The sequence below is a fragment of the Aythya marila genome, assembly GCF_965140915.1.
Source record: "Aythya marila genome assembly, chromosome: 10".
NCBI classification, from domain to species: domain Eukaryota; kingdom Metazoa; phylum Chordata; class Aves; order Anseriformes; family Anatidae; genus Aythya; species Aythya marila.
The window spans coordinates 7,179,267-7,296,204 of NC_139051.1; the positions used below are offsets into that span (position 1 = coordinate 7,179,267).

Genomic DNA, 116,938 nt, shown 5'->3' on the forward strand with positions numbered 1-116,938 from the left:
ACGGCCTGGACTGCATGTCTCAGGCCAGTTTTCATCCTTCGCAATGAAGTTTGAATCCAGGTTAATTTAAACAACTTCAGAAAAGGTTTTCGAGAGTCCCCTGAAGTTCAGTGGGCCAGAAAAAAAAACAAAAACAAAAACCACAACACAAATAAAACAAGCACACGCTGCTTCTCTTCGACAAAGATCCCACACTGGTTGTTAGGAACGAATCCAATCGCTAATGCAGCACTCAGCCAAAGCACTGAGAAAAGCATTCAGTCAAATTAAGAGTCCCATGGTGGATCGTACAAGCCACGTGTGTTTGATTATTTGTTGCAGCAGAACGTGATAATAATGACCCAACAGAAATTTGCATTTAAATAAAGCCAGTGGCAGGCTCTTGTATCGGTTGGCTCAGTAGCTGGCAGAAGTGGCAGCAGCGTGCGGAGGCAGTGAGGGCCGGTGCGGTCGCTGCTGGCCTTGCTGTGCCTCGCAGAGGCTGGGGCCAGCTCCATGCTCCTGCAGCCACCTAAAATACGTACGTGCACTCAAAAGCATGCACAGAGACTCTCTGACATCTGGATTCGCATAATACGCATCAACTGTTGGGCTCCAACTTCCACACCACCAAAAATTCTTCCTGATTATAAGCTGCAATTTTCCTCATGCAGTCAGTGCTCCCTGGAACTTGGTTATATGGGATAATATGGGATAAATGCAAACGTTTTCCTCTTGGAACGCCTTGGGTTGGCAGGGACCTTAAAGATACCGAATTCCAACCCCCCTGCCATGGGCAGGGACACCTCCAACGCACAATCAGACCTCACCTTTCCTCCCTCTTCACCTTGCAGCATCAGGGAACACAGAACCCCATTTTAAATGCAGTTAAATGCAGAGTTAATCCTGCAATCCTGAACCAGATGGCTCAGTTACGGACTTGCCTGAATTTGATGACAACCAAGGAGCGCTAGCTCTGCTGCATGAACTCACGTCTCCTGCATGCTTCACGCTGTAGTCACTTGTAGAGCCCAGCACAACAACTTCAGTGCCAATAGCTTATAGGACGGAGCAGAAGCTAGGAATTACTGCTAGGAAAAAATATATATTTGCAGGAAGGCGAAAAAAAATCAGCCAATACAAAAGGTAATGTAAATAGAGAAATATTAAAAATACTCATTATAAAAAGACAAAACAGAACCTGCTTGCTGCCTGACCCCCCACTTATAGCTTGCAGCATTTATCCCAAATACTAAAGAAAACATTTAGCGTTGAAAAAAAGAAAATAAGAAAAAGGCAAAACCCCACAAACAAACAAAAACCCCATTGCCTTGGCTGCACGTTCTACCCCCCCAACAGGAGTTTTACCGGTTTTGCAGACTGTTCTCTGAAGTCATCCACCGCATGCAATCGTCCTGAGTCACATGCAGAGAAAAGCCTGCAAGAGCATTTAACCTGCTGAATTCACACCCTGGGCGCCTGAACTGTGAAAAATGGAAGATGCTTTTTTCGAACACAAACCAAAACAACAACAAAAACCCACAACTCTTCAATGTACTGGATTTGGGGTTGTAAAAGCTGTTTCTTGTTATTCTGTTTAGAAAACCAAAGAGCAGGAGCCTTCAGCGACAGAACTTGCAGGGGAAAAAACCGCGGCGTTACTCCCGGCACCTCTCAAAACCCAGATGCCACAAAACCTCGCAGGATGTCAGGCTCAAATTGCAGCAGGCTGACTCCTGGGGCAGCTCACGCAGTGCTGAGGCGAAAGGACAGGATTTGCCCAATTCTCTGAAATTAGTTCACATAGGCACTGACACAGATAATGTTTTCCTTTAATGGTGAATGATTTCATAACGAAGCAGAAACATATAATGTATTCCATGCAACCAACCTCATTTATTGAAAAGTCCTAATTTTATTGCCTTGTTTAGTAACATGTTTGTTCAACAAACTAATCTTTTTCATGAAGCAAAGCACAACTTTTTCTTATAAATAGTATAAATTATTTTATTTACAGAAACTTGTTACAAAACAAATAGACTATATATTTATTTTTCTTTTAAATATCCAAAGTAATTTTTTCTATCCCATGACATTTGTTCATGTACTATACAGCAGCCAACACAGAGTTCAGCTGATCAGATGCTCTTGATTATGTATACAAATTATCAAACTATTCACACATTTTACACAGGAGATTGCTTTTAGAACCAGGCTCAACACAGAGCAAGATGCTTTCAAGGCCTACATTCACATTGACATTATGTAGTGCTCATTTTAAAATTATCTTTAAAACGTAAAATATCTTGCACAAAATGTAAAAATGATTATTTTCCGCTGAACAGTGAAACATTAAGAATCTTTCCAAGCCCAATTCCCTCCTCCAGGACAGAATGAGTGAAAGATGAGAGATTCCTTGGCAAGAGAACTCTTACAGGAAGACAACTGCCTTAGAAATGTCATTTGGAAATCACATCTTTTATTTTTAAAAGGTTTTCCGAGGTACTTACTTGGTTTTTGTTTTGTTTTCCTGGAATATGAAGTATTCTGAACATTTTCTAAACTATTTCATTTACATTTCTCTCTCTGCTCCCTGCCCAAAATGGGACAGATAAATAAACTGCTGGTTAAAACCACGTTTCAAACCCTTGGCATTATTTCAAATACGGGTTATCAATGGGATTGTTCCGACACAAGGTATTCCAATTAAAACATTGTACAAAAGTTACCAGCATCGTTTGCTTCCTTTTGTCAACCCATCTTATTTTAGAAAATATATGTATAAACGTGGATGCGTATATATATGCACGCACATATATATACACACCCACATATATAATATATCGGTGGAAAAAGCAAGCTCCAGAATTTCAACTGAACATTCAAGTCTTTTAAGGAGAAGCTGTCTAAACAGTCCAAGCTTAAAACTAGTTAGATCAGGCACTTTCAGTTTTTCCGTTAGTTTTAAACCACGTGAGACCCACACGAACGCGCACGCACGCACACGAGCACTACAAAAAGAGAAGCAGTGTGTCACTTAGCTAAACGGAGTCTTCTGGGAATCAGGCAACCTCCAAGCAACGCCGCAGCCACCCTGCGGCCGCAGGCCCTGCAGGCAGGCTCCCTGGGCTGCTGCCGCCGCCTGGATCCGGCTGCAGGACCTGGGCAAGAGCTCCCGAGACGTGAGAAGGGACACAGCTTTCACAAAACGGAGGCACCCCTCCCCGTTGCAAAAAGTAGGCATGGTATACTATTGGCTTGGCAGTGAACCACTTCAAATTATAAAAAGGTATTTGCTTTTTTTTTTTTTTTTTTCCTTTTCTTTTTTTTTTTAATTAATTAATAAATAAATACTAGATGATCTCAATTGTACCAAAACTGGATATAAGAAAAAAAGACCTGTGCAAAAATACATATTTAAATATGTACAATCAATTAACAAAATATGTCTTCTGAAATAGGGATACTTCAATATTTATAATAGAACAAGAAATTCCAAAATAAAGATACAAAAGTATGCTTTTTTTTTTCTTGTATAATTCTTTGTTCATCATTGCAGCAATTTTTTAGGTTAAGAAAACTGCAGGAGTCATAACGAGAAGTTGGAAAGACTATAAAAACTGTATCTCTTAAATTAATACCAAAATCTGTCTAGAAACAACCCAGCCACTGCAAATTCAATTTTGCAAGGAAAATGCATTTCAGCTTCCTTAGTTATTTACAGTAAGAACTACGTGACAATAAAAGCTTCAGGAACAACGTTCTGCTTGTAACCAGGATCTAAAACATAATATTTGAGCAGGTCTGTGCTCAAGGGCAGGCAGAATTTACGATGTTCTAATTCTCGACTCCCAATGGCTTCGAACTGCACAACGCAGGTGTCTGTGGAGGCTGGCTCCACATGAGCACAGCGCTCAGGAATTAGCTTTTTAAAAGGTCTGCGTGCTATTGAGCGGGCGTGAATTTGCCATTATGCTTTCAGATCAACAGAACCTTCAAAAAAGAGGAGAGTTCGGTCGCCAACTCCCCGGCGCTCCTTCTCACCATGTTTTTGTTTTTTTTTTTTCCTTTACATTTACATCGATCGAGTCAAATTGCACTTGTGACTGAGACTGTCCTGAAGTGAAATTTTTGCCCCAGTGACTTCATCAGAACACGGATTTCACTCCAAACGGGCAGGATTTAATAAATATTGATTTCATTTTGTGGCATGTTACTTTGGCTCCTTTTATGTTAAACCAATCACAGCAACAATCCTTTCAACATGGCATCTTATTAATTATGAATCTTTTTGTTCCTGAAAATATCTTTGTTGGTTTTTTGATTAAAGTTTGCATAATAAGAGTCTATACACATTGCTTTTCTAAATGTCATCTTTCGCATCAATTCAAAAGCTAAAGTGTCTGCATAGAGGCTTCTTGTTGTTTTGCTGTATAGCAAGGATTTTGTAGCAAGTTCGGGTGAAACTGAAAGCATCGGTAGGTAAACAGCTAAGCAACTGCTACTCTTAGTGGCTTTGGATTCCCTGATGTACTCTTTGCCACCAGAAACGGGGGAAGGCTGGGCTACGGGAACTATTGGACAGGCTCAGATTGTCTGTTCTCAGCGACAGCTGGTGCCCCTTTAAGGCAGAAAAATATCCTCTTGGTCAGTAATTTGCTTTCCTTTGTTTTGCCCCTTAATAAAAGTTGAGTCAGTTTTTGAGACTTTACCTGATGTTAAAAAAAATTAACAGAAAACATCCAGACGAACCAAATCCTATTACAATAAGCCCTTTAGCGGAATTCACTTTGGAGGTGTTTTGAAGCAAGACAAAATACTTCGTAAAAATTGACTGGACTATATAAAACTGTGTCAAGCCCCCTTTATTCGTAAAACCTCGGGAGGTGTGAGCTGACGGGGATGCATACAGCTGCACTTTACGTGGAACTCGGCTGTCAAATTGGCAAATGCTCCGGAATTTTGGAAACCCTCACTGAGTGGTTGAAAGCATAACACGTTAATGATTTAGTTATACAAACAAGGCATAAAATATCTGACTTTTATTTTACTTTTTTTTTTTAGAAAATATTTAAATACTTTAAATACTTAGTTTTAAAAGGGCTTTTTAGATTTTTTTTTGCATTTTTATTTTATTTTTCATACAGGCTGGAAGGCAAATCCAGCCTAATTTAACCAATACAGTTGTTATTTTTTAAAATAACAAAGGCTTATGGTATACAGCATAGGTCAGGAAATATGTTCTTTGGGCATATAGTTTTAGAGGTTATTTGCCTTTGTTTGATATTTTTGGATTTTTTTTTAAAAAACAATTAACTTTAATTTTCGTCTGCAATCAAATCTTATTAAAAAGAATAGAAAATAATATTTCTATCTCACAAGTACAACTTTTTATACTTGCTTTTTAAGCAATGGCCTCAAACAAGTTTTTTGATTTTTTTTTTGTTGTTATTGTTGTTTTAAAAGTTTTTTTTTTTAATATATTTTATATTTTTAACTCCTGATAGCTTCTTATCCCAAATTACTTGCAAAAGGCTGGGCAAAACACAGACTATTTTTTGAATTGTGCTATTTTTATATTCCATTAAAGGAACATTGCTATAAAAACACTAAAGCCATATTCCCTTCTTGAGGGCTTCTTTCCATTGTGCCTCACACGTTTGTTTTTTCCCCCTTTTTGTGGGGTCCTCTCTGTTGACAGTGTCTGTCTGGTAGCTATCACCTATAAAAGACACCATCAGTATAAAAATAAGTCCACAGTAATGTTTATTTGCCCCCCCAGAAAACATTCTTTTGCCCAGCCAATCTATGTCAAATAGTGGCAAGATGATGTACTCCTGTAAGGAAAATCTCACAGATTTGTAGCAAACTAGTCCAGACCACCGTTAACACTGATAAGAGCAATTATGTGGCTGAACTTCATCCAGTGTCCATTTCTAGTATATTCACTGCTACAGACATGGCTTCAGGGAAATTCCTTGTTTGAGTGACAGTCCAGTAGATTTCCACACCTGAGGACCATGGGAAGCTGGGAAAACTCAAGGCATCTTGGAGTCCAGAATTCCAGATGGAGGTTTTGCTTGTAGTGAAAAGTGTCCAGTTCTTTTCTCACCATGGTTTAGTCAGCTGTCAGGGACGCGCCTTTGGCTTTTAAGCAAATAAATGGAAGAGAAGGATGAGTGAGTGAGCCAAGCTGCTATAGCAGATGCCCTTCAAAGACATTTTCTGGACAATGAGAGCATATTTTGGGGAGGATCAGCAGGCAGAATCTGGCACACCACTGAAAACTTTACGATTCTCAAGCTGGGGTTTTTCAAGTTGGAATAGTTTTAGAAATTATTTCCTTCCTTCATTCAAATTATATTTTTCCTTTATTTCTATTGCACAGTTGAAGCAGAAACTATCAGGTAAGGCCGAAAACAAGGTTTCTTTAGTCATATGAATGCTTTTTTTTTTTTTTGGTTTGTTTTAGAAAACACAAGTGGTGAAAATCTTCCTTTATGGCTGAAACTGAAAATTCAGAAACTATTCTGAAAAACATCTCACTGACCTCCTAACCTCTCCAGGCACACAGAGACTTTTAGGGTTTCAGTGCTTTAGTCCCAGAGGAAACAAAAAGTATCTTGCTTTACACTTTGGAAAATTTTAGTTCCATATCTGCTCTCTAAAATTCCACCTTCGGTATTCTTTTAAAGCTACATCAAATTATTTTACCCCTCCAAATGACCCTTCAAGTTGTGTCTAAATTCATTCTAGTATATCGAGAACTTTCTTTTCCAGTGCAATCAGTTTAAAAGAACAAGCCTTCAAACTAACTTTTAAAAAGTTACATATTCATGAGATCTGCTTCCTTTATAGTAAATGTTTGTTTTACAGACTAAAAAGGTTTCTATCTTTTATATCTTATTTATAAGATTTAATCTCGTTAATACTAAGAAGTTAGTCAATGACACCTTGGGATAATAGGCTTATTTTATCACAGTATCACAGTTCTGTTATCAGCATCGTTATGTTCCACTTTGTGGCATGTTTATTACTGACACAGAAACAAGTCTTTCAGCTGAGACATTCAGCTCAGTTCCAGAGCTGGCTGCATGATTTTATTGTTATTATTATTTATTTTTAAATGCGAGGACTGAATTTCATCTGAGAGTGATTCAGAGGCAGTGTCTATGGGAACTTGGGATGTCATATTTAAAGTTACTTTAAAATAAGTAAATAAACAAACATACACTACTAGAATCAAGCGTTTATACAAATCATGTGCAAATGTACTATAAAAAGACTCAAAAACAGTACTGAACAAATAAAAGAACTGTCTTTTACCTGAAGAACATCTGGAATTGTCTATTACTTATTAAGAGAACACATTGGATCTAAGCATGTGAAGTGACACACTCATACTGGCTTACTTCCAGACAAGAGCTCCTACCTGATGAAGAAGAGAATTGTTCATCAGTCCTTGTGTCCCTGGGATTGCACCAGTGTGTTTTGCGTGAACATTATTCACCGATGGCAATTTGGCAACTTTGTTTGACTTGCTGCTGCTGCTGCTGCTGCTGTTTATGCTGCTTGAACCAGGTGAGCACTTCCTTTTCTTTCCTATTAGTTTGTCTAGGGAAGTATGCGAATGTGAAAAACTGCTGTGCGAGTTTACAGTCAGTTCACTGGACTGATGAACAAATGGCCCTAAGGAAAGAGTGGAATCGCTGCTGTTCATCATCACACTCATTCTTTTTATCGATTCTGCAGGGCTCCCGGTAGGAGGACCCCTCCCTGATTGGTCATGTTTGAGGCTAACAGAGTTAGCTTTGCTAGTCATACAATTGAGGCCAACACTGTGGGACGAAGACGTCACCGATGGATGATAGGAGGTCCCAGAGTTTCCAGAGTTAACCACACAGTTTTTTCTAAAGGACTCTGTGGAATGAGAAGGTGCTAGCAGTGCGGAACTGTTTTTACGCTTCTTTCCTGAGCCGCCGCTGCTACTGACGCTGCCGGTACTGTTACAGGTGCCACTGCCAGCAGAAGATTCCTTAGGTTTAAAAGATTTGCTGGATTTCAACTTCTGAGGTTTGCTGGGCATAGGTGAAGGTACAGAGGAAAGCACTGTAGGTGTTGAAGGGGATGAAGACACTTGTCTTGATTGCATACTGCAGACAGGATCCACTGCACCCAGAGTAGCAGGATTTGCATTTAGTGTAGTTCCGTGTGATGGTACCGATTTGCTGTTCAGGGACATACAGGAAGGAGACACCAGCGCTGGCGATGACATAACCGTGGTGGGTAAGAGGAAACCTGCTGCGCTGACACCGTACTGTGAAGCAGGCATCGAGTTTGTCCGATGTGGGGCACGAACTGACGTTGTGTTACTAGATGCTGGAGGAATTTTCCTGCGGGTAAAAAGAAAAACAAAAACCCAGGTAGCAACCATTCTCTGGAACAATACCCAGTCCAGTAAATACTGATGAAAGGTGACTGTAAACTGAGATTGAAACGACACTAGAATAGTTTACCAATAGTTAATTATTGAGGAAAAAAAAAAGTAAAGCATACACTATCAACCTCTGATCTTCATTAATCTGGCAGTGCACTTTGCTGTAACTAGAATCACAGGCCTTACATATTTCTACAACTACCAGGATCAGAACTCTTCCATTTTTACTCACTTCCACATCTGAGAATTAAGATGCTTCTCCACCATGAAGTTAAGTGCACATCGAATATGGTTCCACCGCTTGTCGAACACGTAATAACCTCTTCCAATTTGCCGACTACCAAATGTGCAAAACTGGAAAGACAGATTTTTATTGGCATTTTCTACTTTCAGTGACAACTTCTCTGAACAGCAACACACTTGTTTATTAAAAAAATAAATAAATATATGCTAAACTAATAATAAACCCAGGATAAAAAAATATACATTCGATTTCAAATTTCTACATTATAAACACTATTTTAAATTTTTGACCTTAGTACACTGGGATCATTTCTTCCCCCATCTGAAATTCCCACATTTATGATGAATGCAGCAATTAGATTTGAATCCCTCTGATTAACACAGGGAAGGACAATAGTGTATTTCACATTTCTATATATATGTGTGTACGTACACACTCAGGTGTATATACACACATGTAACATTCCCTTCTGAGGAGCTGTCAGCTATTTGCTCATAGCCTGTTTAAAAAAAAAAAAAAAAAAAAAAAGGAAGGCTAGGCTTTTAGGTCAAGTAAATGGCTTAAGAAGACAGAAACTAGAGGGAAGGTTCATCTACTGCACATTATGGTTCACTCCTTCAAGTAGCCTGTTAACGTTTTGTTGAAGGCAATGATAATAGATCAGGCTCACATGAAAGGTGTCTGTTAGCATACTGCAAGAAACAACTTCCAATAATAAAAAAAAGTATTTGATACTTCAAAAAATGAATCTACAAGTTTTGCCAAATGTAGAAATATTTCAATATTTTGTGTTTGAAAAAAGTACACCATATATGCCAGCTTTTGTCAAGATTTAAATATTTAAAACCATCGCTAAAACCATTTAAAACAATCGCTACCTTCACTGCAACAACTGGCACCCTGAGTAAAAATGTCAGGGGAAAAAGAAGTCTCGTAACAAAATCTCACTAAAAAGGCAGTATTTGCATGTCCTTATTCCACAGCTGTTATTTCCTGGAAATCTCATATGCCTTCCTACCCCAAAACTACAGCCCTGTAGAGCAGTTACCAATTTCATCTTCAGTACTCTGGCAATTTCATTTCTTTTGTATGGCAGCAGGGAGGCCCAAACATATTTCTTTGGCATGTTTACTTTGCAAATACCCTGACACCATCACTATTGATTAGCCAACAAAATAATTTCCTTAAAATCTGAAAAAAAACCAAAACACCCACAAACAATAGAAAACCACCCTTAAGCCCCCCAAGTTACTTGTTTACAAATTCAGAGGCAGTGAGAGACCAAGGTTAACTTTTACTTCAAACATACAGCGGCTGGTTGAGGATGATGACCTGAATAGTGACAATCCAGTTTTTCAACAGGCTCTTCTTTTTCATCACATTCTCCCTCATCACTGGATAACCGAGATGCTGGCTCAGCTGCAGGCAAGGGAGGGTGAGGGGATTCGTGGACAGAAGGAGAATCGCTAGGGGCATTTCCACTGTGCTGGGCTGGACAGCCTGGAGGCCTGGGCAAGGTAAGCAGTAAAGGTGTTATTGAGGCGAGGCTCGTCAACAAGCACTTCACTGTGGGTGTTTCAACACTGACACAAGGAAATTTACATTAACTGATGCCCAGTATTTTCAAGAGTCTCGTAACACATCTACCGAGGGAAAGGCCAGGAGTTATTGTACCCCTGGAAAAGCAGAATTGCCCAATTGTTGCAGAACTGCTTTAATTGATGCAAGTCAGCCTCTGCTATTTCAAACTCCAAACCCTCCTTGCTATGAGTTACAGCCCAGCATGTAATTGCTAATTGCAGACAGACAGTCACCAGGCCTAGAGCAAAAATGCTACCCCATCCAACAGATCCCTATCTCTCTTTCAAAATCCACATGATGAAGCCACCAGCATTAATTTCGTACTATTGGATACGCAGATTTGTCTTACCTTGGAAGACTGGGGGGGTGAGGTTTGGGTTTATTAGGTAATAAAGGCTTTGATTCTGTAAGAGTAACTCCATGAGAATTTTGGTGCAGCTCCTGGGAAGTTTTAGTAGGTGAGGGATGTGGTTCCCTGAGAGGGGGCATCTGCTGATGATGATCCGAATGTCGAAGAAGTTCCTTTTCCCTGGTTTTGCTTTTGTGCTCGGCTAACAACACATCGAATCGTTTTCTTCGACCCTGTACAGCCCTCCGCTGGGTTAAGGAATGTGTCTGCAAATCCATGAATAAATCATTAATCCCAGGCTATTAGATCTGTGGAAATTAAACACTCAAAACACATGTCTAGAGCTCCAGAATACAGACAATAATCACATTTGTGGTTTAGTAAATAAATGGAAGAATGACTTATAAAACAAACTTGGACATTTTTTTTGGTGGATGATTACATGTCTTCCTGATACAAAATAATGAAAAACAGCACTTGAGTTCAAAACTTCTTCCAAAGTTCTTCCTTTTCTTTTTTTAAAGAAGACCTTACCAAAGAAACTACTCTAAGACTGGAATTCAAATCTTTTTAACATTGTTTTTGATATTTTAATTGCCAATATGGTATCTATTCTTCTCACCCTAGTGCATAACCAAAAAATACCAAATATTTACTTAAAATATTTAACACAAAAAAACTTAAAATCAGACTTATAATGGGAGACACTACAAATATTTATAAAAATTATTTGCTTCCTTCTGTTTACTAATATATTCCTTGAAAACAAATATCTTCCAATGTAATAGAGTAGGTATTACAGAATGCAAAAAAATACAGCAGAATCCACAGTCAGACAGAACTCTAAGTACTCTGAGCATACTTTGAGGTGTAACATGTTTGTTTTTTTTTTTTTTGAATTGTTGAAGTCACATACAATACCTTATTTTCATATGGCATAAAAGGTTTGATTGGCTAATTTTCATAGGTAAAAATATTATCATGTAAATTAGATACAAATAGCAACTCAAAAAAATATTTTGAGTAGGTGCAATATAAGCAATTGCTGAGGAACTTTTTTTACTTCTTTTATCTTTTAAAATTTTGGTTTCTCTAATTCTCCTGTAAAGTCTTGAAACTTTTCCCCTTCTCTATTAGCAAAAGGATTGCCTCCCCACTGTAATTCCAAAAGGGCAATGTGTTCAAGTTCAGTTCCTGCAGGTCATTAGTGCCAGCTTCGTGTACCTTTGTTCTGGAGGTGGTTTATTTACCAGATGCTTCCCCTACCGACAGTTTAGCTGCTTTGCATAAAAAAGGCTAAATATTACACAATTGCATAGGATGTGGATTTTGCGTTCTTTGAGACTTATACACCATGCTCTCCAGGACTTTTCAGCAAAAGAACACATTTAATACTGATCTAAAGTTTTTAAAAGATAGTTTAATTCAGAGTTTGACCTTCAGGCATACTCTGTAGCTTTCTCAGAAGACTCATTTCTGAGTAAGCTGTGTAGGTAAATCCAGCAGCACCAGCATTTGCACAAATACCTGCTAAGTATCTGCTGCAGGCTGTGGTGGGGGAAAGGAAAAGGGTGTGAGTGGGGGAAGCTTGATTTATTGGAATCACACATAAACAAGTAATACTTCTAATGCTTACAATGGACTTTTAAAAATCCATGGTCTGTAACCCAAAGATTATCCCCCGAAATAACATGCTGGCCCCTCTAGTACATACATGTGGAGTAACATAATTGTTTCCATGTCAGCATCCATGTAAAAGGTTTACACAAATATAAAGATCTCCAGGTTACTGTAGGAAATAAGTTTTTGAATAAACAATTGGCTTAACTTTGAAAACAATTCCTTCGTGGTCCTAGATAATATGCTTTGAGAGGGACCATTTACAGTAACAATTACTGACAGGAGAAATTAGTATTTTTCTGTCACATTCCCTGGGAAATTAAATGTTAACTTTACAAAATTTTATTCTGATTAAGACATCCTACCTTGCATGTCAAAGACCTAGTACAGGGTTTCTTGGTTTCCACATCAATGACACCACAGTATATATCAGGATCAAATTCTCTCTCTGTCAAAGGTGCACAAATAAGCCAATTATTGAAAACAGCTTTCATAAAGACATCTTGAGATACTGACATTTATTTGCTTTAGAAAATTTAACCATACTGGAAATTGTTTTCAAATATAACACATTTTAAAACTAAGAACTGATAGGCCTGTAACACCTGGATGGTTTCTGAAAGCAACAGATACATTTCATGTTGATTGCATCCTTTATCAACTCGTCAAGACAAATTTAAATTCTAGTACGTAAATGTACTTAATTACAACTTAATGTTATAAAAGTAAACATTTACTTCTGAAGCTTATTTTTATATATCTTATATATGTATTTTGACGCATACACTAATAAGAACAATATAGCAAAAAATATTTAAAAGCAATTACCTGACAATCTTTTATGTAAAAATTTCCTATTATTTGTATTTTCTTCAGGTTTCTTTTCCAAAAATGGAGGCACAGAGAGAAGACCTTTACCATTCAGTATCTGTCCAGGGGAAGGCAAGGGTGGCTTTGGTATTGAGGGACAATTAAGGCCAGTCTTTATTGAGGAACTCACAGTAGTAGAACAAGTTGGACCAACAGCAGTTTTCAGTTGGGCACCATCTATCTTTGGATGAATCTTTTCCACTTTGACAGATGGAGTCATACTATTATTTATGAAAAACAAAGGGGGGAAAAATTGTAAATGATAGTATCGTGAGTCATAAATTACAAGAAGTACTTAAAACATATTACTCAATACTCTGATCTATTCACAGTTCAATTTAGACCTTTGTTGTTTGTTCCCAGTTTTCTTATTTTTATTCTTTTTCTTATTTATTTTCACATTTTTAGTGATGTCCACTATCTGTTCTGTGCTCTTGTCCCCATTTCCTTGGAAGTATTTCAGAGACAACAGAAACTTCAGAAACTCACTTACAGTGAAAATATGCAGACTGGATCAAAGAATAAAGACCCCCTAGCAGAATGACCTTTATTTATAACGATTCAAGCTGCATCTTTGCAAGTGTCTCGTTCGACAGTTTCACCAGTATACCTATAATCTTAGACTATGCTACTGGAAAAGATCTGGAGGAGTTTAAAGTGGTCTCTCTCAAAGCATAAGTCCTCTGAAACAAAGGCAAATTCTACTGATACAGCAGTTTCTACACATGTAGTAATATGTAATTCTTTGTCAAAATGCATACTCACATTTTATCATGGGGAACTTTGCTATGCTGTACCGGATGCATTAACCTGTTGTTTCCGCTGATCTGCAGCTTGTCTTTGGGTGATTTCAACAACTTGGAATTTGATGATGACGATGCACTAGTACCTCCACTGGATGAACGATTGCTACCACTTCCACTGCTACCTTTGTTTTTTGAAGGGAAAGATGAAATGATGGAAAATACTGAAGAGGAGGGAGGAGTCAAAGGCGGCTTGCTGGAGGAGCTGTGTCTTCTTTCTGAAAAGGAGAAAAAAAAGGGGTTTTAAACTCCCACGGCCCATGCAGAAACAATTCTTTAATACTTCATGTTGTCGTTTACTCCATTAACATTTTTCCTTTATTGGCTTGGGAGGTCCTCTGCCACACACGGAGCAGAGAGGATTCAAGCCTCACTATAAACCATGAGGCTCCATTCATTGTTGGTCCCCAGTCAGTTACAGGAGTCTCTTTTAACTTTGTGAGCTACATTCCTCAGCCACTAAAGCTCAGCTTTTAATATACGCTCCCCACTCTCTCTTTCCATCTTGCAGAACAAGAAAGTGAGAATCAAACCCAGACCTCCAATGCACAAAGCAAAGAGACCCCTATCCTCAGGCCAAGCAAGCCTGAATATCAGATCTCCTAAAGGAGTAACAATTACCTGTTAGTGTGTCACCCAGGGGGCAAAATGATATTGGAGCAAAAACTTTAAATTTTGTGTCCAGTAATGGATGTGCTGCTATGAAAAAGTATATCTGAACATTTGAATGGTCAGGTTCCATCAACGAACATGTTGGAGAAGAAATGATTTAATTAACATTATACCACTGGCATTAACGATTAGCCATTCACAGTAATATCTTCCTAGCACCCTTTCAGTTAAAACAGCACACATTTTAAAGACATTTCTTTGCAACAATGAACTCTCAGTCACAGTACACTTGACAGCTTCCTGGAGTACCTGGCTCTGCCTACAGACATGGTAATTGACCATTTGCTCCACTGATATTTGGACACCTGTGATTCCTAGATGACCTGTGCATGTCATCAACTCCTGCTCAGAGACCTCTCTCTGGCAATCAAGTACACGCAAACCACGGATCTAAGAGAGAACCAAGAATTAACAGGTCCCTCTGTGAAGACCAAAGGCACCTTCTCCTTGCCAGTGATAACACCTCTTTCCCACCTGGTATCATTAACGGTGCCCAAACCCACCACCGATCCCAGACACAGCTTACAGATTTTGACTTGAATTTACTTAAGCTGTCGAGGACGCAGCCTCCTCATCAAGTTACAACAAAGGGAAAGTCATGTCCGGCACAACCTGTACAGGAGTCTGTGGCACTCTGGAAAATGTAAAGTAATACATCCACGTTCTGCTTATATGACCTGTTTTTTCCCTCCGGCCTACAGCTATCAGAGGGCACTGAGATGGTGGCTGAGCGGGGCTCCACTCGTAGTTGGCAGCTGTTGAACAAGACTTCACCAGCCCAGAACCAGTCTGGTCCATTCAAAAAGCCACACTGCTCAAGCAGCACAAGATGTAGGCACATGAATTGAAGTCCTGGCAAGCTAATTTCATACAGAGCTGGGAAAAAGCACTTTAAATATGTTCATTAGCTCAGGGAAAAAAATAAAAAGAAAAAAAAAAGATGAAAAACATACAGTTTAGACTGGAAGCAAAGAACGTCAGTCAACAAATGGTCTCCGAGACTGAGCCATGTGATGCACATTTTTACTTGTCTGTGAAATGGGCATAAACTACCTAACGAGCCTTCAGCTACAGAATCATCTCTCCTTAATTAGCATTTACGAAAAGCTATGAGAGGTCAGGCGAAATGCCCAACATAAATACATAACAAATGCAGCAATGTAATTTTTATCTCAAGAAATAACTGCTTTAAAGTGGTAAGGTTTCAGATGACTTGTCATCCCTGGCATTCAGTATCGTCTCCTTGAATTTTTAGGACCATACGCCATTGAAGGGTTCTCTAGTACATTAGCATATTTATATTCTAGTAAATGACCACGCTTCTAATATGACATAGAGCTTATTGCCAAATGTCTTTTTATAGCAATGGCAAGAATCCCTGAGCGGCTTTGATAAGTTGCTATTTGGGGGCCATTAGTTCAGCGATGCTACACCCCGGGAGATCACCCTGTGAGATAATGAGAAAACTTGCTCAATACTCTGTCACCTTCTGTATATTTATACATTTTGAAGTCTGAGTACCTAACAGAATTAAAAATAATCTCTAACAATCCAGTGGATCACTAACGTTATCTTTGGGAGTTCGATTTTTTTTTCTTCCCTTTGGTAAGAAGAGAAGGGTGTTACTTCCTTGGAGAAAACTTGGCAGAGGAGAAAAGAGCTAGAATAAGACTGAGTGCAGTGCCTCCCTGCCTCCCTCTTTTAGGAATAAACTGGGCAAAATACAAATTGTGTTATCGATCCACATGATAGTCTATCAACAAAAAAAGAAGAATTTTTAACTGATTGTGAGCATTCTTCTTTCACTGTTGGTGACCTGCCTGGGCCTGTCTGGCACTGACCGACCTGCAGGGCTGCTGCAGTGCCTGCCTGCCTGGGAGAAGACCATGGGAAAGAACAGCGGTCCCGTTCACAGCTGAACCCTGCCAAATGCTTGCTCAACATGTTTAGTGCTTCAGTCTTTTTATAAAATTCATGTTTTTAAGTGAGATCTGTTTAATCTCTCGTAAAATACCTGAAGAATACCAATGTTCTTTCTTATGTAGTTCCCCTTTGCCATTAACTCTGACTCAGCCTGAAAATATTTAAAAATAATTACCTCCAGGTGTTCAGTTTTCAGATTTTTAAAGTTAACATCCGTGTCCCTTCCCTTCATATAACTCTTAAAAAAAAAAACAAACGTTTTCTTTCCTTTTTAACTCCATGATTGCTTTTTGCAACACAGGGCAGTGATCCCTCAAATACTGCACCTGTCTGACACGGTTCTAAGCTCTACGATCTCAGAGGGTTGGTTTTGTTTGTTTGTTTGCCTTTGCTTTGTTGTTGTTTGCTTTTAAAGAAAGAAGTAGTTTCAGCTTTGGACAAAGAATTGGAAAGTTTCCCTTGAGCTCTTTCAGACTTGCAGGAGACGTGCAATACATTCACAAATATACTACAGTTTCTAAACTTTAGGAAGAGCCCCGTGGTGTTCGCTCAGTGTGCATCAATTAATAGCTTTGGGCAGCAAACATAAGATGTACAGATCAAGTTTCATAAACCCATTTTTTTTTATACTGTCTTCTTACGTAAGTACTGGGCAGAAAGTCAAACTGACCTGTGCCAGTGCTAGCAGAACCATCCTTAAAAATAAAGCACACCCATTCAAACCACAAGCAAGTTTAGTTCAATGAAATACGTTGTAACTTCAGTCAACATTCAGAAAAACAGTTTTACCATAGGTTAGTTTAGGTGTAAGAGTATTATTCAGAGTATAGAATTAAATGTGTGCATCGAAGCAACGTACAAGTTCGTGATTATCTAATTATTATGTAATATATGTCTTGACCAAAGTAAAAGCATGACAAAAGTGCTACTTAATTTTTTTCCATCATAGTCATCTCTTATTTGACTTTTCATTTTAGAAATGAATTAGTGCAGTCCTACTAAAACAAACATCATTTAAGTGGGGATAAAATTTACTTTGTGTCAGTATGAATATTAGATTTCTACAGAAATTGTGGAGAACTAATTTACCTGATCTTCTAATTGCTCCAGAAGGATCGGATCCATGACTTGACATGAGAACACGAGAAGAGGTGACTTACACAAGTACAGCAGCAGCCTGGTAAGGCATCCGAGGTCTGCAGCTGCTGAAGTTTTAAACATTAAAAGCTGCAAGATGCTGACAATTCTGCTTCTGTGCATGTGCAGGATCACTGCCATTCCAGCATGGCTGGCAGCTAGATGAATCTTTTACCTGCAGGTATTTCTAAAATGCTCACAGCAGGACATTTTATCACGAGGCAGAGACACCATGCCTCCATAGTACAGACTAAAACCAGCAGATGAAAGCCAGGGGCCTGGAAGTCAGGGACCTCCCCACACTGTTGGGCTGCACTCTTCTTAACGGCGGAAGAATTTAATACAAGTGGACGCTATCACAAGGAACATACAGGGAGGCAGAAGAGCCACTCCTACACCACATCTTCAACAAATGAATGAAGGCCACAGATCCAGAAGAGAGTTTTGAGCAGTAAATTTTGATTTGACCAGGGAAACCAAAAGTCCTGTGCTCTGAAAGGGGTTTTTAAGACACAACCCTCTCCTGCATTTTTTGGTTTGTTTGTTTGTTTGCCAGCTCAGGTCCTCAGCCACCGCACTGGGAGTTGCTCTGAAAGAGGATCTCACCACAGCTACAGATTTTAGTGCAGCAGCCAGCTAAGATCCCTTTTGCAGCTCTAACCTAAATGCCTGTGCTGAACAATGACCTCACCATGACAAAATAATAAAAATAATAAAAGAAAAAAAAAAAAACACAACAAAAAAACAGGTCTGTGAAGATCTTACAGAGGAAAGCCAGGAGCTAAACCAATCACCAGCCCAGCAGACAAATCACTCGTCCTTTGATGCCACCCTGGCAGCGTGCTGCTGCTTGGGAGCAATCGCCTGTGCAGGATCTTGATCTGCTGCTCACTCCCTTACTGCTGCTTCATTATCCTGCTCTAATCGTTGGGCCCAGATACCAAGGATTCCGCCCTAATCTTCCACTGATGTCCCTTTAATCATCTGATCAGTTGTGTTTGCACCGCAAGTCAGGATGAGGTCACTGCACGTCCAATTGTGTTGTGTTTGAACTTACACCCCTAGCTGACTAGGCAGCATCTAAACAAAGTCAGATTCTTCTCTCCAGCAAGGAAGTTGCAGAAGAGAACATTTAAAGAGCGCAAGCTATCAGCATGACAGACTGCCACGGTTTGATTGGCACCAGTACAATCTGTCATGTCTCTAGAGAGCGTTCTTGTTTCAATAAAAAAAAATAAAAATAGTGCTTGCAACCAGCTGATATCATTGTTTAACGCTCAGCATTAGCAAAACCACAAAGACAGGCTGACTGATAGTCATGCGTGCTTATGTCACTCCATTCACAGAAACACAACACTTTAGCAGGAGAAAAAAATATTAACGAAGGAGGTATATAAATATATTGCAAAATACCAAACGCAAGTCAGGGCGGCACATCCAAACGCATCACGTCTCTTTTTGTATTTCCATCACTTACCACAATGGTCTTCCTTATCTCCACCAGAGTTCTTGGATATTGTAAATAAGTAGTAATAGGCATAAAGTGCTTATCTAAGAAATAGTTTTATGTAATCTCTCTCATATAGATTACGGTCACGTTAGCCATACTGCTGCAGCCTTGTGTCTCGCACTTCCTCGCATTGAAGCTATTCAGCACGTTGCAATACAGAGGATGTTTTACTGCCTGTGAGTCACGCCATCCCGTAACGAGACAATTAACGAGACAACAATAAAACTTAAAGTATGTCTCTTGATGTTTTCAAAAATCCACCAAAATGCAATACCTAACCAATTTTGAAGAGGCTATTTTAAAGCCCAGGTTCACCTCTGCAACTGGATGTGTTAAAAGGTTTGCTGTGCCTAGCAGGGGGTTAAAAGGTGCTGGTTCGTGTGTGTTTGCACAGCACCTGTGCCCCACAGGTGCTACAGCATTGTTCTCACAAAGACAGTCCTACATTTACATTGAGATGGCACTACCTAAGAACATAAAACCATCTCCTTAAGGCAAAAATAGGATTTCAGGTCAAATCATACATTATAGAGCAAAATATAAGTGCAGAAACTAACAGTTTTTAAAATTCCCTTTAAAATGTTCTTTCGCATTGATGCACTTTTTGGAGGCTTCAACTTGGATGCTGCATGAAACATTTACACTCTCCCAGCTCAGAAAATCATTTTCCTCTCGGAAAATCCTTTGCTGAAGCCAAAGACAAATAAAGCACACACATCAGACCTGACTGGGTGTGCTCCAAAATTACTTGTCAGTTTGGAGGATGTTTTTACTTCTCATATGAGTACGGTATCACCACTAGGCTTTACATGTCATCTGTTTTCTGCATCTCTGTTTGAAAGAAGCATCAGTGTGTTTATTTCCTGCTCTGCTGTCCAGCACTCCTAAGCAGGGGTAAGGTCTCATTGTTCCAGACGTGAATTCCTGAAACATTCCCTTGTCAATCATCTCAAAAACACACACAAGTCTCCCAAAAGAGCATATAAAATCTGCCTCTGCTTTAATTGGAGTGCATTATGAATTTACATTTATTATGCAAATTCATAACTACAGGGAACAAAGTTGGTTTTTTATTATTATTATTTTCATTTTTTAAAGAAGTGCTTTGGTTACAAATGCACAATTCAGAATCCAAAGCTCTCGCATACCCTAAAAATCCATTATTTGTGTATCGTTTCAGTTCTGAAATCCCTCCATATTAACTTGCACTGCTTTAAGACAACTCAATAAAACATATCTGCATGTTTACGATGGTCCAGCACCCTTAACTATGGTTCCTCATGAAATCCAAACTTATATTCAGCAAAAGCCACTGACCGTTTTGAATGGTGTATTTAAGGTTTTTGCTCTGCTTTCATTTTGGTTTGTTTTTTAAAAACAAGTTTACCAGAGCACTTAACATTGGAAACAAGAGCAAAGCCAGCAAACTATTCCTTGAGAAGGACGCTGCCTTTCTTCTTCCCTGGCCTCGCTGCACCGCATCAGGTGTGCTATTTCAGCCCTCTGAAATTTCCCAACGTTTAAATTTGAATATTTGGAAATTATTTACTCAAGTCCCAAGAGGTGTTTTGATGGGTAGTTAGTTAACCACATCCCTCTGAGCAGAATCAGAATACAAGTGTTAGCTATTATTATTCTGCTTGTTTCATTACAGTAGTTACTGAGCAGCACTGTCTGCTTTCAAAACTGCAAAAGCAATTGCTCTCTGATTTCTAAATGCCTATGTTTAAAGATTTCCTAGAGATTTACTTACTAGAAGTGAAAGCCACTCACAAGTGATCGCTGTGCAAATGTTTTAGATAAGGGAGTATGAAATGATGTGTAAGCAGGATTACATTGTTATTGCTGTTGTTGAAGAAAACAGAGGGAGTAGGAGAAAGTTCATTTTCCCCAGTAAGAATCCAAAAGCCAATTTTAATGCTTTAAAATCATAGGACAAAAAGGAGACAATTCCTTAACCATAATTTAGGCTATTTAAATAATGCTTTTTAAATACTATGAACATAACTACAGCACAGCCAGGACAATGTAATTCTCTGATCGCAGAACACTAACTCAGCAGAAATGGCTTTCTCCACTACAAAAACTGCAGCAAACTGCCCCAAACCAAACACACCCTCCATCCCCCCGAGATTACTACCACAGAAAGGAGAGCTGGGAGCAGATTGCAAGTAGCAGTATTAAGAACGGAGCAAAAATAGCAACACTGAAATGCATTTAAATAAACAGCCTTCAAGCGCATCCCTTCTTCCACCACTTCCTTCCCACAAGGCGCTGTACACCACTAATGCCAGTTTTTCAATTTTTCCATATTTGTTACTAATCCTTTCCAAAGCCTTGTATTCAGAGCACATGAGTGGTTTGCAGTCAATTTCAACAAGATTTACGATTACTCTTTACGATACATGGGTTTTGCCTGCGAGATAGTAAATAACCTCTGAAGCATCCACCAGCGCATTGCTGTTAGCCCAAGCCAGCAAAAAGACTCCAGGGTTTTGCTTTGCACCTTTCTGCCTTACTGCTCTCACCCGCAGAGGTGAACTGCAATTAGCGACACTCCTGTCAGGTTCATTTCAGCTCCTCAGAACCTCCTGGAGAGGAGTAAAACTCTCAAGAGCAATGTGGGAAAGCTGATGGAGCGAACCGCAAGCAAAATGGGGCCACAACAAAAGCAGGTGCCAGAGGCTGGTGGTTTCTCCAGACGTATCACACTTCACTCCACCTTTCTCTATCCCCCTTTGTCCAGGCATACCCAAGTGCAAGGGCCCTAACATTTCTAAAAGACTAAGGCATAACATGCAAGAATGAAATTCTGGAACACTTTTCCTGAGCCACTTGACACGGGGCTGATGAGAGCATGGGTTTCTCACCAGGGAACTGGCCCTAGACCTCTGGGTAGGTAGCTGGCTTCTAAATCTGCCAAGCACGGGCATATAAATATCACAGAGTTATTACGGAAAGACAGCAGAGTGTCTTAGATGGTAATCGGGCCATGCAGAGATTATAATGTCCACGCTATAAGCGCTAATCTCTGCGTAGCCCGTTGACGACATGACAATACCTGCGCTGTCTGATTAAAAAACGGGTGCTGAATAAACCATACTTTTGCTGTTAAAAATTGTTCTTTAGAATAAACTTCGGAGAAACTAAAATTATAATAAACAAAAGCATAAACTAACAGAGGTAGGCTGTACGACCCAGCATCATACCGAGATGCAGGACTGGTCAGCTTCTTCCAAAATACAGCTGGAAAACTCATGGGAAGAGTCTCATGTATGTTTAACCCAAGTGACATTAAAGAAACACTTCAATTTTTCAAAACGGGCATAAAGCAAGTTAAAAATAAGAGGCATTATTCCAGAGTTTCATAAAAAGGTGAATAAACAGAAGTTCAACAGAAAACTGTGTTGAGAGCATGGGAATAAGAAATTAAGGTAAGAAGATCCACATCATTTCCTGATTTTCCATTTGCTGCCCAGCAGTCAGGACACACCTTTACTATCGTGTTCTTCCCATTCAGGATCGACACAGCTTCTTACAAGACCTTATTGCATAATGTTATGCTACTGGTGTAATGTATTCGTATGACTTCACATGTTCAGATGCCTGCCTGGCTTTCATCTTGCTGATGCTCCTATTCACACCACACTACAGAATTTCAATGTTTTGCCTGCAGCTATTCCTTTACATGTAGCCAACTTTAATCCTTGCAGGTTGTCTGTCAGACTCGGCTCTGCTACAAAATAATGCGCTGAGGCTGAAAACTTCTTAAAAGCTATTACAGAACCCAAATGCAAAGGGGCTGATGGCCTAACTGACAAAGTCCTGGGTATAAGGAACTGGGTATCAGTAAATGTGATTCCTTGGTGTTGTCATTAAGCAGCTGCAGGACAGAAAAGACACTGAACACATTTTTCTTATTTACTAATACATGAATAACCAGTGAAATCCACTGCCACCTGACACGAAAGCCTTGTAAGATTAAAAAAAAACAAGTGTACAAGGATGCATTGAAGTAGCCACAATGTCGACTCTAAGAGCCACTCCACCCCAGGGCTGAAGACACGAAGAGACACCAACCGAGGCTCCTCACACCTGCCTCTGTGTGCTCGGCACCGACCGTGTGCTGTGTGGCTGTGACAAGCCCAGAGCTCCGTAGGGTGACTGGGACAGGAGCGTCACCGAGCCCTGGTAGCTGCTGCAATGGCCGGAGGCCCAAATGCCACAGGGGGAAGCCAGAAGGGTGCGGGGGATCGGGCCTGGGGCTCTGCATGCTGGCGAATGCTGAGTTTTCTGGTTTGGGTCTTGAAATGCAAGATTTTAACTTAAAACTGACATTTCAAGAGGGTGAAGGAAGAAAGGAGGTGAACCTAAGGTAAGGTAATTTGTGATGGTTTTCCAAAAGATGCTTCAAAAGTCCAACACCTCTCCAAAATTTGAACTCTCTTGGAACTTCAATGCCCAGGCTGCAACATCAGTGAAAAGAGAATAAATATGATGGCTTGGGGTTGTAAGTCAGATCCTAATGTTATTTTACCCTGATACAGCGACTGTGGGCACCGGTCAGCTTTCGGTCATGACAAGGCTCATTGCAGCTTATCTCATTAACACCGCTCAACCGTAATCGGTGCGAAACAACCGCTCCGTGCCCCCAACCCCCTGCGCCCATTAAAGCTTTATGGCAGCGCGGCGAAGCCTCCAGAAACCACGAAGGCGGCGAGCCCGGGGCAGCACCCCGGGGTGCTGGCACACGGCGGCCTTGGGGCTGCGGCCGGGCCCTCCCCAAAGGGCTCGGCGCGACCCCAACGGCTGCTGGACTTTGGCCAAGCGGCTCCGGTGACGTTACCTCCGGCGGCGCCCGGAGATGGCCGTGGCGGCGGGGCCGGCCCTCAGGCCGCTCTCCCCTCGCCACAGCGAGCTGACAGGCCGGGCCCGGCCGCCATGGGAGGCCTCGGCCCCCGGCGTGCCGCCCCGCGGCCCTGGGGAGGGGGATTTGGGGTTTGGAAGCCCCCCAATGAGGATTTGGGTGGGTGCAGGGCTCCCTCGCAGGTCAACGCTCGGCCGAAGGCAAAGCAAAACAAAACGCGGAGCTGCTGAGGAAAAAAAAAAAAAAAAAAAAAAAAGAGGAAGAAACGGCTCACGCGGCTTTCGCTCTTGTTTTAAATTACCATAACCCGAGCTGAAATTTCTGGCCTTTCCTCACTCACCGAGGTCACGTTTAAAGCCGAGCAACCCTTTCTCCGCTGAAATAGAAAGGCTGCTGAAGGGAAAAGCCCTCAGCTATCGGTATCAGCGCACTGCTTGTACGCAAAGAACAGGCCAACAGAAGCAGGGAGCACTGCTTGAGGAGGGGCGGTTGGTTTGCATTTATTTTTGCTTTTTATTTTTTTTAAAGGAACACGCAGAAGCCCGGAGACTGCACCTCCGATTAACAAGCTGAGAAACGCATACTGCACCCTCAAACACTTTGATCAAATAGCAGCTTTCCCATGCCTCTGCAGCGAGGCTCTGAGATAGCCATCAGTTCCCCTTTCGCTCTGAATTTCAAGAGAAGCTGACAGCTCCCATCGCCCATCCACTAGTAAAGGGCAGCTCAGGGACACACAGACAGCTCCTTGGGCCGTGCTGTTTTAAAAACATCTCCTTCCATTGTCAAAATTAGCACCAGTCACGCGTGCTTTTGGAGGATTTGTTTTTATTGTACGCTATTCTAAGTGATGCCTATAATTAAAGCCGGGTAAGTCCCTAACAGCTTTTAGTGGTTCACAAAATTCTTGACTTGAAACTACCATGTGGGAAACCAGCACTGATGTGTTTGTTTTCTTACCAACTGGAATTTATCCTTCCTTAGCCTTTGATTTGGTCTATTCTCATTCTGGGACCAAGAGGGTAACTTTTACTTGGTTGCTTGTTCCACAAATAAACCGACCAGGACCAGGCCTTTTAATTCCAGTACTGCACAGTGTAGTAAGCTGTCTTCCTTCTGAGTTAGAGCGAGGACAAAGAGTCTGATCGCTAAGAAACCCCAGCAGCTGGGTGTCAGAGCAGGGCTGGGATGGAAGCAAGAGGCACAACGGAACATTCACACCGAGAGAAAACTGTGATGGCCCATCAGACGGCACACAACTGCTGAAAAAATGCACTGGGGTTTTAGGCTTTGCTATGTCACAGCATATATGCTGGCTATTTCCATCTTTGCATGTGTTTTTATTGTTTTCCAAGGACCAAAGGTTTCTGAGCGACTTTATACAGTAAACATTTGTAGGATTTCACCTTGAAGCAGACTGATGCGTGTGGCACAGCTAAATGACAAGTTGGAATGTGTATTCTGACAAATGCAGCAGGAATTTTACTTCTTGAAGTAAAAGCAGCCTGTTATAAAAGGCAAGGGAATGCTAAAATCATTTTCCTGGTCTAAATATTACAAAGGTTTTAAGTTCTGTTTTCTAGCAACTCCACTTAAAGTCATTTAAAAAAAAACACAACACAAACGAAGCAACATCATTTGATTCAAAATAACACTGAAATCAACAGTGAATATCCAAGTTCAGAGGCTTAAAATTAGCCCTGAAAGCTGTGAGGATGCTTCATGCACATCCAGCCACCTGCCTGAACACACAGATGGCTGTGGAGAGGCACACACTGCTGCCTGCTAGCTCGCAGCGCCGGCCTCCTGCAGGAAGGGCACCCAGCTCGGGGTGGCTTGCTGGGCATCAGGAACTGAATTTCCAGGTCTTTGCTGCTGCAAAATCACCCAGGAGAAGGACAACAGGAAACGTGTTAACCACACCTTTCTACGTTCACTCACTGAACACAAACGTGAAGTATTTATACCATGTGTGATGCCATCACTGAGCACACACATCCAGCATGGAGGAGTATTGCAGAACCTTAAGAAATAGCCCCCTCCTGAATGATGCTACAACCTGAAATGTTCTGCATATCTTGCATTGCCATGAAAATACTTCTTCAGCTTGGCTGAAGGATTTTAACTTTAATTTACATTGCATGTTCACATCTGGTCTTGTGAAGCGAGGCAAATGCCACTCTGCCATTTCTCCTTCCATTGTCCACATTTTAGCATTCTGTTCTGTATTTTAAAATAAATGCATTTTATCAAGAACTGAGAGCTGGATTTGACATGCTCCCCAGCATCTCCACTACCAACACAGGTCCCACAGATCCTGGCATGCAAATGTCTTATTAAACTGGTGGGGGAAAAAAAAAAAAATAAAAAATGCAAAACACAACGTGCAACCTGACGCTGTGTGCACACATGGGGCAGGAGGTGTTGCAACGGGAGGGCAAGTGATGGCAAAATACACATAGGACAAAGGCAGTGACGACTAGGCTTCATTATCTGCACTGCACACAAACTAACTCATTTATCCTTTCTAAAAATTCAGCAATCTCAGGCACCAATTTCACAATCACTTTGAGCTGGCTGGCACAAGCTCGTCCTGCCACAGCAAAAAGTGTGCCTGCCCTCTCCCCCAATCCTGACCGCTCGGTTCGAGCCTTCCTACCATCTGCTCTCCTCCTAACAAAGAGCAAAATGATCAGTTCAGAGACCTGACAGCCCCACAAACCGCATGCCTTATTGTGCCAAAGCTAGCAATTAACTGAGTGAGGACTAGCACGTATTAAAAAGCGACTTGATCGCATGGAAAGGGCTACAGGCAAGAGCAACTTTTAAACAGCTGGCAACAACAAAGAACCGGGTCGGGAGTTGCGGTAACGATTATTTTGACTAGATCCTAAAAGTTTTGAGGGATACGTAAAAATTTGGACTTCCAAGGAATTTCATCTGATTGATATCAAGACGGCACGAACTGGACTTGCTTACACTGCAGCCTGCTTAGATTTACATTTAGGACATTCTAAAATGATTTTGTTGTAAATATTTTGTTTCACAGAGATTGTTTGGTTACTGGTTACTATTATTATTCTTCCTGGAAGGAAGAGAATGACAGGCCTTGAGCCAGCACCAAACTTCTTGAAGTTGGTCAATTGAGAACTCCTGTGTGGTTACTCCGAAAACCCACGGTGCTGCTCCCGGGGGGAGGCACCGAACGAACCCTGCCATACGCTGTGACACCCTGAAAGCAACCTCAGCATACAGAGCAGCAGGATTATATAAAACATACTGCTACTGACTTGTCTCTGAAGTCTTGCGTGTCTTTTTTTCCCCCGAAGCTGAAAAGAAGCACCCTGAAGGAGCATCATGAATGACATTCCAGCCCTCCGGAACCGTGGGGCAAGGGGTTTGGAAATCAGCGTGTTTTCATCTGGCACAGCTGCTGCTTTGGAGCATGTCTTATGTGCTGCAGAAAACACACGTACATCTGGCAAGATTTCCAGTTCTGGTGTTTTCTTTTCCAAACCAGAGTGCTTAGAGGTTTCTTGGGTTTTAGAAAAGCAGAACGAGTCCAAAACAAAATGGATTACATTTTATGTAATGAGCACAAATTGAGTACAGAGAACAACTTGACAGGCTTCTCAGTACGCAATCAAGTGACAACATTTTATGCCTTAGCATCAACGCCACTTACACAGGGTGCTTGCCTCCATCAGAAATACAAAAAATAAATGCTACCCATATTGTATGTGTGTACACAGAGCAAAGACTGAAAATACCTTCTGTATAGACTTGTGCCTTTGTCACAGATTAGAAACAGAGAAAGACATTTGGTACATTAGATTTCAATTGTACAAGCACAGCTATTGTTCAGTACTGCCACTTGGACAACTGGGACAGGGCAGAGGAAATAGTGAGCAGCCCAGGAGCTGGTCAGGGCTTTCAGTTCATCTTAAGTAGCTGTCAAGTATCCAGCTGCCCCAGCTACCTCCTCCTGAGGACAAAAAAAAGTGATGGGTACGGTCCTAAACGTCAGTACCCATCTTTGTTCTGAATATTGATCAATCCCATGGAAAGCTGTCTGGATAGAGAAAGGAACTGGTCACTACCAAAACTGTGACGCCATCTGTCACTCTCATTGTGTGACAACTGAGATGTAACCATCACACCTTGCAATACTACCCGCATGTATGGGTTTATAACATTTCTGTGGCTATCAAAGCAGTCATCAGTATTTCCAGAAGCTGGCTTTCCTTTAACCTTACAGAGCAGGAGAGGGCCAACACGGCACAATTCCAGGCATATATATGGTTACAAGTGGCTCGTCACAGACTGTAAATCAAAACCAAACTGAAGAAAACAAGTCCCACGCCAATAACAAGAAGGGCCAGAGTGGTACTGTAAGGTTTCTCATTATGATCTAGACATACGGAAGAAATGAAAACAATTACTTCACTAAGCTCACCCTAATACAGCTGACAGTTATAAGAACACCAAAATGCTTAGCCTAACTCGAACAAAGCCTTAGCCATGTGGTAACAAAGGAGGCACAGCCAGCTTTCCTCTTAGCAAGGAGACAAGTCATGAACTCCACGTGAGTATCTACAGATGCTTACAAATAGCTTTTAAAACCATCCAGATACACCAAGCCAAACTTCTGATCAGCTCAAATGCAGCTCTACAAATAAAAGCACCAACACTGGAAAGCTTCAGACCCCAAGGTGCAAAGGCTTAAGGAAAGGGGTACATCATCCACCTAACCCGCAGGATTAGCTGCAATACAGCACAGAAGCGAGGGCTTCTGCTGGCTGCCAGATACGACAAACAGCTGCTTTGGAACCTGCAGGGTCACCACAGAGGAGACAGCACAATGCAACTCCTGCCCGGAGGAGGAAGAAACTCCTACGGGGTAAAAACATTAGAGGATCATCTGGCTAAAAGGGAAGGCTTCCTTGGGGAAGCTACTATATATAGAATTTTGAGTGAAAGATTTTCTGACAATCTTCCCAAACGGGGAAGAAAAACCCAGTTATGTAGAAAGTGCTTTAACTCTCCTGGAGCCTTGTCCAATTGCATCCTTTAGAAACCAGCAGGAAGAGCGAGAGTTTCATACCGACAGTGACAACTCATTACTGGTGGAACAGAGAACAGGAAAGAGGACTAGAGGCTCTTGATGCTGCTGCTTCTTTCTCTGGCACAACCTAGGGAAACTGGTTAGAATGCAGTTGTAATCTCTGTGGCCAGCAGCTCCCTCAGACATCGCAGAATGTTTATGTGGGAGCAGAATAGGCGAGTTTATTGGGAGCTTATGTATTAGGCACTGATGGCTTCTCCTCCTGCATCATTTGGCTGTCGTTCAAAGGATTAAGCTGTTGCTCTGCTGCACAAGCAAAGGAACATCTATGTAAGTTATAGGGTAAACATCTCAATTTTCTACACGAGCAGTACCTCGGGATGTTGTTCCACGAACAGCAGATAACAGGGTTTGCTGTAGGTATTTTGGCTGTTACTGCTTGAAACAGATAACACCATCCAGTCAACAACAGTATCACACGCTTATGTACAATTTCATGGCATATTTATCTTCCTCATAGATTTTATTCATCAATACATTTATTTTCACTGTATACAAGGTGATACACACTCCCTCTTCTGGTAACATCTTAAGAAATCTAGTTTCTAGGCTTTGTGTATCAAATGTTAGATTTTAAATGTATCCACTTGGAGAACTGGCAGCCATTCCTCCTCCTATTCTACTGCAAAAGCAGCGTGAAAGCTACACACATGCTATGCACCTCTAAGAATTATTATTTAGATTATAGAAAAAAAGATTTTAAAAATACACTTAAGAAATCCAGAAAAGAAAAATGAGGGTGTGGGAAGAAAACAAACATAAGACAACATACACACACACACGTGCACTTATTCATTTCCCTCCTTGATGGTCAGTACCTCATAGACCTGGGAGCGGTGTCCCAAGTAAAAACTGTTGTGTTTTTTTTTTTTCTCCACCAAACCACACCAAATCTGAGAGTGCCATTACACAAATCACACTAGTACACATTGCTGCCAAAACATTAAGAGAAAAAATACTGAAAAAGCTTCTGTTTCCTCTTGTTAAACGTCTCCCGTTTTCTTCTCCCTTCTTCCACTTTTTCCCTCAATACAGAGTAATGAACTCAGCAATCTACCTACTTCGTGCTCCCATCTATGAGGTCATTTTCCCCTACTTTCCTTACTTAGCTTCCTCTTTATTGTCTCCATCTATTTCTTTTTAACTATGTTTTACTTCGGCTCTTTGTTTTACATTTCCCTTTTTAGCAATTCCCCTGTGTTCTCTCCTTCCCCCCCCTCGGACACACGCCCCCAGACTGCACACCACTTCATTGTGGCTGCAGGGAGAGCTCTGCCAAGCTGCAATCCTCCTGCCCGTGCTGCCTGGCCACTGCCACCACGGCCCCTTTGCGCCCTCAGGCAGGTGCTGCCCAGCTCCCAGCCCTCCTCCAGCATCACGGCTGGATGCTGGGAGCAGTGGTGGCTTGGCAAAAAATTAACCTGACCAATGGGTCCTGCTGAGATTACCTATCTGCCACCCGCAGCTGTGCTCGCAGAGAAAAAGAGGCTAAGTGCAAATCCCCTCTCTTCCGAACGTGGCAGTTGTTTGAAAGGTGGGTGGTGGGACGAGAGGTACAATCTGTGCAATGTGAAACTAGGTGCTGTCATGAAAAAAAAAAAAAAGAAAAACTATATTATTTATGACAGTTCAATACTCCACACTGTTTTACGAGCTTCCCAGAACACTCCTCCCTGGAATTAGGAAGAGCTGCGGTGTTCATCTGAGGTTTGCAATTCTTGGAATCATCTCCTCACTGCATGAGAACACAAGCTTCTCCCTCAAAATAAACGGGGAAGTCCTAATAAATAAGTAAGTGCTTTGCATGCGGTTGGCTTTTGAAATTAAACTACTACTAGCCCCACTCCCCCCCCAGCACCCAGTTTGCATCTCGATGGCTATGACACATTCCCAGCTCTCCTCCATGACAGCAGAAATCCTGCTTTTAAAAACCGATCCAGGCTCCTTTCAGCTCCCTAGCTCCTAAACAGGTTGCAGCTTCATTCTTCTGTGCTCAGCTCAGGGCTCTGTGCCAAGCCCTGCGTGCCCATGGCCTGCCCTCGCAATGCATGCCACCTCCTCTGGCCGAGCTCCAGCTTGAAGGAGTGGCTTAGGCGCTAGAAAGAGCCCTTTTAGCTGGGCAGGAAACCTTCCAAGGATGTGGAGCATGTAAACCGATGCAGAATTGCCTTCTCTGCATCTGCAGAAAGTCTGAACTAGTTCTGAGGGCTGTGTTCTGCTCCACGGGCCAAATGAATTTTGAATGATGCAACTTAGCATTGAATTTTAGGTGTGTTATTTCTCATTTTGGATCACTTTTAACCATAAGCCTAACACGACTATTCCAGCTGGCTTCTTCCAAGGTGAAACTGAAGTCAAATACACTCAACAGCTGCTTTATGAGAACTACTTGTTTTCTTCAGATCTTACTAAATCTGTCAATCAATACACTAACTTGGTCCCTCTCGCTGAGCAAATACTTTTGTACAGCAGCAGCGAACACGGCCGTGCTTCCTCTTTTCCCACAAAGATAACTATCTTTATTCTCTTTCTTTCCGCTTGTTCTCCCCGTGCTGATGTCTACCTTGAAAAGGGAGCAGTCTGCCTCAGTCCCTGCATCCTTGGCAAGGTAATTGTTATAAAGGAGCAGGGTTCCCATGTAACACTTGTATAATTATCTATGTTAGCCTCGTTTAACGTACTTCAGCCTTTCAGTGAGAACAGAATAGCAAAGATATTCTCTGTCCAGCCAGTAATAAAACACAAGGATTTCTGCATGTAGGCCTTCTGCTGTGGCAGAACAGCATGAAATTTGGTTCATGCTAACCGAAGGTAAGAAAAGCCAAAAGCACACCAGAGCATTTTAAAGTTCACAGTATTTCAGCACATGTGGTGCTGTAGACAGAATGAGTTACATCCTAAGTGGTAAACTGAACAAATTTCTTTAAATCTGAAGCTGAACACCATAATTTTCGCGTTTATTGATACTTATTATTGCTTTACATCTTCAGCTCTACAAATCTAGGTGCCAACAAAAAAAAAAGGAAGTTTTAAGAGAAAAGTGCCATCAACTTCTTAAACTCCCTCTGTTTTCATGTAATCAAACAAGACCACAGCCATTATGCCTGCACAAATAGCTTGCTGCACACGAACTGCCTGCAATGGTACAATTAACCACAGGGCATAACTTCTTTACTCCTGAAAACCTGTGTGGCAGAAGTTCTAGTGACTTGAAATCCCAACTCACACATTCAGCATTCAGCAAAGGTTTTGGGGTACACATTGCAAACCCCAAACATATTTACAATCTCTTTCCAGGTGGTAACACTTTCTTATTTAATGATGCATTCATTTTAAATTAGTAAATAATCAATTGAAACAGTTTTCTGGGATGAATCCTGTACTGACCTCTGAGCCCATTCCTCTCTGGGAATACGCCAAGACAACTCTTGCAAAAGTTAGAGAATTTCACCTATCCCTGCCAAGAAATTAAACTAGTTGCTGCTGGACCCAGAGACTCAGATTCAACTGCTGGAATTTAGACTGTGTGAACTGCTGCAAGAGGGCTCCGTGTTTGAACAGAAGCTGATGAAGCTGCCAATGATAATTTGTTAAATCATATACATTAACTCAGGCTATAATACGCCAAATGCCACCTGTGCGTGTTTGGCAATATGCTTGGCAGATTGCTCCAGCACATCTGTGAAACAACCAGATAATATCAAACTTTTATTTTGGCTACTAGACTACTGTAGAAGATTACCGATACCCATGAAGATTCCTATAATTTATATCAAGCATTTTCATACTGCTTTAAAAGTCATTAGTGAACACTGGACACTTATTTACTGAAACAAATTACTTGCTGCCAAAAGCATGCAAACCATAATGAAGGCTTATCTTTCCAAAACACAGATGAGCTCCTGCAATCTCCTACAATAAAAAAGAAAAAACAATACAAACCCCACCAAACAACACTCCCCCACACCCCGATCCTCAGGTCCAATGGCTTTGGAACAGGATTCAGTACATTCCTTTCTTTTCATATCTATATCAAACGCTGCCTTGTACAGACACTTTATCTTTGATTGTAGTACTTGCTAGATAGTCTCTCTATACTTTTCTAAACATGCAGCATCTGCAGAACTTCAAAAAAAAATAAATTATTAAATACTCATGTCAGATTTCCAGAACAATTAGCTGCTGCCAAATTTGAGATAACAAAAAAAGGGTAGGACAAATTTATATTCAATTCACACTGTGTCAAAAGAAACCAAGTGCATTATGCTGCAGAGCCTTTAATACTTAAATTAGTTGTGATATAACATCTGAAAAACAACAGACAATTATCAGGGATAGTAAACGGATCACTTATCCCAATTAATATCACAACAACTATCACCCTCTGAATGCAAGCACTTAACACTCCCCTCACCACCACCCCCAAAAACAAAACAAAATAAAAAAACCACCACTACTTATGACAAGCCATATCAGTAAGCCTGCTAACTAAGGGTGGGTGTGAGAACTGGTCGAGGGAGGAAGGAATACGGTTATACAACCAGAGGTACACACAGATGAAAGATTTGTGTGAGACTTTACAGTGATTTTCTGGATCCAAGCATGTGAACGTCTGTCCCTGCTGCCAGGATCTGCCCTGTTCCTCTCTCCAGGCTGAGAATAAAAACTGGGTGCTGATCTTCTCTATTGCAGTCCCACCACCTCCTAGACAGCTCAGGTGTGCAAATCCATGTCATTACTCCTTCAAGTTTAAATGTGCCCTGAGCAGAAACTCCAATGCTTAGGAGTTTCCCCTTGGCTCACAGAGCAGCAGAAAGCAATGCTCAGGTAGGTGCTCACCTTTGTTACTGCATGCCAAACCTATGAAAGTTAATCAAAACATTGGGCATAGCTCTTTAATGACTCAACAACCTGACACACTGTAATGGTCTCTTTCCAGTGCTCGCTGAATTAATGGTTTCCACAATCACCGCATGACTCACAAGCGCTATCAGCTTATGTTTCACAGGTAGCCTTCCTTATGTTTTCCTACAGATTGCTGGGAAGTTATAACCCCACTTCATGTTTACAGAAGCCAAAGCACAAGTGAACCAAGAAACTCTGCAGAAGAAGGAAGAAATAAAAGGAAAAATCAGAGGGAAGGAAACCTGTATCTCTAAACTGATGCTCCATCCACACCAGCGAGCTATCTCCTCGCTCCTCTGAGCCACAAACCAGCACGGATGGTGAAGAGAAGCAGCTGTTTCCAGACGAGAAGCTGATAACCACAGGGAGACACGATAAACCCGTGGAACGGCTGAAATACCAGTGAAAGGTCATACGGCCCCAAAAACATGTCGCTTCAGGGTTTCCATGAGCTACCTGAAATAGCTGTAGCAATGGCTTCCACAAAGAGCAACATTTTGCTGTAATACAGCAACCATCTACATAAAGAGAATGGCTTTTAATGGGAAAAAGAGAGAAGAAACAAAAGGAACACATTTGGTCCTACCACAGACATATCCTGCTAGCTGCCAAGGAGGTATTCCAGACAAGTATGAGGGTGAGCAATTTGACAGACAGCAAAGTCATGTTTACTGTAAGAATTAACACAGGACGAGTGGAAACTGTGCATGCACTCCAGAAACACACCCAATTTAAATACAGAAGGAGAGAATATGCTGCATGGAAGGTGGAGAGGCTGGCACCCAGCCTGACAAGTGCAACTGGAGAAAAACACTGTGTTTTTTCAGAAGAGGTCAGCAGGATAAGAGATATCAGGTGCTTCGCCCATAGGACGGAAAGCCTGCAGGTTATAGCTTTGTCAGTCCTCCACCTTTGATTGATCTTGACTCATCCAAGGAAGATGCTGATACCACAAAAATGCAGCCATTCAAAAAGCAGCAGCAAGAATACTGGCAGTAAAGTCCTGAAATCATCTGTTCAGTCCCGCGGATGAAGCAGCTGAGGTCTGACAGAGTGATGATTTGTTCTGAAAAGCCGGCCAGCCCCTCCTCGGCTGGCTCCCCTGCCCTGCTACCGCCCTACAGCAAGAGGGGAAAGCAATTTGAGCATGCTGGCAGGCAGCTGTTGTACACAGACCAGGAGAAATCTAGCTCTATGTACTTAAAAACAGGCTGTTTACCATGTAGGCAATTACATTTAATAATGGCCCATCCATATCGAAGGAATATCAAAAGTGGACTTCAGATAATTCTTTGGATCAGATTGCTTTTAAAAACTGCTGACAGGTTTTGACCACTACACACGGTGTTGTGCATACCAAACACCACACAATTTCACAAATCAATGATAGCATAAATCCATAGTACAGAATAAGTTGTTAAAATGGCAATTCATACTCCAAACATCTACTTCGATTGCCTCAAGCGAAATTTAATTTTAAATTAGTATCTCTTCTAGCTGCATTAAAAAACATGAAATATAAAAGCGTGTTTTATACAAATATATGTGACTTGTATCAGTAAAGTATTTTACTGAACAGGTAAAATATTCTGATAAATACATTTAAACTATTTCTGACTGCACATTCTCTAGAAAAAAAGCGAACTATCAAATGTCCTGCAATGCACTTTCAGCCTACCTAAGCAGTTTATCACAAATATGCTTTGGAAGAAATTAATTAGCTCATTAGGCTTAGTTAATAGTTTGTTTACCATTCCTTTGACATAAGTGACATTTTAACAGAGAATATTCTAATTCAGAAAAACCCATGTGACAGATTTTAAAGAACACCAAGTACAAGCAACACATACCACTGCAAACTGTAGAATATTTTAAGAGATTACCATTTCTCTGGTAACAATTTAAAATAACTTCTGAAGACTGAGAACATTACAGAAAGGTACAGCTTCAGTGATGCACTGTAATTTTTGAGAACACGCTAAAAGAAATCGCTCCTTTTTAAATCTCTGAAATAAAGCCACAGACGAAGACCTCACTCAGGGAAAACAGACTCTGGTGAATCCAATTTTTCTTTTCCCCCTCTTGGTATCATGATATTGTACTATTTCTTTTAGGAGAACTGTTATGTTTTGAGCACTTGAGTAATTTCCTAACTCCTGAGTAATTCGGTATACTGAGCAAAAGACTCCACTGCTGAGGTAATCAATCACCTCTCCTATTACCAGCTTTCACATTCGGTCTGGTAAAACGAGGTCCAAGCGTGTTTCGAGAATGTGAAGACTGATAAAAAAGGAGACAAGATTGATAGCTCTATACAAAATCAAAGTCAGCCCTCTTACCTTTTTAAGGCTATTAGTTTGGCAAACTAAGGTCTTTTAATAATTTACACCCCACCCAAGCCTGTTTTTCTCATCAGATTGGCTCCTCCCATTTCCTCTGCAAGCTGCAGCACTTGTTTAGCGTCTTCATTGTTCAGAATGGGCTTAAGAAATACTAAGAATAACCTTGTCATTTCCATCCCTTCCTTCTACACTTCCAAGTATCAATCTGCCATTAATAGGTTTACATTTGAGAAACCTTACTACTTAGAGATCGTGCTCCTACAATGTGATACAGAATAGGAACATCACATTAGTACTTCTTCTTTAATCTTTTAGAAATGTTTTCTACACCTTCACTTTGTAATTTCCTCTTCACTCTGTTCCTTTCAAATTGCAAGTATTGCTTACAGAAGGGTTTGAATTAGAATAAAGTAAACCTCTTGTAACGTGTTTACCACTGATACAAGCAGCATTACAGCATCCAGCCATGGCCAAGGAGCGATGCTGTGCCTGTTCAGTTCTTGAACTCTTTCTTCAATCTGCCCACAAGGTTGTCATGCCTGCAGCTGCAATACTGGCTCCTAGAGCATGGATACCCCCTTACAAAGATGGGTGGTTGGAGATCAACTCATTTCAGAAAGTCAGCCCAAAGAGTCTGCAGATGCCAGCAGCTCTCCATCAGTACCAACCTGCGCCAGCCCTGTACTCCTGACCTTGAGACGGAAGACTCAATATGCCAGCACTCAGAACTGGGTACCGTCCAGTCCTCCCCCATACATTTATTTTTAACTGTCAGAATCAATTTAATATGATATTTTAGAAGGACTTATTGGACATCCCAAACTGATACTCAGTGACAGGTGAGGAATCACACTGGCAAGGACTGGACTTACTCTCAGCTGATACAAAGGCTTAGAGCACCCAGAGTTAGCAAAGCATGCTGCCTTCTGTTCTCCTGGCTCCCTGCAGCCCTGGAGACAAGTTTTTATTATTATTATTATTTTTTTTTTATATTTTATTTTATTACTACTGCCATCGATAGATGACAAGCAAACCAGTAAGAATTGTATCACAACACCTATCGGATTCTTCTCCGAGTCACTCTGTGCAACATGACTGCAGAAATCCAGCAGCAAGGCTAGGGACATAATCCACATGGCATCGTAACACAAAAACCAAGGAGAGGTGGAAAGGAATAAGCAGCGCACCCTCTGCACAGCACAGGAAGACTCTTTCCCAGTCTCTAGGAAGCAGCAGGAGCAAGTACATCTCTTGCCAAAGGGCTGGAGTATTTAAGATGCAAGAAAAGTTATGCCTTGCTCTGAGCTCTGGGAGAGGCTTCCCACCCATATCCAGCATCTTCTATTCTTTTAAGCAGCAAGACAAGCTTGGAAAAAAGGGAACTCGCACAAACAGACACACACAGAGGGAGGAGGGAGTAGTTCAGAAGAATATTTGTCTATCTTTTGTTTCCTAACCAAGTGCCAATACATCTCCTCGATTTCTCCAGAAACAAAAAGCTGAACACCAAGAACCTCCTATTCAAATATTGACACGAAAATGTGTGATATTAATTTCTACTAGGCTTGAGAGGTGTATGGAAAAGAAGAACTGCCTACCTCCCCCGGTTACATTCTGTAGGAAGTGAGAGAACACTTGAACTTGCATAATACTTCACGTTTTGTCAGTCCTCTGTAAACATTGGCTAGCACCAACCAACATGAGAGCTTCCTAGCACAGTTTATATACAAAACCATCTGACCATTAAAACAAATACAGATTGATACTTCTGAAAATAAATAAATAAGCTTACTGCTCCTTTGGAAACGTATTATGTTATAGGGCAGAATTTGTAAGCTTAGCTTTTAGCTAAGTTCACACTGCAACAGAACCTCGTGTAAAAATAATCAGTGTAAATTGACATGGAGAAATGACACACTCAGACACAAGCACACTACACAAACCATCTGTGAAATACACTATATATGCCATTTCAAAATTGAACTGCAGGCTTGCAGTGTTTCAAGACATTAAAAAATTAAAAAGGAACAAGATCTTCACGTAACTGCATTACAATGTATATAAAATGATTAAACACAGGTTATGTTCTTTGACATTATTTATAATGTAATGATCCATGTACCATCAATTTAAAAAAAAATTGCCAGGCTTAATCCTGATTTAACCTCACCCTTAATTATTAAAAATAGTTAAGCACTTACCATAATGTGATTGAAATGCCTGTGGTTTTACGACCTGATTACAGTGGTTACACATCACCAAATAGAAATCATCATGAGCCGGGCAAAGACCAAATATTGGCATATCTAAAAACAAAAAGACAAAATGGCATATCTCTCAGCTGCTTACAATTATTGAAGAACAGTTTAATTACAGAGCCATGACACTAGTGTTGAATCATAATTTTAATACATTTGTTTAAAATTTGAAAATGAGAAAAAAGCATATAATGCAATGGATAATTTTGTGCTGGAGTATTACAAAAGCAAAAATCTTCCTACAAAGATAAATGTAAAATAAGCGATTATTTGTAGAAAACATTTATTAGAAATCTGATTTAGGACTTATTATTTTATACCAGATGTAAGAACGGAATAAAAGACTGACTTTAAATGACAGACACAACATAAGAGGGGATGCTTTATGTGTGCTGAAACGGGTTTGGATTTTATTCCAATTTCATTAAATGAGTTCTAAAATGAAGTTTATTTTCTATTTATTTATTTTTTAACCATTTTAGATGAACAGTCATTTACCAGGCAGTATTACATGCCTAATGGTTTTATTTGTTTAACAGTGCATTATAGTCCAGCCATCTGCTGCCAGAGATCTGTGTAACAGCTATATGAGAGAGAAATAGAGAGATAACAGTATGTCAGAGCATGTGTGAATTTTGGAGATAACACACATACTTGCGGACTTTTACTAATAAAAAGAAGTTTCTGCAATGTTGTTTTTAAGAATACAGTTTGTTTAGAGTACAGTTTAACATTTAAAACTGCATTCATAGATTACCGAGGCATTATGTACAACATTTACTATAAAACTTAAAGGTCTATTGCATTAATACAACTAAATATTATTCACTAGAAGACCAAAAACAGGAAACTGCACACATAATAGTGTATAAATTCATTATTGCCAAAGAGCATGGCTAAGATCTACAGCACTATTTAATTAAGACCAATGTAATAAAACTTATTTTCTTCTACGAATACTCAGCAATCAATTTATAAGTTAACAGTAAGTTAGAAATTAAGAAAGTTAAATTTATGCACCTGTGTGCTACAGCTGACCCCAGAGTTTTGTTTTAAAGTTATTAATTTGTCTACGTGCATTTTTAGCAACATGCTACATTTGATAAGAAAAATACCTTTGTTCATGAATGAAAGAGTAATTGTTAAATAACTGGAGTAGGACACATTTTAAGAATGAATGTGACACAACCCAAGGTAAACAATGGCAGCACAATGCTGTCATCCCTGCAGAGCCCCCCTGACTCCACTTTGTTTCTCGCAGACAAAAGAATGCATCCACACTGAACAGCTTCCAGAACTAAGGGCTCCCTTTGTGATAAGCATTTTCCTCAAAAAAAAAAAGAAAAAGAAAAAGAAAAAGTAATTACTTCTCTTTAAAAAAAATAAAGAGGTCTCCCAGGTTTTCCAAGAACCTTATTAGCGCTCTATTACAATTAAATACCATACCTGTAGTAACAGCTGCAACCAGATTTTGCATTTGGGCCCAAATACAATGACCATGGACATCTTAAGTGGCTGTGACAGATGACAGCTATGCTTATCTAAATCACAGGCACTTCTCAAGCAATTGTGGTTACATTAAAAAAAAGTTATAAACTGATTTGCACTTCATTGAGTACTGAGTCTTCCATTGTTTTTTCATTTGTATGGTATTTTTGCAGAGAGAAATGGTTCAAGACCTCAGGCACACCTATCTTACTGCTAACTAGGCAAAACCCTGTAAGCAGCCCCCAGGAGAAAATGAGATAGAAACAGCAAAGTTCTGTTTTTCAATGTCTACTTTCTGTGATTTAACATTAAGCTGGTTAAGGAAAATATGTGTGTATAAACCTAACTGCCTTTGGTTAATACTGCATTCAGGAGTTCTTTGGGTACGCCTGCATGAAAGTTTCCACAAATACTCCACGGTCACTTCCATCTGACTCCTAATACGCTGTGATGAATGGGACAATAACAGTGTACACTGCTTGCTATTTACATTGGTAATAGCACACAGACAGGCTACTACTGTATAATATCTAACGAACTGTAAATCCACGCCCTGTAACCTGCTCCCTTAACCAAGCCTTTTCAGACAACACTGAACTCGGCCTCTACACCAGCTTGTACAGAACGCAAGGCTGGGGGAATAAAACCTCTAACCCAAGAGAAGGATTTCCTACTGCTGTGCATCTTCCAAGACAAAGCCCTCCTTGGCATTAGTCACACTCTCTCTATTCAAGCACCTTCTTACGAATATTTGCTGGAAATACAGAGCTTTAATTTTACAGTGAAGCAAACTAGCAGACATCAGTGTAAACAAAAGTGTTTTCCCATTTCAGTTTCGGGATCCCAAGAAATCTGAAGCATTTAGAAGCACCCCCCTACACCGAGAAGCACTTCTTTAGCATTTTAAAATCAAAGCTCCACGCGATAGAAACCACTGCCAGAATGCTTAAATACACAAACTCATAAGAAAGATCAAATTCTAAGAGTGAAACCAGTTGACACAGAAAAAAGGATTTGCTGCGCACACAAAATCACAACTGATTCCAAAGGAAGTCAGGCAGGAGGCTGCAGCCAGACCACAGGAGCCAGTTTCAAAGACCTTCCTCCCCCTAGTGCGCCATGACTACTGATAACCGAGCATCATTTAATGCAGCCAGTGAGGGAGTACCAAAAGGCAACGCAAATCCCTTGTTTTCTCCTACCTGGCAAATAAACTATAGCTTTTTATTATCAAAGCATTTAAGATAGATGCCAGAAATCCTTTTGTTATGGAGTCCTATGGGTTACTAAGTAAGGATGGCACCTGCCGATGCTGAGCACTGCACGGACGCACGCAGACAGTCCAAAGGGTAAGTGGGCAACAAGGAGCACGAACACCTCCCGGAGATCCAAAGATTAGTTTAACAATGGGTTTGACACTCTAAAGATTGCTATCCAGCCAAGACCAGCTAAGACGACTAGAAAAGAGCTCCAACCCGAATCCACATCGCCCAACAGAGCTTGTCTTAGTCACATAAGCTCCCGTGCTTTTAATGTGCCTCACTTCACTCTAGTCAAGCAGAGCAAGAGCAGGGTTCAGGGAAGTCTTATTTCTGTTTCTGCGCTCCAATGCAGCAAACACCGACGTGGCATTGCTAGGAGAATGACAAGAAATATTCCTTGCAAATATTCGAGATATACAGCAGAGTTTAACAGAACTTGGAGATGGATGCTTTATGTTTCTGCTCCCCCCACAACCCGCCCCTCGTACAAGTTCAGAAGTCTTGCAGCTGATATTCTCCTAGTACTTTATACCTATTTCACTTAACGACATGCAAATTCGCTATTTTAAAAGTCTAATGAAGTTTATGGTACTTCACCAGTATCATTTCAGATGCTCTGTTCCTCCGGGTTGAAAGATTACTTTTTGAAATACTTGGCTGTAAATGTAAAGCCCGTGCCTCTGATGGAAGAGCCTAGCAACCATGATTCATATGTTCCTCTTTCAGAGCTGGCCTCATTTAACTCTCTCCATCTGGGAATGTTTTTCAAGGTCAAACGAGAAACTTAAAGCGAGACCTCAGCCTTTCAATTTATTTTTCATAAACATGGTATTTATATGGTGTCAACACACAAGTAGTGTTACAGGAGCTGCTGGTCGCATTAATTCTATTAGCACTGAAAAGAAAAATGACTTCATTTACCTCCATAACATTAGACCTCTGGACACTGCAACCTCCTGAATTCATTTAAATGTAACTCAACTACAGTGTTTTAAAAGGAGATATATTTAAACTATATATTCCTGTACTCTTTCCCAAGAATAATACAAGCACGTGCCGTAGATACTTCCGAGGTATCTCAACTGCGTTATTTGCTGACTGTGTAATAAGGGAAATGCTTTTTATACAGAAAGGGCCCAGTCAGCACATTTTCTGATAAAAAAGGAAAAACAATAATAACAGACAACCTGACATACCCTACGTCAAGTAACAAGGAGCTCAGCATATCTACTCTGAAAGACTTTCATACACTGAGCTGTCATCTCCTCCTCTACCCCGGCACGTGGAAGCACACAAGCCAGCGAGCAATGTCACCGGGTTTTCAGCATTCTTCTTCAGGACTGTAACACTACAGATGCTCGTCGTCACTAAAAGTACCTGTGTGTGTACTCTCAGTTCTACTACTTAACGTCACAGACAACAGAACAAATAAAACAGACTGCAACATGCAGTTCGATAACAGGGCGACAGTTTGCGTTTACTGAGTCACTAGAATCAGGGAATTCAGTGACTAACACAGCTCCACTGCACAGTTTTTTTTGTTTAGTTGTTTTTTTTTTAATCCTTCAAATTTACCCAATTTCCTACAAACGTTGTCCCTTTTTCGATTGGGATCATTGTGCAATGCACCTCTCCTAGCATTTAGTGAGACAACATCTGCTCTGGGATTACCATGGACAAAACATCACAAAAAAGTGAGGTTAAAATCTCCAAACCAGCAACCTCTACAGAAAGACAGTCAAAGAAGCCCAAATCCTGGCTGTTTTCAGGGACCAGAAGGCAGGTTTCCTATTTTGCAGAAGTCTGCTCACCACAGTTAAGAAAACAAGGAGAGTGAAAAGTGAAACACAGGAAGAGAAAGCAAAAGCTACTGAGGACAGAAACGAAAGGGCAAAGATAAACTCTCGGAGTTATAGTAAAAGAACAGAAAGCTTGATGATAAAAAAAAAAAAAAAAAAGTGGCAGCAATACATAAAAGTACTGCATAAATGTTTTCCAGACAGACCACTGCTAATGCTCAGTTCTTCCCTATCCATTCCCAGCACAAACATCTGCTTAGGAGAATTGCTTTTAAATGTCTGTGTCTGATTTACCATAACACACATGTACTGCTCCCCGTGCAGTAATGCTTGACAAGGAACACTTCACATGCTGCTGCCCAACGCGGACAGTAACAAGTTTTGACTACAGAGACCTCCGCAGCACAGCGTAACGTGCCTGAAGCACAGCACCAACCCCATTACACTTCCAGAGTGTTTTCATCAACTCCAGTTAATATCAGATGCAACCCCATTAAAATGCACTGTGCTAGATTACTAACTTTACGCTCAAAACAGCTTTAACTCCCCGTTATCTTTACAATTCCCCAGCCACGGAATTTGTTTTTCTTTTTACTGGGGCCTGATCCAAATCCACTTTGAGTAAACGTCCCAACTTTCACTGATCCACTAAGGCTTTCCAATAAGGTATCAGGGAATTGTTTTGGAGCTATAATGTCCACACACTGCAAATATATCCCATTATTCTGAAACGTTGCCAAATCTGAGTTGTTTGAATTACTTCATGGACCAGAACTTTGAAGTTCAAATAATGTACACAAAAGCTATCTTGAATACGTTTACGCCACACTTGTTGTGTTTTCTCCTCTTGTTAGAACAGAATTTGTCTTGAACATGCTAAGGTAAAACAATGTGTACGAACATAATTTTTAACTGGACTTAAATCTCTTTCTCTAAAGGCATGCTTTTATTAGAACTTAAGATAACACAATCTATCACTTACGTCTGAAAGAATGTCAAAAAGGGGAGGAAAAAATAATACTAAAATAACTTTTGGCAGGGCAATTCAGACACAGGTGCAGTACCTTAAAACTAGCTGACACCTAGAAGGAAAAAAGTTGTGGTGCCACCTCCCATAATCTGCTCAGAACACTTGCCCCAGGTACCGCCTCATCCTATTAAAGCAATAAAATATTTCTCCTGCCTTACCCTTTCCAGTTGTGGAGAACATCAATGTCAATTTCATATCTGAAAGCAAACAAAAACTCCCAAGCAACCTTTTTTAAAAGCTTGTGATTTGAGGAAAGAGGCATGAGGAGGGAGAAGGAAGGCAACTAAGGCGGCATTTAGGATCACATGAAATGGACTGCGCTGCACAAGGGCAGATTTCAAACAGGGCTGCGCTTGGTTAAAAATCAGACTAACGGCTTACACTAAGTCCAAAAAGCCACAATTCTGCCAAGAAATCTGCACGACAGGAGTCAGCACGATCTGTTGCTGATGTCAGTTGTCAATAACAGGCAATTTTCAGGTGGGAGGAGGATCTGAGATGTAAACCTGGGGCACTGAGCTTTCTGCTCCAACAGCACTACAGCAGATCTGTCCCCAGGCTATGCCTCGTCCACACAAAAACAGCAACTGCATGGTAAGTTGTCTGAACTAAAGCTCCAACAATTCACATAGCCCCCTCATTTTAACTCATATGAACGTTAAAAATAAAACAACCACACATCATCTAAGTTAGCATCTCAAAACGTACCTTTCACAAACACATCCAACTTTCTGCAACCACGATATTATTTTCTAACCAATATTTTTCCAAACTGTTTTGAGAAACAGACCCAACTACTTATCATTCACGAACACACATCTGCTTTTGTAGACTTATCAATGTTAAAATGAAATTAAACTACTGGCAAAGTAGTTTTAACTGGGTACTATGCTAGATGATGATGATAATAAGAAGGAAGAGTATTCCTAAGGAGATATCATGATCAAAATAAATAAAATTGCATAATATTCAGAGTGCCTGGTGACCAATTATGCAAGATTTAAACCAAAATAAGAGATACTAGTAAAATATGCATATTTGAGGGTGTATGTGCAGAGCTCCAAGTAACGTACACATGCATATTAATAGAGCACGTTTTATGAACCATACATGCAGGCACAACAAATATGTGCCTGCAAAGAATAAATGCATAATCAAACAAGCTAACCATAAAACTATCCCATTTACATATAGAAACACTTTAAAACAAAATCAAAATATCCTCGCCTGCACAACTTACTCTCCTGTTGCCTCTGATAAAAAAGAACTTTTAATACAAAATACAGCAAAACAAATGGACGTTCCCAGCCTCCACACTGCCAAAGTGAAAAGCCAGAAGATACCTAAGCTGCTTCTTTTAGGCTCAACGAGAAGTGGTGCTACCAAAGTATTTTCTGCAGGGTTACCAACTTTCAAATTCATTTCCAACTCCGCTTTGTACATCCTTACGTAGCTTACTTTTTTTTTTTTTTTTTTGCACACACATTTTTCAAAGCACAGCTATTTGAGGAGACATTTGAAAGGCACAGCTCTTCCTGGGCTCTGAGCACAAGTGTGTTTGAACTTTGTTTCACCATGCAGTTGCTGACTGATACGATGAAGGAGGGAACAGCTGAAGTCTTGATTAAATGTTTTTATTGCATTTTCCTCTTTGGCAAATGTAGCAATTACATATGCTTGAATAAAAGTCCTAAGAATACCCAAACCTCAAAGTTCTGGCGCAGAGAAGTGACTTTCACTTCGAGAGAAAAAAAAACAGAACCTAGTTTAACCATGTGCAGTAGTTGCATTACTAGATTTGATCAGTTGTAGATCTTTACTAGTATTACAGCGCTTTATTTCTAAAAGCACAGTCTTTTCTCTCCAGCCTCCTTTTTGAGCACAAAACAGCCTAGTTTTCTAAAGAAATACAAGTTACAATTCTGCGAGGATTAATTAAAGTATGCTTTTTATTATTTTGCTTCCCCAGATTTAAGGCAGAATTTCACACCATAAGACTTGAAAGGGGAGAGGATGACCTACCTGCGACCGCTCGCGTTTTCCACGTGCTCAGCCATACTGCATCCCCTGGACCACCCCCTCCGCCTTCCCCTCCAGCATCCTGCAGGCAGCAAAACTCCTCCTCGCATAACTGAGCAGCAAATCCAAACAGCAGCCCTTCTGCGAGGTTATGAGCACATGACTGCTGCAACTCTTCCCCTAGTCTTTTCTCCCTTGCAGAATGAAACACGTTACCTTCTCCAAGATTTAACAGTCTTGGGGTATTTCTACAGCATGCCCACTGGCAAAAGCCAGAGCAGCAATCACCAGCAAGAAGTGTGTCACGCACGCAGGCACCTGCAGCCTAGTGTGCAGCTGGGGGTTCTAATTTTAGGCTGCCAAGATTTGAATGTTCCTGTAATTATATATAAAACACACTAAAGCAGACATCCAAGTATTGAGTTAAATTCTTTGTATGTGAGTTCAGCTACACGCAATTAATCTTTTAAAAATCTAACACAAAACATATTTTTAAATTGTTCATTCAGAAGTTCAGAACTATTAAACGGGTTTTCAAAGCTGATCCTACGAAATAACAAAAAATTTCAGTGAGCACGTTTCCAGCAGATTGTCTTTAGAAAGACCGATTCCTAAATTTCCCAATGAAATACAAGTACCATATTTAAAGCTTTTCAGCAGATAAAAAAGTCTCTCTGTACATATTGTATTGTTAAATTAGGTTTTCATCAGCTATTTGAATGAAGTCAGTCATCTGCAAAAACTATTCCATTTACTCATTAATTAGTTTTCAGAGCGGAGGATATTTTAAACTTCTCCAGCCAATTTGTATAATATTACATAAATGCTGAACATATAATTTGTCATCGCTCTCCATATAACAAATCTTCATTTAAAGTCATACATTATTTTTAGGTGACATGATCTCATCATGCAATTTTAGGGAAGCCAGAAAATTATTATTTGTGTTTCCGTGGCAAAAATAAATAAATAGTTACTTATCTAATCCTTAAATAAGTTTAGGAACTCTCAACATTGAGTTTAATTTAGTATTTGTATTATAAAAATTGGAATTAAGGGAAAAAAAAAAAAAAAAAAAAAGAGGTTTACCCAGTAATACTAATATCAGGGGTCACACTTCACTTGCTATGCAGAAGAACAGGATCTTTTACATGGGGAAAAAGAAGTTCTGGCCAAGCAATTAGTCACAACCCTAGCCTCAATTAAAATTAACTGTATCATCCAGTGAATATTTTAAATTATATCTTTTCATATACCTCAAAGGATGCTACTGTTTTAACATCAACAGGTTTTTTAATCTTCTTTTATATACAGCCCTCTGTGAACTTTGCAGCAGCTGTACTTTTGTAGAAGGAAAAAGGAAGTTTGTTTTATTTAAATCTAAACTTACGGTTTACATAAAACTGCTCATTGCAGCAGCAGCATTTTGATGCATTATGACTGCAAATCGTGAGTGCGTTCCAAGTTCCTCACCCTCTCCCAGCTCTTATCTAGACGTGCTTTTGAAGAAAAAAAAAAAAAGGCATGTGTGCCTCAACAAAAGTTCTTGCAATCTTTCCCTGTGTAACTACCTGCCCACATCACACCACAGCAATGCTGTTCGGTGCTGGCCAGACCCTGGCACTCAGCAACTGAGGAAGTAGAGCAGTAAGGAGCATTCCCTTCTAGATTTATACATTTTCTTACTAACTGAGAACTGGACAAATACAATGTAAAGACAACTATGTCATTTCTGGTAAGAAAATAACAACGAAACATACCATAATGTTTAAAAAGAATGTAAACTCGAGAAGTGGCACCAGAAACACTGGAGTCAATCTAACTTTTTAAAAGATGAAGTCTTTCAAACCAATAAAAATACGAACTAGAGACAGTTACGCATCCTGTGCACGATGGCATCACTGCAGCCTCCATATTATAAACCAAACAAGCAGGTGAGACATTGCTCTCCCTCCCACACAGTGCACGCACCGTGCTCGCCTGCAAACCTGTTCTGCTCTCCTCCCTGCTGACCGCAGCCCAGCAGCTCCCGGGTGAGCAGCAGGGCATCGCTCCTCACCTCTGCAGGGAATGCTGCGCATGCATTTTGCATCACGCACTTGATACCTGAGGCAGCACATCAGCATACGCCAAAAAAAAAAAAAAAAAAAAAAAAAGGAAAATACAAATGACCTGTCAACTGAATTCTATTTCAGTATTTTCTTTTATTAGGCAATCCATAGGTAATCTAGTTACCTAAAGCTACCCCACCCTGCCACTCCCATTCTCCATACACTCGCACATCCACTTCAAAAACGAATGTGTTTCAATCCTGTTTCATATAGCTATAAGGAAACTGATGCCTGTCGTTTTTGGAACACCACCTTACATTTCTGCATCCCTCTCAGCTTGGCAAGTACTTTTAGTTCTTCCATTAAAATTTACTTCCTTTGCTTCACACATTTCCTAACAGTTAATTTGATACGATGTAAAAAAATAATTATGCAAGTTGCACAGCAACAGGCATATAAATGTCCTATAGCCAAAAAAAACCCACAACAGTACTGTGGTACTTAATAGGATTAAAAGATAAAGTGGAAAATAAAACAACGTTTTTGTTGTTACAGTAAAGTAAGAGAGCTAACCCACTTCTAGTAGGTTTGAACACACAGGTAGTGACACTTACTTTGAAACTTAGACATTGCATGACTAGAGAAATAAGGATGACTGAATTATTTCAACAGTCTAGCTGAGGAATTGTTAAACCCTAAGACTTTCCAAAATTGATGTATTGGAAAAGGAAAGCAGAGTTTACTTGGACTATGTAACACACTGATTTGGTTGGTTTGGTTTAAATCACACTTCTGACAGACACTTCTAAGACCACTTCTCTCCTCTGGCCCCACTGCAGCTAGAGGTCCTCTGGGCACACGTGGGAGGAAGGTACATGGACATGCATGAACAGACTCAGGCGTACAGGGGGATGAAGGAAAGCACTCTTCTCTTTTGTATGCCAGCAAAGCAGCAGAACATCCTACTTTTGTGGAGAAAAAATCCTCCTGAACTGGTCAAGAAGGCTGCAAGAAGAACAAACCTGCTTACACCAGCAGCAAGCCAGAGAAATCATCCTTGTGCAGACGGAAGCAGAGGAGACACATCCAGGGCAGGGGCTGTGGGCAGCGGTGTCACAGAGCCGGGCCCGGCCACAAGCCTGCAGGGTGGTGGCACGGAGGACGAGCGGGGTCAGAAGGAAGAGGAGCACACAGCAAGGAGCACACGGAGCCAGCATTAGAGAGGCCCGGAGTGCAGCAGCTCAGAGATGACACAGGATGACAACGGTGAACGAGATTAAAAGATAACAGCAAACTGAAAGGTAAACAGGCTCCTTTGACACCCTCAAAAACGCGTAGAGTTTACCAGCCTCTGGCTTTTGAAAACAAACACGGCCACCTTCCCAAAGCAGGCTCCCAGCTCCTGCTCCCTGCCACCATGCTGAGCACCCCAGGAAAGACACCACAGGAGCACAGCGAGGGCAGCATGGGGGCACGGACACCCCCGGGGGCTCCCCTCAAGCTGGAGCTGCCGGCACGCAGCCCCCCTGCCTTGCCTTCCCCACAACGGGGAGCCTCTGATGGTGTTACAGACCCTCACGCCTTCACACAGAGGAGCCCGGCACACGGTCACAGCCATGTCCAAGGATCCTGGAGAGGTGGCAGAGAAGGGCAGCCCCCAAATCCTTTTCGCACCCCAAATCCTTTTCCATCCCCAGCAGTCACACACGAGGCTCGGAGGAGCACAGCGACAGCCAGCTCTCAGCGTTTCGCTCCCTTCTCCCGTGCTCTACCTACTCGGCGGATAAAAATAGCGTTCTTATCTCCAAGGCTATCAAGCCAGCGCTTCAGATCGTTACGTTCAGGCCACAGGAATGACTGAAGGGACTCGCTGGTTTGATCCCAGCAAACGACGCAGCGGTGTGGGCCCCTGCATTTCAGGACACAAGCTGATTGCCTGGGGAACCAGAGGGACACTTCCCAGACAGAGGCCTTCAGGTTTTGGGTTCTTTGTCCCTGCTCCATGGTGCACAGCAGCCCTAAAAAGGCCAGACCCCACAAACCAGGCAGCTGGCTATTGGGGCAGCTCCTGCAGGAGCCCCAGCACAGGTGAGGGCTCCAGCCAGCCCGCCGACCTGACACAAACTGCACCAGGTGCACTTCAGACAACGGATTTCCCCAAGTCCTGGATCAGATTCAGTAATAAAAAGTCCCCCTTCAATCATTCAGCCAAGAAAAAGAGTATTTAGACCAAAAATTTACAATCTGTTGCATAAGCATGTATTACACTAACTTGGGTAAGCAATATAGATATATTCGCTTTGGCTCAAAACTTCTTTGTAAATTATGAACTGCAATATGGAACAGGAGCTTCGTAACAAGCACGATTTCTAGACTGTTGCTTTGGGTCAGCACAACTTACACAGACATGAAAATGAATTTTCCCACTGAAATTCACCTTTAAAGTATTTTTTGGAAGTAAATGCTGCCTATCAGGAGGTTTGTTTAAGCTTTTCCTCTCAAATATCTCCACGTAGTCCCAGGGAGAACTGGATGACTGTGATCTCTCCCAGCAGAGCAGAACATAGACACTCAAACACAGATACTATATTAAAAATAAAAATAAAAATTAGCTAGCAGAGCAACCTAAAAACCAGAATTATATTCTTTACAGACCAAAGGCCAACAAAGCCTTCCAGCTGTACGAAGCAAGTTAAACTACTTTAATAGTTTTCAAGAGTAACCTTAATTAAAGAGGAACAAAACAGACAATTTTAACATTTCCTGGGAAAATGTCTTATTTTGAAAGCTGCTTTCCAAATGATTTTGCAAGGCTGTCTTAATTATCTGACACACACTGTCCAACTATTGGGCACAATTTTCATTCCTTTGACATATCCACCAAAAATAAAGTCAGTTAACCCAAATCTCTGGATATCCCACACCAATACGGATTCGTTTAGAAGTGTATTTGGTATGGTTTGCATTTACCTATACCATACAGATGATGTCTCTTTTTTCCTTTTGGCATCATTTGCAACATCTGTCTGATAAGAGACAGACATGGGTGACACCAAGTCCTCCTCAGCAGTAACCTAGATTCGAATGCTGTCCCTCCTGTTCACAAACTTACCGGGAACTACCTCAGGAATTTCAGAGAAAAAAAATCATTTCTAATACCTAGTTTTCTGACATAACAACTTGTTTTCAGTCATTAGCTAAAAAATAGCTAATACTAACCATTAAACAATGCAAACTAATTCTTACTTGCTGTTTACTTTTAACAACAGACTCATGTATTATAACTAATCCTGATTTGTACTGTAGTTATTCGCTGATATAACATCTCTAACACTCTCACAGATAACCAAGATACGAGATCTACTATATGATAAAACCATGTAGGCAGTCAAAGAAAAACTTAGATCAGATTCACTCTGAAAAGACACACAGTCAAGCATGGCCCAACGGATTTTAGGATTACCAAACAAAATACGTGCTGGAAAAGTTATTTTTTTCTTCATTAAGCAACCATCATGTTTTGGAAAACAACTTCAAAGTTGGAATGCAACCATTATTTCACAAATGGTTCATTCAGCAGAGACCAGGGGCTGCATTAAGCAGCGCTGCCGGGAGAAAGCAGATCACAGAACCACACCCTAGGTGGAAACTGGTGCAGATCTGGTGCTGTGTTTTAGCCTGAGCCCAAGGCCAGAGGGTGTCATTCAGGCTATAGGCACCTTGACAAAGCGATGGCTACAACGTCTAGGGGGGAACAATTAAAATGTTTGCATAGCAAAGTATTTCTCTACTGCTTGTTTGATCACAAAATTCTAGTGAATGTGGCTGTCTTAAAATCGCAAACTCTCGCCTGCAGAGCCCAATAACCTGATCCCGAGTCCTCGCTCCGGTCACAAGCAAAACCTTTGTTGACTTCAGTGGCTCATGACAAGAGCTCCCATCCCCAGATACCACTTTATAAGCTGGCAGCACTCCAGTTTTCCCACTGACAACAAATACTATGTAGTTTATGCAACCAGTGAAAAAAAAAAAAAACCCTGCACACATAAAACTGCATTTATGAAGGCCAAAACATAATGGAATGCGAGTGTAAAGGAAAACAAACATCCCATTTACTGTGCATTCAGTCTACTATTTACTTTTCAAATTTAACTCATTAAAGCTTCTAAACTTCCTTTTAATGAAAGCTGCTGTAGGACATTCAGGCAACCATACCAACGTCAAATAGTCCAAACTGTTTTGCAAATAAAACCATACGATTGCTGGATTTAAGAAAAAGTGCACATCACAGATTTACAACCTCACAGCTGCTCTCTATGGGATTTGAGCACTTCAATCATTTTGTATACATTTTTTTAGAGTGCCATTTGAGAACGCTGCTTTCTCTATTACACTACAAATGTAGCTGATGAAAGGTACAAGTAAAGTCCTGATTATCCAGAGAAAAGCAGATCAAGAATACTGCGTAAGTTTTCTGACTGCTGTAATCCCAGCAGAAGAGAAGGGAGGCATAACGAATTATCTCTTTCACCTCTTATTACCAGTGAAGTTTGTCTGCTAGCTAGGCTGAAGCTATCGTTGACAGCAGAAATCAGGACCGGAACGAGCTTGTAAATAAACAATCTTTCTCATGGGAAAGCAGGTTAGCACTGCACAGCTTATTCCACAAAGGCTGACAGCAGTGTTTACACACAAATAACCGAGTATTTGAGTATTTACTTCTCTTCTACTCAAGCCAAGTAAGTTAGTACATTTACCAGGAAAGTGACTGTTTGCAAAGCTAGCGATCCAAGTGACGTGGGAAAGCTGTGCGTGCAAGCTCCTTTGATGAAGTCACACCTTGGAGTGTCTGGGGTTACCCAACTTACAAGGAGAGACAGCGTGCCACCCATCCTAGCTCACATCACACACAGCCTGCACAAGCAGGGACAACTTTGGATTGCAGGAGGCTTTCTAGCAACAGGAACACTGATTACAACAAATTCTTCGCCTTGCATGACAACCACTTTTACATTCATGCTACTCTTCTCTGTTATACTTTGAATTAGCAGATTTTAGTGCTGCTTACAAACAGAGTAAAAATACAAAGCTGTGTTCATCCATGTGATGCACCCCAAGAACATTTAGGGAATAATGATGAGTATCAAATAGACAGGCAACTTACTCTGCAGTGATGATTTCCTTCTTTAAAAGGGGAGAAAATATTTTTAAAGCATCTTAAATACTATTTAGAATACTTGATTACAAATTAAATATTATCATGATCTGTGAAAGCTGAAATCTTTCCTGTCTAAGAAGCGATGAGATCACACGTAACCCCAGCTGGCACTTGGCCGTTATAGCCATAGGCTATGCATAGTGAGAAGAGGTGTAAGAACTGCGTGCATTTCCTTTTCTAGCTCCCCTGCAATGGAAGAAATAGCTTTTAAAATAGTTACCTTAGAGAGAGCAATCTGCATCCTCTTAACCCAATTTAGTTAGAAGTACCCTTCACCAAGCCTTTTTGTCTTTCCTGCTCTATTTAGAAGAGCGTTGTGTTACCAGCTCACATGGAAATCACAGTTCTGTGCAATACTTCTTGCAGTGCTCTTCTCTTACTGAGCGTTTGTCATTAAATACAGAACAGAAACTACGGAAAAAGCAATACTTAATCAATTATTATCAAGACATAACTCTCCTGCATAGGAACAACCTAGCTAATCATACATAACTTAACAAGTGGTAGATAAGGGTGAACTCCTGGCTGTACGTGCATAGACAGCTATCTCAAAGGTTCTTTAAAAAAAAATGTGAGGAAGCGGGAATTTAACAGATGGATTGAGGCAGTTTTGGAGCTGCACTTCCAGTGGAAGTCTCCAAGGCCTTGCAATAACAGTCTAATACTCTGGTAGTATCTAAAACCTGCAAAGTTGCTTCACAGCATAGGATGACACAGTTCTAACTTGCAGGCTAACATCACAATATTCTATTTATAACATGTGACTCATCTCACCAGAAATAATTAAATATTGTAAACAGAACTTGGTTTTAAGTGAAAAAAATAACAAGGAGAAAGAAAACCAGGGCCAGACACTGCAGATATTCTCACAATTAGCAACCTATCAAATTCCGTGTTTTTCAAGCTCTCTCGTAAAGTCTCTACAATTTTCTTAAACAGCTCAACGCACTTTTAAAGTCTCCTTGTAACTGTTTTACAATAATCAGTCCACAAATGCTTAAAATTCTTCATGTAAATAGTCAATTAAGATGCAATGAAATGAAGAAGAGATTTATCTGATTACAGCCTGAGCATAGCTACGCAGAATGCCAAAAAAGAAGCATTGCACGTTGTGCTGCTACCTTGAAATATTTATTTCAGTCTATTAAAAATTCTCACAGTGTATTTGCAGGCAGTCAAGGACTATAGAGCCCTCTAAGTATCTTTGACATGATTTAACACAACAAAAATCAACTCAGTAGAGCACCTCCCAAGGCTGAATAAAAACAAATTTAAATTTGAAATAAGATGCTGTCTCTCACTTGTATTTACAACTTAATATTGGAATAAAAGTTTCACCAACACTTTAATTATTTATTAAACCTGCTGCTGGGAAAATTCTAGACCTTGGGTCCGTCTAATGTGCTAAAGATGCTTCCAGGGAGCCCTCCTGGCCCAGCCCTGGATTTCCCTGCTCAGCCTTTCTGAGCACAGGCTCCAGAAGAACAAGAGTTCATCACACCGCTCTTGGTACTCTCACAGCTCTGCTAACGTCCATTAATAACAATTAATATAATCAAATCCCAAAGCTTCTGCTGTCTGCTGAATTCCCTAGAGGTTCATAGAGTCTTTTTTTTTTTTTTTGCCCTCCTCCTTCCCCTCCTTCTGCCTCCCCAGGACACTGTTCGTGACCAGAAGTTCAACTGCTATCAGGTGCTACGATGTTGAACAGAATTTCTTCCCACCTGCTCTCCTGATAGATCCCTATGGTAACAAAGTCTTCTGAAGCCACCTACCAAAAACTGACAGTCTGTGCTCTCACAGAAAATTCAGAATGTGCTTTACTAAGTAAGACAAGTATAGTCTAAAAACTCTAAGAGTGGTACCAGGCCACCCGGCCACACAGACAGCATCAGTTCTGAGCTGTGAACCCTCCGAGCACACCTAACACATCAGGGACCATCGCTGAACCAACCTCAGCCTACGATACCACAGCTGTCTCCTCGGCATCTCCCTCCACAGCCCCTTCACCTGAAGCAGCTGTCACACACACACAGAGCAATCAAACCTCCTCGGGAACCTCAGAGCCTCGAGTACAAACCGCTACATCACCACCAGACTTTACGGATGCTGTAAGGGTGACAAGGAGTTGTTAGACAAGACGCAACAGCCTTTCAACGATAATTGATCAAACCCAGCTCATGACCTAAGTTGCGAACGCTGTCACCTTCCTCCTCTTCCTGTACTTTCTTGCCAGTTATCTGTAAACTGTGGTGACAGTACCACTGAAGCACTAGATATAGATAGGACCAAGGGGCTCACAATTAAAAAAAAATAAAGAAATAGGTCTGTATGTGTAACAGGAAGAAAAAGATGCTTAAGCTCTAGTAAAGACTGCCCAAAACTTCAGCATGCACTGGATACATTATCAAAAACACATGCACTCAAAGAACTTTAAATTGTCTACCCCAATCTCTCTTCCCCACTATTTTATTTTCCATCCTCAGATGCTATCGCTTCCTTAGCATTTTTCTTATTATACCTATGTTTCTAAATTATTTCATAAACCATTGCACCAATCTGACAGACTTTCACCGCAACCACTCCAAAGGGGTGGCACACATTAAGAAGCATTACTGCAAATGTAATGATTACATCTTTGCTAAGAGCACACATGTTCTTTCTGTCTCTGCCTTCCTAATACAGCCTTGTGGGTTTTGGTTTATTTCTTGAAGGGCGGGGTTTTAGAATAACGTACGAGACAGTTGGTAGCAACTGAAACTTTACTGGAAGGGGTGGGGGTTGCTGGTTGGTTCGGGGAGTCTCAGGGACCATGGGAGGGTTAAGCCCCAGTCCAAGGACCAGGTTTAGGCCACATCATTTCTACTCAAAGCTCTCCTGATCCACAGATTGAAATGAATCAACCTGTTGTTAAATTCTGCAAGAAGCAAAAGTTCACTCTGTTGGAGCCTGACAAAGTTACGGTGAATGAACTCTATGCCTGCAACCACAGTTCCATTTAAAGATCATCTTTGCAACAAGAATAGGTTAGAAAATGGTTTTCAAAAGCAAACCAAATCCAACAATGGGCAGCAAGAATCTCCTGAAAAATGATTATGCTTGCTGTAATCAGAGTATGACAGTTTAACACTAAGAATTTAACACAAAAAAGGAAGTGTCATAGGGTACAAATGCATCAACCTCCTTTTGATGTCTACTGCATCTCTAAGATGAACCACGTATCTATAACGTGAGTCGTATTTTAAAATGTAAGACAAATGAACATGACTAGATTTTCTGCCTCATTTTAGAACGCATTTACAGACTATAATGCAACCTGTTTCTGTTTATTCATTGCAGCAAACCATGTGGCAGAGAAGTCACACCTTCAGCTGGTTTGCAAATAGCAAGCAATTAAGTGCTGGGATGAGCTAAGTTCTGTCGTATGAACTACTTGTGAAAATAACTGCAGTACAATTGCTTCTAACATGGCCGTGCATTGATAGCAGTTTGTCATGAGATGATTTCAGTGTACGAAGACAAAGCAAGGCCTAGAGTGTACCTTAAAATAAGATTTTCCCATGCTGAAGGATGCCCGTTTCTCGTTTCCATCTGTTGGGGATTTTCCATACCACAAGCGAGCCAAGTGCTTTGGGCCTGTACCATATTCCCGTGGTTCTAATTTCTACATCAAAGCTCAGCATGGACTCTTACTGCCTCAGAAAGCGACATGTGGGAAAGCATCCAGTGAAATTCTCACTTTCGTGAAGGTCTTCGAGGAGCCCAGCAGGAAAGATTGTACATTATGGATTAGCAGAAGAGAAAGCACATAAGAACAGTGGATTGGGGAAGTACAAGAGGAACACAGGGAGTTAGGGAAGACAACCCAATTTCTAGTTGTTACTTCAATGCAAGCTTGGGTATGTCAAGAAGGGTTTGATATAATAAACACATTTGAGACTTTGAACTAATTTTGGTTTCCTGATTCCTCCATGGAACTGGCATTCCTGACAGGTATTAAGGATTCATCAGACTTCGCAACAACCAGCACGTTGAGAGGAGCTGCCTGATCAGTAAGTAGGAAATTCCAGTGACAAATGCCTGAAACCCTGCCTCTCTTCAAAGCTTACAGGTATGTCCTGGAATTACATATTCGTGTCCTTTATTCCTGTAAAAGAATAACAAGCATGCTTCTTTTCCGTCAAAACACAAGCTGGTAACGTTAACCATACAGCATTACGGCAATGAGAACACTCACTCCTCGTTCAGGAGATCCACGCTCCGCTGCCTGAAAGTTTGAAACACATCTCTCACCATCAGGCAGACTGATGTTGAAGCTAATTCCCACCAGAAGACTGAAGTTAGAGAAAGACCATGTGGGAAAGGAAACAGCTACAAGCCAGTGGGTACAGGCCAGTGGGAGCCTGATCTGGAAGTTGACAATTGTTAAATAAAGAAAACAGCTCTTGGTTTTGAACCCACTTCAAATAAGTGGACTGTAAATTCATATTCCCTTCTTCTCTCCCTCTCCAGGCCATGAATATTTAATTCTTTTATGCAAACTGGAAGAGTTGCAATACAAGGTTAAATTAGTCTAAATAACCTTGAAATCCTTTTGTCGAGTTGGGCCTCTGACTCAACGCCCAATCTGAAGAGAAGAAACTTTCTCTATACAGCGAGTTGTGTATTTAACCTTACATAAATACTGTGTGGTATGACAAAAATCTTGAAGTTTTTATTGATTTGGTAAAATTTATAATTTGATTCATATTTTCCATGTTAAGATCCATTGTTTAGACAGCCCAATTACTTAATAAATGTCAGTTCCTCAATTTTGAATGCAAAATTCTTCCTGGGAAATGGAACCAGTTACAATGTTCTCAAAACCTTATTTGATAACATAATGCATACACATGCCAGCACGTTTTGCCACTCCCCTAGTTCTTTAAGTGCACACTTAATTAGCACAACTTTATCTTTTGCTCTAATTTGTAGGCTGAGCTCCCTGCAGACCAACTATAGGTGTATGCCAAGTCAGTGTCTCATTCACATGTCATACAGCAGTCAAAAAGACTGTTGGATGTCTGACAGAGCTACTAAGTTCCACTTCTAGATCTTGAAGTTTCTTTTTTTTTTCTAATTTTTATAAACTTCCTTCAAGCCATAATCCTACAAGTCATTCACATGGTTGGAGGCAGTGGAGAGAAGTTGTGTCTCAGTGGTCAGCCTATGCAAAAAAAGCAGTTTCATGATCTCTCTCCAGGGAAAAAAAAAAAAAAAGAAAAAAGATTATTCCTCACCCTGCCAGCTAATCTTTAAAAACTGGAAACCTTAGATGCTTGTATTTTATGAGGTAGAAATAAGAAAGAATGTTTGAAAATCCTTATTAGCAAAATCTTTGCTAGGATAATGTGTGCTTATTGTTACAAGCGTTGTTTTAGCACGAGTGATTTGCCAATTCAGAAAAATAAATTAAACATCCAACAGAAATACTACACAAGAACTCAGCAATAAATAAGGTGCTTTTCAAACACCCAAGAACTTATACACACACAAAAGTGATGGCAAAACGGTACAAGCGTTTCTGTATACCACAGCATAGCATTCTACTGCATCTCTCTTACAGCCCAGTGCCCACTGAATCTGGTCCTATAATCGTTTTTTTTTTCTAAATTTTAGCAACACTACAAATTCTACAATAAGTAGACATTTTGAATCAGCTTCTGTACTGCCTCCCCATCTTAAAGCACACTGGCACAGCCTCTGTAATTTTCACTTGCTGCTTGTAGCTCACAAACAGAGAAGTGCTGAATCAGATCGTCCCCTAAGGTCCCTGGCAAGTCCCACCTTCTACAACTGTAAACGAAGTTTACAAACTCAGTCTTCCATTTCAAACAGTGTCAAATAAGTGACTCGAGTGTAACTGAGCTAGTATTTAAAGCAGTGAGGCCTATTGCACCCTGCACTTCTCACTAACAAAGACTGCTGAAGTGAACTTGCACTAACAATAACATGAAAGTTTTAGGAAGTTGGAAAGAAAAAGAAAAAAATAAAAAGGAAAGAAATAAGATTGCACATCAAAAGTCAGGCTGTTGCCGCTTTTCCCACTCCCTGCCACACAGTTACCATACCCTACCGGTGTCATTCATCATTTGGTTACAAGCTCAAGCAGCAGTGCTACTTTTGAAGCGAACCCGGCCCTTCGTGTGCTTTTGCTAATCACAGGTGAAAGGTCACTCTCGCTTCGCAGTAACAAATAAACACAACGCACTGACATGACAGGGAGGGAGACCTGCGTCCAGCTACCGGCACGGATTATATTCCGAGTGAAAATAGGCTGGCTCAAGAGAAGATATTAGCGGCCCTGGTCACGCAACTTCCTCGGGACTGCTTAGGGCCAAAGAAAATCCCACTGAAAACACGATAAACACAATGCGATCAGTGACCTACGTTCAACCCCGGAGTTTTGGTTAGGTGTTAACTTAATAACAATGCCAATCACGTCCCTGGTTGCCAGGCCACAGGTCCCCAAACTGAAGCGCCAGCACTGACAAGAAGCCTCCTTTCTCCCCCACACGTGTCCTCTGGTCAGGAGTCACCATCAGGAAAACTTCTTGGGGTGCTTTCAGTCAAGAACACCCCGCACTCACCTTCTCGGCAGAGTCGCATCGCTTCTCGATTTTTCCCGTATTCCTTGAAACTTTCTTCTAACGCTGCCCCTGCAAGCAGAAAACCCCCAGAGCTCAGTGACACCGCACGGCAGGACCCCCACAGCCCCCCGGGATGGGGACAGGGACAGGTGTGGGGCCGAGACGGGGTCGGGGAGCACAGCACCCGGTGACAAGCGGCGTCCGTGGGGCCGGAGGAGCGGCAGGGGATGGCGTTGGGGGCACGGTGCTAGGGAACCCGTTGGCGTTGGGGCACCCGGGTGGCGTTGGGGACCCCGCCGTGCCGTGCTGGGGCTGCCCCAAGCCGCGGTGCGATGGGAAGGGAAAAGGGGACGGGTTTGGGGGGCACGGCAGCCGGGCTGCGGGGCCGGGCGACCCCCCGCGGGGCTCTCACCGTCGTTCCCGTGCAGTTTGGCAGCGTCGACCCAGTGGCTCCAGGGCTGCCCCAGCATCGCCTCGGGGCTGGGCAGGGACCTGCGCTCCCCGACGGCCGCCATTGCCGCTGCGGTGACGGCGGGGCCGGCTCCGCTCCCGCCTCCTCCGCCCGCGCCTCCCTCGCCGGGCCGGGGCCGGGGCCGGGGCCGGGGCCGGGCCCGGAGCTGCCGCTGCCGCTGCCTGGGCGCCGCCGCCGCCGCTGTGCGCTGCTCCCTTCTGACGTCACCCGCGGCCCGCGCCGACATTCTTTCCGCTGCTACAATGCACCGAGACAAGGCGGCGGGTGCTTAAGGTGGCGCCGCGCTTAAGGTGGCGCCGCGGGGTTCGCGTCTCCCCTCAACCCCCCATCCCCGCTTCTCTCTCCTCCAAGTCCCAAATCCCGCGGTTCTGCCCCAAATCCCGTTGTCCACCCCAACACCTCCCGGGATTCGGCCTCACCTGCGCGGCGGCCCGAGGGCCCGGAGCCGGGTGCCCATGCTGCGCGGGGCGCTGCCTCCCTCTCCGCCGCTCAGGTGAGTGAGGCGCCTGTCGGGCCGGCGGGCGCTGCCTCAAGAGCGGCGGGGATCCCCCGGTTCCATGGGGCGACCCTACAAAAAAACAAAACAACAAAAAAAAACAACGGCCGCGTAACGAACCCGCCCGGCCCCCCGCTGCGACGGGGCCGCCTGGGGCTGGGCCGGGATCGCCCGTTCCGCCCCGCCCCGCCGGAGCCTCCTTAAACGCGGAGCCACCTTAAGGGCACGGCCACCGGGGCACCGGCACCGGCACCGCCGCCGTTAGGGCCGGGGCTGCGGGTCCCGGGGCTGCGGGTCCCGGGGCTGCGGGTCCCGGGGCTGCGGGTCCCGGGGCTGCGGGTCCCGGGGCTGCGGGTCCCGGGGCTGCGGGTCCCGGGGCTGCGGGTCCCGGGGCTGCGGGTCCCGGGGCTGCGGGTCCCGGGGCTGCGGGTCCCGGGGCTGCGGGTCGGGCCCCCAGCCTTGCTGCCCCACCTGCCTTTCTTCTTAATTACCCCCTCATTAAGCACTAAAAACGAGCAGGATTTGGGAAAAAATGCTCTCCTGGCCAGAAACTGTCACTAACAAAGTTCTGCGATTATGCACCATGAAGTTATTTAATAAACGGATTTTTTTAGATTTTTATTAATTTTTTAGATTTTTATTATTTTTTTTAGATTTTTATTAATTGCAATTAATTTATTAATCGCAAGCCGCTCTCTCCCTGTACCCTTTCTGCTGCCCAGGTTCCTGTGCTCCCCCCTGCACCCACCCCGCTCGCTGGGACCCAAACCTGCGGCGTCCCACACAAAAATCTCAGCAGCGTGGGACCGCGGGCGGCAGCACCGGGGGCTGCCCGTCAGTCCCCTAGGTGGTATGCTGGTATTTGCAAAACCAGGCAGCCGCAGGCCAAACAGTAAACAGAAGGGTTTGCACGGCCCCGTTGCAGCGCTGCGGAGGTGTGCGTGCACGCTCGGCCCTAGGCTTCGCTATTTTGGGTGAAATACAAGCCTGGGAGCGCGGCACTGCGACCCGCTAGGGATGTGCCTTGCCTCGTTTGTAAGGGAGCTGAACACACATCGGGCAGTCGTGGCAGGGGATGGGACAGGCTGTAATTATAAGGAGATTCAGCGTTCGGCCCCAGCGATAACTTCTGTCACACGCAGGACGTATTGTAAAACGGCACAGCTGCTGCAGAACAGCGAGGGAAACTCTTCTCCCCTGTCACTCCAAATCTAATTCCTTAAAATAACTCAAACTCTACAAGATTTAGATAAAAACAACTTCTATCGCAGGAAGTTGTAACAGGACTAACAAAGGCTATCGACTTCTTGAGCTGGGTCCTGATCTGTCGGTTACACCTGTTCCTAACTGAGCTGCAGTTTCCCAAAAGGGTGGACTCTCTCTTCATTTTAGGTCGCAGCATGAGCAGGAGGTGCTTATGGGGCCAGAGCTGAAAGATAAATGATGAATGAAGGACCCTATATTTTTAAGTATATTCTTGGATAATAAAGGAATAAATAACTACTTATAATGAAAGCTAAAAACATCAGTGGGACATGTCAGTCAGGTGCTAAGCAATCTTGAATTTCTGAGCAGAACCTAAGCTAATTTTATGGTGTAAAAACCAGACAGGAAAACAAAAATCTACTACTGATTTCTTTCATTCTTAGTTCCTCAAATTTACAAAAAAAAAAAATCCTCTATTATTATTTATTTTACATTGATCCTAAAGCAAATAGTGATGGGTGTCCATACAGAGCCATAGAGCACCAACACCTGCCTTTTAATAGCAATAGATTTTACTGTGATATATCTAATTAATGCTCTACATCATGACTCTTTTCTTTAATCATTACTGACGTATGTATATCAAATTACATAAAAGTAAAATGGCTTAATTTGGCAAAATTACTGTTGATTAGCCAAGTACTTTAACAAGCTAATAGATTATCAAATTTTCAGTTTCTAACATTGATACTCATCAAGTTACTCAGAAGTGCCTCTTGCTTTAAAAGTGCCAGCCAAAGAGGTACCTTTATTTCAAAGATCTTCTTCCTCTTTCAAACCTGTTGTTGTGTTTTATTCCTGTCCCTCTTTCACAACTTATTTTTCCTATACATACCCACTCAAGATCTACTTCTGCTGCCTGGGCCTCAGGCTGTCCTTTAGTAAACTTTCTTCCTGTAGTGATTTTTTTTTTTTTTTTTGCACTGTGTCGTGAATGCATCGGTATTCCAGCAGAGGGAGGAAAGTGGCAGCAGAAAGATCAGTTCATCAGTTCAGTGCACAAGACCGATTAGTCAGAGAGCAGGAATAGGGACAGACGAAAAACTCCTTTTAAAAGGACTGGAGGTGGAGAGAATATTCTTTTCCACAAACCCACTATGCTGAATATGGTTTTTTTTGTTTGTTTGTTTGTTTTTTAAGGCACATAAGTTCAATTATATTGTTTCCGTAGTGCTACACATGGATGCATTGATGATTTTAGGGGCAAACCCCTGAAAATCCATCATGTTAGAAGAAGGACAGAATTCAAAACCTTGTAAACTTTAAACAGGTGACTGTTATGAATCTGAGACACCCAGGTAAGGAGCGTGGTCATTCAAAGTTCCCTTGGCACTCAGTGGAGAGCCAGGGATACTTTTGAGATCAGGTTGGTCCCTCCTGGTCCCAAACGGTTTTTGAAGAAGCCCTTCTCTTCCCATAGACCATGCAAGACAAGGATGACCCTGCACCTGAATTAGGGTCCTCAATTAGGCACCCAGAGTCAAGAGGGATGAATCTGGTCAAGAATAGCTCCTTTAATCATGCTCCTTTAACAGAACAAAGTTTTCCAGAAATGCTACAATTCAAGGGGTTTAACTAAGGAAGCAAAACAGCACAAGGAGCAGCATTGGGACTGAGATTGTGATCAAACAACCACACGCTGCTTGTGTGTGTGAGTGAGAACACACACCCAACTCATTCATCAAAGAGCTGAGAGGAAAAAAACAAAAACACAAAACAAACATGGAGGAGTAAGTTAAGTTCAGGGAGAGAGGAAGTGGAGAAGGAAATGGGAGGCAGGAAAACAGAAAGCAGCAGGTAACGTAGAGGAGAGAGACAAATAGTGGGGGTGAAAAAAGCATAAACAAACAAAGAAATACATCACAGCCTATGAAAGGAAAGAAAGAATTAAAGTCAGGAAGAGGAAAAGAAACACACAAAGAAAGGGAAAACCACAGCTTCAAAGCTCACTAAACAGATTTAACGACATATTAAACACGGCTGGTAATGCTCTGCTGACATGCATGCCTACAAACAGCATGCGACTGCTTAAAACTCCAGAAGATGGTTATTTTGTGTCATGACACTGCCGGCATTTTTTCACCTGTACTGGCAGGTTTCCTCCTTTTGCCAGGTGGTCCTGGGAAGCTGTTCAAACAGGGAACACCTTAGTCAGGTGTTTCGTTAGAATCTATGAGACAACCACCATAAAAGACCTGAGATATGATAATTCTTATCTGGAATGAAAAAGCAAGGATGAGTCTGCAGCTGAACTCTTTTACGAACAGAAGGATAACGATACGATTGAGTCGCTGGTGATTTTCCACAGTGACTGCAAAGGATGCATGAATTAAAAGCGTGAAGGGGGAGACAGGGAGAGCCTGCAAGGGTGTCATTTTATCAGTACTTAGAAGAAAAAAAAAAAAAAAAGTGAATTCATAAAAAAGTCTGTTGAGGAAAAGATCTTAGGGGCATTACAGCACTAAAGAAAATCAAGTAAGTTAATTATAGCTAAAAAATCTGATGTGATCAAGAGGGACTTAAAAACTAAGAACAAAAACTATTAGCGAAGACTTGTTGGTAAATGAGATTCAGGCTGAAATGACAACTCATGCAGCTGATACACTGAAGCAATATCCTGACCCTGGTGTCAGCTCCTGTTGACAGCAGTGGAACTAGGAACACATTTTGTGCATATTAAAATATGTCTCCAGTTTGAGATGTGCAGGAATATAATTGGGAAAGCAGGGAGGCAAGAGATAAAAAGTTCATATAAATCATCATGTCCAGGTGATGAGAAAACTACGCAGACATAACAAAACAGACCATTTCATTTAAGCCACATCACAGAAAAATATTAATACATTACTAACATGCATTATGGTAATCTGTAGTTCAATCTCACCTCCAGTGAAATCAACCAACTTCTCCCTTTATTCACAGGACTGTGATCCCTCAGGATAATAACCATGAGCAGCATGTGATAAAAACTCAAACACCAAACCATAACAGTCTATTACCCTTTTCCCACAGATCCTGGAAAGAGGTTGATGTGTTTAATTTTATTTATGAGTAACCCTTCAAAGGGAGTTGAAGATGCTCAGAAGTGTTGGAATACATCTACCTTATATACTTGAAAGTGAAATTATTGCAGATACTTACTATAACCTATGTGTACCAGGGAAAAGAATAATATTGTTAGGATTAGAAATTAACTTGAAGTATCTGTTTCTGAGAAGAAGAAGTGGAAGCAATTAAATGTAAGTAAATCTGAGAAGAGTTCTGAGTTGGGATAAGAATGCAATGGATACCCCCAAAAGTTTAACTAAACTTCATGATGACTACATTGTGATATTAAAATAACTTAACATTTTAAGACCCAAATGATAAATGTATGCCATTGCCATTTATTCTAAAATGTATAGTATCTGTTTTATAAAATATATTGTATCTAACAAAACCTTGCAAACACTTCCTTCTTTACTTATCAAATGCGACTTAAATGCCCTTCCATTTCCACGTGCCAGAAATTGTACAATCTTGCAAACAGTACCCAAAGGTAACAGTTTTATAATATTTCTCCTTCTGAAATAGCACCTGGCTTCACATAAACTTTCCAAAAAGAATTTTCAAATGCAATATGAAAGGTTAAAAAAAGAGTTTTGGCTGAGCTGTTCAAGAGAACGGGGCAGTTTAAGAGCCACACCATGACAAACATTCCTCACTCTTCTCGAGCTCAGATCAACTCCACCACTTAAATAAATTCTGCAGACCAGCTCCATGCTAACTGTAATGGTCCTTTCTGCTACAATCTATTCTAAAAAATATATTAAAAGATGATTTGCACAGCAAATACTAGTCAGACTGTAACAGGCTGGATTCTCCCAAGTCTGTGCATAAGAAAAATGAAGACTCTGAATGAAATCTTTTCTTTCGTTCTAATCAGAAAAAGTACACAAAATGGTGAAATGTGTATGATGATATAGAGTAGAAAAACACCGGGGAAGCAGGGAAAGAAATAGATACTGTATCAATGAATTTGCAGTATCTGATAATCTGCAGTACCAGCTTTTTAGCCAAAACTTCACTTTATCATCATAATTCTCTCTTTGTCAAGTAACTGTACAGTTCTCGCCTCAGTTTACAGTTCTACTTTCTGAACATGTCAGACAATGGCACTGACAAAGCTGGTGGGCTGTGATTTATACCAGAGTATAACAGCCTTCAAATACCTTGAAGTACCACAGAAATGTTGAAATAGACAAAATAACTATTTAGAAGAAGTTTATGCCTTCTAAAATATAATAAATAAATCTAAAATGTTAAATTGCCTGTATGCCAAACCTTCCTTGACCAGCTCACTTCATCTAGGTGACCAAAATATGTCATACAACTTGATTTTATCTTGAGGTTTGACTGTTCCATGCTTGAACTCCCTTTAGATGGATTGTAAGGTCGCTTTATTTCTCACTGAAACATATATTAAACACCTGCATTTTTATTTTTATTTTTTTTTTAAAGTCTCCCCACTGCATCTGGTAACACTTCAGACTTGCTTTGCAACCCTGTTAATATCCTGTTCTCCACGCTTCTCACTTCTAAAGTATGTGAATATTATGCTTAAGGAAAATATGTGGGTAAGCATGTCACAGTACCTTGAAATTACGGTGAATCGCTGGGTTGATTTATCAATTGATCTTCATCTGTTCAGATTTCGGAAGCTTTCTCTAACTTGTATCTGATTAATTCTGAAACAAAACAGGAGCACAGCAGTGAGGCATTTGAAACCTTATCTCAGTTCCCTAACTCTGATTATATCTATTTAAATGCTAATATGAAGCATTTTATCAATTCTTACAAATACAGTTTCTGCAATGGAGTTAAAACTGAAAGGTAAGCAGGGAACCGTTATACACTCTTATGTACAGAGCAGCTCTTTAAATGGCAGCCTGACATTACCAGAAAGGTATGCATTGGTTTAAATCTCAATCTTCAGCCCAGTTACTGCACTCACGTCGCTGATTACTGACCAGATTTCGGAGCAGAAGGCTGTGTCTGTATCACAAGCTGCTAACACCACCGCACTGGGTTTTCTGCTCAGGATTTTTCTAGAATACAGCGTGACTCCAACAACACGAGCTCTTGGTACGCAGTCATTGACATTTTTACCCCCATGTCATACAACGTAGATAGCTGAAAATGATCCCTCACGTAAAAGTCATTGGTGACTATCAGTCTACAACTGATGCAGAGTTTAATAAAAATTAAGAAGACAAATGAACTGAGGCCCTTCCTGCACGAGGAACATCAATTATTGCAAGCTTGGGGATTTTAAATCCTTTCATTTAATGCTTATAAACTTACTGTTTACATAAATTTAAGCACAGTTTGCTTTGGTTTACCATAAATCAATGCTTAATTGGTTAAAGCTAAACCAAAGCCCAGTTAAAACTTAAAAATTATTTTCATCCATCCTCGTGCATGGGTTATATTAAAGATCAAATAATTGTTTTTTTGTAAGTGTTTTGAAATTAAACTAGCAATTTTTTTTCATCTTCTTAGAAGTCATGAAGTTAGCTATAAATAAGCCAATCTAGTGCTGGGGACGCATGACACTTCATAGAGAACTATTTTTTTCCCCTCCAAGGATTAAAGTCCAGACAAGAGGAATGCAGTCCAAGAGGGCATCCAAGCCACCCCACAGGCTGGAGGGCTCTGCCCCAACGGAAGGTGCAGAACGAAGCTTTTCTTGGCTTCTGCTACTTCTCTGGGAAGCCGTCTGCAAACCAAGTTCATGCTTTTAAATTCTTTTAATGCAGTGAGAATAAAACCCTCTTTTCCTTTCAAACTGCAGCTTACCAGCTGACACTGCTTTGACTGCGATCACCTACAGATATATTTACTATTTCTAACCTTTACTGAGGTTTACCCTGCTCAGTGAGGTACTTGATCCTAGGAAGCACATCAGAGCTTTAAGATATTTTAGTTAATCAGTGAAATAAAATAAAAATCTTGTCTTTAGTGGACAACTCTTGACAGCTACTACTGTATTACTTCTCTCTTTCCTCTGCATCGTTCTGCTTTATGGTTAATAGGACTCGAGGTAACTGATCATTAACAAATTTCTATGCCAGATCTCTCAGAAATTTAATTTCCTTGTTACGCATACAACTCTCATTGAATAATACAGTATTACAACTTTCTCTTCAACTCTTGCTGCTGCTCATTGGGAAGGGAAATGTGGTGTTTGTCAAAAGTCTTTTTTTCCCTTTGTCTGTTCAGGGCATGAAGACTGAATTCATACAGACCTCCCTCTTTACAGATCATTCAGTGCTCAGCCTCAGAGCCTCAATCCCTTCAAGCATATCATCTCCCTGCTGTGAAGGTAACTCACTCCTTCATCTCTACCCTAATTTCTTCAGGGGATATGGGAGCTCTGCATGCAAAATGCCTTTTCTTTTATCCTGATTTAAATGGCACTAGTTGGATAAAAGGCAAATTCCATTGCTTCACACAAAAATGAAAACAAAAAAAGCTACCTATAAAATAAAATGCTTTCCAAAGACTTAAAAATCTAGGAATTGGGCAATAAGTAAGTGGTAAGTACAAACAATGAATCAGATGAGGGTGAAGGAAGGAACAGTAAAATTTTTATTCCTATATACAAGAGAACAGAGCACACTATGTCACCACCTGTGAATTTTGCTGTAGGGATTACATCTGGAGTGGAGTTTGAAGGAAGTTAACAGAATAAATTTCAAAAGAATAAAGTGACAGCTTAACGACTCTTAAAGAGAGCTCTTTCTCTGGATGATAGGTGGCAAAGAACAGGAATGATTCTTACTGAGGATTTACAGCAGGTCAATTACAACCATAACTGTCAGCAAAGAGTATTGTAAGGAAGAGATGGGATGATTGAGAATAAGGCAGGAGGAGCTCACTCCAGAAGGCAGGCACTTCGGTGCACTGGGAAAGGAGAAGCTGGCTGAAGGATGGAGAGATGACAAAAACAGGCAAAGTGGCAATCCAAGAAAATGAAAAAAGGCATTTTCAAACCAATGAAGCGGACTTAGTGTATATGGCTGAATATCAAAGAAATCTGGTTGTGATTGCTACTTAATACTACGAGATACAGGAAACCACAATTGAGCAGAGTAAAAGCTATACATGCAGTTTTGGCTGGGACATAATTAGTCATGATGACTAATGAATATTATCCATTTAAGGGGAAATATAGTTACATGAAAATTGCAATTGCAAAGCAACTCATCAAAATAAAGAAATGTAAATGTCTGTGATAAAGCATCCCTAACTACTGAAAGTATCCAAACAAATGCCTCAGCTAGCCAAACGCCATTAACTCCTTTACAAACGGAATCTCAGAAATATGTAACAGCACATACCTGAGCTGTGGAGCATTCCTTCTCCTTTGTTAGGTACAAAATTGTATTTTGTCTTAAATGTTTATATATCTACACTTATGTAAACAAAGATTTAGGTGTGTTAGGCATAATCATCCCAAAATTGGGCTTTATTTTTGATATATTATGCTTATGGCCATAACCTAATGAGATCTTATTCTGCCCCTTAGGAAAGTGGGTTGGGGAGGTCTGTGTTGAAAGAACAGGAGATGGCCAGGATGAGGCTATGGGCTGCCATTATGGCTAGCAAGTAGCTCAAGAGTAAAACAGCAATTCTGAGGTTGATCTCATTTGCGCTGGAAACTGACTCCTGACCTGCCCATTACAGAGTATCAGTGGGTCAAAGAAGATAAAAGAACTACAAACTCTACTAATTACATAACTGGTCCTCCTACATCCCTTTGGAGATGTAATTCTTTACATCTTTACAGATTGAAAAACAAAGTACCAGTTACATGCGTCAAATAGAGACTAGATACCAAAACTTTTGTAAATACCAATTAGAAGGTTGCAGCCTCTCAAGACTTCATAATTAGTATGAAAACACTAAATATTTCTCACAAGCACTTAAATATTTCCTCTGTATTTATAAAAACACAAATGTAACAGAATATCCAGTGCTTAAACACAGTAATGATGCACGGTTACTCTAAAACTATGTCAAACATGTATAGGCATTTTTGTAGCTAATGAGAAGGGTCAATTAAGATACTAGTTAAGTTTATTTAATAACTGATACCTTAGTCAAAGGAGAAGTAACAATGCTTTTGGAACAATTCACACTAAACTGATAAAAACTGCAAAATAATTGCGCACAGCAAAGTGTACTTGAGCTATCTTAACTTTGATTAGTGTCATTTTCCTTTGCCTAATTACAACAGAAAAAAAAAGATTAGCATTCATTATTTTCCTCAGCAACTCATCACTAATTTTAGTTTTATCTTGCAACAATTTTTGTTTTATCTTAGAAGTTTTCTTCAGCGGTACAATTAACAAAGTCATAAGAAGCCTTTGAATATTGCATTTCAACTGCGGAAATGCAACCAGACAAACCATAGAACAGAAGCTAAAAAATACTTGGTTTCAGAAATAAAAATACTCTATAAGGAGGTATCTTGTCTTCCATTTCAAAATACCTACTTCTTCCACTGTGATTTATGTCACCCTCTGAAAGTTCAATCTATAAAACACGTTAGCTTACTGCAGCAAGCTAAGATAAATAATGACAGTTGAAATTGTATTTATATGTTTCTTTAAAAAGTGTATTTGTATACACCTGTAGAGAAGAAAAAGACACATTCTACGTTCAGTATTTTACATAATAGGAACATTTTATACCAGTTACAACTTGTATTACATCAGAAACACAAGCAACAAAAGACTGGTAGCAAGCAAAAAAGATCCTGGACATCAGAATTTTCCATTTTTCTAAAAATAAATGAAACCCCGATTAGCTCATTTAAAAGTGTTCACAGAGTAAGACAATAGTGTTACAAAGGATGCATAAACATATAATATAAACAGATATTATTCAAGACAGAAAGGCACAGCTAATCAAGCCAATGCAGAGCACACAATTAACGTGATTTGCAAAATTTATTACTGAGCTCCTGTTAAATATAATATTATTCAAACTACACAGTCATGGTTATTGCAGATTAAAGATTACAAATTAGCTCCTCGTGTATATCATTATTGTGAGTGGTTGCATTTTGTCTGTCTGCTTTTATATCACTGCAGGCAGATGAAAGTCATCTTAAAAATCTGACTCATAATTTCGGTAGCACACCACTAACCTGAGCAGAGACGTTGGTTCCTACTCGGGTCCAACACCATCCTCAATGTAAACAAAGGACACTGGCGTGCACCCGGGGCTAAGGATGTCAGCATTTTTCAAACACCTTTCTGACTGTTCCATTTTATGGTGATGCAATATGACCTACATTTTCAATGGCCAAAGAGAGACAGAGAGATAGAAAGGGAGGAGATAGAGAAAAGAAAGACAGAGAGACCTTTTCTGTCCTTATCCTCCATTAACTAAAGCTTTAGCTGTCCCTCATGAGGACGGTAACGGACAAGAATAAAGGCAGAATAACACCATGGTAGATTCTCAATGAGAAGCTGAAGGATAGAGTAGCATAAGAAATAGCAAGATTTTTTTCTTCCACATTCCTGTGAGCAAGTAAATAGCAACACCCCCAATAGGAGAGAAGAACAGCAGGATCAGTAATTTTGTTACCGATTGCCAGCATAAAGCTGTCTGTAATGCAGATGCTTATTTTGCCACCTTTTATTTCCCATCATGTTCATAACACTTCATTTTTATGTATTCATTTTAGATATCAAAATGAAAGACAAAATAATACGCATCGTTATCATAATTTTTACAAAGAAATTGAGGAAGAAAGAATGATTTGCCACAGTTACCAGGCCCAGTGCAGGGCTGGGAACAGAAAGCATCACTCTTCATTATCTCTGCACTGTGCAATCTATTAGGGACTGTGATACCTGTCATACTAACATATAATCTTGACATAATTCCAAAATTATCTCTATCATGTCTCTCCCGCATATGATCCTCACACAAAAAAACATACTGGATTACTGCTAACTCTCAGAAAGCTTTCTTTTACAAATGATAAACCACATTTGTCAAGCTGTCTCTGGAAATGCACTTGACTGTGAACTGCAAAGCTTGACATAAAGCACCAATGGTATTTTTCAATGTAAGAATGTAAAAGTAAAGACCTAATTGCAGCCTTAGTTGCCTTTTCATTTTTCTGCAACTAAATCGCCTTTCCTTTCAAAAATTGGCATTTTTCCACAGTTAAACTAGCATGTTAAAAATTAAGGCTTGTTGATAGGACTGTAGTAAGCAAAAATCAAGGTATTTTGATTTGCAGTAACTGTTTTTAATGCAAGTACTGTCTTGCAGAATATTTGCCAAGTGCTTACAGCATCACAGCCCCTTTACTAATGCTGGTATACAAACATATATACAATATAGCAGTAAATCATTTTCTAATTATCGAGACTGAAGGCCAAAATTTGATCTTAAGTATACCTCTGTAAATCCAGAATGACTCCAGTGCTTTCCAAAGAGTTTCTTGGGATTTGCACATACGTAAAGAAGCCTGTAATTTGGCACTGAGTTTGAAACCAGACATCAATAAAATTTATAGATTAATTCCTGCTTTTGACCTGTATTTATTATAACAATAGCTTTCTTATCAAGCAGTATTCATCTCCTGAAATGTAATCATCCCTACACAGCGAGTACTGACAAATTGCTGTTCCTTTGCTTGAGTGCTGCTGCCTTTTATAACTGCAGTGTTATATCCAACTGGTTAGGCATGCAAACAGCACCCAGGTAAAGAAAAGGAGAGAAAAAAATGGAAGCCTACCCTACTATCAAAAGAAGAGAGAGCTGAGAGTCAAAAGACAGTGTTAACAGGAATGAAGGAAAGAGATTACCTGTAAAAGAATGGAAGATTAGAAATTAAGAGGAGAGGATGGACATTGCAAAAGGAGGATGGGGGACAGGGTTGGGGTGGAAGACAGCATCTGAAGCAAGAAGAAAACTACTACTCAAACACCACGTGCCCAGAAGAGTGTGAGGAAATCCTCAATAATTAAAATCAGATTACAATCACACATTCCTCCACTCCTGTTATCCCTTGGTTGCAGCTTGTTCAAACTATCTTACTCTCTGAAATGGAATTTAGTGGGAGACAAGCATTCCTCCCATTACAAACACAAATCTGCTCCTGTTAATGTAGAACAAGAGTCTTGTGGATCTAAAAAGAAGTCACTTCACTATTTTCAGTATTTCTCGAGCTCTCTTTTGTGAATGTTTCACTGCACTACTTCCTCAGTTACCCTTACTCGATGCTTCTTCTCTTTTTTTTTTCTTTCTTCATAGCATCTCTGTTTCAGTTCAGAAGGGAGAGAAGCTGAGGTGACAGTTTTATTGCTACCCAACACCATAAAAATTCCAACTAGAGAAGCCAGCCAGTGCGGAGATTAGCAGGGTTCAAGCCAAACCACCCGAAGTGATCCTTCCCTTCCGCCTACCAGTGACTGCCATCTAGAGTCAGAGACACCAGCTCACAGGAGAGGAGAAAAATGTTACAGCAATGAGAGAAATGTTAATCCCAGCCACTAAAAAAAAAAAAACAACAAGAATTCATATTCTAGAAATTTACATCTACCTTAAAAAATTATTTGGGGTTCTCTTCTTAACGAGCCTTCTGGCTAATGAGCATTTGGTCCATGTCTCCCAGCTTTCCTTTTTAAACATGAAAAGGCAATTTCATTTTGTTGTAAACACTGAAGTTGCCTGTATATATGGAGAAAATATATATATTTTCTCATGATATTTCAATATAAAATAGTGCTACACCGCTTTTCAAGTAAATCCTGTGTTTCCGACTGTTTGCTCATGTTAATAATCTGAATGTGAACTTTCATCCTCAGCTGAAGATGTAAGTCAATACACACCTTTATAAGACTACCTGTGTAAAAACACTGACAAAAACTTTAACACTGATGGCATTAGAGATACTAATGACATTAAAACGTCTTTCTAGTACATAAACCTTAATTTTAAAACCTTGTTTCATTTTTAAGAAATATATTCATACTGACCCCAACATACTAATGGCTTAAATGCCTACAAAAGCCCACTTAAGCCAATAGGATTTCTTACATAGTCTACAGGGCTTTTATTATACTGTATAAAAAATAAAGCCCCCACTTTGCAAGGCTCTGCAATAAATTTGTCTTCTCACTCTCTCAGTCCCTAAATCTCCTTTAAACTAAGGAATTACATTCTTTAGGCACTTCTTTACACGTCACATTCTTCAACTCTTGAAGCAATTTCACTGGCATCTCCACACTTCCTCTTTCCTAATTTCATTCAACACAGACTCTGGTGTCCTGCAAGTGTGTAGTTAATTAATACTTTATTAATTAATACTTTAATTCAAAACTGAAGGAGACTGAGCAGCCTGATTTTCATGAACTCAGGACCCTTATTTATTTATTTATTTATTTATTTATTGCCTAACAAAATTTAGGAAACTCAGCTGGAACACAATAGTCACTCCTTCCATATGTGGCGTCCATACTTATAAATAAACCTAGCAGAAGTGTATGTGATATTCCTATCACTTTAAAAAGCTCAAGTTCTGTTCCCAAGATAATAAAACGTCATTATTATGGTGTGAGCACAAATAGAAAAAGGAGGCTGGCCCCACTGCCCAGCAGCAGAACTATGCACATTCCTGTTGACATCACAGATGGTGCACAAAGAAGAGCTGGTGAAGCACTAGAAACATAAAAAACCGCTTGCCAAATGGGAAGAAAAATAAAAAGCCAAAAAATAAACGGAAAGCTTCAAAGTAGATCTTTGAAAAATGTAGCCACATTGTATTTTTGTGCACAACCTCCCAATAGATACAGTTTGTAGTTTTTGAAGCATTTGTAGTCCTAAGGCATATTTTACCCTTTAAGCTTTAAATTCTCCAATTCCTCGTAATACAGACACTTGTCTGGGAAGACCTTTGACTTGACATCAGATGATTTTTGGCAAAAGAAATAATGGAATTTCAAATGACTCTTCCCTTCTTTCTCAACTACCAGGACAATGGAGCCTAGCAAGGTTTGGGCCCCACCAACAACTGGATTAGCAGAAATCCTTCCCCTTTAACAACAATGCCATGTAGTTAAGCTAATATTTTTTTCCTATTTCTACAGCTTTGTCAAAGAAAAGAATTACATTTTGATATTAATTACTGCAATGTTGTCTGCAACCACAACAACAGTCCTTACCCATACCTATTAGAAGCTGTCCTGTGCTAGGGCTGGTCATTTTTAATCTTTCCCCAAGCAATGGCAGCTGCACAGAAGCCAAGGAGAACAACTATTTAGTGAGAGAGACCTCTCCGAGGGAGTAACACCTCTCGCAGCACCCATCTCCACAGAAAAGCAGCAAGAGAGACCCAGAACAGCGGTCATACTCACTGATGCAAGCAGAAAGAGAAGAAAACGTAGGCTGCAAAATGGCTCTCTTAGAGTTGCAATCTCTGTGCCAAATTTAGGAAGCCAGTCCTAGAAAGACATGATGGGGAACAGGCTCTATAAAGAGGCAATTACAAATAAAGAAGATTCAGTATGAATAATACAGCCATTAGGAAACTCAATACCTGGGTTACTGCCGTACTACAAATCTATGCCAATGCTTGAGATCACTGGTGGCATATGCCTGCTCCTCCAAAAGAAGTAACCACCATGCTTTACTGTACTAGTTTAAAGGGAAAATCAATCAACAGTCTTACACACTTGGGGCCAAAAATATTACATAGAGTGAGTACATTTTATTGTCGACATTTTCAAAGATAAAGGCTATTTTGAAATGTAAACACCACGCAGCCCTGTACTATTATTATCGTGACACACAGGATGCAGCTCATGGTGTTAATAATTCATCCAAAAGAAAAGTACAACCTCAGCAGTTTAAGTTATGAACAATTAAAAAAAAAAAAAAAAAAAAAGAAAGAAAAAAAGGAGCTAATTCCAGAATTAGGGCTTAATGTTTGTTTGTTTTTTAAAAAAGCTAGTCATTTACCTTAGTACTGCATAAAATCCCACTGAAATCATTTGATGCCTTTCACTAGTACAGTTCAGAACAAGTTCAAGAGCTTGCAAGACCAGGACAGATTTCTTTAACATAAACATTTGAAAATAGCAGCTCGTGAGCTACTTCCTTCCATGTGTTTGATGACATTTTATCTACAGTTACAGTTAGCTGCTCCTGTCTGTACAAGTCTTTCACGTAATAGTAGGAAAGAAAAGCTTTACTAGAAACTGGCCTGTAAATACCCTCCTATTCCAAGCCTGGCAAAGCGGCTGCAGCTCAAGTGCAATTTAGTTTTTTCTTTAAAAAAAAAAAATAATAATTTCAAACTCATTACATCATGTAAAAAAAATCCCATATGTTTTGCTTTAATATACATATGCACAAGTTTATTTTAGAATATTATATTGTTCAAAACTGCTCTAGCTTTACATAAACACACACACACCAAAAACCACAAGCAGATCTCAAAAATGAAAAAAGAAAAAACATTAAATAAACGTAACTGCCAAAGCAATATTGGAATGAAACTGAAGTGAAAATATTTACAATGAACCACAAAATCACAGGTGCATACTTGTAGCTATTAGTAGCATGGCTTTGTTCTACTTTCAACTCTTAGAAGCCAATCTTTATTCATATCAGTAGTAAAATCCAATTTATCTGCTTCTTTTCTTTTATTAGATCATTACTATCCACATGTAATCAACATGTACATTTTTATCTTAATAAATGCAAAAGGCAGAGGACCAGAAAGAATCCCTCATGGATTTCACACATTCTACACTAACGTTTTGCAAAACAAAACCAAAACAGAATGTTTGTTTACACCAAGTCTCTACTAAAATATTATCATAATACAAGTTGGACTGGGTGTTTTGTAAATCCTAAAGAGAAATAACATTTGGGGCTGAATGTATTGACTTTCATATGAATTTGTTTGCATACATGGTTGCTTTCATAGCCACACATATCACCACTTCATATCTCAATTGCAAATTTGCAATATATCAAAATAAATATACATGTATACATACTCCACATATATAGCATATGTTATGGCCAATCTCTCCTCTGTCAGTAAGTTTGAAATTAATTTTTCTATTTACCTTTTGCAATTCCCTGAAATAGCTTATGAAGCAGATCTTTTTCCCCACGAGGTGTTTTTCTCAGTCTGCCTGTACTTTTCAAGCCCAAATTCTATTCCCGCTTGCACGTAAAATTTGGAAGTGGCCACAAAGGCACTCGGACGCCTTTGAACAGAATCTGATCTTCAATCTGAAAGTGATCTTTCATGCCATGCCACGCTTGCATGTTTTGCTCTTGCACTTCTGAAACCACTGGTTTGCTTTTATGGATTATTTCCTTAAATGCTTCAGTCCTGAGCCATCTCATAACTACGTGCTGGGCTACAGAGCCGTGTTCACTCTGACTTTCCAACAGCAACACCACCTTATACCAGTCTACAGCCCGGTGATTACAAAATTCACTCTGATGGAAAGAATTAGTGGCATTAATCCCCTCCGGATGGAGGATGGCTGGGTTGAAGTCCCCCACACATGTGGCGAGCGTTGTAGCGGATAACAGCCCCGCTAATGACAAAAAGGGAACCAGAACCATTACCACCTCCTGGGTTTTGAAAGCAAAGATTGACCTTTACTCCTTGTTTGAAAGAAAGAGCTTATGATCCTAATTTCAAGAGAGCGTGAATCCAAAATGCTCCCCGGAGGAAGGTGCTTAGCTCTGGATATAGGCAGGATTTAAGCACATTCCTTCTTCAGCTACTGCGCAGAAAATGTGCAGATTCATCAGCTCCTTCAAGCTGCTTCAGCTGGTATAATCCTAATGAAATACCAGAAAATTCTGAGGCATTCGGCTCTCCCCGTTCTCGTGGTAACACCACCCATCTGGCCCCAGCTAGACCGAGTCTTCCCTTTGGCACACCCAGCTGGAGCAGAGCGAGGAGCTGCCCGCCCTGCATCTCCCCATCTGGGGCCGGGACTCTCTGCCGGAGAAGACCACTTATCTTCTCCACGTACATCTCCTGAAATATCGGTGTAAACCCTTTGTCTTCACGGCAACTGAAGCAGTGTTTTAGAAGCAACACTTGACCCACTCACAAAAGAAGACGAGACAGAGGAGAGCATGCTTTCTCCCTAAGAAGGCCTCAGCCTCTCTTTGCAGTTTTACCCTGCTCCCAGTCACTCTCAGTAGGGTAACAATGCTCAGGAACAAAGCACGGTGTTACCACTCGACATGTGACATATGAAAAGCATAAAGATGAGCAGCCATCACCAAAGAGTGTACCATGCCTGTTTCATTGCTCAGAGCTAGAAATCAGGGTATGAGCACGTGCTTCACTGTATCATGTTTTACGGGAACCGTAAATTGTAGCTGCTCTCGAACTGACAGAGTTACTCTATTAAAAGAAAATATACTTTAAACAATAAAAATATCCAAGGCAAAATAGAAAACCATTTTAAAATCAGAACCACAAGATTACCAATATAGACCTGATACTCTTTTTCTCCATCTCCTGAGACAAAAATGCTTCTTCCAACACCTTTCCACAGCACGGGGCCTTACTTCACCAAGCTCAAAGCCTTGTAAAAATTTCTAGGTGTTCTCTCATAGATCTGCACTGCTTCTGAAAAGGAAAAAAACTGGAACAAACAAGAAAACCAACCAAGCACCTTCTATAAACTTGAGGGGCTGACTCAGAAGCTGCGCAATAGCTCTGATTCAGCTCTCCTGGCGAGTCAGGGCACCGTGATGCTCATGGTGGAGGTCGGGCACGAGCTGCCTGCCACAGGAGGAAACTTTCCGAGGCTTTTCCTCGGAAGCTTTTTGCAAAATTTCCTCAGGAGCACTAACAGTTATTTATTTAGATGTCACAGGAGTAAATATGGCATTCACAACCCGCTGGTTGTTCATCCCTTGTTTAAAGGCATGGTTAAATATAAATGTTTACCAGCTGGGCCAGTGCCAACAAGGACAATTCTGCTTCTTAGTGGGAAAATCTCTTTCAACGCCCACCTCTTCCTCTGAAAACTCTGCAATGCCATCAATGATCTTCAGGGCACAACATGAATGCCACCAAATCTGTCATGTGCTCTTTTTCATATAAATAAATAAATATAATGATAAAGGCCACACTAAAAACATCCTGCCAACAAAGAGGCTACTAGATAAGTGACTAAATCTGTCAAAACAGCTCCAAAAGCGTAAATAGCTGCTTCCTGACAAAATACATGAAACACGAAGTGCCACCCTAAATTTCCCCAAGTCATTTTAAACCACAGAACGCAGGCACAGCGCGGAACCTCCTCTGCATCGCACAGGTGAAAGCTCTGCTGTTAATCATTTCCAGGTTAAAAACAAAACCTAACGATCCACTACACCTTGCAGCAGTTTCATGATACTTTGACATCCACGAGCTACCTGCTACAACTCCCTGACGTCCTTACCAGGTAGGAGCCTATTGAGTTCCCAGTAGCAGCATCACGACGCAGCGTGCCACCCCTGAGCTTTGATGATTCCACTGCCACAACTAACGCACCTTTTGGTACATGTGTGAGGAATGCTTTCCTTTGCTGGCAGCACCCCTACACCTGCAAGCTCTGTTTTCCACACTGAATACCTCAATTTCCAGTATTACTTGGTTTCAACTCGGGTTTGATGAGTTTTACTCAATTAGTGACTGATCACCTTAAAATATATAATAATTGATCTTCAAGCTTCATAAATATTCAGTAGGATCCAGATATGAAATGCTGGGAGTGGTTAGATAATTCCTGAGAAGACCTCTGCCAAAGGGCAGCACCAGAATGCCACCTGTGGAAGCCACGTTCCCCAAGACACGGAGCCTTTACTTGGGAAAAAGTTACTTAAACGGACCATGCAGCACACTGTTTTTTCAAAAAATGACTAAGAGAAATTTTGTTTCCCCAAATAAGCCTTCATGAGAAAAGCAGCAGTAGTAATGAAATGTTTCTAACACAAAAAATATTTTCAGGACTTGTATTTGCAAAGTGCTTCTATCAAAAAATATGGAATTTTACATGTTTGTTTCAGTAATGAAGTAAAAAATATGAAATAAAATAAAAAAGCAAAACAAGGAAAAAAAAAACACATAGCCACAACTTGTGGTTACTTTAAAACCCAGCCTTCTATTAGATAATAATGTAAAGTGTTAACGATACATTTAATCAATTTTGGTAACACAGGCAGTAGACAGCAAAATTGATTTCTGTTCAGATAACAAAACGTAGCATTTTTAAATTATTGCTATTGTCGCTCCAATTGCAATGAGCATTTTTACTCTCCCTTCTCTTGTTATGTTGTAATTCTCTGAAAATGTGCTAGCTCTGCAGAAACACAAGGGTCCATGTTAGGAAAGCTTTTCACAAGGCTAAGAACCACACTGTGTACTGTCTAAAAAAAAAAAAAAAAAAAAAAAAGCCTACTACTTTTTTTTCTTCCCATCACTGGACTGAAAACATCCAGCTCTATCTGCCAAAAGTGAATATTTTCGTATCTGCAGAACTAGGCAGCAAGTGTCTAAGAATTTTTACGGAACGGGATGACAAGCACAAAACACTGCTGCTGATTTTCAGTAAGCACTGAGGCTAAAGAAGCCAAAGACGATGGCAAAGAAAACACAGCACTAAGTTAAGACAAGAAAAGAGGGTGACACCAGTAGTTTAGCTTGACAGCTGTCTTGCACAAAATCATGGAACACAATCAACAAAGAAATAAAGGACGGTGGTAAAAAGTAATGCTAAACATAGGCTTACAGAAAATAGGTCTCACTAAATAAAGGCGGCGTGGCTTTCTGACAAGAATATAGGTTGGACTGGATAAAAATACCTTGTAGTTTCTGACCTGCTATACTTAGATCTCTGTAAGATTTAGTGCCACGCAAGTCTGATTTAGAAGTTATTCAACACGAAGAAAACCTGGAACCTAAAACCACCTCATAAATTATTAGGGTAGCTTAGGAAAAATATTTTAAATCCACCTCATCAATAGTTAAAGCTGTTTTCTTAGTTCTAAAAATCATAGCTCATTATACCCTTGAATATTATGAAAAGCTTCTTCCCCTTTAACTTTTTCTGCAGTTGGAAAATATATGTATACACAGAGTATATATAAAGAGGAGATGTTATAAAGGTAATTTAAACTTTATGAAATAAGTTCAGAATTTTTTTTCAAGAAAGAAAACTCAACATTAACAGATTTCCTCAATTAAAACAAAATAAATCAGGTGTACTTAAAAGCCATTTTTCAAGGGGAAAAAAAAAAGGATAACGATGAAAAATCTGAGCCAGTTCCACACACGTGTAACATCTTGCAGTGCTAAACTTACCTAGCTTATACTTCTCGTACCCAGAGTCACCTGGAAACATTACAGAGGATCATTTCACACTTCTGACAAGGACAGGTGCGTAACAAATTATTATGTATAAGCTGCTTCAAGGTCTTACCATATGGCACACATAAAGGAATTCAAGGCAAGAGGAAAAACTACTTCACATTTAGCTTGGTTGAAAGCTTGCACACACAGGTACTTATTCCAAATGACCTGGCATGGAGGAAGGTGCCATATACCCTGCGCAAGACATTTTTTCCTACTGCATCAGTCTGCAATACTGAATCCTTAAGACCAAGAACAGAGAACTTCCAAGAATTTTGTAATAAGTAATATGAACGATGACAAGAATGGCATAAAAGTAATTCAGTGTTATTAACTAATTATACAGACTGCTATGTTCTAAATTAATTACTCAAGGAATTTGTCATTGTGGAGGGTTTGATAAGACTATCTGACCAACACTGGAATGACAAACAAAAAGTGAGAGATTATACTGGATTAAAAGACAGAAAATAACACAAAAGTTTTCTAACTTTATAAAACAGATAATTGTGGATTCTCACCTATAGTACTCTCCAGTTCTGATCAACTTCTCATGACAATAGAAACAGAAAGAGCATACAGAAGGTCAAGAAGAATATTAAGCCTTCATAAGACTGGGATGCTTCAAGATGTTGAAGATCCTAGTTCCAAGAGGCAATCAATGGGTAAAGAGGGAAAGGCAGCAACAAACAGCACAGTACAAAACCTGTGTAGAGGAGTTCACCTCGGCCTTCTTCTCACCCTGTGCCAGAGTATGAGGGCTGTATCAGAGGGACTGATGTCTTAGGAAAAGCAAAGGGTTTTGTCAAATCAGGTGTATTAAATGGCAACAAATGAAGAAAAGAACTTATTTTTTGTAGTACAAACTCAGTTCATGTATGCATGGTCCATTCTTTGGCCCAAACTTTGTATAACTGAATAGTCAGATTTTCACATAAAAGTGTATCACTCACAAATCATATATAGAGTAATACACGTAGATGTCAAGAACAGAATTACTTATCTAAATTTTCTGTGTTGGAAATTGTTTATTCTCCAAAGTTCAGTTGGTGTTTCAATGACCCCTCACTGGAGTGCTTTCCCAATAGCACCTTCCAAAGAACCTGATCAGTTGCCACCGTTGAAGGCAAAGTAGTGGCTTGAAACCACCTAGCGATACGTAAATTTCTGTTAAATGCCTCTGTCCAGAACAAAAAAGAACCGGTAATCACCCACAGCTCTAAAAGCAGGAGAACAGATGACGCTGCACGTGATTTTGTTCTTACCTCCATTTTCTGCATGACCCTGGGGCTGTCAGCGCAAGGCCCTGCGCAGAACAAGCCCTCAAACCTGCAGGTTTGAGGCCAAAACCACGAGGGAGTACCAGGGTGGCAACCCTGGATGTACCATTACTACAGTGGGACATAAATTACGGTCATGTTGCCAACTTTAGGATGGCATAGGTGTCCAAGTCAGTGGTCCAAAAAGCTAAAACTCAACGCTTGATACCGGTAACACCGTAGTATCTCCAGACACCCAAGCACCAGAAAAAGAGATTTCTGCATCCCTAGAACCAAATGGGCTTGGAGGTCCCTTCCACCCCAAGCCATCCCGTGACACCAGGCCATCCTGCTCCAAGCCCTGCTGCCTGCCCTCCCGGTGTCACACCCCACAGGGACAACCCCAGGGCTCCAACAGCCCCCACACACCCCCAAGGACACCTCCATCCCCACACCCCGCTGCAGCCACCCTCGGGGAACCCCGGCCCCTAGGACCCCACAGCGGGGTCCACAGGACCCAGAGGACGAAGACACCGAGGTGGAAGCCTCAGGATGAAGTCTTGAGGGGCTCAGCGAGGCGTCGAGGCCAGGGCTCCATGTGCCGGGGGGCTCGGGGCTGGAGAGGTGGAGCCTGGCTCGGGGCGGGGGGGGGGGGGATCGGGGCCCTTTTTCTTCCCTCCCCCTTCATCCCCTCACCTGGCGGGGCCGCCCCTCGCCAGGGGGCCGCTCCGTCGCCCTCCGGCCCTCCCCACCGCCTGTCCTCCTCCGTCCCCTGTCCTCCTTCACCGGCGCTGCCACCGCCGCCGCCGCTCAGGCCCCGGCCGCCGCCGCCGCCTCCCCCTCCATGGCGGCCGCTCCCGCCGGCTGCATTGTGGGAGCTGACCTCACTCCCTGCCGCCGCCCCGCCGCCTCCTTCGCTCGCCGCCATGGGGGCCGTGACCGACGGTGAGCCCTCCCTCCTGCCCTTTTCCCTTCATCGTGCCCCCTTCCAGCCCTATCCGACCCCACAAACCCCCCAGACCCTTTCACCAACCTCTCCCCCCCGCCCCCCTCCCGGCCGCCCTCCTCTGTCCGCGGCCTCCCCTCCCGCTGCTTCTCCTCCGCGGGTCCTCCCGGGGTAACCCTGCCCGGGACAGGCACTAAAAAAAGAAAAAAACGTTTTTATTTTTCTTTTTATTTTTTCTTTCCCTCAGATGAAGTTATCCGCAAACGGCTTCTAATCGATGGCGACGGGGCGGGTGACGACAGGCGGATCAATTTGTTGGTGAAGAGTTTCATTAAGTGGTGCAATTCCGGATCTCAGGAGGAAGGGTATTTGTTGTCTTTTTTTGTTGTTGTTGTTGTTTTGGACTATTTAGTCTGCGTTTCTGTGGGAAATGGGGCTTGATCTGCTTTGAAAAAGCAAATCTACTGTGTTAAAATGCACGCATCTGCTGCTCTGCTTTGGCTCTGTGGTGTTTCCAGGACAAAGACGGGGTGTTAGCGTAGGAGATGCGGACTGGAGATGGTTCAAAAATTACTCCACAACCCCCTTCATGAAATCTAACAATGCTCTGAATGTCCTCAAGATTGCCTTGTTGCTTCACGATCCATCAGTCACGATATTATAGCAGGATCTTGACTTGAATAGTTTAGGTGGTGGTTGTGCAGTTGTTCCCCTAGGTAAGGGCAGTGCTGTTCCTGTGTCTGCTTCTGCTGGTCTTTATTTTTTAAAAATCAGACCAAAGCAGTGGGGGAAATAATACAGTGTTCTGCTGTGGGGGCTGTTTTAAGAACAGATGTAAATTCCAGGAGGACACCAGGTAAGGATAGCAGGTACAGTGAAGCACTGGAGTATTTAAATGTTAATCTTGGTGGTCACAGAGCGTACAATGCCTGGATCAGCCTGTGCAGTGCTTTAATACCAACTTTGAACCTTATAGAACATCATGATAGAATTACTTGATACAGTGTTTCTGACTGCACTTCCAAAAATTATACATTGAATCCTTGAAATATTTTATTTGTTTAGTAATTACTGTTTAACTGTTTCTTACGTTACCTGAGGCTTTGTTTTCTTGTTATATAGACAGGTATTTTCATGCTGCTTAGGAATGAATATTTTGTCTGCTTTCAGTTACAGTCAGTACCAACGGATGCTGAGTACTTTATCGCAGTGTGAATTTTCAATGGGAAAAACTCTTCTGGTATATGATATGAACCTGAGAGAAATGGAAAATTATGAAAAAATCTATAAGGATATAGGTAAAGATGAGAAAATACTATTTGTTTATTTTTGTTGTTGTTGTTGACTATTTCTCTTTCATGAAGAAACTAGAGCCAGTTCTGGTGAACATAATATATACATATGATGAGTAATTTATTTCTTTTTAAATAGCACCCATGATTACCTTGTAAGCCTCTCATCCACATGTACAATACATATAAATAAAAGCTTTTTAAATCTACTGAAGAGTATGTAGGTTTGAAGCTTAAGGAACTAGCAGGCCACCATATCAAAAACAGCTATTTATATTTTTATAGTTTAGTAGAATGGCTTGTTGACATGTGTTGTTTGACTTCAGTCTAACTCTGTACATCGTTTTGTTAAAGAAAATAGTATAGCTGCAGCACACGAGAAGATTTCTGAATGCAAGAAACAAATCCTGCAAGCAAAAAGAATTCGAAAAAATCGCCAGGGTAAGAAGCAACATCTACATTTACACTGTGTGGTTTCATACATTGTACCAGAAAATAGATTATAAATTTTTGAAAATGCAGGGGAAAATACTAGCATTGTCAATACTATATGTAGCCTGGTGGGTTTCATACCTCCTAGTATAAGTTTGCAGGATGAGCCAGTAGATCTCAGTGACATACAACATCAGGAAAACCTAAAGAGCAGTTCAGGGAGTTGTTTCCAGGCCAAAGAAAAAACAAAAACAAAAGCATCCAATGGCAATTCAGGTGACATAAGACCTAAAGCATATTATTAACAGCAAGACAAAAAAAAAGACATATCCAACACTGAAAATATTGTGCCAGTTGCACACCCACCATCTCCATATGTAGCCTTACAAAATAACTTTTAACCAGGTACAAGAGGCATATTTGTTCCCTGCTCTTAAAAGTATATGCTGGTAATTTCAGTTGAAACTTAAAGCATTTCCTTGTAAGACAGTCTTAGCCTACTACACAATTGTTTCTATCTGAATGAGGTGTTCAGCATACGTACAATATTACCATTAGGAAACGTCTATGTTAGTTGCCTATATGACCATAATATTGTTCTTAACATGCAAAATATTGAATAAATACATTCAGTTGTTTCTCTTGTAGTATTTTGTATTTTTCTCTAAAAAACTTAAATGTTTGTGTAGTATCTTATCAACACAATTTTTTTTTAATATATATATAAAATATGGTATCTAAAAGCAGTATTTTTGAATCATACACAAAGACCAAGTGTGCAACAATGCAGTTATTTAAAGGTCATGTTTTCTGGCCTCATCTTTTGCAAAGCTCTAGTACTGGGTAAGTTTGAGTGAGTAAATAATAGCTTACAATCATATCTGAAGTTTATTTAAAATAGCTTTTGATGTGATCATCTACTTTTAAATGTTATGGTACGACATAAATTATATACATTTATATATTATATACGTATATAATATATATGACAAATTACATACATATTAATATGTATATTTGCACAAATACTTTTTTAGGTGTATAGCATATTACGTACAAATTTGAAAATATTAAAACACGTTTTCAAGAAGTAGAAAGAACTGGTACTATGCTATGGTGTGAAAGTTTTAATTCTTCAATTTGTATTTTCAGAATTGCTTAGACTAATAACATTTAAATTTCTTTCAGAATATGATGCACTGGCCAAAGTAATACAGCATCATCCAGACAGACATGAAACACTGAAGTAAGTATGAGACTGCATTAAAGTATAATAACCCAGAAAGTTACAAATCATGAGATTTGACATTTCCTTGGTTTCAGTTTGACCTTTCCTTACTGTTAAATAATTTGACACCAGAAAAACTTAGGTTTCATTTTAAAATTGTGCCCATATGAGCTTTCTTTAATTAATCTCCATCTGTATGGATTCAGAAGCATTGCTAATAATTTTGTATTTGAAATTTTTCCATTGTTAAGGTGAATGAGTGAACTCAGATGTAAATGCACGACAGTTTATCAGTGACAAGTTGATCAGGAAAGAGAGATAGCGCGGCAGTACTCTAAAGTGCACCAGCAAGTAATTATGCAGAATATATATCACACAGGCAAGTAAGATAGAATTAGAGAAAGCAGGAGAAAGCTTTTAGGCTTGTTCTATGTTTTCCTTGTAGTAGTTGTTCCTGCATGCCCGGTTATAAATCACTACCTTATATACCACAATATAACCTGCCCTAGCACGTAGATTAGACCTACCTGCTGTCCGGTGTGTCCTGATTATAACTTACAGTACTACCTGTGTCATAGTTGGATTTGGATCACTGCTTGTGCTTTTGGGTCATTTTGAATAATCATGGGGAGATCATCTTTTGAACTTTATCAAGCCACAAAAACATTCTATCTGTGAGTTTGTTCTTTACATGATTGAAGATGTAGCATTGGATTACTTTCTCATTTAAATGCAACTTGTGCCTATCCTGATGTCTTCTTTCAATAAAATTGTTATTTCACGTTTCATGGTGTTTTATAGCAAAATGAAGCTTTTTGATCATATCATTACCCTAATATAAACATTTTTATGGCTATAAACTTCTGGGACTATTTCACACACTTCTTTTTTGAATGTTTTTTTTTTTTTTCTTTCGATTTTACTACCACAATTTGGATTATTTCAGTCCATTCTCATGTGGCTGAGCTACTTCTCACTTCATTAGTCAGCATATGCCATTTATCAAGTGACACTTCATTAATAAAGAATTATTACAAGTGAAGCTTTTTCAGATAAGTCAATTGATTAAGAATGGAAATAACTAAACAATATATATATATATATTTTTTTTGTTTTTTTTAAAAAAGAGAATTCCAGGTTGTTTAGATTTTTTTGGGGCTAGTTTTAATTTTGTGCAACACATCCAGGTGTGAGTTTCTTGAGCAAAGCTAGGAATGACAGTAACTTACAGCTAGTAAATTTAGCATTTTGTCTTTTTCTTAAACATCATTTTCTCCTCTCTTTAGAAGGGTATATATTGTTAGAAATACCAGCATGCTCATGTACTGTAAGAGTGTCTACAATATATGCCCTTTTGTCCTTAGTCCTTTGTATTTGTAGCCAAAGATACAGACTTGAACTACAACAGATTGAGTCTCCATTTTACAGAGTTTATAAATGGAACATAATAGAAAAAAAAGTTTGAAGGGAACTTGCTTCAAAGGTATTTTAGCTTTAACTCACCTCTCCAAGTGAACACTAGATAAAGAAGCTAGATGAAATTTTCCTCTAGTATTTTTATTGCAAGGCTTCCTTTCTCTCCAGTTTGAGGGAAGTACAGAAAAATCAAGTACTGTTAATCAAGAAAGACCACCCTTAAATCAGAGTGGAGGAAGCCTTGCTAACAATGTCTTGAACTCAATCACTGAAAACGCTAGAGAAAATGTCTTGTGAGGAAAAATGTCATACTTTATCGCAAGAGTTACATTTATAGCTTTTGCAGGTCATATGACACAATAGGACAAAGTTCAGAGAAATAATTTTTTAATGCTTGTAAGGGACTATTTCTTGGAACAACCAGTCCTGCAGCACAAAAGAAGAGAAGTAGTTATTGACTTAGTCAAGAGTAATGCACAGTAGCCAATTCAGGAAGTGACAGGAGCTGAACCACTAAATCATAGTGCCCACGGTGTAATTAGCTGCAGTATCAGAAGAGCTGTTACAGCACTGAGAAATGACACTGTCTTAGAAAAGGAGATATAAAAATGAGAAGATTAGGCAAAGATTTTCTGGAGCTGAAAGTAAAAGAAGTAAAACACCAGGTGTAGCTTGGATGTAGCTGGAAAATTACATGTCTTCTCACAGTCTTACAGCTGACAGCAAGGCATAAACAACCACCTTTGGCAAAATAGAAGCCTTTCAGAAACCAGAAGCCAAATACTAGTGAAATAATTGAATAAGTCCATAATCTGTTAACCTGTTTCCATTGTAGGAAGGTTTAAATGTGACATCCAGCCCTCTTTCAAGCATTCCCCTCAAGATACCAGTACAGAGTTTCAGGAAAAAAAACAAAAAAGGAAAAAAAAAGAAAAAGACAATACCCTTAGGTAGCACTAAACCAGAACTTTTCCCCAACCATCATGAGTTACTCAGGACTGGAAGGTCTGTTGTGATTCCCTACCCAGACTGGTTGCAATAGCTGTCAGTGCTCCAGAAAAAAAGCCTTTATTCCCTTGCTGACCTCTATATGTCTCTGCCTGCTAATTAATCAGGGATGGTCAGCCTTAATCCACCTGACCTGTAAAGAAACATTGTTCTCGTCTTATGGAGCATAAATTATAGTAGACATTACAGGAAATCGAGAAGGGCCAAACTGGAGGTTTGAGTGTAGGAGTTATCCTTCATCCTCATTTGAAAGCTACCCAACTTACAGTACGTTATTTACCCTATCAAAAAGGAATTTTGGTGGACCACAGTGGGTCCAAATAAGAATCAAAACCGATCAGATACTTGCAGAAAGGTCCTCAAGAGGTCTTGACAGATTACATGTCAAAAGGATAAGAATAATAACAAAGAATATAGATGTTGCATGCTTCCTTTATCTCTTAATTCCATTATCTCTTAGTTTTCCATTAAAATAAAAACTGGGATTGGAGAAGGAAGTGTTTATATGGATCACACTAATAAAAGTACTAAATTTTGTTTGCCGTGACATAAACTAAATCATGCAGTATCATCCAAAATATGGATTATTTTACATATTCTGCTGTGAATTTTGCATGTTATCCACTGCTCTGTCTGCCATTGTTAGAGATAAGGTACTTGGCTATGTGTTTGAGTCAAGTCTGGCAGGTGTTGTGTGTGTTTGTTGGCTCTATCAGTTTATCAGTTATGTTCTCCACACTGATGCTATGTTTTTTATTAATCTACTCCTGTCAACATAGAGAAACTGTGAACTAGCAAGGCCTGGGAAAATACCACAGGTGTTTAGTGTAACCCGCTTCTTTAAATTTTATTTTATGGTCAAGAAATAATATGTATACAGGCAGAATGCCCGGTGTGCGGTTGTATTCCAGCTTGGTAGCCCTGTTTTCTATAAAAGTAATGAAATTATAAGTTTATAACATTATAGTTTAACCACTTAAGTGAAGTAGCCTTGCTTGTATGTCATTTAATTTACTATACTTTGTTTACCTTTGCATTGCTATTACCTATGCTATTTATTTAATGGTTCTTTTTCCTCTACTTAGTTCAAATGTATTTTTCAAGACATTCACAGAACTTTAAAAATACTGTGACAATTTCTTTTCAGGCAGCTAGAAGCTTTGGGGAAAGAACTTCAACATCTTTCTCACATTAAGGAAAACGTTGAAGATAAGGTAGGTTTTTCATAGAGATTGTTATATAATTATTTAATAGGAACATAAATAATTGATAGTCTGCTATGAGTTGGTTGGTTGTATGTGCTCTCAGATTTCTAAATATATACTTTATCATTCCAGTTGGAGCTGAGAAGAAAGCAGTTTCATGTTCTCCTGAGCACTATCCATGAGCTTCAGCAAACATTGGAAAGTAAGTGGTGTCCTTAAGTGATATACGTAGGGGTTGGGTGTCAGCAGATCACAAGTAATGACAGCTTCTAGCAGTGGACTGGCTAAGTGCAATTGAAGATGTTGACCTCTTGCATCGGCAACATCTATTTCCAATCTCAGTCAGTTCAGACTTTTTTTTTTTTTTTTTTTTTTTTAATTCTATGAGCTAGCCACTATGTCATCTCCTGACTAGCCTTAGGCTGTAGGCAACAGACTTCTTTCAACTTGAAAATGTGGAGATTGAGAATAGCTATTTCAAGTGTGATTTTTTTGTTTGTTTGTTTTACAAAAAAAATAATCTTGTGCATAGTTTCCAAACTTTCTTGTATAATTCAGGTTTCAGTAATAGTGAACATGTCACTGTCCTCATGGTATCATTGGAGGTATTACTAAAAATAAATTGGAATATAGAAAAGCCAAATGACTTACCTACTCAGGCAGGAATCCAGTAATAGAGCGGAAACTAAAACTGTCAAACATGAGCTAAATTCAGGAATGCAGTCATTAATCTTTTATCGTACAAAGAATATTTTTAAATTGATGTTTACAGCTCATGCTCTAATATAGGCAATATCATTTTAAATATTATTTGCTGGATATTTGCCATGCCTTTTAAAGACACAATAGTTGGTATAGTCTGTGGAATGTGACCTGATTAACATACATAGGTGGCTATAAGAGCAGACTTCCATTCTCTAAGGCCCTTTAGATCTTCTTAAGCAGAATGAACAGTTAATCCTAGGTGCACTTTTGCAGAAGGTTACTGTTATTAAAGTGTTACTAACACTTGCTTAAATATTAGTCTCTAAAATACATTTTCATATGGATGTGTGGTTTACCTTTCAGTGTCCAGAATTTTGTTAAAGAAATAACAGCTTAGTGGAAGGCACAACTTTATATGAAATAAATAAACCATCAATAAACAAAGATAAGGCATGTAATTCGAAGCAGTCTGGCACTATTTGCTTTAATTGATCCTATAGAATTTAATCAATTTTTTCTGTAATAGCTGTAGCATATATCAGCCTTAAACTTCAGGAGGATTTTTTTTTTTCCCAATATAGTCCATAAATATAATTTAAGCATATTTGACTAACGATAATATATTATTTTAGATGATGAAAAACTTTCAGAAGCTGAAGAATCTCAAGAAACCCAGATGGAAACAGAGACCAAACAGTAGATACGTTGTGAAAACCACTGAAGAATGTCCAAATATCTTCATTTTGTGTTCAAGCCAGTAGTGAAAGAGCAGGAGCTAAAAACTTTTTCTATTGCTCCTCTGAATTTTTATACAAAAATGTTTTGCTTATGTTTTGTTTTGCTTATGCTTCAGGTAAAAACAGTTCCAGGTCTGTACAGGCAGACACTTTGTGTTAGTCCACAAACTTTGTAAACCAAAACACATTTCTTGTCAAAGGGTGAATCTTCTGTACAGTATTTGTGAACTAAGGTGTTTGCAAAACAGTGTCAATAAAAGGTGTTTACAAACACTCTTCTATTATTTAGTAGGCCATGAGTCTAATAGCAAGGGCTCTCTTTGTTATTTGATATTGCTCTGGTGTCAGTGCACATTTGCACAAGTCCCAGTTTCCATACCATAGTCCAGATGGGATCTAAAACAGAACCAAGGTCTTAGTTTTTCAAAGGAGTTGCCATTTTAGAACTTGTGTGTGACTAGACTAGCATTTGCTAATCTAATTCTGTAGAGACTATTTGTTTTATATGAGTGAGTATTTGTCAAAGGGTGCAAGACAGCAAAAATCGTACTGTACTGTTTTTTAAGCCAATGCAAAGAACTGCAGCAATCTGTGCAACCGTGTCAAGTCACATTTGAAACTGATACATTTAAAAGTGCTGTGTAAGTGCTTTGTTCTCGTAGAACCAGGAGTCTAATCCTGATAACACTTGTTATCTGCTTCTGGATTTTCTCTGTTTAAACATATTATGAAATGCATCATAGTTCCTGAAACAGGAACAGTAGACGCTGACGGTGGAACCCTTCCTTCCTCATGATGACAAAAGTAAGCTGTAGAGCTGCAATTGTAATGTTAAAGAATATCAGATACTTTTGTTATTAATAGGTGGAATGTATCCACCTGGACTGTCCTGTAGCTTGCAGCTGAGCAGGTTGCTGGGAGGTACGAAATACAGGTTTCTACCATCCCAACAGGAGAAGAGAATTGAGCATGCTTTATAAGATTTTGTAAGACAGGGGCAAGGAACAAGGGGCAGTAGCAGGTCATGTCAGTACCTGTTAGCTGTGTTCTAAAACCACCTGTTAAATCAACCCTTCTGTGGCTTGGGTAAAGGAACACATTTTGGATCTTGCTCAGACTGTGAGGTAAGTGTATGTGGTTAAAGTAAAACAACATTACGCAGAATGGAGCCTCCTCAAACTGGGTGGCAGGTGAGAGGGATTTCTGGGGCTTGAGCATTGGACTTCTGTAGTCTAAATGCCATGTAATTCCCACTCTCAGTGGCTGTGGATCTGCGTGCGTTGGGCTGCACAGACATATCTGAGCTTGTTTTGCTTGCATTCCAAGTTTGCTAAAGGCAAGCCAGCTGAACGAGAAGTCGTACAACTTCAGTAGCATGGTGCAGCCCTGGACTTAGAAGCTGTCAAAAGTCCTCCACTTCACAGCTGGTCAACTCAGAACACAGGGGAAGCTCAGGTTTGCTGATACGATAGAGCCTGTGTAGACATGCACTGCTTCTTGTGCTCTTAAGGTTTTGCAGACTGGGGCGGGGGTGGTAGTAAGCAAACAAAAAGGATTTCATATGAAAAATACACTGTCAAAGTATTTACTGTTCTGTGTTTTTTTCCCCCACTCCTAACAACAGTGAACAGCAAAATATTTTGTAAAGCAGCAATACTAAATTATTGCTAAATCAGGGAGGAGTCACCTTCATGAATTATGAGGATCATAAATGACAAAGTCTGAAGACACTTTTAAAGTGTATTAAATTTTTTTGTTGTTGAAAGGCCTTCTGTTAGCCACAGGAGTGGGTGACGTTTAACAACTAAAACTGGTTTCCGTAACAGCAGCAGCATGAAAAAAATAATCATGTTTTCCTATTCATTATTTTACACTGTTCTTTGGAAATCATTTGGACCATTCAAGTATCTTCTCCAGGAACTTGGACTGATCTCATTAATCTCAGGATCTTGCACTGAACCTGACCAGAAACATGCCAGCATGTCAGTCTGCCCACCTAGTAATACATACACAGAATTGAAACTTGTACTCAAGAGAAGCAATACAAATGTATGGCAAAGGAAGGAATACATTCTAGTTTGGATTACAGTGATGCAATCTCGAAAAAAATTACTGCCCTAGAAAATCAACTCGCCCTAGAGCAGTGTGGCAGCAAGAGGTTGGTGTCACCATACTGCCTTGGAGAGTAACCACAAAAAGTATGACATCAATTCATTGCAAATGCAGCCTCAGAGGGACATCCACAATCTTCGCTCTTTTTTTTTTTTTTTTTTTCAGTATTCATACCTCTAACTTTTTGAGCACTGGGTTTGTACCCAAAGAGAAACAAAAACAAATGAGGCTCTAATGCCAGGCAGTGTTTAAACCACTCCATTATTAAAGCACAAGTTCCAGGTTCTTATCTGCTCTGCATAAGTTGAAAATACATAACTGCCTCCCTCTTTATTCTTCTGATGAATTTTAATTTGTCATATTTCCAAGGCACAGATGATTGTCATTGTTTCATCCCTGCCTGGAAAGCTGCCCTGCTATGATGTTTCTTACCTTCATTGACTCTCGATGTACACATATAAAGATCTGTACACTTATAAACTCCAGGTCTCAATAGCCAAGCCATTTAAATAAGAAATCTTTCCTGTTTTTATGATCTGCCTCATCCCTATCTGAGCTGAAAGATATCTAAATGCTGTATCTTAATTTCATTGCCATACAGATGCAAAAATACAGGCAGAAAGAGATGCTGAAGTGACAAGCTGACATTTTCTATGCTGTTTTTCTGTCCTCTCCAAACAAAAGAGAGGTAGAGGGAGAGGGGAACGCTGGACAGAATTGGTAACTTGAGCAGAATTTTAGACAAAGATTTAGCAAGAAGGGAGAGAAAGAAGGTCACAGTGACACACTGCAAAGTGATGGGATCCCTCTGAAACCATGGTAATTTGAAGACAGCTGCTGACAGTAAAGAAAATTGCAAAACTACAGCCCAAAATTTTATGATAGAAATTAATTATATTAGATATTTGTCATGCAAGCTTTCTAGCTGTCACAACTGGCTTGTACCATCCTTTCCACCACTCCTTTATTTCAAGTCTCAGAAGATTTTTGTGGGAAAGGAAAAGCAAAAGAAGTACAAGTTGTATTAGTTTTGCTCTGGGAACCTGAGTGCTTTTTATTTTACAGAATATGTGCATCAGGGAAATCCTGTACTAGTATATGAGCCACTGAAAACATATATACAACAGACACCAGAGAAAACAAGTCAGAAGTAGGGAAGTTCTGTATCTCTCATGCTTCATCCCAGTTACCAGACATGTTCTTGGGTTACCTCAACCTTCATTTCCCATATCCCATGGATAAACTTTATTATCCACGTCTAGATGTCCCTAGAAGTGCCACTCGCAGCCCAGGCCCACGTGTTGCCAGGCGCTGTGCAAAGGCAGAACAAAGCAGCCACTCCTGCCCCAAAGGCACCGGACAGCACAGTTAAAACCATTTTGGAGCAGTGCCCTGAGCAGAGCACACACAGTGGCTCACCTGCAAACACTCTGCTGTTTGCCCTGACATAGCATCCTTCAGCTGCCTGCTGCCAGCCCCCCATGGCTGAATTCTGGGGTGCGTTTGGGGGCACCAGGGCCAGCACCTACCCACTGAGGGGGCTCAGCAGCCTGGCCCCAAGTTAAAGAAGAGATTCTCCACCCATTCAAGAGTAACCCTGAAGTAAGGACCACGGTGTGCTGTGGTCTTTGTCCAGGTTAGCAGCATCCTGAAGAGGATGAGTGGCCTCATACCCCTGTGCAGGATGAAATGAGGGAGCGCTTGTTTCAAGGGAGCTGTGGCTCCATCCTCACACAAGGCAGCACTGCTGGTGTTGCCGCCTGCATGGCAGGAGCCAGTATTAACTGAGGAACACATAATGAAGGATTCTGAAATGAGTTTAAGTTTGTGTTTCAAGTAGCTTTCACAGGGAGCCACACACACACACACAAAAAAGTCTCACAGCTGCTGGGAGCCAGGCAAGCTGGGGCTGGGCCCTGTGCTCATGGCCGGGCCTGAGACTCGCACCTGAAATGATTCATCGCCGTGCAGGCGAGCGTTTACTGAAGTACCAGAGAGGAAGGATGACTTAGGGAGTGCTCGGTTTCCACCCAAACAGCACAAAACCAACCACTGAGCCCCCGCAAGCCAGCCTGTTATCTGGCACACCTTCCCCTGGTCTCCATGCGGAGACGCGGCCCTCTTTGGGCAGGCCCAAACCGCAGAAGGAGGACAGGAGGCAGGAGGAGGCCCTGAGCCCGGCCGGGAGGCTGCTCGGGGGTCCCCAGGGTCTTCGGGGGACCCTGGGGTTTGGGGGGGCTCCGGCACGGCCCCTCGGCAGCGGCAGGGGGCAGCAGACGCCAGCCTTGCCCGAGTGGTGAACGGCTCTGGGCTCCCCACAGACACGCTGCTGTGCTCCCAGCCTCTCGTTGGGAACAGGCCGAACAAGTGGTTTTATCGGCATTGCTCCACAACCTGGCGAGTCCTAGCTGAGCTCCGGTGCTGCCTGTAGCCTGCAGTGTGCCATCGGTCCCACACCACTGCCTGCAGTTGTAAAAAAACCACGCTGGGTTTCCTCTGCTTACCCAGCGTTGTTGGTTTGCAGTGTCTCACATAAACGACCCTAGTTTTCTCAAAGTCTCTACTAAAATACCCTAAAACCTCTCCTAAAACACTCAAATATATAAAACGCTGTGAAGGTGTGAAAAGGGATTGCAATTATTCCCCGTGAAAGAGGAGGGGGAGTGAGAGAGCGGTTGTTGTGTTCAGCTGCCTAGCACAGTAAAACCACCACAGTGCCATGCTAAAACCACTGCTGTTTGTAACACCCTTGGACACAACACAAGCAGACTGTAACCAATAGTTCATTTTCCCACTGAAGTTAAAGAGCAGAGAGCAAATCCTCCAGCTGTCTCTCCCACATTAGGGCAAGAAGAGCAGAGCATGGCAGTGGGGCCAAGCCCGGTCCCACAGACGTGTTGGTGTGCGAGGCTTTCCTGCCTCTAGCACACCCGGCCCCGGCAGCCTGAGGCCAAGGCAAGAGCCATTTGGGGATCATTTGTTACTGGGATGCTCAGAATTTGCAGCATCACGATGAGAAACCTGGCAAAAGTTGCTGAAAGTGTTATACTGTGTGAGAACTCCTAAAATAGGCAACAGCTGAGACATAAGCTTTTAAAATTGTTCTCACATTAAAGAAAAACAAAACAAAACCAACTAAACAACCTTTTTTATGCTTTTGCCAATTTGCCTTGTAATGAAAAAGTCACCACCGAGAGATTTTAAAATGATGCTTTTTTCTCTGAGGAGAAAAGGATCGCGCTCTTCTCAACAAAACACAGTTTCATCATAAGTACATGCTGGAAGTAACAGAGTGTACTTCATGTTACAAATAGGCCCCATTAGTAGCCCTTTTGGAACAAAACCCAACATATAATTTATGAGATGGCAGGGCAAGTTGTCTGCAGCCACCTTTCCACTGCCTCAGATGAAGTATCATTTCACTTAAATCTCCTCATGCGAGCCTCTGTGAAATCTATCTTCACACTGAACTTGCTGCACCAAATTCCACTTACATTAGCTCCCGTTCCAAATTAAACATTTTCCCTAAAGCATTGTGTTGTTGCTGACAAAACTCCCAACACCACGAAGCTCTAAAGCTGGAAACAAAAGCCTCTGCTTACCAAGCACAAGGGACGAGTTTAGACACAACACATGGAAACAAACACTGCCCAGAGCAGCTTCTCCCAGTAACAGTCAGGAAATTTCCACAACTTGGTGGAAATTCAGAGTAGGGGGCATTTAAATTTATTGGATAAGAAGCCTATATATATATATATATTCCGATGTGTCTCGATATCTTTGTTAGAAGTCCCCATTAGCATTGGTACCTTTGACTTAATTCTGCATGAACTTGCAAAAAGCCTTTGAATCAATTCTGCTTTGCTCTGCTATTGTGACTGATAGAGATGGAGGCTGGGGAGTATCAGGGCTACCACTCCTGCCACGTGTGTCATTATTGTCCCCAGTACCTAGAAGTATTTGCCCGTATGTGACAACAGCATGATTCACTGGAAGAATGAAGTAACTTCTGTGTTTTGGGACTCATCCTGTCAGGGGCACATTTTCACTCATTTTATCATACATAAAAGCAGGTTCTTCCTTCCCAGCACATTGATGGAGAGAAAAAAAAGCCCCAGGACAAACCTTTCTAGGCCCTGTAAAATTCACTGAGAGGGCTTCAGCAACATCTGTGGGCCCCTTTGCTTATAACCACCCCCGAACTGCTGGATACATGCATCTTCCATACCTTAGGCCAGCATCTGCAGTCACCCAAGTTGCTGAGCAGCAACGGGCAGGTCTGACACAGAGGCAGCTTCAGCTGGCCCCTGGGTGAACAGAGAGCATATTAGCCAAAAGATGTGCATGCAGGGCAGGGGGTGATGGCAAGGGGGCACAGGGAGCTGGGCTCTCCAGGACACCTGCTTGGGCGTCTGCACAGTGTGGAGGAGCTGGGGGAATAGAGTGGTGTTTCGGGGTGTGTTTGGGGTTTGGCTTTTCCGTAATACCCATTCAGGAGGATTCTGTAAGAGACAGCAAATCCCTCTTTGAATGGGTAGATTATATGATTATATTTGTATTTACATTGTGCTCAAGTTCTCTGCCTTTCTCCTCCTTGCTGTCTAACTCATCAAGCCTGCCAGCTGCTTGACTAAGTACACCAAACAATGACAAAGGATCCCAAGGCACAAGAGAACACCCCCCCCAGTAATCTCCTTGCTCCAACACAGTAAATAACCAGCATATTTACCAAACTTAAATAGATGTTGAAAGGGGATTTGTGTTCCAGTGCACTCTCTCTCAGTGCCAAGATGCAGAGACATTCCCTAAAGCTTTGCAGGACTAAGCTGAAACCCCAAATCTACAAATACATGAGTTAACCCTGACATGCCTATGCCTTCCTACACCAAATAATGTAATATGTAATGAAACCAAGCAGTTCACATATATTTCAGGCTTGTCATATGATGCTGATCTGCTAGACATTAACAGCTGTAGTTAGCACCCAACAAGCACTTCTCCTTAGGAACAAATCTTAAGAAAGAAACAACACTAATCCCGTGTTCTGGGTGCTGAAAACCATGCAAGGAGGTTGCAAAACCACTCAGCAGAAGAAGAAAACCAAGTGAGAAAGAATGAAAACACCGTAGATCATAGCATGGCTTGAGGGCAAGGTCCCAAGGGAAGGAAAAAGGCCATTTTGGCAGCACAACTGTTCTGCACAGCTCAGACCGCAGGATGGGCAGCAGGCTGAGCTGCACGAGGCCAGCCCTGGTGCTGCAGCGAGGGATTGCAGGGATGCTGCTGGCATGGAGCTGCCTGCTCCCTCTTCCCATGGGCAAGGGCTTTGCTTAGCCCGTGGATGCTTTTTAATCCAATGTCATGGTGTTTTCAAGTGTGCCAATTCCCCCTGTAGCCTGCTGCCAGCTGATTGATGGTTTATGCCATTAACAGTGCCTGAGGATGAGAATTGCTAAAGAGCAGTGGGAATATTTACTTTCTCCTGCTAATGCAAGCAGCAAGCAGACAACTTTAAAAACCTTATAACCTATGTGCAGCGAGCTGCAAACCAAGCCTGGCTGAGTGCAAAAAGGAGCTGTGGGACACTGCTCCATAGGGAGAGACAGTTAAAACCTAACAGATCCTCAGAGCAGAGTGCTCAAAGACAGGCTGTAGCACTCCAGTGCTGCTTTGCCTGCAGGGAGTGACAAAGTAAGAGAGGCGAGCCAGTGGGCTTATTTTCTTGGAAGAGCTGAAAGGAGAAGAACAAGGGAAAAAAAAGAAAAAAAAAAAAAGGCAGCAGCAAGAAAAAGCCAAGAATATTAACTGTGAGCTGCTTGTCCCTGCCTTGTTCTCATTCTCCAGGACTAGACCTTTAGCCTCTGTATGTGCATCTGTAGGCACAGGTGCATGTGCACACACATCCCTCCAACTGCATAACCTGCAGATGCTCAGGCACACTGTACAAAAGCACCTCTGGAAACTCAAACGGAGGGAATCACACATCTCAGTGGCTCCTTTTTTCCCCACCCACATCTCAAAGCTTCACACACATTATTGCAGCTTCTCGACTGAGCCAGCCCTCTGGCACCACCACCCTGCAGCCCCCCTGCTTCTGCGCTTTCATGCCTCTGCCAGAGATACAGAAACAGAGCCCCAGTGGAGGAGTAAATACTTGTTATTATTTGTCGTGACACTTGAGGAAGCATTGGAAAGTTAGGCTACCTTGCTATTTTGCATTGTCCTGTTATTACCCATTGTCAAACTTCCTCTGCTTGTTTGCTGCGCAATTACTCATCTCTCGGGGAGCAGTGGGGGAAGAGACTGGGTATGGGGAGCAGAGAGTAGCAATTTCGCCAAGAAATAATAGTAACAGACCAAAATTAACTGATTACATGGATACATCAGTGCAAATGAGACAAGAAAGATTCCCGGTTGTGTTATCTTCAAATTGCTACCTGCCGGTGGCTGTGCCCCTGATTACCCATGTCAGCTGCAGCGGGGCAGTGAGCGATGGGCCGGCTCCAGCCCCCAGCCCTCCTTCTGCTCATTAATTTCAATAACAATTCCCTGCGAGTGCACCAGGAGCAGGCTGTGTGTGTTCACTGTAATGCTGTAAATCTCCTTGGTTGGTGTGTTTGAGCCCGAAAGATGGATTGAGGTCTTTGTTTCCAGGACCACAGAACAGAGCAGCTCCTGGTGTGCACCCAAAGTATCTGGTATGTACATCCCTCCTGCCCTGCACACCAACCAACCTGCTCTGTGCCTCGTCCTAGCCTTCAGGTAATGGTAAGGCTGCTGCAGAGCTGAGAGCATCACCTGGATGTGACCTCCCTCCCCAGCACCAGCTGTGCTTGCCACAGCCAGGATCCAGCCACTGATGTTAGTATGCAGTTCTGCAACTGTTCATTGAGCCAAAGCACTGGACAGGTTAAAAATAAAAATTAAAAAAAAAAAAAAAAGAAAAAGAAAAAGCAATGGTATGAGCAGCTTTCTTATTTTTTGCAGTGAAAGGGGAGATGACAAGGTAGGACTTTGTATAACGCAGGAACTGAGCTCCTGGACAGCATCACAACCTCCCTGCCTTCCCACAGCAGGGGGCAGAGAACAGCCCCAGGATTCACCACGTCAGGTGTTACACTGGCACCACCCTGGGTGGATGAAAACCTTCCCCTTGCACTTTTCCCTCTGGAAGCAGCTTTGCCTGCAGTCCCCTGCTGAGTGCTCACACCATGCATGGCACCAGCCCAACGGGGAGACTGGCAGGGAGATGGCACGGTGACAGTACGCTGCCCAACAATATTGTATTTGAAGATCCCAAAGAGAAATAATTAGTCATGTTCCCCATCAGAAAGGTAAACAGTTACAGTGATGAATGATGTTGTGGCAGTGCCTATAATTAAGGAACTGCCAGCGTTATAATTATAAACTAATATCTTCAGCAGCTGACAATTCAGCTGTACAGCAGGAATGGTAAAAATGAGACTGTCAGTTCCAGAGTTATAGAGCAGCGATTAAAGTTTTAAGGAGTTTTCTGACTTCTTGCTAATTAAGATGTGTTTCTTGCTTACTAAAAGCATTGGGGAAATTTCAGCAAGGTCCTTATGTTAATGAATAGTGGCTTTCCTTTAACTTTCCATTACTCCTACATCCCGGCACAGGGTGGGGACATCCCAAAGCCACCAAGTGTCTCATTAGGTTTCCTCCAGGGCCTCCTATTAGACTGAAGCCTGTGACACTGTGCCTTCAGAGCACTGGGCCAGTTATTGCTCAGTGCTGCTGAACTCTATCTAGAAGGTGCCCTAAGCACCACCAGACATTTATTTATCCTTATCTAAAATTTAAGAATATGTTTTAAATAAAACTTCATTAAGCACAAAGAGGCAGCTGAGAACTCACCAGTTTGCAATATCCAGACTATTAAAAACCAGGCAAAGCTTGGCTCCTGCACCTTGAGCCACCCCAGAACACAGGGGCAGCACCTATTTGGGGAGTTTTCTGCAGAAAACTTGCCCGCCCCACTGCACTGTGTAGGACTGACAGAGAAATACCACTGGGTAAGTGATGCCACTAGGTCAAGCTGCTGCAAGCCAAGTCCAGGTGAAAAAAAAAAAAGATAAAAAAGATGTCCTTGAAGCCTGGGATTCTGCATGCTGGTCCTGGGCCCAGCCCCAGGTGGACACAGCCCCCCTCACCTCCCTGCCTTCGCAGCACCAGCCTCTAAGGGGGGCCAGGGTCGGGCTTTCCCTTTCCCCTTGCCTTGGGGCACATGGAGATGCTCATCTTTGCACAGACATCCACTGCCTGGAACACCACCCACGCTGGCACATGTTTCTGAGAGCAGATTCGTGTCCTTCAGGCCTGGCACAAGGGTTTCCACAGAGCTCAGCAGAGGCAACACCTGGGTAAAAACCCTGCTGAACGAGGTGTGCTGTGCCTCAGTTACCCAGAGCCGGTGTTCCCTGGCACTACTGACACGGGAAGAGAGACACGAAGCCTGCTGTGTGGGTGACAGCTCCCCCCAGCACCACGTGGCACCAGGTGCTTGCCCAGGTGGGCCCATGAGACCATGCAGAGCTGTCCCCGAGCACACCAGGCACTGCCAGCAAGGTCAGGCTGGGCAACGAGGGGTTCAACAGGACAGAGCAATGCAATGGTAGCGGCCCAGAAATGTCCCTGCTCCTTGCCTGGGGATGGTGCCCCTATTGAAACCCCACAAACCACAGCCCGGTGCCTTTTCCATAAGCTGAATGGGAGTTTTTGAGGTGCTGGGCTGAGGGCGGGAGGATGAGCCTCAGGGCAGGGCACGAGCAAGGACAGAAACCACAGCTTGTTCTTCACTTCTCATGCCAGGGCTGCTTATGCGAGATGTTAATTTGAACTGGCAGCAGATTTTGCATAAAGACATCTCAGAACACCAGGCAGCCCCAGCGTTTGACACGGGATTTAGTTTCCATGTTATTAAAACCTTACAATGAAGTTTTCCAGTGCAGCCCTTGCTTCAAGTTCTGCTGCAGAGATCTTCAATGCTAGTAGAGAAGGCTCTCTCCAAACGGTAAATGGTGGCATGTTATTACTCTTACCTGTGCTTGGCCTCAGTTTCTTCTCTGTAAGAGAAGAAACTGAGAAACTAAGAAACTTCACTAAGAAACGTTGGGGTTACATCTATGGGATTTGTGGCATCTTTCCTTTCCGTGTATGTGACGGGACTGCCTAGAGCTTTTATCCAGGAACAAAGCATCTGCTGCTGATGACACTGGAACCATTTGTACAGCATCCTCTTTCAGTCTGGAAGCTATTTATTTTATCCCTAGCTAAAAGTGTTTCGGCTAGCTCTCTTTTTACAACTAGCTTCAACAAAGTGGTTATCACTCCTCAGAGAATCCTCCCTGAACAGCTTGCATTTCCCCTCTAAAACCATAAACAGCCAATGAAAACAGCTTCTGCCTCTTTTTTTTTTTTCCCCTTCCCTAATTAGAAAAAACCCTCCCAAAACCTTGAAGTTGCATCTCTAGAAGGCTGACGGGGCAAACCCTGAGTTCATTCACTTGTTCTGCACATCCAGCTCTCCAGGTATCATGCAGTTCTTATCTACATACTCCCAGCTCTTTGTTCAAGTGCCCTGTCTCATATCAGAAATAAAAGCAGCAGCTTAGTTTCCTCATCAAGACCCCGTGAAAGGATTTATTTTCCCCTCTGCCCGTGTCTCTGCTGTTACATGCAGCTGCCTGGCCAGCAGCACCTTCCCCTGGCAGTGCTCCCTGCTGCATCCAGCACAGTGCTGGAGCAGAGCTCAGTCTGGATCTATCCCAGCTTGGGGCAGATCCTGGGCTGGCTCCTTGTGCCACTGAGGACTGACCCTGAGCAAAAGCAGGGGAAAGACTGCTGCTGTTTGCCTGCACCGTCTGATTATCTGTAGTGTTCTTACACACAGGCACAATGTTAATGTCAAGGAAGCACATTTCTGTCTGGTGTCCTCTCTTATTTATTCTGCACTCTTCTTAGGATACTTGAGAGCAACTCCTACATGCAATTTATATATGTATATAACTGTAGATATGAGTGAGAGATTTTTAATAAAAAGAGGATGATATTTGCTACAGGAAATTACGAGTAGTTGTATGCATACACAAACACATCCTGATCCTTTGAAGCCTTTCAATTTCTCAAAGGAAATACTTCTAGAGAAGGGTGAAGCTCAAACCAAGAGCTCAGCAACAAAGAAGGGGATGAATGTACACTCGAGCACTTCTCGTGAGCTCTGATCCAAGAGGACATGTATTTTTATGAAAGAGGCATGCAAATAAGTTGTCCTTGATAGCACAGCCACTCTGGTATAAATGTTTACCCTCCAGTTCATGTAAGGTAACACACATGGATGGTAACTACCTGGCACGGCAACTGCGAGCTTCACCTTATAGCTACAGAAAGAGTGGGGTTTCACTTCTTCTCCACCCTAATATACCTGGCAGAGAACTGAGGCAGCCTGATCTGCCACCTAGTCACCGACACAGCATGTTAGACCTTCAAGCTTTTGTTTTCCTCTAACACTATTACGATTGCTAATCAGCATAAAGCAGGCTGCTTCAATCTGCCTGGCCCTGGGAAAACGTTAAGTAATAACAGTTTTGTGCAAGCTGCAGACGAGCGTCTTTATTAAAAACCTCCATCAAAGCCCACGCCCCGTCCAGCCTATTCATGCCACCGCTCGCATTCTGAACGCGCTCATGCTCTGAAGAATCCTGACGGATCGGAGCCGTAGGAGGTAAACCAGCAGATTGAAGAGGTTAAATGTATTTCTTTACTAATGGGACTGATGCCGTTCAAAGCTCCCATAAAAATTCAGCATCAAGAGCTTCCTAAGCTCATGGGTTTTATAGCCTTCATGATCACTCAACCTTTAAGCAGATACAAAGGAATTTTTTCTCCGCCTCTCGCTGAATATATCCATCTCCTCGGGAGCAAGTGAAAGACTTTTCTATAAAACTTGATAAAATTCCTGTGACGGCTCATTAATTCCAGTCACTTCAGCAGTGACTTCCCCACCACTTGTAGCACTCAGAGAGGTTATAGATTGCCTTCGTAAGGATGAATCCTATTCATTAGCCATTTCCCTGCACTTGCATATTAATATTGCCTGGCCTTGTTAAGTAGAGAAATCTATTCTTTTTTTTTGATCTGTTTTTAACAAGCATTTTTTTTCCTAATGAGTTATCCTGCCTCCGGAAGCTCTGTGAAATTCCCCAAGCAGCCTCCTGGGGAGCTCTATGGATATTGTGCTTTTGCCCCTGTTCTGGTGGCAGATTTAGGAACTCCCACACCGCACACCCTCTACTCCACTTCGTGGAGACTTAATTTAATCGGTCAGAATTTTTCTCTCTCTTTCACATGAGGCCATAATCAGGGTCTGGTGGTGAGAACAGGAAATAATGATGACAAATAATGCACGTGACAGGTCTGAAGCACCTTGCAGCAGCCACTCGCCCTCTCTGCAGCTCAGCATCCCCCCAGACAGCACAACCCCACCAGGCCCCACCGATGACACTCAAGTAACTCAAAATGAGAAGGATTTGGCACCAGCAGGTAACTCACTACCAGAGAAATCTCTTTTATCCAAGGTGGAGAGAGTTCTGCTAATTTATTTGACTAAAATGAGAGCTGGTTGAAATCCCTCAACTGTGCATTATTGAGTAAAATTAATTTTCTTATTTAAACAGAAATTTTGAAGGACCTTGGGGAGAGGTGGTGTACTGGAGAACATCTTACTTGCTTGGCACCTGACAGCTAAAAAGTTTGGAGGTTTCCATGAACACGAGGCCCCTTGTGCTATTAACTACATAAGGAACAGTGTTATACACTGAAATAAGAAATGCAATTTTCTTTTGATCAGCTTCCAAGATTAATAGCTGTACAAGAACCTAATCCTTTCAGAAACCCAGCACAAATATTTCCCTCTTGCATCTTACAATAGGAAACTGTTCAGACAAAGTGGCTACATAAAAAATTAGCAACTAATTTGAGCTAATTTGGTGATTATGATCAAGCTGCAAGAAAAGAATCGTAGACAAGACAGCTGAGAGTTCCCCCTTAATAAATGACAGCCCAAAACTACCCCTGGCACTGACAACACTCCATAAGCCAGGATGGGCTCAAACTCATGGCTTCTGCTATCATCGGCATGGTCACACTTTCAATATTATAATGGGGATTTTCTGATGAGCTCTTGCTGCTGTTTATAGCACAAGTCCAGGCATAGCTCATTCTACAAAAATACCTTTGGCAAAAAAATAAAAATCAACATGTTACAGCTTTTTGACAACTTACTATTATTGCAGTTAAGTGATTTCAGACAGGAGACAAGGTAATTTCCCAGAATTATCCATTGGGTCAGGACCCTCCCATGTGAACACCTATGGAGAAGAGAGCTCCTGCTGTTCCAGCTCTAGCAGAACATGAGCGTGAGGGGAAAACACACATTTTTTTTCCTTTATGATATAAAGGAACTTCCATACTTCTATCCTTTAAAACCTCTAGTGAATTTCTTTGTGGTAAAAGTACATAGAAAATCTCAACTATGAGGTTTGGCTCCTGTAGAACAATATTCTGGCTGTGAAACCTGGACTTCCCTGCATGCCCACTACTCTGCACTGGAGCCCCCAGGGTGAGCATTGCTCTGTGGCTGTTAATTCTGCACTGTGATTTACTCTGACTTGACACACACCGTCCACAACAACAGAAGTCCTTTTTTTCTGCTCTTGTAAGGACTTGCTTCTCATGCTCAGAAGCAGTGCTGGGTGGTTGGTTCACTCCAGAGTGTCTCCAAACACCATCAGCTGTGCACCAGGTCCTCTGCTTTTTCGGGAGCCTGTTCCCATCATGGGGCTGTGCAAATGGCTGTGGGACAACAGACCTACTTTCAGCATCCTTTAAATCAATGCTGACTTTGGTGCTGAGCCTTCGCCCTCTAGATCTTGCAGCTACACTGATGCAAGGCTGACATAAACGAGATCAGAAACATTATTCATCACTTTTAGAAGCCACTTGGCTGTATTTTTCAAGAATCATGACACACTCAGCTGAATTTTACCAAGAAATCAATTATCTACTAGCTATTACATTTATCAAAATAGGTCTCCAGCGAAGTAAATCATCCTCACCTTGCTCAAGCTGCTAGCACCAAGCCCATTACACAAGCACACCTCCCATTAGGGTGGATGGCAATATATGAACCCGGTACAGCTGACAGACATTTCCAGAGGATAATTATGGAGATTGCTAGAATATCAGTTACTTTGACATGTTAATGGTTTCTTTTTAATTAGATACACAGGCACAGAGGTGATTGCAAATAATTCAGTTGTTGCTGAGCTGACATTTCTCTGCCGGGACAGGTCCCCAGACGCACCTCGCTCTGCACCAAAGAGCAGCCCATGGAGCACGGGAAAGTCCTTCAGCAAGACCAAGGCTGGGAGCACCATTTGGGAGCCAAAACCCAGCCCTACATGCCTTGTTCATCCCAACCTGCCCTGCTCACAGTGGTGCCCCAGCCTGGCCCAAACCGGAGGTGAGGCGGATGGGGTTTGGGTCACGATTTGCTGATAAACCACGGTGTTCCCATAAAAGTAGAGTCATGTGTGGTGTGTGAGCTGCAGCAGTCACACCTGTCATTATTTAAGCTATAGTGAGTGGCAAAATACCTTGATTTTGTGAACGGGGTCACAGCAGACCCTGCCTTGCCTCTGCAGGGACAGGGTCCCTGGGCAGTGGGGAAAGCACAATGGGCAGCAGACAGGGTCCCAAGAGCAGCAAGGCTCTTAGCTCTGGCTTGTAAGCTTCATCTCCACCCTCAGGAGGTAGCCTGCCCAGTTCCCGTGCCAGAACCCAGCAAAAAGTTGCAGCAGAGCCTCCAGGCACTGCCTTGTCACCTGCCCTCAGACCTGCTGCTGCCACCTCCGAGTGCTGGGGCTGCTTTAGGCAGGAGATTGTTTCCTCCTCTGGATTATTTTTGGAAAGCAATTAGAAAATAAATCGGTAAGTGCTCTTTTAACCTCAGATATGAATACCTCAAAGAATTACCTTGCCATTACATGGAATTTATGATTCTAGGTATGTGGATTTTCCATAACCCCCAAGCACCAGTAAGAATCACTTTGTCAGGCTCTCAGGGTCACAAGGAGTTTGTTTATGGGACTCCAACTCAAGGTGCAGGTGTCAGTACACATGAAAGGAAGATATTTGTATATGGTGACACAAGGCCTTTCCGCACAGAAACATTTCAAATGTTAATTCCTTATTTAAAATCCATTCTGCAGACCCATTTCATTTTCACATCCTGTGAGCCAAATTTCACAAAGTTCAATCCCTTTCCCAGCAAACTGGCCAGCAAAGCAGCTCTCAGCTCACTCGAGACACCACAGCTGTGGCACTGCCACAGACCAGAGCTGACATTTTCCATTTTCCCAGGAATTTCTTCCTTGCAGCCCAGAGCGAATGGCACTGGGTAAAAGAGCAGCGAGCTGTAATGTTTAACCCTTTGTTTTTAGGAGCAGGATGCAAAGCCCTCTGAATTTCCAGAAAGGATGTGAGCTCTATTAGTTTCCCAGTGTCCCATGGCAATCCCATCGGCATACTTTGGCCTCTACACAGAGGCTACGAGGATAAGGGGCTGGCCCAGTAACTGCCCTTTACTAGGATTTAAGGAAAAGAAAGCCTCCACTCTTCTCCATGTTGCTTGCAACAGGCTCCACAAGGACAGGAGCCGCTCTGCTCAGCATCAGCCATTCTTGCTCAAAGACAATCTTCTGCTGTACAGACATAGAGTTACTACATGTGGCATTCATAAAAACAATGTCATTTTTAATGTCTTTTTAAAATCAATTTAGTATCAGACATTGCAGCCCATTTTATTTGATGAGTCTGACAACTTTGTCCAAAAAATTAGATTTCTTTAAGCTGTAAATAGTCTTCAGCGGAAGCGGATTTAAATACAAACTAAAGTTGCCTCACACTATGCTGTGAATCACAAGGGAAACATAATTCATTTGCAGCAGTTTTCAACAAGAAAACTTGGCAGTCTTTCAGCAAGTTTCATAATTGCTCTATTTTAAACTTCAGCTCAGAAAAAAATGCTTGAGATAGCTCTTAGTTTTATTGAAAGGTTAATTTCACACCTACAGAAAAATATCAGCTTTCCATTAGCTCTAACGGAGTGTTAAATGCGAAAATTGCAGGCCCCTCGCACAAATGTGCGGGGCTTGGTGCGTTGCTAACCCGCGCTGCGTTTCCATTCTTCCCGAGCAGAAGAAACAGCACAGCAGCAGAGGAAAGCAACCCATGTATGAGGCCAGGCTCCTTTCCCGTGCCTTCTTATCGCCCGTGGGCTGCTGTGAGGTGATGCCAGCACCACAGCTGGGAGCTCAGTGCACAGGATGCTGCTGCAGCATCCCACGCTCATCCCAGGGCAAATGGGGACGTTTCCCTGGAACGAGCTCAGAGCCAAAATCCCAATTCTTTGCATTTGTAGCAGTGGTTTTTGTTGTCTCTGATGGGTACAGACACTTCCTGGCTCCTGCAATCGTTACTTCTCGGAGCAACAAGTGTGTGAGTGTTCAATGAGGGGGCGGAGGAGCCGAGCATATAAAGGAGCGAGTTGGTGCAGTTGCATGCACAGGAAAAGCCAGTCAGAAAAAACATAGCTTCTGCCTTCAGGAGAACTATGATTCAGTCACTACTTCATGGGATGGGTGGGAGGAGAGTCGCACTGAATTTTTAGCACCTGAAGTTCAGTCTCACCAGAATCTGTCAAGGGAAGAAGGGGAGGCAAGGGTTAATTAACCCCTGTGCATCCCAGTGCCACGGCTCTCCACAAGGTGCATGGAGGAATTCATGGTGCTCCCTTGAGTAGGCAAGGTGCCCTGGCATTGCTGCAGGCTCCCCAAGGTTAAGGGACACACTGGGGGCACAGGATTTTGGCACACGTGTGGCCTCCCAGGATCCCCAGGAGGGATCTGGGAGGGGAGGCACAAGATCTGCCAGGGATCTAAGTATTTCTGCCAAGGAAGGTATCAGTAAAATAACTGAGTTTCTTCAGTTTGCTTCCTTTCTTGTTCTGAACAAGTTTCTAGTTCCTCCCTGTAATTATAAAAATAAATAACTTAGATGTCTTACGTTCTCTTGTCTAGAAGCAGCAGGAAGAAAATGTAGCTTATGAAAGAAGCTGCTGCCTTTGTAAAATTAAGCTTTCTTTTACCATTTACAAGTTATCAGCATTGCAGAGGATCCTGGCAGGGGTGAGCCGTTCTGCAGGAGATGGATGGGCGATTGCTGAACAAAAGCTTGCACAATTTGGCTGAGTTAGTGGAAAGTAGGGGGAAAAAAAAAGTTGAGTGCCCAGCGAGAGCACCTCCAGGCATCCCTCTGCACATCCCAGGTGAGCACCATCGCTCATCCAAAAGGCAGATAACCTTTCTGCTGCTATCTGACATTCAGTCTCTGGCCTTTAGAATCGCTGCTCTCCTGATCTTCCCCATGTAAATCATCACACTTCCCCTTTTTATGATATTCTAATTAAGAAAACTGTGATAACAGTAACTAATTATGTCCATAACACATTTTGAAGCGATCTCTCCGCCTGTCAACACTCAGAGCTGGAGTCTAAACTTTGGCAAGTGTCCCAGAGCCAAAAAAGGGTACGGAGCAAGATGCCAGTAACCTCCTGTCATTAATCTCGGATGAAGAAGTTCCTATGAACAACCAGAGCCTTGTTTGCCATCAGTCTCCCACATCCCCATACAACTTTTCTGATACAGCTCCACTCTCCTAATAGCTCACTCAAGCACAGTCTGTCGTTTTACTATCCCATTTTCCTGAGCAAACAGTACCCTATGGAAACGAGCATAAGGGTTGGGTATTAGGATGCACCACGAGCAGTATTTCATCTTTTAGGAGACACTGAACTACAGTAGTCCTTTAAAACACAGCAAACAAATCAATGCGAATAAAAAGCTTCCCCCCGCACACACAAAATCATCAAGTTCTGCAGCTGGAACATCAAGGTGACAACATCTGTCATCCAGCTGGCAGGGGCTGCGAGGTGCGTCGCACCAGAGGAAGGCTCCCCAGGCTCTGCTTTCTCCCTGCAGTCAGAAGGGAGAGCTTCCAGAGCTCCAGGAGGAGCCAAGACACAGGGATTTCCACGTGTGGGGGAATACAATTGCATTTCAGCATCGTGACAGAGTGATGCTCTGCAGCCCATGTATCAGGTTGAGAAAAGAAACAAAACCCCTACATTTCAGAAGTTCCATCAGTGCTGTAATTAGCAGACCCTCTCACAACTGCTTGAGGGGCTATTGGTCACATCTTGTGGGTAAACTTCCACCATGTCTGACACAGTGGGGTCCTTCATGCCATTTAGAAAGCCGAGTTTATTAAAAAGAGTAGATAACAAGCCTATTAACTGCATTAATTTCATTTAGGTTATCATGATTAAAAAATGCACAGCTTTTGCCAGGTGCAGTGCAGTTCCTCAGAAGTGGCAGGGGTGAATCACAGCCAGGCAAAAGCAGCCCTGATCACCACCCCAGAGGCACTTGCAACTTCTTTTACACCTTGCTTTAAGTAAGAAATATAGACTCATCCTTCCGTGACACAGGGTGCACACTCAGAGCCCCAGGCAGCCTGGTTGGATTTCAGGGGTGACACTTAGCACACCTTGGCACACAGCAAGCTCTGCCCATAAGCTAACACGTTTCTGTATGAACTGGGGGCAATATCGGGATGCAGACTGACCAAAAAAAGCTTGCAAGGCAGCCATGAAAAAACACTAGCCAGCACAAAGATGACCAATTGTTTCCTTTTGATGCTGTTTTCCAGAGATTATCAGCTGTTACAACAGATTTTTAATTTCATTTATACCATTGCAAAGTATATTGGGGATACTTGCATGTCCCCTTCACATTCACCCCAAGAACAATTTTATGTGGCTAGTAGTTTTTCTAAGAAGCCTTTTCTGGGGATTTTAACCATACAATGGGATGCAACTCAGCATCTGTTCCCTTGGCAAACTCCAGGCTCACATTTGTTTGGGGATATCAGCAGCTTTATTCATTATTAAGGATGATTCGGATGCCAAGGAAAGATTGGCATGTCTGAGAGATGCTCACAAATTGTCCATGAGTTTTAACACATGCCTCCCTATTTAAAGTTTACACCAGAAATATGGCATCGACCATCCTCTTGTCCTTAAAAATATTTCTAATTCATCAGCGGATGGTTTAGATCAAAACCAGAAAGCAGGAACAATTCCAGTGAACTGTCTGTGAGCAGTCCCTTGTCTGGAGGATACCCATCCATAAGTGATGAGCTGTTGATCACACTTTAAAAAAAAAAAAGAAAGATACAAAAGTGCCTTGTAAATGACTGCTTATTGAGAAAGAGATCTAATTTGCAGCTTATCACCTGGCTGTGTCAGCTCCCATCAATAGCTGCCACCGTGTTACTGATGGATGGCACTTCTCCTCCAGCCCGTGGTGCTGCTGTCATGATCCTGGGGAAAGCCTGGCCAAAAAATAGTGCTGCTGCTATCCAGAGCATTAGAGTTCCTTGCACAGAGGAGCACAGACAGCACTGATGAGCCCTGCAGGCTCCAGTAACACCATTTCTGCCCAGATACATCCAGCTGGGCAAATGGCAAATGGCCACGGTGGCAAGGCAGGGGCAGTGAGCCCAGCTCCCTCTGCTCTGTTAGAGGGAGGAAACGTGGGTTGGGCAGGTTGCTCTCTGGGACAGCCTTGGCCACACACCACTTTGGTTCACTTTTATACAGGAACCAAGAGAGAAAGAGAGAAATCAGCAGCTCTTCCCAAGACAACAAACAGCTGAGCTCTTAAAGAGGCAGAACGGGGCTGACCCCTTCCACACAAGGTCCCACCTCCTATAACCTCACAAAGAGAATCTCTTTTGAGACACAATTTTATGCACCTTTTCCAGCCATATATTTGAATATTTTCCTGCATATAGAGATCTGCTTCACTATCCTTTTAGGATAAGCTCTTTAACCACTGACCTCCACCTATAAAGCCTGTCTTCTGGCTGCAGCGTTAAAACACAAGCAGACTCAAGGCAGCATGACAGCATGGCTGCGTATCTTCAGCACAAGCCATAAGCTTGCATTTGTGACTTTAAATGCTTGCATGCATGCACAGCCAGCTCTGATTTACTGGGGCTGCAGCCCCAGCTCAGCAAATCCAGCCAGCTTGCCATGCTTTTACATGCTCAGCTGTGTGCTGCAGCAGCTCAGCAACAGATTGAGATGTCCCTGCCCCTGACAGAGGGAGGAAGAAAGCCCACAAGCCCTTCAAAGCCATCCTTAGATGTGAGTTAGAGCCCAAGCTAAGTTAGAGCATGCTAAGTTAATTCACTTTAACCACAGGGAGGGCAAGGGGCAGCGTCTCTCCCAGAGAAATTGTGTCCAAGCATCTCATCTAAAGTTAAAGGCCTTGCTATAATTTTTAGTATGTATCTTGAAAGGAGCTGTGTGAAGATGCAATATTGCAGAGTCCAGGTTATTAGTATTTACCTTTCAGGAGAAGCTGTTTACAGAGATAGGAAGGGGAAAAAAAGTAATTCATAGGGTAGGTGCAAAATCTGTTGTGTATGAGACTCAAAACTACACAGTGATTTGTCTGGGTAAAGGTTATTTAATTTAGTGAGATATGTTGTGCTCAAGTGTTTCAATTAGAAACCTGCTCTGAGCTGAGGACCTTTGATTAGACCAAGAGGAGAGCAGTAATCACTTGGAGTGCTGCACACAAGGGGTGAGCAGCCACACAGAATATCTAATTTGTGACTTATTTAGGCACTGCAAAACCACACACCTTAATCTCTAGATATGCTGCTTTATGCCACATGACTAAATGCTCCTTATATGAGCAGACAGCCACTCTCAGTCAGGTCATTTATCAAAATAGAGCAAAAATTTAAGCAAAAAAAATTGCTTTCAAAATAGCAACCCAGCAATCTTGTCCTCTCTTGTTGGAGCTGCTCTCTCTAGGCACAGGCATCCCAAGGTGGCTTCATTTCAATCTACATCACATGAGAACACGCTGTGGGCAAGTTCAAGCAGACAGTGACACTGTAAGTTTGCTTCTCAACATGCAAACCATGACAATTATTGTGTGCTGTGGAAGTACCAACACGTCGCCATGCCCAGTGGCCACAGGAGAACTGCTTCTGGAAACACAATAAGCGAGTTTTCTGTAACCCAGTAACAGACCTCTATTTCTATAGGTAAAGTGTGGGAAGTTCGAGCTGCTCAAGGACTGATAACACTAGAAAAAGTCAAACAGAAGAAGTGTATACATGTATAACTATAGTTACAGCAACATTTCTCTATATCCATCACCTCTGCCTGACACAGACTCTGTGGTGGTATCAGAAGTGGTCTCAGCCTTTTTTTTTTTTGCTACACTTCACAAAAAATATACACTGCAGTGGCTGTATTGTACTGAGCTGCAGACACACAGCATCACCCCCTGATATCCTCAGGCATAAAAGAGCCTGGCACAAAGCAGAGGACCTGGCTGTACCAGTGGGTAGAATGCAGGCCTGCCCTCAGCACCTGGGAGCAGAGCCCCGCAGCCTTCTCCTGTCGCACAGACAACTGCTTGCAGTCCTTTCACAGGGGGAGAAGAGAACCGAAAAGCCACGATCGCCTTCTTCAGAGACACAGACACTGCTGTTCTCTTTATGGCAGTTTTTAAGTGGTATCAGCATGCACCATGCTCAGCGGTGCAGCTGAAGTCTGTTGTGTCTGGGATCAGCAGACAGAGCTTTGCCTGCTGTCTTTACTGCTACATTAGCATGTCTTACATGAATTCATCAAATTAAGAGCCCTGCAGTAAAGCAGAGAAAAAAAAGAAAAAGTTGGAAAAGAGCTTAAGTATTCTGTGCAGCTTTGCTTTGGCTACTTTGGCCACCAGGCACACAAGGGAGTGGATGGGACAAGATCTGTGCAGGAGGGCTCCCCAAGCACCATGGTCACAGATAGCCAGGAGCTGGGCTCCGACATGCATGGAGGCTTGGAAATGGGGTGGTACGTGTGCTGTGGGATGGCTGTCCCAGCTGGTGGGCACTGGGGAGGGTCTGCAGCCTGCACCATGAGCACAGGCAAACATCTACCAGCAGAGCACTGGGAGCTAGGAGGTGGCTGGGCTAATAGCGCAGCACCAGCAGCCTCTGTTCTTGTAATTCACATAAAACCTTTATGGTTTTGGTCCTGTATCACTAGACAGGTTCCCCAGTCCCAGCCCAGCCCTCCCCAAGGAGCCATTAACTAATGAGTAATTGAGAAACCTGATTTCAGAGCAGCGTCTCAGAGCTCACTTGTGTGCACATCACATGGAAGACAGGGCTGGGCTCCCACCATGCACACCTGTGAACAGGCATCTCTTGAGAGTGAGCTGATGGCTTCTGTGGTAATTACCTTCAGGGAGATGCAGTTACAATGCAGCAGTGTATTACAGAAGAAAAAAAAAAAAAGGCAAAGCAGCAAGTCTGTGTTGTCAGCAGGGCCCCCTTCCTCATTATTCTCTCTATAAATTTATGGACTCTAAGGTGGAGGAGTTTCTGAACAAACAACACATCAGAAAACATCCTTCATTAAATATTTGATGTCTTTTGGATTCTAACTAGCAGGGAAGGAGAGAAGACGAAACCAAGTTAGGAAAATGGATGGGTTTGTATTCTTCACACTCTTATCACAAAGAAACTAGTCCTCAGCTCACAAACAGAAGAGCATATTTCACAACTGCTGCTGATGGATGCCCCTGCTCTCACCGAGATCAACACTACAGGCATGAGGAATGACTTCCACAATACTGGATTTCAAGAGAGCTCTGGGATAGGAGCCAGGGTGCAGAGACCTGTTGGCTTCAGCACCCAGCAGACCGGGGGAAGCTGTGTCACATAGAGCAGCAGGAAGGGACCAGCAGCAGAGGTTACCCCATGGTGGGTAACCCCCCTGGATCCCTCACTGGGCAGCAGAGACCTGTCTCCTCCAGCGCACATCCAATGTCTCAGGGCACCAGGGCATCACCTCTGCCACACCACAGCCTCCAACATCAAGCCCAGCCCAGCTTCCCAGCTGCTCCCTGAAACACACTGAGCTTTCCTCCTAACCCAGCTCTGCTGCAGGGGCAGCTCCTGCCATGCTCTGGGAGCAAAGAGCCTCAGCTCCCTTCTGCTCCCAAGGGCTACAATAAATATTAGAGAAGAATTAAGCATTGCTTGTTCTATTGATATGCTTACCTGTTCTTTCCCTCACATATACTTGAGCACTCTCAGCATTGCTTCTCCTCAGGGTGCATTCAGCAGAAGGCTTTAGGTGCTCATTAATTAATGCCTAATTTGTGTGGGCCTCTGCTTACAATTCTTATGCAAATTGCTCTCAAATTGTGTTCTGTTTTCAGCTGAGCTGAATCCAAGCACTAAAATACCAGAAGAGGAAAGACAAATTGGGGAATAAATGCGCAGGTAATAAAGCTTCTCTATTTCTCAGAGGCTTTGCAGTACCCTTGGGTCATGTGTAGTACAAGCATAAATTTAGAGAAAAGATAAAGAACATTGTAAAGGCTGAGTCTCAAAAAAAATGCAAGTTAAGAGCTGCTGATGGAAAGAAACTGCTGCTAAACACTCATTGATGAGTCGGCTATTAATGTGATGTTTTTATATAAACTGTTCTTCCTCCAGGAATATGATAGATTTTTACCAGGGTAGGAAAGAGGAGCTTCTCCATATCATTTAATCACTGTGTGTGT

At 41.7% G+C, this 116,938-nt stretch overlaps 2 protein-coding genes across 4 annotated transcripts; one reads left to right on the forward strand and one right to left on the reverse strand.

Annotated features, from left to right (window-relative positions):
- Nucleotides 1–5,436: 5,436 nt before the first annotated feature.
- On the reverse strand, nucleotides 5,437–83,896 carry ATXN7 (ataxin 7). Of its 3 annotated transcripts, XM_082768509.1 has the most exons (15): nucleotides 83,761–83,874; nucleotides 75,777–75,863; nucleotides 66,987–67,079; nucleotides 61,010–61,158; nucleotides 60,531–60,827; nucleotides 60,119–60,187; nucleotides 38,566–38,670; nucleotides 13,846–14,101; nucleotides 13,039–13,301; nucleotides 12,576–12,658; nucleotides 10,591–10,856; nucleotides 9,970–10,168; nucleotides 8,649–8,770; nucleotides 7,412–8,372; nucleotides 5,437–6,126 (listed from the first exon to the last, which is right to left on the reverse strand). In XM_082768509.1, the coding sequence occupies exons 5-15, from the start codon at nucleotides 60,814–60,816 to the stop codon at nucleotides 6,109–6,111; spliced, it is 2,628 nt and encodes an 875-aa protein (XP_082624635.1). In that variant the 5' UTR covers nucleotides 60,817–60,827; nucleotides 61,010–61,158; nucleotides 66,987–67,079; nucleotides 75,777–75,863; nucleotides 83,761–83,874; the 3' UTR covers nucleotides 5,437–6,108. The 3 variants fall into 3 exon arrangements, with proteins under 3 accessions (XP_082624635.1, XP_082624636.1, XP_082624634.1); XM_082768510.1 differs by lacking the exon at nucleotides 75,777–75,863 and having other exon boundaries at nucleotides 60,531–60,824; nucleotides 83,761–83,896; XM_082768508.1 differs by lacking the exon at nucleotides 75,777–75,863 and having other exon boundaries at nucleotides 83,761–83,896.
- Nucleotides 83,876–92,323, forward strand: THOC7 (THO complex subunit 7). Its single transcript, XM_082768512.1, has 8 exons — nucleotides 83,876–84,009; nucleotides 84,258–84,375; nucleotides 85,181–85,308; nucleotides 85,657–85,743; nucleotides 86,923–86,980; nucleotides 90,534–90,600; nucleotides 90,724–90,793; nucleotides 91,929–92,323. Exons 1-8 carry the CDS (start codon nucleotides 83,991–83,993, stop codon nucleotides 91,994–91,996), a joined length of 615 nt encoding a protein of 204 aa, XP_082624638.1. The 5' UTR covers nucleotides 83,876–83,990; the 3' UTR covers nucleotides 91,997–92,323.
- Nucleotides 92,324–116,938: the final 24,615 nt, after the last annotated feature.

Excerpts from the sequence above, each read along its gene's own strand:
- ATXN7 (XM_082768510.1), bottom strand. The coding sequence starts at position 60,816 with ATGTCGGCGCGGGCCGCGGGTGACGTCAGAAGGGAGCAGCGCACAGCG. Across the intron at positions 14,102-38,565 it reads GGCATTTCAATCACATTATG|AAAGAAGACACAGCTCCTCC; the intron begins GTAAGTGCTTAA and ends TCTCCTTTTCAG. Across the intron at positions 12,659-13,038 it reads TTTACATAAAAGATTGTCAG|AGAGAGAATTTGATCCTGAT; the intron begins GTAATTGCTTTT and ends CACCTTTGACAG.
- THOC7 (XM_082768512.1), top strand. Across the intron at positions 90,601-90,723 it reads AGGAAAACGTTGAAGATAAG|TTGGAGCTGAGAAGAAAGCA; the intron begins GTAGGTTTTTCA and ends TTATCATTCCAG. Across the intron at positions 90,794-91,928 it reads GCTTCAGCAAACATTGGAAA|ATGATGAAAAACTTTCAGAA; the intron begins GTAAGTGGTGTC and ends ATATTATTTTAG.